The 144,179-nt window shown below is 36.8% G+C and overlaps 6 protein-coding genes across 6 annotated transcripts; 3 read left to right on the plus strand and 3 right to left on the minus strand.

The window, feature by feature from the left end:
- Window positions 1-12,314: 12,314 nt before the first annotated feature.
- Window positions 12,315-17,690, plus strand: LOC140165414 (alpha-amylase 2-like). The gene is made up of 3 exons (XM_072188721.1): window positions 12,315-12,454; window positions 14,332-14,558; window positions 16,552-17,690. The coding sequence occupies exons 1-3, from the start codon at window positions 12,318-12,320 to the stop codon at window positions 17,688-17,690; spliced, it is 1,503 nt and encodes a 500-aa protein (XP_072044822.1). The 5' UTR covers window positions 12,315-12,317.
- Window positions 17,691-25,416: 7,726 nt separating this feature from the next.
- LOC140166098 (alpha-amylase 1-like) lies at window positions 25,417-38,668 on the plus strand. The gene is made up of 3 exons (XM_072189856.1): window positions 25,417-25,553; window positions 33,662-33,888; window positions 37,518-38,668. The coding sequence occupies exons 1-3, from the start codon at window positions 25,417-25,419 to the stop codon at window positions 38,666-38,668; spliced, it is 1,515 nt and encodes a 504-aa protein (XP_072045957.1).
- Window positions 38,669-53,246: 14,578 nt separating this feature from the next.
- On the minus strand, window positions 53,247-76,653 carry LOC140166990 (neutral amino acid transporter 9-like). Its single transcript, XM_072190701.1, has 14 exons — window positions 76,405-76,653; window positions 73,652-73,729; window positions 70,865-70,997; window positions 69,916-70,013; window positions 68,898-69,055; window positions 67,396-67,563; window positions 66,217-66,291; window positions 65,410-65,553; window positions 63,894-63,998; window positions 59,338-59,444; window positions 58,070-58,174; window positions 56,992-57,140; window positions 55,987-56,076; window positions 53,247-54,706 (listed from the first exon to the last, which is right to left on the minus strand). The coding sequence occupies exons 1-14, from the start codon at window positions 76,554-76,556 to the stop codon at window positions 54,538-54,540; spliced, it is 1,731 nt and encodes a 576-aa protein (XP_072046802.1). The 5' UTR covers window positions 76,557-76,653; the 3' UTR covers window positions 53,247-54,537.
- A 370-nt stretch (window positions 76,654-77,023) lies between these two features.
- Window positions 77,024-89,314, plus strand: LOC140167987 (phosphoglucomutase-1-like). The gene is made up of 9 exons (XM_072191651.1): window positions 77,024-77,416; window positions 78,328-78,490; window positions 79,806-79,951; window positions 80,165-80,279; window positions 81,345-81,535; window positions 82,640-82,794; window positions 83,930-84,181; window positions 84,785-84,977; window positions 86,062-89,314. The coding sequence occupies exons 1-9, from the start codon at window positions 77,177-77,179 to the stop codon at window positions 86,284-86,286; spliced, it is 1,680 nt and encodes a 559-aa protein (XP_072047752.1). The 5' UTR covers window positions 77,024-77,176; the 3' UTR covers window positions 86,287-89,314.
- Window positions 89,315-95,981: 6,667 nt separating this feature from the next.
- LOC140168971 (cyanocobalamin reductase / alkylcobalamin dealkylase-like) lies at window positions 95,982-103,216 on the minus strand. The gene is made up of 4 exons (XM_072192558.1): window positions 102,998-103,216; window positions 98,854-99,048; window positions 97,735-97,902; window positions 95,982-97,135 (listed from the first exon to the last, which is right to left on the minus strand). Exons 1-4 carry the CDS (start codon window positions 103,148-103,150, stop codon window positions 96,800-96,802), a joined length of 852 nt encoding a protein of 283 aa, XP_072048659.1. The 5' UTR covers window positions 103,151-103,216; the 3' UTR covers window positions 95,982-96,799.
- A 2,422-nt stretch (window positions 103,217-105,638) lies between these two features.
- Window positions 105,639-124,790, minus strand: LOC140169890 (equilibrative nucleobase transporter 1-like). Its single transcript, XM_072193537.1, has 9 exons — window positions 124,349-124,790; window positions 115,412-115,535; window positions 114,485-114,577; window positions 113,346-113,586; window positions 112,846-113,034; window positions 112,293-112,391; window positions 108,192-108,384; window positions 107,720-107,843; window positions 105,639-105,836 (listed from the first exon to the last, which is right to left on the minus strand). Exons 1-9 carry the CDS (start codon window positions 124,666-124,668, stop codon window positions 105,672-105,674), a joined length of 1,548 nt encoding a protein of 515 aa, XP_072049638.1. The 5' UTR covers window positions 124,669-124,790; the 3' UTR covers window positions 105,639-105,671.
- Between the last annotated feature and the right edge of the window lie 19,389 nt (window positions 124,791-144,179).

A 144,179-nucleotide genomic window follows, 5' to 3' on the forward strand; every position in this document is an offset into this window, starting at 1 on the left:
GGTAGTGACGTACGTGCGTATTTCGCCAGTCGCAGTTTCGAATTGCGCGAGTCAGATTAATCAAGCAGAGCATATACGCACGCGTACAAAGCAGTTTGTCAGTACGCTTGCGACGCAACCACGAAATCATTGACGACACTCCCTGAACTTACAGCGAACCAATGTATAGATAAGGGCGGTTTATCAGGTTTATTTTTTTATTATTATTCTTTATTATGTCAAACTCTGGTAGAAAAGAAGCCGTGAGAACGAACAGACTCGACCAACAATGTACATTATCCACCAGGTCTGTTGAATACTGAAATTCACCTCATTATTATTGACTAACGTGATTACACTATCATTGCACACATCTATCATGAGCTCTGCAAGTAGTGCTATTTCAATGTCGTGGTGAAAATCCGAAATGATTTCCACGGGGATTTCTCCCTGTCCATCAGGATGATTTTGCACCACCCCCTCTTGCGATCTCGCTTTGAAATTCTGCTCTGTAGTGTGAATTTGTATTCGCTGCAATGTATCCCTACATGTTATATTACGTATTGTGGTCTTGTGATTGTGGTATGTTTGTGTTGTCAATCATGTTTATTAGTATTAACTCTTGGGGGTTGTACAAGGTGAGTCAAAAAAGTGCAATACAGCAAATAATCGATATTTATGTAAGAACCAAGTTGAACTTTCTCATTATTGAAAGTTTCTAAAAATGCCACACTCAATAGTCACCTCCAAAATGAAGCATACTGCAGTTACTGTCCGTTTTCCTATACACATTACACAGTGCTCTCACCATTGACGCGTGACCTCTACAAATGATGTATGTTGGAAGAATGGACACTTGCCTAGTTAACATCACTGTGTGAAAAATAACCAGCCAATATTTAATTTATTCTCCAAACTTCTAGCAAATATATTTCTCTAACATGACCTAAAATTACAGCTAGGTTAGATGTTCAGAAATGGTCGCACTTTTGTAAAATATGAGTGAGGGCAAGGCATAGCTAGCCAACTCCCCGTGTTAATTGAATGGAGATTTGACCGAAAATATTGGTATCGGACCGCTCACTTCTGAAGGATGCCACAAAAAAACGGTACAAGCTACATTTAAATTATTCTATGAAATTCTAGAAAATATAGTTTTGTAACATGTCCTAAATTTTTAGCTAATTTAGGTGTTTGGAGAGGGTCGCACTTTTGTGTTTTAGGAAGGATATGTAAACGACAAATAACACCAAAAATATGAAGAAATTATTTCCAAACTGTGTTAAGTCAACAATCATTATGTTGCTCATTTTCAAGAATGCTGGTTAACAAAAAGCAGGCCATTGTCTCATTTCGTGAACAAAGGTCCACATACCATTGTGTCCTTCCGTTTCCTTTATAATCGGTTACCCAACTGAAGCTATAATACCAGCTTTATTGCGATATCGCACATGCAAAACAGACACATGTGCACAACCAGAGAAGATCCGATTTAATCAGTTGAGCTGTTTCAATGAGTGTTATCTTGGTTTAATAGCTTTTAATGGGGTTTAAGTCATGCAAAGGTCGAGATGAATTCTACTGTAGACATGACTGCATCATGGTGAATCACAACTACCGTTTAATTTTTATGAGTCCTTTTGCTGTGATACCCAATTTAATTATTTGTCCACGAGGTACCATGTATTTGGAATGAGAGCACACAATGCATGATAAAGGCACCAGCTCTGAAACTGACTTTAACTTAAATAAAGTTCAACTTGATTTTTGCGTTCTTGTTTGTTCTTTTTTTCGGTTCAAACAAACTTTCTAACATTATTTTAATTACTACATACCTCATTTGACTCCAACTCCAGTTTTTTAAAATTCCAATATGTCCAACTTACTGGATATTTTGTAATTCACTCCACTTCAATTTGCGTGCATTTCATTTCGACATTTGAAAACCCCGCCTACAAATTTGTATGCTTTTGATAGAGAATAAACATCTTTAAAGTAAGGTAAAATGAAAATAACAACAAATAATGTTTCTTTTCTTTATACAAGACCAAGGGCAATAATTCTTTGTGTGCTCCGTTTTATTTCAATGCCAATGAGGTTAAGAAAATGGCAGTTGTTCCAAATCTACCTTACACAGAGTCGGCTGACATTCAAATTTTAGATATCTCTTGGACAAACATTAAAATTGGGTATCACTAAATGTGTCATAAAAACAATTCCTTGCTTTTTTAACACAAGATCACTAATGGATATATCATATGTTTTAAAACCTAAAAGGTTCAACTCGGTTCGTAAATAAAAATGGTTTCTTTTCTCTATTGCACTTTTTTGACTCACCTTGTAACCAACTGGCTACGCCACTGCTCTCATGTCTCACAAAAAATACTGTGCAAACATTGCTATCCGATCCCTTAAGTGAATAGTAAATATTGAAATAAAACGTAGTGTCTCTGATATTCTCTCGACAGGTAAACACAACAACAACAACACCTGAATGCCCTTCAGATTGCGGCGATAGCACTGACTTATCGGTAAATATATACCCTGATTTTTTTATTATTATTATTTATTTATTCATCATTTCAATAAGTTATTTGCTAAAATAAAATAAAATAAAGTTTATATTAAAGCTTTATTATTCCTCTTTACGGTACAGTTTTAAGGTTAGCAAATATTTTAAACTGTTGCGATTTGGTAGTTCACAGCATCTTGCGAATGGTAGTGAGCTTTGGCAAAAATTGCATTGAACATTTCATAGCAAGTGTGTAGAAGAATCCAGATGTCACAGATATACTTTTTTAATTCCTGTGGTTATGTAAAAGGTTATGTTGTAAAGAGGACTGAAGCAACAACACTTGTGTAAAACGTACATAACTCAACATCAAAAATAAATCAAGCAGGATTTCAAAGTACCGGATTTGTAGAATGAACTTTATTTTCCCCGATTTTTATTGGCTGCTTTGCCAGTGTTTACTCAGAGGCCGTATGTCTCAACTTTGGCCCAGTGAAAATTATTTTTGGGCCACACAAATTTGCAAGACTGTGTTACAATTAATCAATTTTGGAAATTACTGAGACAAAATTGGGCCAATTTGGGAAGAAAATGTTTCATTTGGCGCACCCAATTTCCAGAGAGAGTAAACACTGGCTTTGACCAACAATACCGCTTCTAGCCTTAAGATAGCACATAGGTTCCACCATGTTTCTAAACTTATTCGGCACCCGAGTGTTGAGATCTTTTTGGGACAACCTGTATGCAAATTTTACATTACAGATAATAGGCATTGCTCGCATTGTCTACTGATTTTCAATACGTTTTGAAAGGCTTATAAATCATTCATTATATTGTTGAAATTTTAATCATCAGGTCGGAGAAAAACTTAAACTTGTTCAAGAGGATTTTGTGAATATGGAATGGTGGTTGGAGGATATTTACAACAACGTCAACTCGACACTTGCACGACGTCTGGATCTTGTCGAAGATGCGTTTAGACTGAAAAGAGACTACCAAATAAGGCTGCCTTTATTAACAGAAGAGGTAATAGATAAATATGTTACAATAAATTGCTTACATGTATAGCCTTTAAAGGCAGACATGAGAGAGGAAAAAATAAATGGCCCACTGAGTTGAAATCAATTATGCTAATTTGGAAACAAATGCATTTTGTGGTTACAGATTTTTATAGTCTTCGATTTAGAATAGAGAGGCCTATTTTGCTAAGTGTAGACTTATAAAAGAAGCTCATTATTGTATTTATTTATTTATTTGTTTATTTATTTATTTATTTATTTATTTATTTATTTATTTATTTATTTATTTATTTATTTATTTATTTATTTATTTATTTATTTATTTATTTATTTATTTATTTTAATTTGTGTATTGATGTTTTTATTTATCTATTATTTTATTTGTATTCATTTTTTATTTTTATTATTTAGTTCATTATGTATTTACAAACTGATTGACTTGTATTGTTTTTCTTCAGATAACAAGGCTTTTAGGACAAGATTGTGATTCTTATCGCTTGAATGACTACGGGTGCCTACTGTGTACAAGATATCAGGTACGTAAGTCAACTATATAGCTAACAAACACGAGCTGCAAGAGCAAACAAGTCTTTTTATAGTTTGCTGATCGTGATGTGCTTTGTTAATGACATTGCAGGTCGTAATGGATTTTACCTCCTACTTTTACCTCCTTACCTCCTACTCGGGAGAGCGAGTTGCGCAGCGGTTGTTCCCTCGCCTTGCACAACTGAGGTCCCGGATTCAGCCCTGCTCGTGCCCAATGACTGTATGTGCACTTGGTTTATCCTGATTCCATGCTCGCTCTCACAGGTTTTCTCCGGGATCTCTAATTTCCTCCTGCTTCCAAAAAATCGGTGATTGGTTGTTTGATTATCAAAACTTCCTTCACCCAATGGAATTTTGAGAGCTGCACAGATATTTGGTGGATGTTACAATCTAAGTGCGGATAGGTTTGCGCCAGGTTCGGCCGCAACCTATTTGATGCGATCTGCGCTTTGAATCCTCCATGATCTGGAAAAAAGGCGCTATATAAATCCGAAATTTATTATTTATTTACTTATAACTTCAACATATTACATATCCATCCTGGTCTCTCTAGTATTCAGTCTATATTGCACTGAATCACATTCGAGATTCTGTCTATATTGCACTGGATATACATCATAAACAAAGCTGAATACCCTCATTGAGTATCACAAAATTAAGAAATATATTATTTGTGTATATTATTTGTTATAGTTGTCATTATTTTTGACATTGTTTATATTTTACATTATTTTCAGAACCATACCAGTGAGCCAACCGACGTGGAGAGAATTCAGCTCATGAACCATCTAATACGACATTTGGGTAACTTTGGGATCCTCTCTAGATTACACAATGTTATGAGGATCTAACGATGTACCCAGGTTCTTTGGCTTGGAGGGCCCGCAATACGTTACGATCCAAGGCAACATAAATAAAATCATGTCGCCTCTGCAGGTTGTGTTTGTGTTGTTTTGTTAGAGGGGGTGTTAAGCCATTTGTAACATTTACATAAAAATAGAAATGTCCCCTTTTAATTTTGAGCCGAACAACTGAAGTCAAGCAAAGAAAATTGGAATGTACTTCCAGTGCCAATGCGTGTTACTCCGTCGGTCGTGCTACGTTCCGATCCTTTGATGTGTGTATGACCGTCCCGCACGCCTCGTTAGTACCGAGGAACATCATCGTCGGATTTTGACAAAACTACAGCAGCTAGTCTTGATTTTTGCAGGGTATCACCGTTTTTCTGAGGTGCATTCAAATCATGTCAAAATCATGTTAAAAATATTGAGGGCGTCCTCCATCAGCAAATGTTGCAATATGGCTTTAATTTGTGTATTTTTGGGTGGTTGCGTGATGGGGTGCGTATGTATCAATTTATTAACTTATTTATGTATTTACGGATAGGGTGGGGGTGCGTATGTGTGTATATTAACTTTGTTAGTTATTAATGTAAACATCTACCAACAAAGTTATTAACCCCTTAAAATAATGGCCATTATTTCTGCGCATTATGACACTTCATTTGTTGCAATAGTCCCAATATTGATGTCGCAGAGTACATTTAAATGAAGGTAACTCAAGATTTGAAAGTTGCAGCAAAGTCCAATATTCTTAATATAATACCCTATATGTAAGATATATAAAACAACCAACATCAGAAAGTTGGTTATACACCCCCTGGAGGAGAATTTTGTTTTGGCCGAGCTCATTGATAGTGGGGGACGAGGTTACCTGATCTACATGTAGTGAACAGAATTAACAGGGGTAAAAATGTTTAACAAAGGCGAAAAAAACTATTGGTGAGACGTTTGCGATGCTCTTCAAGGCATTTCCAGTATTGAGCAGACTATATGTATGATATTCAGCTGCGAGGAAGGCCAGTGATAAATTTACTAGCTGTATTTAATTTTTGGTCAGCTGATGTCGGTAAGTTTTGGCAGCATTACCCCCAAACTACATCACACATAGTAACCGAGGTCGAAGCCCAAAAGCGAGGGCAAAGAGGAGAAAACCAGCTCATTTTTTACTATACTCTACAGGGGTAGCTCGCGGGTAGTAATCACAGTTTCCCAGTCTGTAACACAGATTAATGTAATACTTTTAATAATAGCTTATTAAATGTGTGTGTTTTTAATGTGTTTAAAAACAGTCATTCAGTGTTTGCATAATGTAAATGCCACATATTTAGCTATTTTTTGCAGAAAACGGCGTTGCGGCCTAATAAATGAAAACAGTTTTAATGATAATGATTTCGAAGGTAAAAAATAGTTGCAGGGACAAATGTTTAATTTTTTGTGTGAGCTCAGGCTACGTACGTGCAGCCATGGATCAATTTTTCTAGTTTTTTAAATCAAAAATCAGAATAGGTGTGTGATTAGTGATAAGTTTCATATAAAGAGGATTTCGTTATCGATCCTAGCATCCTCTTTTTATGACATTTTTCAGTATATTCACAAAAAAAGCTTATTCCCAAAATTTCAGTTGATTCCGATTTTGCGTTTGGGAGTTATGCATGATTATGTGTATTACGCTGCTCCATAGGCCACTGTTTGACGATATTTTTGCCAAACGAATTAATCTGCAAGAAATGTTTGGTACATAAACATTATGTAGCCAGAGGTTTCCAGTGGTATAAAAATCTCAACTTTTTTTGAGAAAAGTGGGGGGATGAGGCTGTGGATCACGAAATGCCTTTTAAGCATGACAACAACTGATGAAAGTTAAAGCTGTTTTGTTAGAAGAATTCATTAATGTCTTGTGTAAGGTTTCAATGTTGTTCCATTCGAATATAATTCGAAAGAATTTCATAGTGTTTTTGTAAATTAATTTTGAAAGACAATTCTTTTACTCGTTTCAGTTTCACGTTTCTTTTAATTTGTGTTGAAATAATGATTAATAATGTGTGTAACCTAGTCGCTTTGATACATGTATACAGATTAATAATAGACAGAAGTTAAGTTTATTAGGTCCAAATTAGATGTAATACACACAGCAGTATATGAAGAGCTTATTTACAAACCGTGTTAAGTCCACAAACACATGTTTCTGATTTACCTGTGTGATATTGCAATGGGTCTTATAGTTTCAGTTGGATGCACCATTAAAAAGCAAACAGTGGATGAATGCACAGTTACAATACTGTGTGAGGCTTTTGTTTCCCAAATGAGAACAATAGTCTGCATCATGCAGCATTGTTGTGGTAAATAATGGCTATTTGATGGTACAACTCATTGTTCCTAATGTCAAACTTGTCAAAGTAAATGAGAAACATGTGGTTGTGGACTTAACACGGTTTGGAAATAAGCTTTTCATATTATAATTATGTCTCACACTAACTATGCTGTTAAACAAAAAATACATGCATTTATCAATACATTTACTTAAAGTTATCAAAATGTAGGATAATCTACAGTACACTGGTCTGTTGTCTATTATATATACTAGCTGTCTATGAAAGTTTTTACGAATGTACCTCTTGTATATTTTCTAGAACAAAATCAACAAGACACCTATTTCTTAACTGTGGTAAGCACTTAGCAGTGTTTAAAAAGTGCTACGAAATTGAAGTGTTTAAAAAGTGTTTAATAAAACCTAAACATTTTTATATACAGTGTAATCTTGTTTGTCATGTGTCGCACTTTTGACATAATCTGCCCCTCCTTATATATGGGTATAAACAACCAAACATATCATTTGCAACACTTGGTTATTAATAGTTAACTTCCTATATTATGGTGCTCGTACAAGGTATTTATGGTTATTTTAATTTCAAAAATCACGTAACTTATTATGGTTTTTATTTACAAAATATGCAGAATTCATAATGAAAACTTTGAATATTCAGTAAGCACCTTGGTTTTCGGGGCCCCGTGAGGTATAAAACACTAAATTACAAAATGTAAACACTTCGCGATAAACACAATAAGTATTTAGATATTAAACCAAGCAAACACAACAATGTTCAGAAAACGTTTATTCAAAATGACGGGTTAAAAGCTTGTGAAACCGTTTTTTAAACGTTATTGTAAAATATTTTGGGCAAACATTTTTGTTTGCAAAATATTTTGTCAGTAATTAAAAAAAAAACAATGTTCAAATTCACAATGTTTTGCAGCAAGTTTTGAAAAATGTTTTTTGAATGCTATTCATAACGTTTTCATACCCTTTAAATAGCCCGACATTTAAAGGTTTTCTGTAAAGGTTTTGTGTTTGCAGGGAAACATATATACACCTTTGCTTTGACAACTAAACACACATGACCTAAATATCTATTATGAACACCACAAACACCAACATTCTTGATTCGAAGAAAATTAAAACTTTAATACAACTAATTTTGATCTTAACTGCGTGACGCTTCATCCGGATGATCAGAGCAACAACATCCGACTGCAGACGCAGTTGGTACTGTGAAAGCGCTCCCGATAAGTGATCGAATTTAGTGTTTGTTATGATGCGGAACTAGCGTTTTGGGCTTTTCACTGTTGTTTTTTTACATTTTAACATCTTCTTATAATGAGAACCACTTATCCATAATAACATTTATTGTAGCATTTTTAAAGAACAAAGCCACAATTCGGTATTTAACATCATGGTTACATCCCGGATTACATCAGATAGACTCTCCTTTGGGTTAGCGGAAGAAGTGAATTCAAAATTTCACTTTTTACAACAAGGATTTTATTTTTATCAACCAAATCTATCCACAAACGGACGCACGTAATGCTCCCCAAATTTTTCATCGAATGATGCATTGTGTGTGCTCAAGTACGGTGCGTTTTGAAGTCAACAGAAAATTGCCAAATTTATCCTGTAACCAGTTTTAGGTCCAAGATCTATTATCTTTAAAACTTAAATGAGATCTGGCTTTATGCAAATGATAGCTGCAAGATGCGGCTTACATGCAGGTAAACACTAAAGGATTTGTGGAAACACATTTTAAAATATCACAACATTCTTGGGCCGCTTTTTCTGGGACACCGTGTATAAGCAAAGCTGTAGGTTTTTAACATTGAGACTGAGAAAAATCTAGATTCTATTGTTTAGCGTGCATGTTTATATATAACATCGCTAAAGGGTAGTTCGTAAAATATAATGCACGGGTCAACAAGACATAATGACCAATGGTCAATGAACTGGGGGAATAGAGGCGTTATTCATAAGTTCATCTAATCAGACTGGGTCTGAGAACTTAGCCCAATACTTTCATTAGTTTTCAATAAGTGCACCAAGTAAACGAGTATTTAAGCAGACGCGGTATTGTTGGTCGAAGCAGCCAAAAAATCAACTTTCATTATCTAATTCAATATATTATTGAAAAATAACACATTGATGTTTTGCAAAAGTTCATTTCTTTGAGCACTTGCTTGATTTATTGGTGTTTATGAGTTATGTACGTTTTACAAAGTATTGTCGTTTCAGCCCTCTTTACAACATAACTCAAGAACCACATCACAGGACCTACATAAGTATATCTGTGAAATTTAAATTCTTCTACATACTCGCTATGAAATGATCATTCGCAAGATGCTGTGAACTACCAAATCACAACAGTTTAAAATAGTTGCGAACCTTAAGAGTGTGCATTCGTGGTTGTGTACATAAGAATGTATCGATATATCACATTAGTATTTAGAGATTAGGTCATGAAAGTATTGCATTACAGTCAGAATATATGGCATTGATATGGCATCATATTAGTACGACATATTTTAGTAATTGATTCATTATTTATTAATTACAAACATCCCCAAGTATCATGAGAATGGACAAATTCAAATTATAGTGAATCCGAGGAGTCATCCAGGCGAGTCGTGGTTCGGATTACTAACAGTACGACAGCAACTTCGTGACCTCTTTTGTTCGACAGAAAATTTATACGGGTTGGTGAACACGGGTTACGTAACACAATGTTGAAATTTTAGCCGGCAAACGCTTTTTATCAAAATAGCTCCAGAAATGGAAGACACGGGTCGTATATTGCATCATTCATGTACCCTGACCACAGATAAGACATCAAACATTTGTGTAAAGCAACAACGTGTAAAAGTTGAATTAAATGGAAAAAAGAAGCTTGAACATGTCCAAAGTAGCTCGGAAAATGAGAAAAATTGCATGTCACGAACACAAAATGTTCATATCATCAAGCAAGAAAAAGCGCCGGAATCAAAATGGGTGTCATGTTATAGAATAACTTAAGTTAGCTTGCCTGAAAATTTCGTGAATTTTGGTTGGGGTATATTCGTAGTCGTATATTGAACATGTTGAAATGTTTATCTTTGTGCGTGACTACTTTCATTGTCAATTGTCCATTGTTGGTTATTTAACTTGAAAATAATACTCCCAACGTTCAAACAATTTTAAAAGTCAGCATAAAGGTTTGTGTTACATTATTTGGACGGTGTTAATTCATTCCAGAAATGTACGAGTGAGGCACTGAGTGGGAATAACATTGCTATTATTGTCACCGAATTAATCATATCTCTGGTATGGCTTAGTGGTAAATACATGTATTTGGAAGTTCGATCTTTGGTTTGAACCCCGCAAGCACCTCTTTTTGATTTGATTTTAACTCATATTTTTATATCCTAGTTTTCATATTTTTATTAAAGCCATAATATACGATTTCGGGCAAATTTGAAGTTTTGTTATTCCAAAAATTATAAAAATATTTATAATATTAGTAAATAGCTGTCAGGAAGGTTTTCACGTTACATTTGAAGCAGAAGTAGCGAGATAAAATGAAAGAAAACACTTAATATCTTGACCGCTTAACTGTGGTGTTCTATGGGGGATTTGTCTAGACGACGAACTTGGCTGATTCCAATTATATTAGGTGTAATCCGAGGTGTAAGTTGAACATTGTGTAAAAATTACAAATATGCCAAAATATTAGGTTTGAAATTCGTGCATCTCATGATTTGATATGTATGCATAAAAGCTCATAAAATATGTTGCCGATATGGGAGGGTCTAGTCCAATTAAAAATCGTGAAAATCTGTGTTGACGTTCCTTTATTTGATAGGCCTAGGCCTATATATATTCTTGAACTTTTAAAATTACTTAAGTTTGACATGCTTTATTTGATTATATCATATTGAAAACTACTGAACTTAAATGCATTTTTTTAAAAGATATGAACTCGAATGTAGGATTAGGCTTAAACATGAACAAGAAATAAATCATGAAAAAGTGGGCCTTCAAGCCGACATTCATTAGGCCTATATTATTAAAGACAAAAGGGAGAGGAAAAAGAAAAGAAAAACGAACTGAAAAATTCCACATCATCGATAAGATAACATGGGAATCGAACTCTCAACCTTCGGCACTGCACACCTTCGCTCTTGTTCGGGCAAAGGGTATTCTTTTGCTATCTTATTTCTCGTTCAACGTGTTCAAGGTCTCACTCAACAACAATCTTTTCAAAACTGCTTGTACTTCAGTTAAATGAGATGATACTACCTTCTTTGACGACTACAATATTTTGTTACACAATAGAGTATTTTGCATTTATAAAATATATAACAATAGACGTTTTTAATTGCTATATTAATCAATATAACATGTATAATAGACAGCGCCGGCTGGGATTCATTTCGTGAAGCATCGTGACACTTGCAACGTGCGCTTCCGGCACGAGGACTCAAAGAACGCAACTTTTCAACCTATACGACTAGGTTGTTCCACCGCTCATTTTCGCTGAAATTTTAATACAAGCTGTGGTTAATTAATGTTTATCACAACAGAAAAGCATTAGACCGGCGTTTCCTCAAAGCTGCAGATATAACCATTTTAGTGATCGTGACATGCATTTTCTCTCATTTTTTAGGCTACTTCGCGCACCAAAAGCATGTATTTTTTCCACATAATTCAACTTTTACACGTTATTCTTTGCCTTATATTCATGTTTCATGTTTCATATCTTATATATGGGCTCAATATGGAAATGAAGGGAGAAACGACTCGTGTATTCCATGTTTTTGATGTTTTCTAAAAAACCGTATTTGCCACCTGATTTTCATTATTGCGTTACGTCACAGCAGAGGTCACGCCGGTAAAAATTACCGGAAGTGAGCTAAGTTGCTGTCGTACAGCTATAGGGGTGTGTTTGGATGTGACACAGCCATCAGAAAAGGACTAACACGGATCGCCAAATACATTAGTGGTGAAAGTATTGTGCATTTTGTTTCGTAAAACCATTAAATGGGCACAAGTGCAGTCTTTGATCTGCCGAACATGACATTGTTATTACCCTTTCATTCATATCTGCAGCGTTCATCATGGCTCAATTGTTACTGGTGTTTGCGCTCTTAGGGGCTGTGTCAGCACAATGGGATCCTAACACTGCTTACAACAGACAGGCTATGGTGCATCTCTTTGAATGGAAATGGAGTGATATAGCTAATGAATGCGAAAGGTGGGTCTCCTGTTTGCGGTTAGGTAATATTGGGCTGCAGATTCCTTAAACAAATCACTCGTATGTTGCTAAAAAGCGATTATAATGTAACCATACTATGGTCAAAAATGCCAAAAAAACACATGTTACCAATTGTCATCATGTTGAGATAACTATCTTTGAATTAGATCCTTCCCTTATAGATCTTCACACTATCTATGATGGCTGAAAGTAGACGCATGATCTACGTCCTGTGCAATAGTGAGCTACAATGTGGAGCACATGACATTAGATGGTCAAGTCTATGCACAAACTGGCTTTCAGTGATAAGTGTTGCATTACGTGGCGTAACAGCAGCACTTCGGTCAAATTTTAAAACTTCTGAATAAGAGCTGCAGAAACCGTGCTCATTCATGCAAGGTATCCAAAAGAAATCTTGAAGCAAAGTAGTGATGCATTTGCACGGCTAAGCCTTATTGCAGCGGTGCAATAGCGTTTGGATTTGAAGCACATTTTTTCCAACGGCCATGGTGTGCTGGAATAGTTTGAGACTAACGATAGAAATGCTAAGGCTTTTTATGTGGTCAAATCCTGTCATCACAAGTAGCAAGTTTTATAACTTTGTTACGGTTTCGATGATTTCTTACCAAGGGAATATTGACATCTGCAGGATTCTGTGACATCATAGATAGGGTGAAGATTTGGACAATTAAATCTCCTGTTCGAATTATCCCTGATGTATACGTCCTTAGAATCAACCTTCTAGCTTTGACCTGTCTGTATCATAGTGCAGTTTTGTCCACGGCAAATTCACCGTGACCTTTTCAGCCATAAACCCGCTTAGTGAAGATTAAACCGAGGTATGCAGTACTAAACCATTATAGTAATCGACTGTCCAATGCAAATTTCTTACCACGTGATAATATTAATCCAATGAGCGATCGAATTGTCCGCTACGGTCGACTAATCCAATCGATAATGACGCTATTGACATGTACGGGCGGAGCTCCTCTGACTGAGTTTTGGGGTATTTTTCACTGGTTTACTCATCAAGGCGGTCCCCCGTTATTATAAGGACTATGCTAATAATTTAAAGATTGACATGTAGAGAATAAACCATACTTGATTGACAGAAGGTACTAAATTTGTACCTATTGCGGTTTCGTGGCACCCCTCTTACAAATGCGACCAAGTCAGGGCGGCCCGGTGAAGCAAAATGTGCATTGGATTAACACGGGAGTTTGGATAAGATGTAGATTTCCTTTCTCATACAAAAACTAGTTCATCTCCTATATCTACAACACAGCGCTACCAGTACGGGTCAATTGCCTATTGTGAGTGCCCCTGTGTTGTATACATACATGTAGTTAACAATAACTGCATGATGTTCACAACCCATAATGAGCGTATTCGGCGGCCATTTTGTAATGTTTAACATGAAATACGAACACAAATCATTCTTTATGAATTGGTCAGGGCTTAAGAGCAGTTGTAGGTCAAAAATGTCACCAAATTCCCACTTGGACACTCAATATATCACAAATGTCTATTATTTTACAACATTTTGGCTGCCATTTTGAAAGAAGTCAATTTTTTCTATCTTCATAGATCGATTTAGGTAGATTTTGAGTATGTTAAAATATAGACAACATTTTCTGAAAATAGAATTCATGTTGCAATTTGTTTGACCTTTGGAGGTTTTGGGCCTGATTTTTACTGGCCTAAATATCCGATTGATAATATCCAAATTATCTGAATTTCCATAAAAGCCTTGATAATAATCATAATTAGCCATATTGTGTCCTTAATTTTTCCTTGGCCAAGCCCTTTCCATGTTCATACGAAGAAATCCCAAAGCTATCGATGTTTTATGCGTTTCATTCTATTATTCAAAACAGCTATCTTGGTCCATATGGCTTTGGTGGTGTCCAAGTTTCACCACCAAATGAGCACGCGGTCATCTGGATCCCATTCCGCCCATGGTGGGAACGATACCAACCAGTCAGTTACGAACTGACCAGTCGCAGTGGGAATGATGGTGATTTCAGGGATATGGTGACTCGATGTAACAACGTTGGTGTAAGGATCTACGTTGATGCGGTTATTAACCATATGGCACGAGAAAGTAAGTGCAATTTAACGGATAAATAGTAATTGTCTTGATTTACGCATACTATCGAACTGTACACTGGTACTCAATTACAAATGAAGACCTGAGCGTATGAAGACCGTAAGTCCATATTTGGCATTTTGAGATATGATCGTTTAAACTTTTTAAAATAAGATAATTTGGAAACCAAAAAAAGCCATAATATTGATACTTCTCAGGTACATGGGTATAGGCAAGAAGAATCATTTTATATATCAACCAAGTAAATATCTGTAATATTGATCGATTTATCATTTTTGGACTTATGGTCTTATTGCGCTCGGATTGAAACAAAGGCTTATAACTCAAAATTGAATGCAGATGTTGGAAATATTTACCATATTGGTAATTTATGTGCAAAGACGAGCAATTTGACACCTTGTTTGTTGAATTTGAAGGTTGTTTTAAAATTTGACCTCAGTTGACCTTTAACCGGAATTGACCCTCTAACTCATTAACCGAGCTCAAAATGTATGATAAATTATATATTTTCGTAATCCTTGTGGTGAGACGAGTAATTTGACATGTCTCTTAACGACATTGGTCAACTTTTCATTTCTGACCCCTCTTGACCCCTCACGTGACCCTTATAGGGAGGGGGCCAAATGTAAAAAAATGGCAAAATTTTTGTCTTCATCCAAAAAACTTCAAAACCACCTGTAACTCAATTTCGTCAAAAGTGGACTTACAGTCTTCTTGCGTTCAGGTCTTCAAATAATATAGAGGGTGCTGTTGCCGTTTTTTAATCGCCTGCGCAGGTTCATTCGGATGGTTCATACTTTCTAAATGTAAAAGATTGAAAACCTCACCCTCCAAAAGAGTACGAAGAGTAAAAATCACTCCAAATGAGCGAACAGTACCCCCTAAAAGAGTGAAAATCCCACCTAAGAGTGGGTTGAAACCATTCTTTCAAGGTATTTTAAACGGGACATATTGACCGGTTTGCGAAAATCAAGACTGTGTGAACGCATTAATTTGCATATTTTGAGCAAAATGGAAAGCCAAAATATAGATTCAAAAATTGACTAACTCACTCCACTGTTCTGAACCGTTACTATTATAGATTATACTATAATAATATATAGTCTTAAATTAAAGGTCTTTCCCCGCAGGTGTCGACTGCAGCGACAAGTTTCAAAATTGTTTTAAGTAAAATGTTTCAGATTTGTAATTGTGATTACCATATTTGGAAAACGTTTTAAAATGAGTACAAAGCCTAGAGGTTCAGTGGTTCTTCAGATAGCTCTTGATAATTTGAGAAAATATCTTAAATCCTGGACTTTTTTTGTATTTTAAATGTGTATTATAGTGTATTTTGAGAAAATATCTTAAATCTTGGATTTTTTATGTTGAGGCCTATGACTAGCAGACAGAGGATTAAGGGTAGTGTCAATTGCAAAACTCGCCCTTCTTGGAACCAAAATGACGCATCTTTTATTAATTGTTATCGGCAAATTGAGCAATACTATATTGCAGGAGACACTGCAATATACCAGTCTACCGTTCCAGCATGGGGCATGCTGTCCCCACGTATATCCCCAGGGTCGGATCCAGGAATTTTTGATAAAGGGGGCGCCCTTTGTACGACGACGAAAAAAATGTGTTAAAGGTGGTTACCCCCTCGAAAACTCAACGGTTTTGACCCATTGTTTGCTGTTCATGGCCGAATTTGTTCCTTTTTTTTAATTTCTTACAATTTTTGTATTTTTAAGTTACCGGCGCCCTTTGCTAGTCAAAAAATAGAGGGGCGCGCGCCGGCTGCGCCCCCCCCCCTAAATCCGCCCCTGATCCCTGCAAGTAGATCTGCTTCAGCAAGCATGTTTATAGCTATCTATGTACAAACCTGTTAATTAGACAATGAAGATCAACTCATTTTCAAAAATCTTCGTCGACTCTTAATCGAATGAAGCATTTTCCCTACATGCTGGTATGAACTGTTTTTGTTTTTTTTTGTTGAACTATTCCACAGGTGGCACTGGTTCAGCCGGTCATAGCTTCAGCAACTACAATTTCCCCAGCTCATGGAACTTCAACGTTCCGAATGGCAAATGTAGCACATCAAGCGGCAAAATCGAAAACTACCAGGATGCTAATCAAGTCCGCAATTGTAACCTGCTTCATCTCAACGACATCGACCTCAGCAACAGCTTCAGCCAGAGAAAGGTCGTTAACTTCATGAATTACATGATCGGCATAGGCGTGGCAGGCTTTCGCGTTGATGCTGTCAAACATATGTGGCCAGGGGATCTGCAATTGATCTATGGTAGTTTAAATAACTTGAATACACAATGGTTTCTTTCCGGGTCACGACCTTTTATTGTACAAGAGGTGATTGACCAGGGCGGTGAGCCAATCAAAGCGACAGATTACGATCATCTTGGTCGCGTCACGGAATTCAAATACGGACTTGAGCTTGGAAATGCATTCCACGGTAACAACCAGCTGAAATGGTTGAAGAACTTCGGTGAAGCGTGGAGTTTCCTCTCCGATGGCGCGGCACTTGCTTTTATCGACAATCACGACAACCAGCGTGGTCACGGTGGAGGCGGTGGCATTGTGACGCACGCAGATCCACGAATGTACAAGATGGCGAACGCTTACATGTTGGCTTGGCCATATGGCTTCACACGAGTTATGAGCAGTTACTATTTCCGCAATGGTGATTCTGGTCCACCATCAGATTGCAAAGGCAACACAAAGTCCCCGACATTTGATTCCAATGGTGCTTGTGAGTTAAGCAGCGGATGGGTATGCGAACATAGATGGAGACAAATTCGTAACATGGTTGGCTTCCGTAACGCTGCTGCTGGACAAAATGTCGTCAACTGGTGGGATAACGGGAATAACCAGATCGCTTTCGGTCGCGGTAACAAAGCCTTCATCGCTATCAACGGAGACACCTATACGATGACGCAAGCCTTACAGACTGGATTGCCTAGCGGTACCTATTGTAATGTCATCCTGGCTGATTATCAGAATGGAAAGTGTGTGGGAGATGGTGGGTCGAATGGGCCGACGATTACGGTAGATGGCTCAGGTTTTGCAACGTTTTCAGTCGGTACTGGGGATGATCCTGTGGCTGCAATTCACATCAATGCTAAGATGTAACTATAAAGACAGTCATGTAAAATGATACGGTATTGTTGCATTCGCGGGCAATTCCCAGAAAGATATTGAGAAAGAAAATTGAGGGCGCTATTTCATATATTCTCAGTTTAATTTGGCCAAATAATATGTGATATGATCAAACAACATTAGTCGTTATTCGGAACTATCTGTTTTAAGATATAGCCATTTCCTTTAATTCCCACTGTTTTGGAAACTCTTTAACTATTCATATTTTTGAACTAGTTGTCCAATTTCAACGTATTTCTGCAAAGAGTAGCTTTGCAAATGCTTATTACAATCTTATAAAGACTAAATATTGAATATTACCGACTTCAGGCTGATATTGCTTTTCGTGTTTTTCCTTTCATTTAATTATGAACACGGCAGAGTGCCGAATACACAAAATTGCTGTTGTGAGTAAACGGCATTTAATCATAAATCTTGGTACCATTCCATTTATACTTATTTTGGTATGACTGGATAGAAGATACCAAAAGCTTCACATTGGTGTCCAATATAAACGTTAGGAAGGGTGAGCGAATATGAAAAAAGCGCCTGTTGATCAAACTTGGAATCAGCTGCATTGATGCGCGCATTATGTTATCATTAATTTTTCACAACCAGTCAACCGAATCAAACAAAATATAATGCACGATCAAATGAGCTGCGTGCTACATTTTAAATTGTTTGATTGCGATGTCTTTTTCTCGACTTATGTCCAAATTAATTGTCTGCACACCCTGTACAATAGATCAACCTGATTTGTACACAGAAGTAAATTATTAATCGCACTTGGGAGCGATTCATCCCAATCACAATTTCTATATCTACGTCGGGGAGTAAGATTTATCATTAATTTTTGGTGCAAATGAAAGATCACCTGAAACATAGGCCTAATCATAATCATACAATAATTCAATTTGCTCAAAATTCTCGATTCGTCACTTTTCCGAATTCACAACGAGTACATGATAAAGTTTTGAAAAATTGTCCTTGCTATTTTCTGGTGTTTTAATACCAATAGGTACCTTTACCCATTCTAAATATGCAAACAAGGTTTTAGATCAATAGCGCCACCAGTGTTCACATTGAATTAATAACTACTATACGTAGTTCTACATGCATCAAATAATTCGCCATGGTACTATTAATAACCATTCTCGTCTCACGTTGCGCAGGCCTTGCCGTCTAGATTTTAAAGGCGAGTGGTCAATCACTCGCTAGCATGATTCTAGGTGAGTGGTCGAATCCCTCTCTACATTATCTGTAGTGGTCGAATCACTCTCTAGGTCTGAAAGATCATTCATACCAATATGAAACAATTGCGCACTGTTGACAGGGGTTAAGGCTAATTTATTACGATATGAATCGAATACATTGAAAGAGCTGAATTGAAAGCGCAGTAAATTATCCTTATTTACCTCACTGTTTTTAAACGTATTATTTTAAAAACAACCTTTACCTGAAACAAGATTACATTATGAAAATAAAATTCAAGTAAATAACAATTGTTATTACCCTAGCGTCACTCTCATTGATATCTGCAGCGTTCATCATGGCACAACTATTACTGGTGTTTGCGCTCTTAGGGGCTGTGTCAGCACATTGGGATCCTAAATATTATGGCTTTATATCAAACTTTGCTATGTTGACCTACAAATACAACACATTCGGCTGATTCCATTTAGGTGCAAGTTGGGATATGTGTAAACATTACAAATATGCCAAAAAATCAAAAAAAAAAAAAATTAACCAATTTCATATTATAGCATCTTACATATATAGCTTTAAGCCAAAAGCATAATATGGGTCAATATACATAATCGTATAATTTATTTTGTGTAGCTCTGCAAAAAATGTAAGCCTAAGAGAATGATGCAGCTTGATCCTTGGTATCACTATTGTATTTTAAAAAAAAATTTAGACGGCGAGTCATTATTTTTAGTGCAAAGCTATTTGCCATGGGGATAGTGAACTTTGCAGTACACGTCTGGTATTCGTCATTTTGCGAAATCACTACGATGTATCCAAGGGCTTCAATCCAAAGTTGATTGTGAGCATGGTTTGGGGGACACAAGTTTTGTTAAATGTGACCGTGAAGCAGGCCTCCCCCTCGGTCGTTGGAAAATGTTTAAAAATCGGCGCCAAATAAAGGTATTTGGTGGACACGTTTTACTCTATTATTTTATAAAGGTTTTTAAAAAGGTTCAATAATTATTTTAAAAAGGTTCAATATGAATGCCCAATTGAAGCAGTTTGCAGTTCATTTCTTGTGGCATGCGTGGACCTCACTAATCACCATCATATATATACCTTTCCCTTGAAAATGATAAAAAAATCATTTTTCAACAATGGTGAAGTCAACAAACAGGGAAGAGGCTTACGCATCATACACTATAAAACAGAAACATTCGAACATTATAAACTAGCACACAAAATCAAATTAATGATGCTTAATCGTTATTCTTAAGGGGGTACTACACCCCGCCCAATTTTTTGCCTATTTTTGCATTTTTCTCAAAACTTACAGCGCATTGGTGACAAGTAAGATATGAATATTATAGGGGCAAAGACTACAACTACTGTACTGAAAATTCAACAACTCAAGGCAAGTAGTTATTGATTTATTGATCAAATATTGGTTTTCCCTCATTTTTGACTCCACAATTGTTGCCTGTGCTAAAATAAAATTTACAGTGCAGTAGTTGTAGTCCTTGCCCTTATAATATACATATCTTACTTGTCACCAATGCGCTATAATTTTTGAGAAAAATGCAAAAATTGGTGCAAAATTGGGCAGGGGTGTAGTACCCCCTTAACAATGCTTAATATATCAATATACAGGGGAAAGAAGAATCACGCATCGCACACTAGCATTACGACATTGCAAGTGGAAACATAGTATGCATAGACAGATAATGTAAAAACACCGGACATACCTGCCTGTGCGGGTACTTTAACCCCAGACATCTCTTTTATAGGGCAAACAAGTTTAATGCGGATTCACGGGACAAGTTCAAACATCACTTGTGTAAGAGTACATGAATTAAATAGTAAACAAGTAAACGAACAAAACAAACCACTTTTCCGTGTTTTCATATAGATTTATATAATCGTGACACTGGACGTGGTCACGAATCCAATTTCACGCATTCCTACACCTCAATGACAGCCATAGCTGGGTCCCAGTCGTGTCCATCCACAGAGGTCGGTATACACAAGAGTTGCATTAGTGTTCACGTAACCGCCTCAACTCATTTGCATAATTTTGTAGGCTGATCGTATTCTGATTCGTCGAACACCTAATTTGCATAGTTTTGGAGGTTTCCATATTTGGGTTTACCTAATTAATTATTAATGACCCGGACGTTGTTTACATCATGACGTAATAGAGCTTGTTACTCGTCTGATTCGAAACACGAAAAGCATTAATTGCACTTTTCTTTCCATTAATGTTATATCATGAAATACCATATAGCGGAGGTGTTGGTTTTTTATATAAGGAAAATATTCAAACCGATGACCCCATGTTGATAATGGCTAGATATGCTGTATTAGTTCTGGAAAGGGTCCGGCGACGGGTCCGCCATTTTTTCCTTCAGATTTTGAGGTACTTTTGTAGACTTGCTTACCAGTCGTTTTCGTTATCCTAACTACAGATTACATACATACATACATACATATTGAGCATTTATAAAGCGCTGCTACACAGGCAACCAATGCAGTTCTTCCAAACATGGAGTTGCATGATCTTGTTTACAGACTTGACATATCATCTTCGCAGCCCAGTTCTGGATGCGTTGAATACGCTGAATGTCAGTTTTATTTGACCCTAGGAGCAGTCCATTGCCATAGTCGATTTTAGGGGCACGGATGACAAGATGGCAAGTATCACGATCAAGATACCTACGAATCCTAGAAAGGTTTCGAAGATGATATGTCAAGCTACAGCAAAGGTTGGTAATATGAGCAGCCAATGACATTGAAGAATCAAATATAATACCTAAATTGCGGATGTTATCAGATGGATTGATTAACATATCACCAACACACAATGACACAGGACCCACAAAATGTTTCAGGTGGGACGGAGTGGCTACAAAGAACTCTGTCTATTTAGAGCAACCACAATGGAAGAAGGATCATTGGGGTTCAAATTTGTGTACAATTGTATGTCATCTGCATACATGTGAAAATTCAAATCGAAAGATCTAACTATACCACCAAGTGGTAGAACATACAAAGTAAAGCCCTTGTGGTAAACCAAACTCTAAAGACATAGGGTCTGAAAGCACACCATTGATTAACACACTGCTTGATCTATTTGAAAGGTATGACCTGACCCACTGAAGAACAGTACCCTTTATACCAAGATCAAATTCAAGCCTGTTAATGAGGATTTCATGGCTGACAGTGTCGAAGGCACTGCTTAAGTCTAGCAACACTAGGAAGACACCTTGGCGTTGAGCAAGATTTTTCATGATGTCATCTTTAACTCTCGTGAGTGCCGTCTCCGTGCTATGTGCCTTCCTGTATGCTGATTGATATTCTTCACCCAGATGATAGTTATCCATATAGTTGGTTGTAGTGGTACAAGCTTGTTTTTCGATCAGTTTGGATACAAAGGAGAGGTTTGAAACCGGTCTATAGTTTTTGAAATAATGTTGGTCAAGAGATTGTTTTTTGATGAGTGGGGTAACAATAGAATGTTTTTAACTACTTGGAAATATACCTGTCGATAGAGAACCATTGATGATTTGAGTTATGATTGGCACAAAAGAGTCAATATTGTCATGAAGGAACCATGAAGGCACAGGATCCAGCGAACATGACTTCTTAGCAGCTTTATTGATCATCTGGCGAACGTCCGTCTCACTTAACAGATCAAACTCAGAAAGAGAAAGAGAGCTAGGTACAGACCCTTCAAAGTTAGGATCTGTCAGCCCATCTTCAAGCGACAGATAAATAGCTTTTATCTTATCATTGAGGTAAGTTGCAAAGTCATTGCTGAGATCCTTTGCCGAATCATGGACTGGAAGCTGTTTTGTAGTTTTATTTAGTAAGCCATCAACCTTTTTGAAAATAGATTTATAGTCCGCATTCTGAAATTCATGCTTATAGTACACCTGCTTGGAATGTTCAATTAGCAAGTTTGTGGCATTCCGCTGCTCAACATAAGCTTGACGATCTATTTCAATTGCATAATTGGAAAGTGAACTTCGACGTACGTGATGCGAAAAAGTCTTGCCGTACCTTTTTTGATTCATTTACATGCATGTTTCAGCCGAGACGGTTACGTTTGCGGCCAGGCAGCGGTATACAGATAAGCTCATCTAGGTTTTACTAAAGTAAAACATCTTTGTGTCCATTCCACCTCAAATGTGAAATAATGCGTGTTACACGATAAAAGAATGATGAAAGTTTGCAACACAATACAATATAACATCGATTTTAAGCGGCTTTAAGGGGGTACTACACCCCCTGATAATGTTGACACTAATTTTGCATTTTTCTCACAAAATAACTACACACTGGTAACAAAAGTTATGTACATTCAAGCGGTACCTCTTTCTTATCATAAATAACGTACCGCTTGTCTTGAGTCACTAAAATTCCAACTGGATTCCTTGCCCCTATAATATACATAACTTTTGTTACCAGTGTGTTATTATTTTGCGAAATAAAATGCAAAAATAGTCACAAAATTTATCAAGGGGTGTAGTACCCCCTTAATCCATCCAAATGGGCAGTCGCAACACCAATTTGGTGCAGAGGGGACCCAGTAATGGTCGAATGAATATTCTAACCATCACTTCCACGTTGGATTCATCCAGAGGGGATTTGAGTTTTAATAATATACGCAAATGTGCAAAAGGTGACAGTGTACTTTTTATGATACGAATCAGCATATAACATATACCAATCACTTTGGCGTGTTGTTTTGACAAATTCCAGCACATATGGCAAGTTCACACACGATAAGACAAATTGTCCTGATAATAGCGACAACTTTGGTACACGCCCAGATACCAATAGACATTCATCTTGTATGGTTTGACACGAAACAAAATATATTATCTATAACAACGTAAAGATAACGATAATAATTATTTTGTTTTAAGTTCATTAAACGGCATGCTCTGTTTTGTATTTTATATTGAGGACTACCATTCAAACAATATGTTGTCATGTTGCTCCATTGGTTTTGATATGATAAGCAAAAATGCCCATAATGCCCCATTGGAGAGTAAATAATTCTGGTTGTGGTTACCACAATTTAATACGTTTTTGTTCACACCATCTAAATGAAGCATATCTCGCGCGTAAACTTTTACTGGGGTGATGAGCAGTAGTGTAGTCAGCAGGGGGGGGGGGGGGCAGAGGGGCCCCTAACAAAAATTGAAAGAAAAAAGTGCTCATCTGACAAAACATGAAACAGGAAATCTGGAGGGCAAAGATAAAGAAAAGGGGCTCCTTCACTCTGATCATGGGCCAAAATATTGTAAAATAGACATTTTTACGCGCTATGCGAGAACATAATCACAATAAAGCCTCTTTCACCCCGATCATTGGCAAAAATAGTGTCAACTACAAAATATTTGCACGCTATATAATTTATATTTATGTATGATGCAATTGCATTTTTTTCGTTTGTGCCTATGAAATGTTATTTTCACCTCTGACCAAGAAAGCTGGCTTCGCCCCTGGTGATATAAGACAAATATATATGTCTGATACCAAAATCTCATTTTGATTGAACAAAAAAGGGGACGAGGATGTCGATCGGTTCATACTACGTACTTTAATACAATTTTCTAGCATAACTCTCCCTATATGACGGGTTAAGGGAACAAAACCAGCTGGTGGCCGAATAGATAAAAGTAGTCCTCACTTGTATCACGCTTTTTAGTTGGGGAGCCAGCATGCCAGAAAACCATGAGGTCTACTACACAAATACACTGAGAGTCGCAAGAGGATTGAGATTAGACATGTTAGATGTGTTCTTGTCAACGGTAAAAGTCATTTAATTTAACATTAACACATGGGTCAACATTTTGTGGCTCTCTGTGTAGATCCTTTCTAAATTAATTGTCAACCCTGGCTCCCCAACTATTTCGTAAACATGTTCTTATTGTAACAAAGTGTTCTTGCTACATATTTCAATTTTAAATCAACATCATATTTTGTACTACACGTTCTTTCTTATCAAACTGAATACGGGGGAGGGAATAAGTAGGTGTGTGGGGTGTGGCGTGAGGGTGGTGGAGAGGTAACACAGGGGTGTCAAGTTTGCCTCCGGATAACCCGAGTGTCTTGGTGTCGAATTAATAGTAAATAATTATACAACGTCACCGCGTATGCCACTACATCAACATTGATGACACATTTCAAATGCTCTCTGATAGGCCTACTGAATTTAAAGCAACAAAGGTAGATGGATGAAATGATATAGAAAAACGGATACCACAATGTCGACAAACAGAGACGATGGTCGATATAACACAGGCGCTTTTAAAATATCATCTAATTCTTTCATTACAAACAAACCGATTCACTGAAGGTACTTTGCAGATCACTCTATAAATGCGTGATTTCAATTTCACCGTTTATACCTATTATTGTAAAAACAACCTCCCCCTTAAAGAAGATAAGCCATGAAGATAAAAATTTCAGTATAATTGTTATTTCCCTAGCGTCACTCTCATTGATATCTCCTGCGTTCATCATGGCACAACTATTACTGGTGTTAGCGCTCTTAGGGGCTGTGTCAGCACAATGGGATCCTAATACTGCCTACAACAGACAGGCTATGGTGCATCTCTTTGAATGGAAATGGAGTGATATTGCTAATGAATGCGAAAGGTGGGTCTCCTGTTTTTGGCTAGATAACGATAAATATATCAAACATTATATTTTGACTGTACTTCCTACAATCTTTATGGTTGTTATATCATTAGGCACAATTATTGCCCTAAAACCTGACGAAAAGGGCACTCCCATTCGTGTCACTGAACAAATAAATGATGATACTCCCATTACGATGGACCTCCTGATCAAATTGTGACCTCAGCAATTAATCAATAATTCTTGATAATCTCATGCACCAAACGCATTATGTTATCCCTCAGGTGCAGTTGCACCGACACTCATTCAAGTGTATTAGCTATGTATCCATTAGATCGGTTCAAATATTTTGTATTTGATTAAAACTATTGTTTTTGTAGATCATATCTATTGGTATTACCTCCAAATTACATAGCCGTGCTAAGACGGGTTGAACGGGTGGGGTTTTTTTTTCGAATTCCCAAGTGCGTCCACGTGATAGTTTTTGGTCGCCGACATCTCGAAATACACCCCAAGTATCACCCTACAACTTCGAGTGTCAGCTGACAACACTAGTTGTTTTGGCGGTTCGACGCGACACCTCAAGTGTGTTCACATACAAGGAGGATTTAAAGGCCCTTTCAGTGATTTCACAGGAACATTTAAAAAATGGAAATTTGTCAGAGTTGCTTAGAAATAAAGAATAAGTCTACAGAATTTCATTAAACCACTTTTCCCTGAATACATCGACAAATTAGTCAAAAAACAGAAGTTTTAGAAAGGTTTTCTACTTCAACTCAGATCGACTCGAGAAAATCGAGATTTTCGTACAGTGCGCCACCAATCGACTGGAAAAACTTCCTAGTCCAGTGTTTCTAACACGGGGAAGTAGAGTCTAAATTGATTTAAAACAGACGCTTAATTTTTGTAGTAGAAAACAAAATAAGCAATTTTAATTTAAAAAGGTCACCGAGGCAAACTAATGGTCAATTCAAATATGAAAAACAGTTAAAATTGTGTATTTTGTTTAAAATGGTAGCTACTGATGTAATAAGTAGTAGAAACAATACGCAACGCGTGTTGGTACGTGGAGAGTGAGCTTCTTTCGATCTCGAGTCGGACTTTTGTACTGTCAGTATCAAAAGTCCAGAATCATGCAAATGCTTTATTTTGTCTAAAATACACGGCTTTCGACCGAACCACTAGCAGGCTATGTTAGCACATCTATGCCAATTACAAAGGTACCAAAATCTGAATTTTGATGATTTTACGATCGTCCGGATGAGCAAATCAGTGGCCTTTAATAAGAGTGGAAGGAAATAGACTACGTAACGTATTGTTCCTTTTTGCCGATTTCATTTGCCGACAAGCTATTCTTCGAGAGGTACCTTTTGTTCAAGACAAAAGGGTTCTGCCATTAAATCGGTAACTGACCTAACCAACGCACTGAAGGGTCTATTGTTCTATTGTGTCCGATTTGAGCGCTGACATATTGGAAACTGTTGTCAATCAATATTTATGAGAGTGCACATTCAACGTCCAGTTATTGAAATTGGGTGACTTGTGTTTTGCAGGTGTGAAATGTATCTGACTGGGTGTTTTAATTACATAACGCATTAAGGTTTTGGCATTTTTGGATGGCTGCCTAGTGCTGTTATATGCTTAGATTCTATGATACTAATTATTAGTTTCTTTATTCGTTCCTTTCATTTCCTTTCTCTGCACTTTTTTAAGTACCCGGTACAGTGAGCTTTATGGTACTAATGCGCGCAAAAATTTTAGCATAGGCCTCTTGAAACTAAATTGGTGCAATGTGGGACAAATTTGGATTAAATTCGCGCGAAGCGCTAAAAATGGCATTTTGTGGCTAAAATGGCCAAATGTGAGTTTAATTTCGATAGAAACCAATACACTGACATCAATATTAGAGGGGGTGATTATATCGACCATCCCCTGGCAAGATTTATCCCCCAACCCATCCCGATCTACGCCTATGTAATTTAGAGCCCTGTGACTCCATCGCTCTCCTTCTCCTCTCTCTCTCTCTCTTCTCCCCCTCTTCTTTTTTTGTCTTCCTCCCTCCCCTACAATCTCGATCACCCATCCGCTTCTCCTCTTTTCACCTCTCGACCCCTCCTCCAAATTCACGATATAATACAAATTTTATAAACAAATGATTAAAATTTTATAAATCTAATGATATATTCTTAAAGTGTATGTAGCTGGGAGGAAAAGCCGACGATCAATTGAAAAGTTTGACCTTTCATATTGAAGATATGGATTTTTTTCCCAAAAAGACCTAAATTTTTTAGGTGTTTTTAAAATCCATATCTACAATACGAAAGGTTAAAATTTCCAATTGATCGTCGGCTTTTCATCCCACCTACATACACTTTAAGTATAAATCATCAGATTTATAAAGTTTACTTCGAGTACTGTTAAATATCAAAAACATCAATTTTTAATCATTTGCCATAAAATGTGTATTACATTGCGAATTTCAAAAAATCAAAATTATTTGAATTTAGAAGGACATTCTTCATATTCAGAATGCAATTCGATATGTCTGATGGGCTCTAATGTCCCACAAGAAATACTGTCCAAACGTTCATACCCCATCCCTTAAGAAATCCATTTGATTTTATTGAACAGGCCTATAACATGTATAATAACCATGATAACAACATATAGCTGCGAAGTACATGTAGTTAATTATAGAAAGTGACACATATACAGGGTGTCCAAAAAAAAGAGGACCCTCATAGCACCCTCTTTTTCTCCTATTTCAGAAAAGTTGATCAAGTTTATGTTGGTATGTAAAGAAGCCTTTACCTGTTAGCTTTAATAAACCGAAACAGTTATTTCAATTGACTCATTTATTTTGAAGATATGCCCTTTTAAAGAAATGTATCCATTTTTCACTCTATCCACGGAGGAGGTTTGGCTACTTCAAAGATTGAAAAGTGCATATACCATGCATGAATATAAAACATTCCCCGAAGATAACTTTACAAAATAACAACTTTATTTTAGGGAATGGGCTTTACCGGTGGGCTTATGGGTTATGGATTTTGTTAAGTGTCATTAATTTAGGCGAAATTGATGTGGGATGGGACTTCTCTTGCTATACATGCAATTAATTATGTTTTTCTGGGTTATTTTATGCCTTTTTGTTATATTATGTTTCTTACTTTCTTACTTTATTGTTTCTTGCTTTCTTTTTATTGACAACATAAGTCATTTTTCTTTTTGTAAATAAAAGGCAGCCCTGAAAAGGTCTGTTTAGTTTGTCTTTGGTTCTTTTGAAGTGAGTTTACTGTGCTGCTCTGCCCTCTACCTGGTTGCCTCCTTGACGAATACAGGTTGCAGCCCTAGTACTCATTGCTTCAATTGCGTTGCGTACCAACCTTGTGCGCCGGATACTTGCGAATATAGCAGTAATTCGTTTGCAAAGATCTTGGAATTTGCCACAAATGAAGAAATCATTGTGGTGTGAGGTCTGGTGATCTTACAGGCCACTCCACAGCATGACCCTTCCCAACCACTCTGTTTGATATCCGTGGACAGAGTGAAAACGGGTACTTGTCTTTAAAAGAACATATCTTCAAAAGTTATGAGCCGATTGAAATAATTGTTTTGGTTTATTAAAGCTTAAAGGCTTCTTAGCATACCAAATTATATTTGATCAACTTTTCAGAAATAGGCGAGAAAGACGGCGCAATGAGGGGCCTCTTTTTTGGGACACCCTGTAGACCTACGTACCTGGCAGCAATGACACGTTGTTACGGGTGATCGATCAGCAACTCTATTGACTTTATTTAAACGAGACGCCTAAATTAAGATGTGCGGTAAGGCGTGCTTTTGTGTGTATGCGACAACTCAAGCACACCTTTGGGTGGTATTATAACAAAAGGTACCTTTCGTTCGTGTAGGCGCTTTCACGTGACTTTCATTTGATCACTTATTGACAGTAACCTGCCTATTATAGCCTTAATGCGCTGTCAGGTCAGTAACCGATTAGGAAGCCCTTTGTCCCGAACAAACGATACCTCTCGATGAATAGCTAGGCGGAAACTCAAATCGGCATCAAAAGAACAAAGCATTGCGTAATCTATTTCTTCTCCTTTCTATATATAACCTCCTTGGACCTGACAACATATTAACGCTTTACCAGGCAGCCTACTGTCAATAGGTGATCTAAAGAAAGTTATGTGTAGGCGCCTACTTGAGCGAGAGATACCTTTTTTGTTTTGTTTTTGTTTTGGTCTCTCTTTTTTTTTTGTCGTCTCTGACTTATATTTCAACGAATTTCTCCAGGGTTTTTTTAAAGATTAGATTTGGTTTCATACAGCTGAAATATCCTGTAAGATTTGAAATGGTGTTCGAATTTTAAAGAAAATCAAGGAATTTGACAGGGTAGTTTAGAAACTATAAGCTTCATAAGCTTCCACAAAACTCCCGTCACTCAAAATCCTGTATAACTATACAAAAGGGTTCAGACCCTTTGTTATGCAGTAAATAAGGGCACTGTTCCCCATTTTCTTCAAGAAGCAGTAATAAATCTTGGTATTGGCCCAATGTTTTAACTCAAAACCCAAAGAAACTATCTTACCCTTCCCAGAATCCTTTGCAACTCCGAAAGTATACATCCCCTCATTTCAACAAGTGACGGTCTTATTACTTTGTACAGGTTTCCTTTGTTTTCATTTTAAGAGTAGACTGGCTGAAGATGGATCGCTAGTCTATCACTTTCAAGAAGATATGTGTATTTTGGGAAAATATTTCAAAGAAATCTTTGTAATAACTCAATGCCACACGTTTCCTTTGTTTTCATTTTAAGAGTAGACTGGCTGAAGATGGATCGCTAGTCTATCACTTTCAAGAAGATATGTGTATTTTGGGAAAATATTTCAAAGAAATCTTTGTAATAACTCAATGCCACACGTTTTCAATATTTTTACACTTTCTTTGTGAACGTAACCAGACCCAATTAACAAGTGTAGCAAAGTGTAGTAAGGATTTTACTGGGTCTAGATATTTCATAGCGATGGTAAAATTAGGATTTCTGTGCCAAATTAAACAGTTACGGGTCGTCCTGCAATTTTCTGTGAATTTCTTGAAAACATGTCTCAACCTAAATCTGGAGGTTTATAATTGAATAAGAAGGTATTCGCCACGATTTATGTGCCGAATTGAACAGTTTGTGTACAAAATGTGTTAGCATGTATAGGCGCTCGTTGTGTTGTCCATTGAAATTGAATTTTAGATTTTCCATAGCGAAAATATAAAGTGCTTCTCTTTGGCTCGCAAAGTCCTGCAACATAAAAAAAACATATTTAGCTTAAATCTGAAATTTGGAGGTTTATAATTAAATAAAAGGTTTTTTTTGCCCCTTGTCTTAGCCATGATTTCTGTGCCAAATTGAACATGTTTTCCGTACATAGCGTATACCATGCATCTTGCACTGTATAGCCCATTGAAAGCGATGGTTTTACTGGGCTGAGATTTTCCATAGCAACAGTAAACGTGCTTCTCTTTCGTTTTCAACAATATTTCGTCCTTCAATTTTCTCTGAATTTCCAAAAAACTTGTCTCAACTTAAATCTGAAAGCTGGAGGGGCACTTTTCAAGAAACAGTTTGTGTACATCTCGCATACATCTCGGCCGCTGTGTGGCTGATTGCGACGATTTAAAGTCAACGCAATTGATGCAACGAGACCAGAGCTGATCCTGAAACTTGTATTCAAGGCAGAGGATGGTTTAAGCACTTCCCACCACGCCATTGTGTTGACTTGCGGTTAGCACAGCTGTGTGAGTGAACATGACACCACTGCACGCACATTGCATTGACGGGCATGGTTAAATTTGAATTTGGACTGATATATTTACAATAAAAACGCATTCACAATGCTAGTCGATTTCACATTTTATGTTACCTACAGAAGGTGTGAATTATCCTTCATGCATACATCACCTTAGATCTGAAATCGACCAAATAATAATGACACACGCACAATTCTTAAACAACGTCTTTTGCACATAATTCAATGGGATTTGAAAAGTAAAGTGGCAGTTGAAACTCTGGCGATAACACGTTTGCAGTGCATGATGGGGCTTCCTTAAATCATCCTCTGTATTCAAGGCAAGAGTGCAGAGCCGCACAGTAAACTCAATTCAGAAGAACCAAGGACATACCAAACAAGCTCTTTTCAGGGCTACCTTTATCCCCAAAGGAGAAATGACTAAGTACAGGGTGAGTAAAAAAAAGTGCAATAGAGAAAAGATTCCATTTTTATTTAAGAATCAAGTTGAACCTTTTAGGTTTTAAAACATTTTATACATAACATATCTATTAAAGATCATGTGTGAAAAAATCAATGAATTAGCATTTACCGTTTTGTTTTTATGACACATTTTATAGCGATACCATTTTTAAATGTTTGTCCAAGAGACATCTAATTTGAATGTCAGCCCACTCTGTGTAAGGTAGATTTGGAACAACTGCCATTTTCCTAACCTCATTGGCATTGAAATAAAATGGAGCACCCAAAGTGTTATTGTCCTTGGTCTTGTTTAAGGAGAAGAAACATTATTTGTTGTTATTTTCATTTTCCCTTTACTTTAAAGATGTTTATTCTCTATCAAAAACATACAAATTTGTAGGCGGGTTTTTTAAATGTCGAAATTAAATGCGCACAAATTGAAGTGGAGTGAATTACAAAATATCCAGTAAGTTGGACATATTGGGGTTAAAAATAAGTGGAGTTGGATTCGAGTGGGGTATGAAGGACTTAAAGTAATGTTAGAAAGTTTGTTTGAACAGAAAAAAAATAAGTAACGCAAAAATCAACCTTATTTAAGTTAAAGTCAGTTTCAGAGCTGGTGCTTTTATCATGCATTGTGTGCTCTCATTCAAAATACATGGTACCTCGTGGACAAATAATGAAATTGGGTATCGCAGCAAAAGGACTCATAAAAATAAAACGGTAGTAGCGAGCCACCTCATTTTTTCACAGAAGGTGACTATTGAGTGTGGCATTTATAAAAATTAATGGGAAAGTTCAACTTGGTTCTTACATAAAATTAATATCGATTCTTTGCTCTATTGCACTTTTTTTGACTCACCCTGTATAATATTGTGAACTACAATCTAGGCAACTCGGGACTTACGTTTTTGAGTGGGAAATTTTCACGTTCAATTCTGAACGCATCATCAGCCAGACGGATCTTCTGGCGGTAAAAGTTCATTGACCTGTGAAGCGGATGTTGTTTATCATAGGTCACCTTCGAGTTCAACCTGAGAGGTATCTTCCTGGTCGCTGAACTGTAGGCACCGGCCAAGTTATGACGTAAACCACCTCCCCTATTCAGTGAAGGCTCCTCCCGTGTCACGTAAATTGCTTCTTTGACTCCTCTCTCATACCATCTGCTTTCTCTGTCCAAGATTTCAAAATCCTTGTTGTCAAAGGAATGTTTAGAACTGTCCAAGTGTGTATAGACGGCCGAATCTACACAATCAGTGCTGGCCCGTCTGTGTTGGTACATGCGTTTTGCAAGCGTTTGTTTTGTCTCACCAATATACAGTTCTTCACAACCGCTGTCTTGACATTGGATCGCATAAACGATATTACTTTGCTTATCCTTGGTTGTTTGTCTTTGGGGTGGACTAGCGCTTGACGTAACATGTTCTTGGGCTTGATAGACACCGGTACCCCTTTGTCTCGAAAAACCGGGCGGAGTTTTTCTGACAGTCCAGAGACGTAGGGGATGGTGATGTTCTTCCCCGAATACCACGTTGTACTTCTCCGTCACCTTGGATCTTGCGTGCGTCAGAGTCTTAGTCGGTGGATTTGGTCTGAGAGAGAGCCTTTTGAAAGGTCCAATTGCGATAATTTTCACAAAAGAAATGACTAAGGTCGTAAATAAAAAACTACGAAACAACAAAGTAAGAAAGTAAGAAACATAAAAACAAAAAGGCATAAATAACAAAGAAAAAATACGTAATTTAAAGAATAGTAAGAGAAGTTAACGACACTTAACAAAATCCATATGCCCATAAGCCCATTCCTAAATAAAGTTGTTATTTTATAAAGTTATCATTCTTCCCAAAGCTATCAATCTTTACTTGGTTTTATTTCATTATTCAGCTATCTTGGTCCATATGGCTTCGGTGGCGTCCAAATTTCTGCTCCCAATGAACATGCGGTCATCTGGAACCCATTCCGACCATGGTGGGAACGATACCAACCGGTCGGTTATGAACTGATCAGTCGCAGTGGGAATGACGGTGAATTTAGGGATATGGTGACTCGATGTAATAACGTTGGTGTAAGAATCTACGTTGATGCGGTTATTAACCACATGGCTGCAGGAAGTAAGTGACATTACTGCATATATCAATTATAGGTTAATAACTGCGCATTAGTTATTTGGAGGGCATTGTGAAAAATCTTAACATTTTGCCTTTGGAACCGAGGAATATCCCGAGGCGCAGCCCCGAGGATATTCCGAGGTCCAAAGCAAAATGTTTAGATTTTTCACAATGCCCGACATATAACTAATGCAAAGTTATTAATCGAATTAATAACCGTCATTTTTAACTCATCACTCAACCAAATCTCAAGATTTTATTCTCTGAAATTTTTGAAATAAACAATTTTTATCAAAACTTATATTTCGCCCTTCAAAAAGTCGAACAGGCTAAAATGGACTTACCAATTACAGCACTGCGCAATCACGCCATGTGCAAATATGGTAGTTGCGTGCGCGTAAAGTGTTCCGGCGCAACAGATGCGCATACGCGGAAGTCATTGTACCGCGTAAGCATACGCGGATGTCATTGATGGATATCAATAACCTCCGCACCGGTACGGCGTGATACGCGGAGGTTATGAATAGAGATCATCGTATCATTTCTACATATTGTCGAATCACACAAAACTTTAAACTGGTCCTTTTGTATTAAAATGAATATAGAGGGCGACACTATCGCTTCTTTTTAGGTGTCTGTGGTGCAGCATTTACTGGTTTTCATTGTCTCTGCCCGCGATCGGCGATGCGTCTGGGCTAGGCTGGGTTGCTACATAAGGACGGTTTATAGTAAGCTGGTTTTCGTCAGTATGCGAAAAGCATGACGATATAAACGCATTAGTGTTCCAAATTTGCCAAAAGTAGGCGTCAATAAAATTGCGACCCCCTCCTATTTCAGCAACAAAAATTCAATGACTCACCGCCCCCCCCCCACCACCACAACCACCTAAATCAGTCTTTTTGAATACAATAAACACACTGTAGTCTGTATACCTTTCTCGAGTCAGTAATTTAGACTATTTTTATTGTATCTCTAAAATAATGTAATGATGAGAAGTATAAAAGTAGGTATATCACCTCAAAAATAAGCGCAGCAGAAACACGTTATTTAATGTTTCTACATGAATGAGCTTTATTAAAGCATCAAAAATCAAAAAACGGAATTGAAATCGGTCAATGGATTGTGATGTAGTGCCAATTTTAAGATGCTCGTAAAAGGAATAAAAACCTGACAAATGGCTATAATGACAAAATTGGCACATTTCGAGATTTTGAAGGTTTATTTGGACGCTTGCTTGAAAAAGCACCGTTAAATTAAGTATCGCAGATTAAATGCTTATCTTTCCTGACTTCGTTAAAGAAAACAAAATTTAAAAATCTATCATTGAATAATTATAATAAATTAACCAAATATACTATTTTAGCAATTTCGGCCAATATGCAGACAAATTAAAGATGAAAAATAACTAAGTTCAGCTAATTAATATGCAAAATTGATGCCAATAGAAAAATGTATACAAAGTTCTTTCAATTGATAACAAAAAATACACAAAAGTAATTAATTATGCAAATTAGCTAATTACAGCTAATTATGTATTCGTGATATTATTATGTAAATTAGGCATGAGAAATTTTGGGTTTTTAAATATTTAATGAAAGTCTATTCATTCATCATAAATTTGTCAAGTATGGACCTGATACGATGTTGAGTAAAGAAACTGCTGTTAATTACTTAAATATAATACAAAAAATACAAAGTTTGACATTTTGACGGTGTCTGGAATAGAATTTTTATTTTTTCTGTAAACATGGTATGTGGCATCATTGTTCAAAGCCAAATCCGAAAAGTAAAAATAAAAATTCATTTGCAATGAGATTTAAATCAACATTTTGTTATTTGGATTAACATAGGAGGACAAATGGGAAAAGGAACGGCCATTCCACTCTACCGTGTATACAAAAATAGTGTGGCCTTGGACACACACAATGGCTAACAGCTATTGTGGTTTGGAATTTTACTCCCTACCAAATCTCTTTGATAATGTTATTTTTCAACTAGTTTTCCTCAAGTGTTCCATTCGTTGTCGACGAAAATAATTTACATGCTAAGAAAGATTAGTATTTCAGCTGAATGGTGGTAGGTCCCTTTGTTTCAATAGACCTTTTATATACCGATTTATGAGCGATCTTGAAAAATCCATAAAACAGGCATTAGCTCTTAAACAAAGCAATATTTAATTTTTGAGGACCCGATGGTAGCCTCGGAAAGGCTTCACACACCATATATTAAAAATTCAAACAATTGGGATAAATGAAACATATGAGGAAATTCATTTTTTGACATGGATGTGTTCTAAAATTGGCCAACTTTGAAGCGCCCGCTTTTCAATTCACTTCGCTTGCATGCACAGTGTGGCAGAATTATTGTGCAGCCACTGTGACATTCCTAATAAAAGTATACGTTTTCAAAAAGGAAATGATGCAAGGAATCCAAGCAGCATAACAGATTCATGGAAAAGAGTTTTGAAAAAGAATTCACAAAATTTGATTTTTCTTTCCTGACTCGAGGACGGTATACTAGACTATATCTGTGGTCATCTTTTTTGACTTCTCCCACCCGTTTATTTGCCCCCCCCCCCCACCCTGAAGAAAATGATAGCTCCTTAATCCAGACTCTTTTGCTTACAAGCAAATGGAAAACATTTTACCAAAATAAAGTTTCAAAAATGTAATGAACGAGCCCATTGTTGTGAAACTTTATTATTATAGATTAAATACATTATGTTACATTTTAAGGGTAGTGCCCTTTGCAAAACCCGTCCACCTAGGAATTGAAATAACGCATTTTTTTTAAAGCGGCAAATTGAGCGCCTGGCAGCGGTCAATCAATATTTCGTGATCAGAGGAGAGTGGTAGTCTGAGGACCCGCGGTGATCAGAGGGTTTGTGTGTGGTTTGTACCCTGGTCACTAGACAGGACTTATGTCATATCGCTAGGGCTTTATTTCGCGATCAGAGGAGAGGAGCAGTCTCAGGACCTGTGGTGATCAGAGGGTTTGTGTGTGGTTTGTGCCCGGGGGGCACTTCAATATGAAATGGATATAGGTGTCAGGCTGACACTTTCGCAGTAAGGGGCAATCGGTGAGAGCAAATATCAAAAATATGGGGTCAATGGGTGAGAGCATGTTTTTTGGCATTCGGTGAGAGCAAAATGTACAAAATATGGGGTCATTAGGTGAGAGACGGACCATTTGGATCTAAATTAGGGGGCGTTGGGTGAGAATATGACTTTTTTTTAATGGGGTCTTCGGATGAGAGGCAAAAGAAGCCTCAAAAATTGAATTTTTTAGTTCTAAATGGCTTCAAGTGACTTGTTATTTCCAAAGAAGTAACAAAATCAGTGATAGATGACTCGTTGCTGTTCAAATGGAAATAAAAGGGTCTTTGGGTGACAGATCCTAATGAAAAATATGGGGTCTTTGGGTGAGAGAGCATGTGCTCATAAAAATATGGGGTCTTTGGGTGCTGAAAAGGGGGTTCTTAACAGCCCTACATACGCGTCACCTCTAAAGTTGGAGTGCCCCCCCCCCCCGGGTGGTTGTGCTCCAAGCATACACTATAATCACATTATATAAGGCTTCAGTAGGTGACATGATATAACTCATCCGCTTTGTTGTTTCCAATCATTCCACAGGTGGAACTGGTTCAGACGGTAGCGGCTTCAGCGATTATGATTTCCCCGCTGTCCCATTCAGCTCATGGGATTTCAACGTTCCGAATGGTAAATGTAGCACATCAAGTGGCAATATCGAAAACTACAATGATGCCACACAAGTCCGCAATTGCAACCTGCTTGGTCTAAATGACATCGACCTCAGCAAGAGCTACTGCCAGGAAAAGCTGATTAACTTCATGAATGACGTGATCGACATAGGTGTGGCAGGTTTCCGTGTTGATGCTGTCAAACATATGTGGCCTGGGGATCTGCAATCCATCTATGGTAGTCTACATAACTTGAATACCCAATGGTTTCCTTCCGGGTCGCGAGCTTTTATTGTACAAGAGGTGATTGACCAGGGTGGTGAGCCAATCAAAGCGACAGATTACGATCATCTTGGTCGCGTCACGGAATTCAAATACGGACTTGAACTTGGTGATGCTTTCCAAGGTAACAACCAGTTGAGATGGTTGAGTAACTTTGGTGAAGCGTGGGGATTTCTTTCCGATGGCGCGTCACTTGCTTTTGTCGACAATCACGACAACCAGCGTGGTCACGGTGGAGGCGGTGGCATTGTGACGCACAAAGAGGCACGATTGTACAAGATGGCGAACGCCTACATGTTGGCTTGGCCATATGGCTTCACTCGAGTTATGAGCAGTTTCTACTTCGACTCCGGTGATCAAGGTCCACCATCAGACGGCAACGGCAACACAAAGTCCCCTACATTTGATTCCAATGGCGCTTGTGCGTTCAGCAGTGGATGGGTATGTGAGCATCGATGGAGACAAATTCGAAACATGGTTGGCTTCCGAAATACTGCTGCTGGACAAAATGTCGTCAACTGGTGGGATAACGGGAATAACCAGATCGCTTTCGGTCGCGGTAACAAAGCCTTCATCGCTATCAACGGAGACAGCTATACGATGTCGCAAAAATTCCAGACCGGATTGCCTAGCGGTACCTACTGCAATGTCATCCAAGCTGATTATCAGAATGGAAGGTGTGTGGGAGATGGAGGGTCTAATGGGCCGACGATTACGGTAGATGGCTCAGGTTTTGCGACGTTTTCAGTCGGTACTGGGGATGATCCTGTAGCTGCAATTCACGTCGATGCTAAGCTGTAAAGTATGACTAAATTACTGAAATGCGGTGTGAAATTCAGTACATATAAGATCGATAACCATATTCTTTGGGAATTTTGATCAATTTCCAGAAAGGTAACATTCTCAAACATGTCAATTAAAAGTCGAGTCTTTAGTGTCCAATTTAATAAAACATTGTCTTCTTCTGAATTTAAATGAATCTTTACAATAAGACGGACTTTATGCCATACTTAAAATTCAACCCAACTGCGATGGGTTGCTCAGTATAATACGATTTTGAAGGTAGGCGAATCAAGCCTTATTTTACGTTAAAATACCATTAACAGCATTTCACGCTTGGTTCAGTTTAATAAAATTTATGCTGGTGGTGGGTATATAATCATGATATTGATATCAGCCATAATGACTACTGCGTTATACTAACAATAAAACTATTATTAACATGATTAAGAATCACATTTTGTTTATGCGGTTTAAAGGCAATTAGTTGTATTGGTGCAACACTTCACATTCTGACATTATTTCTGGTCAAGGCGACATTCGTCATCGGGCCAAGTGGTTTTAAAATGCGTAAAAAAAACTTTTTTTATGAAATGTTTTTTATGTAAAACTGAAGCATCCTATGTATAAAGGAATATATGAACTACACAACATAATCATATAACGATTCGTGATACCCAATTGTGGTACAGTTGGTGTCATTTAGAAGGCAGAGAATTTTATTTCAATTTTATATACGCCAAAATATTTTCTGAATTTAATACAAAATAAATGCCGAAAAGATTATGAAAAATCCAGGCATATGTAAAAATTACATAGGTCCCCACTAAAGATTACTGTTTCGTCTTTATGGGAATCTAATCTTTTAATATCTGAAAGAAACTGAAAGGACCTATGTGGACTTTTACTATAAATTGCACAAATCCAGACCGTCTTACAAGAAAAATGATAGGTTGACTACCTACCTTGCAAATGCGATGAGCACACTCAGCACAGAGAACTTGCACGAATTCAAAATCGATTAGGCTATGTATTGTGTATGTATCATTCATATGCCTCTCGTATTGTCTGTATTCGCTTGAGAATTCAACAATATTGCAAGATAATAGTGGTATTTCTATTCTATACCCGATCAATGTTGGAGTTGCCTATAGACGAATCCAATTTCACGCATTCCTGCTCCTCAATGGCAGCCATTAGCCGCGACGGGGACCCACCTATCTCACCTAAAATGTGACATGATGCGGCCTTGAAGGGTATTATAAACTGCATTCTATCACCCGTGTTACACGTAGACAAAAGAATGATGACAGTTTACAACACAAAAGAATCTAACATCGAATTTTAAGCGGGTTTAATCCACCCAATTGGGCACTCACAACACCTGTTTGGTGTATGCGGGCAACCAAATATAGCCGACCAAATCCTGACCATGACTTGGCTCGTTGGATTCGTCTATAGCCTATATGTATAAAATTCAATTTGGCTACCAATAAATCATGTGGGCCAGTGGATTAGCGCGCTGGACTTGAGTATTCTGTATTTAGCAGCGGCGTGGGTTCGAGGCCCACCTCTGCCGAACTGAAATTCAATTTTTTTTTATTTCATATTAGGGACACGGGACTGGGCGAATTTATGTATGACGTAGAGAGGAGTGATTTTTGGTCTATAGACGAATCCAAATTCACGCATTCCTATACCTTAATGGCTGCCAAAGTTGGGTCCCCGTCGGCTCAATCTCACATAAAATGTGAAATAATGCGACCTTGGAGGGTATTCTAAACTGCATTCTATCACCTGTGTTACACGTAGACAAAAGAATAATGACAGAATACAACACAAAAGAATCTAACATCGAATTTTAAGCGGCTTTAATACACCCAATTGGGCAGTCACTACACCAGTGTGGTGCATGCGGGGACCCGTCATGGCCGACCAAATCCTGACCATGACTTGGCTCGTTGGATTCGTCTATAGATGAGCCACTGCAAATAAGTTATCAGGAATTAAATTCACCAACGGGTATACAGCTTGACATTTGCAGAATCTAAGGTCAAATGAATAATACTTCATATTAAATAATTATTAGAATCCGACAAATGAAGAAAAAAAGAGCACATTATTCATTCTTTAAAATACAAATCGTCGTAGTTCCCGAATCTCCGCATCAGGGTTGTAGCTACATTGGGCGGTGGTTGGCGGCAGAGCCCACCACTCAGATTTGGAGCTCACCACTCGGCTGCAATGGCACTGGAGTCCAAAATCGCGAAATGTTATTGAATTAGTCAAGCATTCAGTCAATTTTGACAACAAATTGCCAAATATGCATGATATTCATCAAATACCACCCAGCACTAAAAATATCCTGGCTACAACCCTGCCCCGCATATAAACTGTACTTTTGTATTGACCGTAAACGGCGAATTATCATTTTAGTGCAAAGCCGTTTGATTGTGAATTTTGCAGGACACTTCACAGTTATAAAATGGCCGGGTTTTAGTAATCTGGTATTCGTCATTGTGCAAAATCAATACGATGTACCTGCGATTACCCGATACGACGATGTATCTCCGATTACCCGATACGACGACGTATCTGCTTTTACTTGCGCGATTACCCGATACGACGATGCATCAAATCTGCTTTGTATACTAGCGCTACGACCGTATGTATAGAGTAGGGCTGTTGTCAGGAGGGTGAAAGTGCATATAGGAACAATGCCAAAAACTACGTCACGCCGGTCACGCTATTGTTCGACTTAAACTACATCATTCGCCATTTTGTAAATATTAACGCATGATCGTTGCTTTGAAGTTTCCACCAAATAGTCTGTGGATAGCGCAAGAACATGCTTTGACCATGCGCAAAAAAATGAATATCATGAAGATGTTTAAGATTGATTCTTAGATGTTTCAAAAATTACCGTCATATTGCATAGATTCATCAAAGAATGGCTTGAAGTACTAACCTTATTTAGTAATTTTAAAAAATCGGGAGAATTTTACAAAATCAATGTTTTTACCTGTCGGTATTACAACTCGTGAAACACATTAGTGATGTGCCTGGGTGACCTAATCTACTAACATTTAACGTTTCCTCTATGAACTCTAACCCTCCTGCAATATGGCGCCTATTGTCTAGAGTTAAACTACATCTTTCGGTGTGTTACGTAATACTACGATGCCTATCCCATTATATCGATCCCTGCTGTTGTCGGCAAGCTTGGAACTATAGACCACTTGACATCACTGTTTATCAACAAAGGCGAGGGACTCATCTGTTGATATGGTCGAACGAGCCGCTACACTGTTCAATGGCTTTCCTGTACTATATGAAATGTGGCGGGCGATTTAAAATGCACGTGCCCTTAGCAGACTACGATGCGTACGCACAATGCAGGGCAAAGAACAATGGAAATTGCCATAATGCGCGCGCATACTGCCGGGCAATGACGTCACATGGCAAGTGGTCTATACGCTGGCGAAGTTACGTAATAAATCCGATTAACTACCATAGCAATAGGTGAAAACAATTTTGAACATATCGCGCTGCACTACAAGCAGATTGAACTAATCACCTGTGTATGCCTGCAATCATTGATTGAACACAATACTGGTCTTTTCAAAGATACTAATCTTACAGGTGCAAGTGATCAGCATGATATGGTTCAATGCAGAGGTACCGCGTGAAAGTATAAGTGCAGCGCGGTATATTCAAAAATTGTTTTCACCTATTGCTATGGTAGTTAATCCGATTATTACGTAACTTCGCCAGCGTATAGCCAGGCCTGCAGCATGATCCAACATCGAGATACGAGATTGCGCGGATGTGGCGTAGCTGTTGATGGGAAGACTGATGGCATAGTGGTTTGTAACATACTTTGAAAATTTTCTGAATTTTGTTCAACAAATTCCAGTCAAAGGCAAAGGCATCTTTCTTGGGATTTTGGATCATCTTGTTTTCATTTCTTGCCTAATTTCAACGAATAAGATATTAATCTTAAAAATGCAGCTTTGGTTGTTGGATCTATTTATGACACATCTACCTTTGCTTAGGATATATAGGTATACGGTCTGTATTCCCATTGCACCTACGAAATACCGGTGATTGCATTGGAATGGTAAGAGCAAAAGTTTCGGGTAAGATAGAGCACTGCACTGCAAAAATTTGGTTTAGAGATCACTTTTTGTAATCGATTTGGAAGCGTTTACCTAAAACACCAAAGTCAAATTCAAAAACGTGTTTAATCATACACACAACCCATCAAATTCCTAAACATGTTTAGCATTTACACATGCTACAAATCGATTACAAAAAGCGTGTTAAGAAGTGTTTACTCTCGATGCCAGAAAAAAACAGTATTAATTTTGTTGGATTAAAAAACATTACCATTACCAAATGAAACATAAATAAATCCTAATCCTTTAGTTAGTTCTTGCTGGCAATCAAAGTCCAATTGTTATATATTTTTGGACAAACTTTGGAAATAAGGACAAAAAAAACCAACATTTAGGGTTTTTTAGGGTGTTTTTCATTTGCTGTGACAATCAAACCCAACTAATTTCAGGTTATGCATTTTTGTAAAACACATTTTCTATTCTCTTTTCTAACCAATAATCAAAATTAACATAAAATATTCAAATTACGAGCAAAATCTTAACCTGAAGTCACAATTTTGAATGCTTTTAAGGGAATGAACGTTTGGACAGTATTTATTGTGGGACATTAGAGCACATCAGACATATCGAATTGTATTCTGAATACGAAGAATGTCCTTCTGATATCAAATAATTTTGATTTTTTGAAATTCGCAATGTAATACACATTTTACTTGAAGTAAACTTTAAAAATCTGATGATTTATGCTTAAAGTGTATGTAGGTGGGATGAAAAGCCGACGATCAATTGAAAATTTTGACCTTTCATAATGAAAATATGGATTTTTTCACAAAACACCAGTGACCAGAAAAAACTGGGTCTTTTTGGGAAAAAATCCATATCTTCAATATGAAAGGTCAAAATTTTCAATTGATCGTCGCTTTTCCTCCCAGCTACATACACTTTAAAATATATCATTAGATTTATAAAATTACTTTGAGGGCTGTTATATATCAAAATGTGAAAAATATCAAATTTTAATAATTTGTCATAAAATTTGTATATCGTGAATTTCAAAAAATGAAAATTATTTGATATCAGAAAGAGATTCTTCGTATTCAGAATGCAATTCGGTATGTCTGATGTGCTCTCATGTCCCACAAAAAATACTATCGAAACGCTCATTCCAGATCCCGTAAGCATTCAAAATGCCAAGTTTTTGAAATTTGTGACTGTATAATTAAAATGCATATTTTTTGGCCTATTTTCCCTCAAATTGAAAAAAAATATTAAAATTTGACTTTTATTGCCACTAAAGGATTAGGGTTTAGCTTAGTTTTATTTTATTTTATTTTATTTCACAAAACAGGATAATATTTTTCAATCCAAAGAAATTGGGTGCTGTATTTTTTTGGGAGTAAGTCTAATTACTGTTGGATGCAATGTATACGGACTTGAATGGCCTAAAAAAGTTGTATAACCCTTTTCCGACAGACCAAATTTAGTTTTTACTATACAGTACAAAGAATAGGGACCAACTTTTGAGATCAATTGTTTGATATTTGTTATTCTTTTCTGGTCATATTTTGTGAAAAACTGTTAATGCCAAAATGTACTTTTATGCCCAAATGACACTTTTCCTGAAAATACTATTTGAATTATTTAAATATAACACGATCTATAATATTTTAAGCAATAACATATACCCCTTACTGACCTCTCAATGTAGGTTTTTATAACGAAATGATTCCGCAAAACATTTAAATCTAACCGACCAACCGAACCTCCCGATTTTGGAGCCAAAAGGTCAATACTCTACCTTTGACTATTAAATTAAATTCCGTAAAACCTCATCTACAAGCATATATATAGATTGTTTTTGATGAGATATTAATTAATATGAAACAACCATAAATATGCCAATGCAAAAGATTGGTCTTACAATATATATTTGTATATGCTTGTATATGCTTGTATCGGTAATTTATTTGCTCAAACTTCACAATGTTATAATTTTAATGTTATAATTTTGTCGATAGATGGTGCCTGGATTAATTTAGCTTTCATCAAAATTACTCTATATACTTGTAGACGAGGTTTTATGGTTTTACCCATCCGACAACAACCAAACATAGACAACCTGCAAATTAAAGACCACACAAATCAAATTCATAGAAGGACTGATGGTGCAATAATTATGCGGCCCATGGAAGGTTGGAAGAGGGGTGGGACCAGGGGAAAGAAATGGTTGGCAATTAAGCAAATAGGGGTTAGACAAGAAATATTTGAATTGTGGGCAATGGGCCAGTATTTTGGACACGCATTGCCTGCCTGGTGGCACTTCAATATGAAATGGATATAGGTGTAGGGCTGGCACTTTCGCACTAAGGGGCATTCGGTGAGAGCAAAATGTAAAAAATATGGGGTCATTCGGTGAGAGCATGATTTTTGGCATTCGGTGAGAGCAAAATGTAAAAACATATGGGGTCATTGGGTGAGAACATGACCTTTTTTTTAATGGAATCTTTGGGTAAGAGCCGAAACAGCGCCACAAAAACCTCGAAAATCGAATTTCTAGTTCTAAATGGCTTAAAATTTCATTGTTTTTTTCAAAATAAGTAGCAAAATCAGTGAAAAATGAAAGTTGCTGTTCAAATTGAACTTGTAAGGGTCTTTGGGTGACAGATCAAATGGAAAAATAGGGGGTCTTCGGGTGACAGAGCATGTGTTCGTAAAAAAATATGGGGTCTTTAGGTGACAGCGATGCTGAAAAAGGGGGTCTTAACAGCCCTACATATGCGCCACCTCCAAAGTTGGAGTGCCCCCCCCCCCCGACGCATTGATAGAATCACCTTTAAATATTGCACAATAAAATGATTTGAAAAAGACAAAACATTCAAATGTTCTGCTCATAACAGCTATCTAGAAAAGTTTGCCACAATATTTCATGTCCAAAAGTGGTGCGGGGGAGGGGGGACATTCATAATGATTCCTCCAGGATATAATTAATATTGTATGCATATCACCCTGAAGCCAGATGACATGACACTGTGGTACTGAGTTTAGCAAAGGTAAGTCACCATACATTCAGCAATATTATATTCATTTCAAATTTGATATTTATTCAGCTCTCTATATTCTTTTTGGCAACAAGGTATCGCCCTCTTTAAGGGCAGCATGGCAAGTTATCTTACATAACTTATAACCCAACTGGTTAATACACTGCCCCAGACAATATAGCAATATTATGCAAATGACGTAGCTAAAAAAATAACATTTGCACTTTCATTTGACTTGTCCACAAGCAGAATCGGACATTTTTTTCTTTATAAAATGCAGAATAATTATTTCATATTGCACTCGCAATCAAAGAATGCAATTTATCACCACATTACAGATAATGTAAATATGAGGTTTTGTTACACATCATACAGTACATTTATACAGTGACAGAAACAACCATACCCTCAGAAATGCAGGTTTATGTGCATTTCATTGCAGGGAATGTAACTATAATAATTAATCCAAAAAAAGGGATGTCTTTCAAACATTTTGCAAAATAGCTGTGCTATGCAGGATTTTTTTGGGGGGGGGGTTGTTTTTTTGTTTTTTTAGTCAAATAAGCCAGGTCGTGTCTTTTGCAATTTGCAGGTTTACTACAAATCAAAATCCTGGAAACAGAAGTGCTTTTTGTGTGTGATTTAAACTCCTGTTCAGGAGTGCTATGATAGCTTTGTCATGTGTGAATCAAACTAAAATACCTGTATAAAAGGCCTAAGTGCTAGAATGGGTTTAACATACCTATGCATGTAGGTTGAGAGACAAACCTTGGTTTATATGAAACCAGTATAACATTATTTGACACCTCGTGTTTAAACACACTTGAATAAGTAAAATATGATATCAACAATTCTTCTACAGAGCTGTAGCTACCTTAGCCAATTGCCTCCCAAATACTGATTAATAATGATTTTTTATACCTTGGTCCTTATGCCAGTCTATAAGATATTGCAACATCTCTATTATATCATTAATCCTTTGGAACCACTCCTAATTTTGCATTCCTATGGTGACTCTTGATTTAAATATTTTTAAAATACTTGACAAATCGACAATCACAACTTTGGGGAAGAAGGCACTTGATTATATGAGGTGGCATAAGTGGCTAGGATCACAAATAGGCACACTGCGTGTTTTCCAACCTATCAGAGCCAAGCCTTCTCCAGTAAAGCCAAAAAGTTATTTTCATTTTTCAATCTCAGACAACTTTCAAATTTGAATTTTAGCGCATATTTTTCACCATGTTCTGAGATTTTTTTTACTTCTCAAGGAAAAATCGGAAAACGTTTAAAAAAGAAAGAATTTGCACATAGGTCTATTGCCATTTGGTCTAATACCATTTGGTCTAATTCCTGTTTCGTCTATATTCAATTGGTCTATTACCAGAAAGGCTAATTGCCATTTGGTCTAATAATCATATGGTCTAATGTCCATTTAGTCTAATATTGTTTGGTCTAATATCCAGTATGTCTACTAACCATATAGTCTAATAACCATTTGGTCTAATATTTTCTCAATAACCATTTGGTCTAATAACCATTTGGTCTAATATTCATTAGGTCCAAAACTCTTATGGTCTAATAACCAGTTAGTCTAATACCATTTCCTCTATTTGCCAATTCGTCTAAAAAAATTGCCATTTCGTCTACTACTGGTTACGGGCTGAAAATACATGTAATGAGGCGAGCATGTGTTATGAGATGAGCACATGTAAACAAAGGTACTATTATGTATCAAATCTTATGCATTCTTAGCAGAATAATTGTTATTGTTTATTGATATATCCAAAAAATGAAGACTGATACATGTAGCCTGCATGTATTGCCTACTCGAGTGAAAGTGACATTTTGCCGGACTATTTGTCCTTCTTTCATCGATCTATTAAGGTTAATATGATAATAGGCTCATCACACATCACTGGGGGTGCCACGGGTACAGATCATTTGCCGGTTTTGCCATTCCAACATTAAAACAAATTAGGTTTCATGTTTTTGTCATTTGCATATGGAGTTATGTGTAGATAATACATGTAGGCCTATAGACCTGTTTACACTGTTTATGAAACATGCTCCTTTAAGACCACGGTGACCCTGGACTATGACCTCACACTCACAGTATGTGTAATAGCGTTATTGCGCCTATGCAGCCTCACATGTGCTTATTAGACCAATCGGTTAGTAGACCAATTGGCTAGTAGACTAAATGGCTTGTTAGACCAAATGGTTTGTAGACCAAATGGCTGTTAGACCAAATGGATATTAGACTTATTGGCTATAGACCAAATGGGTATTAGACTAAATGGTTGTTAGACTAAATGGTTTTAGACTTATTGGTTATTAGACCAAATGGTTATCGGACCAAATGGTAATCGGACCAAATGGTTATAGGACCAAATGATTATTGGACGTACTGAATATAGACCTAATGGGTTTAGATTAAATGGATGTAGACGAAATGGGTATTAGACGAAATGGTATTAGACCAAATGGCAAATCCCCCGCAGATATTGCATAGCCTAATTTAGTTTTTAAAAACATGCACACCATTTTGCTGTTTTTCCATTTTCATCCAAGACAAACTATCAACAAGCATCAACCATTTGCCATAAACATCACCAAGTATCACACAGGATCAAATATCACATGAGCTGGTTCACTCTGGTCAAATATTGAATTCTTAAATGTCTGCAAAAGTAAGAACCTAACATAGTTTTAAAAAATAAGAACAATTATATTTTGAAATATTTTAACTTAGGCATCATAGCCAAATTTGTTTGATCTGGGGATTGACCACCTAATGCTGCTTTGATACTTGTTATTAACCCCATGAGAACTACTGAAGTACCTGCCGATTGGCCAAAAAAAAGTTTTCATTATCAATTGGCACAATCAGCAACATTGTTAGAATAATTTCACCACACAAAAAATTGGCCTGAATTATTTGCAAAGCTCCATTCTGATTGGTGATTAAAGTGAAGATATCATGTAATTGACCAATCAGAGGCAATGTTAGATCAGCAGGTAGTGCCCAGGGGGCAAATTACTCAAAATTAATGCTAGAATGTTACTGATCATAGAAAGATTGATCACAGTTAACAGTCAATTCATTGATATTTCATAACATACAAGAATCAATCAGGCAGTGATGGTCGATCGAAAGATTAAACTTGGCTTCCTCCCCTAACCAAACATGCTAGTTTTCATCATTACACACAGAGTTTAACTTAATGTGTGCACAGAGGCGTAGCTAGAGTTTATGCCACCCGGAGAAAGGTATACAATATACCAAAGGGAAACAGCTGACATGCTCCCTATAGCTCTTTCTGAACAAATTATGTGTGGGGTGCACAAATCAAATACAGTGGCAACTCATTAACATGAACTTGTCTGGGCCTCATGATTTAGTTTGTGTTAACAGGAATTTGCTTTATCAAGTTGCCACTGTATCAATAATCATTAACGTTGTCATAGTGGAAGTGAATTTCCACCTTAAACAGTCTCATAATTACTGTTGTGATGAGTGCAAAGCATGCAAATATTGAGACTTTCACCGTTTTGAGAGGGCACTGAATCAATTTGCTTGCTGAATAGGTTGATTTGGCGCCCCTTCCAACACAGCACCCATGGCATGGCATGTGCCCCCCCAGATACGCCCCTGAATGCGTTATATTACTATTAGGCCAACAACAAAAAAAGGTTTGTCTCAAAGCTCACAAGAAATTTAAAAACAAATGCGAAATGCGAATTTTTTTATTTTTTTATTTCCCGACTTTTTTTCATGGTATTTTGAGAAAAAAAACTAAAAAAATTTTTTTTGAAATAAAAAACAATTTCCGCATTTGTTTTGTGTCAAATTGTGGGATTTTACAAACGCAAGCTTTGAGACGAACTTTTTTTTTTTTTGGCCTTACAATGTTAATTCATCCTTCATAATTACTACATTAATTTTAACCCATGGATCAGATATCACATAATTCATATTACACATAATTATAATTTAATACAAATATTTTATGCAATATTATTGCTTTTTACTATTGCATGCTTTTCTGCATAATTCACAATGCAAAGCTTACTACAAAAGTCAAAATCATATTTTGTAGAATAATGTAAAAGTCAATATTTTTGCGAGAAGATATTTCCACGATTTTGAAGATTTTGTCAATTGCGCAAGAATTAAATTTCGCGGTTTTGATATTGATACAATAGAAACCTAATGCAAAAGGTTAATTTAGCGAATTTTTATTTTCAGCGATTTTATGTCCACTCGAAATTCGCGAAAATAAAAACCTCACGAAAATTTCTACTTTTACAGTACATGATCATGTTGGTTTAGGAAACTGCAGAAATAGAACATTGTGAAAATATGAGGTGGGCAAAGTGAAACCTTGTTTTTTAGTTGATGTTTTTTGTTTTTGTTACATTTTTTGTGCCCAAAAAAGTGGAGTTACCAGTGAGTTTTGGGTCTTACTGGTGGTAAACTGGGGAGGGGGGAATTTAAGCTTTTAAAAAAACTTAAAAGTTTGGAGGGCAAATGCCCCATGCCATCTTGGCACAGCCCACTGTTTCTAAGACACATACAAAGGTAATAAACAAATTCAACTTGTTGTAGGGGTACCAAAAACTTTCAGTCCGAATCATGAGTCAAATCACCAAAAATTAACCAAATTTTTCATCTCAACTATTGGTTTCACAGTTGTTTGATGATAAAATGTAGTCATTTTAAAGTAAAGTTGAACAATGATGGCGCTATATATCTTAAATCTTGTTTGCATCTTAAAAAGGGTTAGACATATATAATGGTATTAGAACATCAGAAAAAAACTAACAAATGGCAAGGAAATTTTCAAAAAACTTGTTGTCATCAAATGGGATAAGTCATATTATTTGGCTAATTTAAATTTAAAATATATGTAACAGCGCCCTCAATTTGTACACAATGTACAGCTTATAGAATAAATATTACCACAAAAATACAGAAAAGGATAAATAATTTGATAGAGAAGTGAAAATCTATGTTCAAAATTGGTTTCTATTTAATTCAATATCCAAAAGTAACACAATGTTTTTCTTTCTTTTTCTATAATAGCAGCAAACAAATCTTGGACAGGAAAAGTCCAAAGTGGCAGGAAAAATAGCATGTCAATAGTCAACCAAATTGAAGGTTTAGTAATGCTGGCTACCTGCTGTCTGTTAAATTACTAGTCCAACCTCCCTTATCCAGACCTGAATTACTGGATATCCAGCAAAATGATCTTCAATAGAAAACTCATGCTCTGAAGCATTTGAAGGGCATTTCCCCTGTAAACAAAAACTTTGTCAACATTCCTCTTAGAAAAGGTTTTATTTTATTTTATGTTTTCTTAAAGGGTATTTCGTGATCCTAGCATCTTCTTTTTGTGATATTTTTCAGTAGATACCCACTAAAAAAAAGAAGCTTATTCCCAAAATTTAAGTTGATTCCAATTTTGCATTTGCATGTGTCAGTGTGTGTATTACACTTCCTTCATAGGCCACTGTTGTAATTTCGTTCTGGTACACCATTTACGAATTAATCTGCAAGAATTTTTTTGTACATAAACATTATGTAGCCAGCGGTTTCCAGTGATATAAAAATCTAAACTTCTTTTGAAAAAAGTGGGGGGATGAGGCTGTGGATCACGAAATGCCATTTTAACATACAAAAACATTTTGTTGAAAACTACAGCAAAATACTCAAAATAATTAACATAATGTTATATAAGTGTTGACAAAATATTTGGCAAAAGGTATTATACAATATCATTTTGACAACATTTTTAAAATATTGCTGTAGTGTAGTGTTTTTTTATACTAAATGTTTTAAAACATTTTCATGACCTTTATAACACCCAACATTTCATATTATTAAAACGTTTTTACCAAAACCTAAAACCCAAAATATATCTTGTTTAAAACACTTTTAACACATTTTCTGTTTGCTGGGTCTATGTTGTGTACAGTTCTGTGTTATACTAAAATACCCTTTTAGTGTTATCATACAATACAACCAAGCATTAATATACCACCCTCCAAGGACCACATCGCTTTCCAAAAGAACACATATAATAACAGTACAATATACAATGACATTCTTCATATTAAATAAAATAATTTCTTAGTATGCAAAAACAAATAAATAAGTTTTTAAATTGGTTTTGAAGATGTCCAATGTTTTGGTCTGCCTGATGTTGATCATTCCGTGTGAAGCAATTTTGCCACAATTTCAACACTTTGCACATTCAATGCAAAATTACATATAAATTACTTATCCAGATTATTATTTCACTTCACCAGACCATGTTTGGTCCCATCATGGCTAGATTAAAGAGACTGGACTGAATAAAACCTGCCATTGCGGACCTCCACAAATAAAACAGATTGCCCAGTATTATTTTTAGTTCATGTTAATAAGGCTATTAGTAATAAGGCTATGCCATGACTTGCAACATTTTTAATGGGTTAAAAGTCCAATGGATTAAAGATTCACTTGCCTGCTTCACCTAAAAGAGTAAAAATAAATGTTTTATGACCATATGTCATTTGTACAACAGATGAAAGTTATTTAGAGAATAAATGATAGGATTTTGTCTTTTGCCTATCCAATATCGTGTCATAATGGATGGGCTGGCCAATATTTTGAGTAGTATCCACTACGATAAAACTATTGGCCAGCCCATCCATTATGACACGATATTGGATAGGCAAAAGACAAAATCCTATCATTTATTCTCATTCTTATTCAGTTTTAATGTAATTTTTGCGAGAAAAACTGCCTTTTCAGAAAAGAATAAAGTTACTTTTGTGAGGACATCCCTGTTGTTTTAAATGAGCGAAACCATCACGAACATCTAAGTCGCGAATCACGTTCTTAGTTCTCGTGACGTGTATTACTTAACGCGCATTATCGCATGATCATTGAGGAGCAACAAGCGTGCCGCCGTTGCGTGGCGGCGCGCGCCCTGACTAATATCACTATCAACTATTGTGAGATATTATACACCAGAAAACCAATCAAATTACGTGAATTCTTTACAAGGCGCACCCATTGAATAAGAATATACAGTGCATCTACAAATTTGACAATCACTGTCACCTAATAACAAACTTGCCCACATCTAAGGGCAAGCCAACAGATCAGTTCGGGAGTTTTCAAAAAGTGTTAAAACAACAGGATACTGGTATCATTACAAGACACAAAATGGGGCCTTATGTAAAAATTAATCATTTTTGTTCCCTTTAATAAACCATTATGCTCAGGCCCATAACCAGGATTTATTATGGGGTGGACCTTTTTTCAAAATTTTGACCTTTTTGGACTGGGGGAGTAGATTTTGAAAAAGTGGACTTTTTTCCAAAATTTGGACCTTTTTGGACCAAAAAGGCATAGAAAACCCCCTATTTTTTTTGCTCGATACACTCACAAATGGGACTTTTTGGGTAAAAAGGGGGGTGTTTTGGGGCATTTGGGGATTGGGGAAGTGTCCTCCTGGTTACGGGCCTGATTATGCTTTATTTGTGATGTTAACGGGCAAAATGAGTCACATGTTGACCACATACAATTGTGACTTACTTTGCTACACAACTAATGTACACATGGCAAGCACTATATATATTTCTATTTTTTCTGAGAATTACATGAAACTTGAATCATTAGTTTCCAAGATCTGAAGTAAAGGTCTCTCTGGTCCTTTCAAACAATATACCAAATAGAATGTTCATTCTTATTGATGATCAATTTTCATACCTCCTGATCATTTGGCTTTATCACTTCACAGTTTGCAACATGTACACTATGAATATTCATAAGCTCATGAATATAAACAACAGTGGACCTCCATGTAACATTAATGTATAGTTGTATGAAAATACCGTATATCCTCGAATAATCGCCCCCAGGGGAGTTTATTTGAGGTCATTTTTAGAACGATAATTCCCGTTAAAATCATTAGGTAAGCTTAAAACTCACGCTGTAATGACGAACTATGAACGATGACTTCCGGATCACTTCTGGGTTTCCATTCAGACTTTCAGATCGTTTGTGCACCTTGGTAAGCTTACTACACAAGATAGCATGGAAATATTAGCATTTTTGAAACATCTTGGTTGAAAAAAATGGTGGGGGCATTTAATTGAAGGGGTGCGACTGTTCGAGGATATATGGTACGCACTATAATGACTTTTGCACAAGCGTGTCAAATGCAAACAAACGATTTACGCACACACAACTACCGCATTTGAACATTGCATGATTAAGCATTTTGTAGTTGGTTTGCTATTAGTTATTCAATTTTTATATGAAAGGTGTACCTCCTGGGAGAGGAGGTTATTTTAATATGACCAAATCAGGCATGAGAATGATCATCCATGAAAAAACCTGAAAAGTTTGAAAAAGCCTGAAAAAGCGTGTGAAATGAGGCTAAGAAGGCCAAAAACAGGCTGAAATTAAATGAAAGTGCAGAAATTTGGACCACAAAAAAGCAGGAAATTCTGCAAAAGCAGAAAATTCCCATGCCTGCCAAATGAACAAATAACAGAACACTCCTACCTATATTCGATTGAATGACTTTGGTTTAAGTTGCACACACTATATTCATCTTGTTCCATATTTTTAAATAAAATGTAAAATTCACATTGTTGACAAGAATTAGCCCATATGGACCACATAAAATGGCAAAACCCTTATCTACATACAAAATTACACGGCAATGATAAGTTATAATAAAAGAAACTGTGCTATAAAATTGACAAGTCCTAATAAAATAACAAACCCATGTAATACTATCTTAATTGGTGTGAGTTTACCATTTCTTTTTTGATCCAGTAGGTACACAAGGCACGGTAGGGTGAAGATGTATGCTAAGCCACAAAATGCACCGGAAAATCTGCAAAAAAGTAACAAGTTATAGCGTTAAGTTTGTACAACTGTCTTACTTTCAAGCATGTATAGTTAGCAATTTGACATCTGCCATACCCCTGATTTAGCTGAAGTCTTCCACAGAGGGAGTATGGTTTTCATATAGAATAGACAATTGGGTAATTTCTATTTGAAAATACTCATTCCAGTTGTGTTCCATTTCATAGTGTATTTTTGCTAAAAATGCTTCTTGTCGGTTTCAGGTATTGTTCATGTTTAATTTTCTTATGTCGATTTTTGTTTTGTATAGCGCCTCGGAATAGGTTGCCTAGACAGACGGTGCTTAATGCATTTAGTTAAGATATCGGTAAAGGGGGAGTATGGGTTTCAAAATAATTAAACCCTAGTCGAATCCATTTGTCCATTTGAAATACATACCCATGTGGAAGACTTTTCATAAATCTTCCACATGCGTATATCTGATTTCACAGCCCAATAAAAGTTAGCAGATCAGTTCACCAATTTTGTATTATATATGAAACTCATACTCCCTCTGTGGAAGACTTTAGCTAAATCTTCCACAGGGGTAGTGTGGATTTCAAACAGAATAGCCCAATTATCTCAATCAGTAAGGCATTAGATTCTGGTGCATAATTGCTTGATGGTATGAGTAGCCCCAGTAGTGTGTATTCCTGTTCTTGTGGAAAAATTGAGCTAACTTGGACATTATGATTCCTCTTGGTGAGGAACTTACTGCTAATTGTCCCGGTCTACCCATACAAAACTTGGGGAGCTGATCCTGGCTGTGATGGTTATTATATTTTGGCTGATTAGGGTTTGTGCCTATATTGAGCTATGTCCCTGAATCATGCTAAATGCTTTATAAAGTGTGTCAGCGACTTTCTGTAAAGTGCAATGATCTTATATATAATTCCACTATATAATCAATTTGTGGTTTTAGTATTTTACTTTTTGCAGGGGGGGGGGTGGTCACGATATCCAAATGTTTTAAATTGCCATTGTAAATATTTATGACAATTAATTTAATATGTTTATACCAAAAAATGTTTTTGCATTCTGAAGTTGGAGAGTCTACCAGAGTTCCAGTCATTTAATGGTCAAGTCGAGTTGAGTCGTTTCTAGCAATAGCAAGAGTTGAGTTGAGTCAAAGTCACTGACACTGTATAATCTCTATGGGAATAATGTCAAGATCCGAGTCAAGTCATTTCAATTTTGAAAGGTCAAGTCTGGAGTCATGACTTGTTACATGGCTCACTAATCACACATTATTGCTACATACATACATACCTTATAATGGTCCCAATCTTTGGTAAAAATATAGCAAACAGAACACTGATAGTAACAAGGCAAGTGTTGAGTGCCAAAACATGCTTCACGCTAAAAGAAAAAGAGATTGCAGAATATTAAAAACACATGAAAGTAATCAAAAATACATAAAACATGGGGACTACATGTGCAGTATCAAAGATTCACTCCTTTTCACTAAAAATCTTAAGTTAACTTCTTTTGCACAAGAGCACCCTTGAACACTGAACAGGCAATGCTGAAAACTCCATATCTAATAGATATTATCTATATATCAGCTAGATATTTAGCTTTGCCAACTATTTGTGACTCTAACATCCTCTTTTTATGGTGTGTTTCAGTAGATATCCACTAAAAAAGGGTATTCCCTGAATTTCAGTTGATTCAGGTTTGTGTTTGCAAGTTATGCATGATTATGTGTATTACATAGGCTCCATAGGCCACTGTGTTGTAATTTTTTTCTGTTTTCAGCACATAAATACAAATTTGACAATATTTTTGTGAAGCGAATGAATCTGCAAGAAATTCTGCAAAGAATTTTTTGCACACAAACAATATGCACACACAGGTTTCCGATGGTGGATAAATCTCAACTTTTTTTTAGAAAAGTGGGGAAATGAGGCTGTGGATCAAGAAATGCTCATTGATTTTGCCCATCCATGGAGCAAACTGCCCATCCATACTGATCAGTGGGTGGGTAGTTAGATCAGACCCTTCTCCAGGTTCAAATCTTTGACAGTCAGCCCCTCCCCCACCCCTTCATCTGACTCCCATTAACACTGTGTGGTAAAAAATCTAATTGTTCAGTGTGATGTACCATACATAAAGTGTTAAACAATCTGATTGGTAGACCAACAATTATGACAACAAGATGGGGTGGAGACTGTCTCTTCTACATGCTCAATGATCACCACTGTGTACCCGAAACTCTCAAGAATTAGGAAATTTACTTCATAATGTTCAAATTTATATCCATTTATTGCTTACCTTGGATAAGCTTTTCCAAACAATTGGTCCATGAGCTGAACTCTTGTAATGTAAACTAACAGAGGGAAGAGAGTTATCATCTGGAAGAGCAGGAAAAAACGGGCTGCGAAGGACAGAGGATCACTATGTGGCAAGTTGTCTAAAAGATTCTGTAAAAATAAAAAAATATGTAAAAATATCACATTATCAAATAAATTCTATTCTTGCACACATAAAACGAAGCGTAGTACAAGACATTCAAATGGGGTGCCAAGCCTGATTGAGGGGGACAGGTCTTTATTTTTCTCAAGCATTTTCACTTTGATTGGGGTCAGGACCAATTTTAGAATGTTGTCATAAAGTCTATAAATATAAATCCGGAATATGTGCCCACATTGTTTTATAAATGGAATACCTGATCATATTGAAAACTCTGCATTGACCCAGATGTACCCCACTATTATTTATAAGGCATTCTGAGTTACTCATACTATTACACCAATGTATATTCTTGAAGGTGTGTTATGTAATGCTATTGTGTGAGCTAGGAACCAGCACAGTAGCTTTGAGCATGTGCACTGGCTTGACCCCCTCACGTAATTAATAAATACTGCGGTTTTCCGAATTTTTCTGATCTTGATTTGAAAAGGTCTATACAAAAAAACAAAAAACTTTGGAATCTGTAAAGTATGGTGTCAGTGCCCTGAATTATCCGCCAGCGAAGTGGTTACTTAACTCCCTGGTAACTGGATCATGCACCTTTTGGAATTGACAGTATGTGCCACAGACTTTGTGTTGCGATCATTTTGATTGTGGTGTAGAATTCAAAAGCGTGATCCAGTTGACATGGTGATAATCGGATTACAGTTTCACTTCGCTGGCGAATAGGGCAGATAAATGTTGGTGGCCTAAAACTCAAAAGTAAGTGGCATTTCTTGGTTTTTGTATCTAATGACTTTTCATTTGTGTTGTTTGTTTTTAATTTTGTCTTATCAAAATGTGGACTTGTGTTTGGTCTGTTCTATGAATACTTATACATACTTAAGCAAACCAAATTGATTATATTGAAGGTAACTGATGACTGACAAATACTACTTACATCAGCTATACAATCTTTATTCAGCGGGAAAGATGCATAGAACATGACTCCCACAAACAGATAGGTCAGAGCCACTAATAAGTAGGCTATTGTCAAATCACGACCCTGTGGAAATAAACAGGAAGGCATTACCAAATCATCAACTTTGCATTATTAAAATGAGAGCTTTTAATCTTGCACAACTGATATATTGAAATATTAAGAAAGATATTTCATACTGGTCAGCATTATTCATATTTTGATCCCCATATCAGTACTGTATAGCTGCCTATAATATTCTTCTACTTTTTACAAACATTTGACAATGTCCCATTTGGATTCTGTGATGGTGTTTCTAGATTTCTTTCCATGATATATGATTCTCTTCACTGAGATGGACAAAAATGTATCATCAATGTCCAGAATAAATAGATCATCATCAAACAACCTACTGACCAGAGTGGTCTTTGTGACCATTGGGTCTCCAATAAGCCTCAAACCCCTCTGATAAAGCTTTAATTTTCCCCCCCCCCCCCCCCCACACACACACAAACCCACCCACCCACCCACCCCTTGGCCCTCAGTTTTGTTTGTTTCCAAATTTGTGACCCCTAATTGACAACGTTAATCCCCAAATGAAATTGATTAAAGACCACACTGCTACAGTAAGAAGTAAATTATTCATCACTGACCAGTACTGAAATTATATAAGTTAGTGTTATTATCCAGTTTAGCAATCCCATTTCAGAAATAGCATTATTAACTTGGCTAGGTTAGAATTGTTTCAACCAAAGCCGAGAATTAACCTTCATTCCTGCATAGACTTTGAAAATTTATGAGAAATGTTTTTGAGATTCTGTGTAAGAACTGATTCATACTGAAATTCTGGACATATTATTTGTGAAGTTGTTGTAATTATCAAATTTAAAAGGTCCATTTTTCAAAAGCCAATTGAATATTGTGATCTATAATGTACTAATCAATAACTCTAAAATAGGCTAATCCATTTAAAGTTCACACTCCCCCTGTGGAAGATTTTGAAAATATCTCCACAGGGGAGTATGAATTTCAAATGGAATTAGCACATCAACAACTCTTATTTGAAACTCACCCTCTCTCTGTGAATCTTTCTCAGTGGGTGTACGAAATTCAAATGGAATTGCCTGATGTGTCCATTCCATTTGAAATTCACACTCCCACTGCGGAAGATATTTCTAACATCTTCCACAGGGATAGTGTGGATTTTAAATGTTATATCCCAAAACTACAGTCTTATATTTTGCACTTACGTTATTTTCTGGACGTTTCTGATTTCTTATAATTGACGACACACAGTTATGTATGAAGTAGCCTAGTGCTAAAATTCCTGTCAGGGCTGGGAAGTTCCAGCTAAATACTGAGCACACATACATAAAAATAGTCCAGTGATTACAGGTATCATTAACGTACACTGTGTATTGTCAATGGAGCCATATTTGTTTGATCTTTTGACTGACCATCAATGCTTGACCGATCCTTATTATTTATGAAATATAAATTACATGTAATTGGCTATTGTTAATCGTTAATCTTTGTATACCTTTATGTGATGCATTGTCCAATACAATTTCACCATTAATTCTGATTAATTAGTTGATAGGTCTTAAAACAAGCATCAAACCAGCGTTGATGGTTGATCCAAAGATCAAACAAATTTGACTGTGCTGCCGTAAATGTCATATTGCTGTGATTTCCACATACTGGCGAACACTGGATTACTATGACCTAAAAAAGCACCCACATGTCTCCCAAATACATCCCAGTGTCTCACAAATACACCACGATGTTTCCCAAATGCATCACAATGTCTCACAAATACACCCAATGCCTCACAAATACACCAAAATGGCCCAGCAAATGGTCCACAAATATACCCAAATGGCTCAAATACACCTAAATGGCTCACAAATACACCCAAATGGTTCACAAATTCACCCAAATGGTTCACAAATGGTTCACAAATGGTTCACAAATACACCCAAATTGCTCAAATACACCTAAATGGCTCACAAACACACCCCAATGATTCACAAATACACCAAATGTCTCCCAAATACTCACAAATGTCTCACAAATACACCCAAATGGCTCACAAATACACCAAATGTCTCCCAAGTACACCCAAATATCTCACAAATACACCCAAATGGCTAACAAATACACCAAATGTCTCCCGAATACACCCAAATGACTCACAAATACACCCACATGTCACACAAATACACTTAAATGGCTCACAAATACACCCAAATGGCTCATAAATTGGCTTACAAATACAACCAAATAGCTCACAAAATACACCCAAATACCAGATTACTTGTATAAACTGTTCCTAAGCTATACAATTTGCTGAGCCAGTGGCATAGACAATGCAAAATAATTAATAACAGTGCCCTCTATAGTCATTCTAATACAAAAGGGCTGGTTTCTAGTTCTCTGTGATTTGCCAGTATGCAGTAATCACCATATGACAGTAATTAGTTAAGCATCTGAGGTTGTGAGGACTTTCTGAAATAATCAGCAAGAGGCAATAAAGCAACAAAAGTCTGGAAGAACTTGAGTCTTGAAGGGCAGACAAATTATGTTTTTTATCAATTTTGTCAGTCATGTTTTGAGTTCTTGCGGAAATTACAGAAACTGAATCAACTTGAATACTGATAGTGTGGCAACAAAACATTTTTAAACAACTTGGTTTTTTTTAATCACAACTGCATCATCTCAATGGACTATACCAGTTGAAACTCTTCTACTCCCTATGGAAGACATGACCTTAATCTCTCACACAGGGGTGTAGATTTCAAATGGGGTCACTCATTCAGGTAACCCTGTTTGAATTCACACTCCCTGTGTGCAAGATTAAGTCCATCTGTCTATGTCTTCCATGCAGGAGGATGTGTGGATTTCAACTGGAATGACCCAATGAGGCAATTGTAGTATTGGTGTATGGCAGAGCAGTTATACTGTATAATACACTTGCTTTGATTTATGATTAGAGGAATGTATAGTACAGGTAGGGTAAGGGGCTACAGTGAGGAATAGGTTTAGGTTAGAGTTAGACTTAGGGTTAGAGTCAGTATTTGTGTTAGGGTACAGTGCAAAGTGTACATGTACTATAAAGAATACAAATGAAGGCCTGCTTATATTTGCTCATCACAATTTGTAAGTACATGTATATCACTGCCAATGCAACAGGCAAAATCCTTTGAACAATATGGCGTCTGCCTTCTATATTGAAGGTTTGCAACATCCAAATTCAAATATGAAATAAGGTTCACTATGTCAAATTATGAAATAAGGGTAGCTAGGGTTAGGGCTAGGGTTAGGCTTAGGGCTAGGGTTAGGGTTATACCTACGGTTAGGCCTAGGGTTAGGGTTAGGATTACATGTAGGGTAACAGTTATCAGGTTAGATTTGACATATAGAACCTCATTTCATATTCGACATAGCAAACCTTACTTTTAAACCAGCAAACCTATGACATAGCAAGGTGTACCGATAATAACTGTAGTCACACAGAGAGACAGTCATTCTTTGTTCCTGCTGATCACTGCATACAAGCCCTCACAACCAATCTCTGTTAATACCCATTGCCTACATTTGTCTCAGGATGTCGTTGCATACGCATGATGGATGCGACAGCGTTATGGATGAAGTAACCAAGCGATAGAATTCCGCTCAAAGCTGGAAAGTTCCACTTGAAGGCTATATGCAGCATGATGAAGATGCCATGATGATATGTGAAGAGATTATTTGCAGCACAATAAAAATAACATGAGGTTATGTGATCCATGTAATTATGAAGTGTTATTTAAAAAGCAATATAATTTTAATTTCCAAAAGCATTAATTTCCAGCAAGAAAGCATGAGTGGAAAGTAAACAAACAAAACTTAAAAGTTAACAAAGTTTATAATCATTTTTGTATAAAGCTGAAACAAAAAACAAAAATGCGGAGCACACTAAAAATAAAAACACATGCATGCCCCATTGCTCATTTATTACATGAGGCCATGAAATAACTGCTTCCTTTCCCATACACACAATACTGATTTTTATTCCTTTATATTTTTACATAGTTTGTTGGTTAAGTGATTCTAAATGGTGGTTTCAAAACTTTTAAACTTTCTTTAAATATTTTTCTAAACTTTAATTAAAAACGTCATACAGAGGTAGGCTTCATTATCTATATATCTTGCTCTAACTCAAACAATAATGCTTTATATAGCTACCCAGCAAGCACAAAAATGTTTAATAAACATGAAACATTTTTTAAATGTTTTATATAAAAAATAAAAAAACACTACAATGACATTTAAAAAAAATGTTATTGCCAAATATTTTTCTCAAAAAATTGTGTAAACACTTATTAATGTAACAAGACGACCACCTGACGTATCTTACGCAATTTTGCGTGGTAATAATCAATCAATCAATCATCATTTATAAAGCTCCAAAATCATTAAACATCATAACAGTAATGCTCTATGGCACCAAAGCTGAAAATGTTCCTGCTTAGTGCTCATTATGCTTCCTGAAAAAGATATGATTTCATATGATTCTTGAATGTTTCAAAGGTACTGTTTTTCAATGCTCACAGATTTGTTACGCAGTTCTTTGCTGATACAGACCTCTTCATAACAATTCAAATATATCAAATTTTACTTTTTTTGACAATTCTGCTTTGACTATAATGGCCTATGCATAAATACTAGGTAGCAGCATGGCTGTGGAGATTCAGCCTAAGCTGGGTGGCTAGGCACATGCCTAGTAGACTATAAGCCATGCGTCTCTACAGCCCTTGGTTTTCCACTTTCGTTGTCCACTCTTGGGCAGAACATGAAAACACAACAAATCAAGAGTTAAGATATGTCTGAATTAATATCCAAAAAGTTCCCACATTTTACTTTACTCATTTAGGAGTTATTTGGGGTTAAAAATGGGTTTTTCGTCATTTTTTTCCATTTTTGCCCAAAAATGTCAAATATTAAAATAGCTGTAACTTTCAAAATAAATTGAGTAGAAATTTCATTTCTATTGTAGATGTTACATACCACATGGATGTCTAGCACTGGTGAATAAAAATGTCACAGCACAACTCTAAAATATAAAAAATGTGACATTTAACATCTACAATAGAAATGAAATTTCTACTCAATTTATTTTGAAAGTTACAGCTATTTTAATATTTGACATTTTTGGGCAAAAATAAAAAAAAATGACGAAAAACCCATTTTTAACCCCAAATAACTCCTAAATGAGTAAAGTAAAACTTGGGAACTTTTTGGATATTAATTCAGACATATATTTACTCTTGATTTGTTATGTTTTCATGTTCTGCCCAAGAGTGGACTACGGAAGTGAAAGATAAATGCCCATGTCTCATAGTCTATAGCTTTTTGCAGCTCATATAAATATGTAAGCTGTGTGCCCAATCACTGGTGTGTTGTGAAGTTACTAAATTTCTAAAAAAATATATTTATATATCATATTACTTTCCATATTTCATCATTTATTAAATGCATTAGCACCCACTGAGGCTGGAAGAAGCTGCAGCTGGGGAAAGCTGAGGGAAGCCAAGGATTCCCCAGCCAAACTGCCATCATGTATTTAGATGTCAAATATTGTTGTGGGCAGGGAAAACTCCTGTGTGTCATTGGCCCCTGAACATGTTTAAAGCAATACCGACTATGTAACCTCTTAGCAGTTTCGTTTTAAAAAACATGTTCAAGGGACCCAAGTACGTAGGAGGTTAGTCCTGCCCAATGACAATTTTATCTTTGTATGTAACATTCTTGCCTACAGACATACCTTCTGCATAGTGAGGTGACTCTGTATCTGTGAAATTGAGGTTAATTTTCCAACCTGCAGCCATCTTACAAACATATGATAACAGAAAAAATACTGACAATGTACCTGAAAAGGAAAAGAATATGTTGACATTGTCAAATTGAGATTGTCACATCAGGAGTATTAAACATTCATACAATATATTGCTAAGAGTTTGGCAAAGAGGCGAATCGATATTCGGCATTCTACCAAACTCATAACAATATCTATAAAATAGGCAGTTCTGGAACCACACGATCCCCCTGGCTGGGAGGTCAGTTAACTTGTACCTAGTGACCCCTGGTGACCCCAAAATGACCTTCCAAAAATGTGGCTCTAAATGTAGATTGTACCCACCAAGTTTCATGCCCATCCGACAGTTTTACTAATTTGACCTCAGATGACCCCTGGGTGACCCTGGATGACCCCCAAAATGACCTTCCAAAAATATGGCTCTAAATGTTGACTGTACCCATCAAGTTTCATGCCCATACGATAGTTTTTACTAATTTGACCTCAGATGACACCTGGATGACTAGACCTCGGGTGACCTCGACCCACTAACCAAAACAATTTGTTCTGTCTGGGGTCAAGATGCACCCACCCACCAAGTTTGAGGAACATACGACCAATATATTGCTATGAGTTTGGCAAAGAGACTAATCTATATTCGGCATTCTCATAACAATATCTATGATAAGCACTCAATGCTCAACATACAAACATGGGCAGATGGTGCTGTTACTATCCAATGACATAGCAGAAGTTGCACAGGGCTATTCCAGTTGAAATTCATACACCCCTATGGAAAACATGATCTTAATCTCCCACATAGGGAGTGTGAATTTCAAAATGAGTTACCTGTATGGATCACTCCATAAATCTACACCCTGTGTGTGGCAGATTAAGATCACATCTTCCACAGCGGGTGTGTGAATTTCAACTAGAACAGCAAATTGTACGTTTTAAGACAAAATCATGAGCAACTATGAATAATTGTTAAACAGTTAAAAACAGGGAAAATATGAAACATCCAATAGGGGAGTAACACAAAACATATAAACAAAGTTACTCCAAGGGTTTTTAACTTTGTTTATATGTTTTGTGTGACTCCCCCATTGGATGTTGTGTCATATTTTCTGTGTTTTTAGTCAGTTGGAACAGATTTTCCCTGTTTTTATAATTTTGTTAAACAGTTGTAATAATCGTGGCAATCTGATTGGTTTATCCTCGTGTCTGAGGCATGTTCTATCAGACGATAGAGAATGGTTTGACAAGAACTACTTGGCCTGTTGTCACTCTCAACTTAACATGTAATAAACATATTGTGCGATGGTACAGTACAGTTCAGTACATTTCAGTTAAATATCAGGTGATAGATACACGGCTGGGTCTCAAAACAATACTTTCCTTCTCTAACGTCATCACATGTTAACTGATCATTTCATGGGATAAATGGCAGCCTATTACTGCACACAACAACCCTGCATATACTTACCTAATGCATTAAATTTGGTGAAGAAGGTTGGTGATTTAAAGTTGATGAGAGGGAAGATGAGAAGACATAAGAAGAGAGGTACTGTTTTGGTTTGGTCCCACACCTCATCAAAGGTTGTACTACCACTGGGTGGTGGTAATGAGGCTGTGAACAAAATGAGTAGGAAAAATACAAATAGTACATACAATCTTAACCCCCTGGACACTACGGGTCATCTAACAGCATTTCTAATTCACAAGGTTTTGAATTAAATCAAATACTGGAACTTACATTTTTTGCAACTTGCTAATGTAAGTTCCAGTATTTGATTTAATTCAAAACCTTGTGATTCTAACGACTGGATGACTGAGAATATTCACTATTTTAGCATTTCTGATAGGTTGATAACTTGAAATGCTCATTTCAATTGCCAATTATTACTAGGCTTTAAACTATTTATGGTAAAGCTTGCATTTGCAGATGATCTTATTAATACCCTCCTTGATTGGTTCAAAATTGGACACAATATTCATTTTGGCCAATCAGCAGGTAGTTCTCATAGGGTTAACTTGTTGTAGCACATTACTATAAATCTGTAATGCATACAACTTTTGTGACAAGATTATGCAAAATTTATGAATTATTAAAAATTAATAATGACAAAAATTTGCTCAATATCTTTCATACTTTTTTGGCATTATGCAGCATAACAATATTCACTTGTGTATAGTAGTGAATTGATAAATGTCACATGGACATTTCAATCTACAACACATCGTCATGACAACGTACAAACCTTGTATGAACTGGGTGTAAAGCTATACTTACTATTATTGCTGGTATATACACATACAACACTTGACTCGGTGATATTTGCTGTGGGGTCATCCCCAACAATTCTATCTGAAGAAGCAAAAACACAACATTTGTCAAATCTTCAATACATTTTGCTAAATTTAAGAGTATAAACGATAAGAATTGTTGTTGAGATGTTAGCGCCAATTCCTATCATTTATTGTAATTCTTCATCAATAATTAAATAGTTTCAATTAACTCCCCTTATTTTAAAATGAATAAAACCTGTTGAAAACCTGTGTGTGTACGTATTACGTGTATGCCTACAACGTGCTACATTTGTGCACCTTGACCAGCTTGTTCTGTGACAATGCAGGCACTGTCATCTATCGCCTGATAAATGACGCTCAGGAACCAATGAAAGTGACCACTTATCTGCTGATAGGGTATAATTGAAATGATTGAGCTGGACACCCCTGTTGTAGTGGTATAATCCAATTAAGGTAACTTAAAACCTACATGACTTTTTTCACCGCCAAAAAATGCTATCTAAGGCAGTTAAAATCCAAGAATAAAAAAATTGTCTCAAATCAACATTTTGTACTTTATATTTAACAATACTTAGACATGGTGAATTGCAGACATACATAATCAGAGGTCATATTGCAGCTATTCCATTTAAAATCCAAACTACCCCTGGGGAAGATTTTGGAAATATCTTCCACAGGGGGAGAATGAATTTTAAATGGAATTAGCACATTAGACAGCTTCATTTGAATAAACCCTCTGATAAAGACTGAACCTGAATCTTCAACAGGGTCTCCCTGTCTGTCCGAAACCCAGTCAGTCCAAAACACCGTCAGTCCAAAAATCTAATTGAAGTTAGGGTTAGGGTTATGGCTAGGGTTGACGTCTTTTTCAGTTAGATTTTCGAACTGACAGGGGTTCCGATTGACAGTGTTTCGGACTGACAGGGTTTCAATGGAGCTGCCAATGTGTACATGTTCATTCCATTTAGAATTCATACTCCCCCTGTCAAAAATGCAGGATTCCGCATATACGCAGAAATGTTTCAGGTCTGCTTATGGTAACAGCAGGTCACACGCACAATACTGTAGAGAAAATTTGACATGAGAAACAAGTACACAACCATGGCTCCTACATGTATAAGACCCCACTCACTCCCACCTCCCATCAAGTCATTATACTTACCATAACAGAAGGTCACCGTACTGTAGAGGAAATTGGACATAAGAACCCAGTACACAATCATTGCCCCTATAAGTGCTGATAATGAGAAGAAGACTGAGACGATTTCGCCCCATCTGCCCAGGTAGGCTTTGCAAACATCAGAAAACTCGACCAGTACACCATTTTTTCCTGTCATTCAAAACAGAAAATAAAAAGAACAGATAGTGAACATGTAAAATTTGTCATACCTGGAACTTGTGTGTCTATACACGCTTATATGCTGAGTTTATTATTTTAGAGGATGTCAACAGAGAAATCCTCATTCTTTTTCTTAAGTTGACGCGGCAATGAAGAAACTAACATTCCTCATGAATTAATCATGTGAATTAGGTCCTTGATCTAATGGCTGGAATTTGGGCAGGAAGAGAATTCCATAATTGGGCTGTAGATGTTATCTGAGAAATGGCTGAGAAGAACTAAAATGGGTCATTTTGCCAAATTGCCCCCCACCCCCCATCCCCCGGATTGACGCTCATGATGACTGAAAAACTTTCTATCGTGTCCGACTCATTAAAATATTCTCGCACATCTTGGGTGTATAGCACGACTGCCTGTCATCGCCTGTGTAATGCCCCATTGTAACAAGAACGCACTCTGAAGCTCTAAAAATATGTGTTCAAAAACAAACGCAGTCACAATGTCGATCTGCACAATCTCAGATCCCCAGATTCTGATGAAAAGTCGGACACTCTTTTAACGGAAAAGTTTCTCATCCATTAACCCAGATAGTTAATGAATGAAGGCAGCAGTCTATGTGGTGCCTAACCAATCTGCCATTTACTCACCTGCACTTTCTACTGACTTATACCCTATAGCATGTATACAGGGTGAGTCCTGCCATGACTATTAATAACACCACACCACTCACCTGCACTTTCTACTGACTTAACCACCCTATAGCATGTATACAGGGTGAGTCCTGCCATGACTATTAATAACACCACACCACTCACCTGCACTTTCTACTGACTTAACCACCCAATAGCATGTATACAGGGTGAGTCCTGCCATGACTATTAATAACACCACACCACTCACCTGCACTTTCTACTGACTTAACCACCCTATAGCATGTATACAGGGTGAGTCCTGCCATGACTATTAATAACACCACACCACTCACCTGCACTTTCTACTGACTTAACCACCCTATAGCATGTATACAGGGTGAGTCCTGCCATGACTATTAATAACACCACACCACTCACCTGCACTTTCTACTGACTTAACCACCCTATAGCATGTATACAGGGTGAGTCCTGCCATGACTATCAATAACACCACACCACTCACCTGCACTTTCAACTGACTTAACCACCCAATAGCATGTATACAGGGTGAGTCCTGCCATTACTATCAATAACACCACACCACTCACCTGCACTTTCAACTGACTTAACCACCCTATAACATGTATACAGGGTGAGTCCTGCCATGACTATCAATAACACCACACCACTCACCTGCACTTTCTACTGACTTAACCACCCTATAGCATGTATACAGGGTGAGTCCTGCCATGACTATTAATAACACCACGCCCATTACAAAGCCAGCTTGCTGTATGGCCCATGGCATACTTAGTAGCGACGTCCCCATCATGGTATTCCAGATGGAAAATCTGAAGAAAAGAAGCAAAATTATTATTTTGTAAGTAGTAGGAAGCCATAAGGCTTACATAATGTGTACAGAGAATATGATCTTTTCAGTAAATCCCATACGGGGAAAAGCCTTTGCAAGTACATCTGAGAACTCGTCATTTGACGTCACACTGATCTGTGCCGAACATCGTTTACTGCACATTGCAAGTCGGCGTGACGTAAAATGCCGACATCTCAGATGTACTCGCCAAAAATCGCTTGCCCCCCCTCAATCCATGTAAACCGCAATCCAAAGTAAGTAGTCCACTTGGAAAGCTAACAAACAGAGGGAGTACGGTGACTGAAATGATCAGTTGTGAAAATCTATCAATTGTGCACACATTAATTAAATCAAGAGTTTTAAGCTTAAATACAATATCCAGAGTATGCACAATGGGCAAGTGGACTACCGAGTAGTCTACCTTAGCCTTTGCCAATAAATTAGGGTTAACGAGGCAAAAATCAAAGATTTAAACCAAGGCATTGCGTAGATGCGTATAACTTAAATATTCATCTGTCAGTCTGCATGATCACTGGCCTAATATGTAAGGGGCAGCCTATTTATTTAATAATCACACAAATAGCTGCATCAGCAGATAAGCGAGGTATGCTTGTTTTCTGTTGACAAGAGACAGTCTTCAATGAATGGCTCTTTACAGAGCTACCAAACCTTTTTTTTAAATTAAAATTAGCAGATAGTGAGATCTGCTTGTTCTCTTTTGACACTGGGCAATTAATCTTCAGTGAATGGCTCTAATTTTCAGAGCCACCACTTATTTACTTTTCTCTGTTGGCAAGAGGCAGTGTATATGAACTCCTGTTGTAAAAGCCTATAACTTACATTGTGATGATACTATGTTGCTTGCCTTGGGCATCTGTGACGACACCAGTAGGGAAGACTGAGAATATGTGTGGTGGGAGAACATGGTCTGGGACAATCTGAAAGAAAATTCATCCAAATTTGTGATCACTTTGACTACTATAAAAATGCACTTGAATTCTATGTCCATTTAATATATGAAAACACACTACAACAATATTTTTTGAAGCTATCAAAATGTTAAAATATTTTTTGTGAAACATTTTAGAATATTTGCAGCAAGCTTTCATGTTTGCTGTGACCATCATCATCATTATTAATGATAAGGATGGATAAGGAGATGAGTATGATATTGAGATGAAGAGGATCTATTATTACACCTCATATTGATGAGTAAATCATGACACAATCAATTTCACCATGTTATAGATTTCCCTATCTACATGACAACCTCATCTCCATAGCCTAAGTTTGGTGTAATAAAACAAATACTACATGGTTTGGTTTATATTGGGGAAATAGGGTAACTATTTTCCCCCTCTGTACTGGCTATGGGCCTATCACTCCGAACCAGAAGAGCAAGGGTGATAGGCCTGAAGCCAGTACCTCAGGAAAATAGTTTGCCAAATTTCCCTTCTAACCATGTAGTCTTTGTATACATTAATCCGACGAGCCAAGTGATGGTCAGAATTCATCCTGCCATAATTACTGGGGCCATCCGCACAAAACTGGTGTTGTACATGTAACTGCCCAATTGGGTGGAAAGGTGCTGCTTCAAAGACAATCTTATATTGTATTGTAAACATACTTTTGTCACATGTGTGATACATCACCATTTAAAATTCCCGCAAAGCCTGCATCATTTCACACTTCAAGTGGGATGGCCCTTCAATGGCTGCCATTGAGGTGAAAGAATGCCTGGAATCGGATTTGCCATATTTCCCCTCTAACCATGTAGTAAACTGCTTACCACTGGATCTGGCTGCAGTCTCTGGTAGTATCTGACTCTATTGAGTGTAGCTGAATCCTGAGCATCTACAGCATGGTGTAAATTGCCTCCATCAGAGGAGTATGTGGGAATACTGGAATGGTGCAGTGGTTTTCTGTCAAGGAAAATAACAAGATTGGATGAAGAAATGTCTCACTACTTTTTCTTTATAAAATATCAATGCTGATAAATTTAGCATCGTGTTGCTCAAGCATCTCATCTCTTCATTGTGTGATAAAATAAATCATGGATGTGATATTTGCCAGGTATGTGTAACACAAACAATTCAACAATATGGTCAAACAGCAGTCAAGATATTGAATAGTCAAGTCATGAACCTTGAGTTAGTGGCGTAGCATGTGTCATGACATTGGGGAAGCACCGACCATGATCGGGGGGCACCGGGTCTGATTGGGGGGAGCATTTTATGGGATTTTTATTTTTTGCAATCGATTCTATGACGTAAAATTTCCAAATGGCTCACCAAAAATCGCTTGCCCCCCCCCCTCGGCCAACCAAAAATCGCTTGACCTCCCCCCACCCCTCGGCCTGCCTAAAATTCCTTTCCTCCCTCCCCTTTGAGCATGCTAAATTTACAAACCTTAAATGGTCTAGATACATGTTGCAAGCTCAGCGAGTAGAAAAATTTGCATATTAAGGGATGGGGTATGAACGTTTGGACAGTATTAATTGTGGGACATTAGAGCACATCAGACATATCGAATTGCATTCTGAATACGAAGAATGTCCTTCTGATATCAAATAATTTTGATTTTTTGAAATTCGCAATGTAATATGTGGTCATGTTTTTTATACTGGGACCCTAAAAAAGGTGGTGCTGTCACATTTTGCTAAATCATTTTGTCTACTTATTCCTATATTTTTGCTAAAATTCATCATGAAGAAATGGTTTTGGTCTTATTTTGAAGATAAATTATTAATCTAATGAATTAATAACAAATACAATAAAACAAATGTATTAATTAATTATAACAGCTTAATTAAGTTAATTAGTCAGGGGTGGTGACGGAAGTGGAGAAGCCGGAAGCGGAGGAGCTCTGTGTAATTCCAATGGGAAGTTGGTGTTCATTAATAAAATTTATGCACTTTGTTGCCTAGTAGAAGTAAAAATGCATTTGCATAATGTTAATCTTATTTTGTAACTTTCTATAACTATAATTGCCTAGTTAAACTCAATAAACTTAGTAATTAGGGATTTAACAAGCTTTTAATTAATGCAGTGGCATGTGGGTCATCCAATACAATGGGCTTTAAATTTTGCATGCATACATATGAAATGAATTTCAATATTGTTTTATCTTTGAAATATAAAATAAATCTTCTCAAAGGAGATTATTACAGTCAAAGGATTTAAACTGAGGACATATTGATCTCTGGTTATTGTTAAATAGTTTATTGATGTAGGCTAATTGTGCATGTATATGCCTCCATATGTACATTTGTTACTAATTATTCACTGTATATTGATTTTTGGAACACCCTATATAGGAATTGGATATTTAAATTTGATATTATAGCAATTCTTAAAACTATTTTGAATATATTTTCCAAATTTAATGGCACTAAGGGAAATTTTACATAAATTAAATAATTTAAAATACAACTTTTTTCACACCCTGTATAACACAATGGGCTTAACAAATATAATGTAAACTATATATTTAATGAAAGGACTAACTGTGTACATTCCAAATATCAAGTTGATTTTCCAATTTAATATACTATGTAGAAATATTGGAGTTGTAAAGAAATTTATTTTTTTCGGTATTTTTCAATGGAATCACCCTGTATATTTTTTGGTACACCCTGTATATCCACTCAAACTTTACAGATTTGCAATCGTGACAATATATGCTTTCTAAAAATGTATACTTTTACTAGTTTGGGTGCAAACTTTTTGAAATACAATCAGAAATACAAAAAAGGAGTTGATTTTTGACAAATTGCAAGATGTGACACAATTGGGTCCCACCTCAAAAAACATGACCATGTACACATTTTATGGCAAATGATTAAAAATTGATATTTTGATATTTAACAGTACTCAAGTAAACTTTATAAATCTGATGATTTATACTTAAGTGTTGTAGGTGGGATGAAAAGTCGAAGATCAATTGAAAATTTTGATCTTTCATATTGAAGATATGGATTTTTTCCCCAAAACACCAAAAAAATTAGGTCTTTTGGGGAAAAAAATCCATATCTTCAATATGAAAGGTCAAGATTTTCAACTGATCGTCAGTTTTTCCTCCCAGCTACATACACTTTAAGAATATATCATTAGTTATATAAAATTTACTTCGAGGACTGTTATATATCAAAAATATGAAAAATATCAAATTTTAATTATTTGTCATAAAATTTGGATTATATCGTGAATTTCAAAAAATGAAAACTATTTGATATCAGAAAGACATTCTTTGTATTCAGAATGCAATTCGATATGTCTGATGTGCTCTCATGTCACACAAAAATACTGTCCAAACGCTCAAAACGCTCATTCCAGATCCCTTAAGCGTTTCCGTACTGTTTTTCTAAGCCTTTTTAGAGCGTTTTATTAAAAAGGCGCCCCATGAATGTGTGCCAAAATTCACTTGCTCCCCCCTTAGCTTGCCCCCCCATTTTACCCTTCCCCAGGGCTCATAATTATTGCACAGCCCCTAAGGTGTGTACTGAGTTCAACTGGAATAGCCCATAATATGGTTGTTATCATCATAGTCCTGATTAAGCTGTGGGGTGATATCCTACCTTCGTTTCCTGTCTCCTTCTGATAAACTGTTATCTCTTGACCTTGGGCTTTGCCGGCCATAATCGGATATTGAACGCCTGAAACAAGGCAAACAAACATGAATGTAGATGTCAAGGACTATTCTTGTAATTCTATGGAATCCTAAATCATGGACACAACATCTAGTAATTATATGACAATTTACCACAATAAATTGTACTGAATATTTTGTCATTTGATCCTTAAAACATCCAAATTTATTTTATTTTATCTTTTTCAGACAGATCCATTTTTACTGCACCAGAAATACAAATTATACAAATTATGTAACCCTACTTTAATTCTTTTAAATCAAATGTACAATGTAATTATTACTTAGAAAACAAAATCAAAGTTAGTTAAAGGAGAAACTAATGAGAAACTTAATGTGGCTGTGTATTCTAGACATTGTTTCTTTGTAAAGTTTTAACAAGCAAATTATAGAAAGTCCAGATTTGTAAACCCCAATTGGGACTCTTTGTTTCATTGTGTTGTGTCATAAATTTTGATCTGTTCCTCACTGGAAAATTGCCTTTCCTCTAGGTCATTTATCAAATAAGCACTTAAGGGGGTACTACACCCCTGTGGTAAATTTGTGACTATTTTTGCATTTTTTCTCAAAAAATAATAACACACTAGTAACAAAATTTATGTATATTATTGGGGCAAGGAATCCAAATACTACACTGAAATTTCAGTGACCCAAGACAAGCGGTTCAGTATATATGATAGTAAATGAGGTACATCCTAACGGTACCTAAATAACGAACGGCTTGTCTTGGGTCACTGAAATTCCAGTGTAGTAATTTAATTCCTTGCCCCTATAATATACATAACTTTTGTTACCACTGTGTTATTAGTTTTTGAGAAAAATGCAAAAATAGACACAAATTTATCAAGGGGTGTAGTACCCCCTTAAAGAGAATCCTTTAATTTGTCATCAAAATAATTACAATTGGACCAACAATATATCTTGGCACTATTAAGCTTTTAAAAGAAGATGCAAATAGGAGGAGCCGGGACATGGTACAATGTAATAGTAATGTTTATGGGAGGATCGAAGAGCCCATGCTCATTTTGATTTTCCTGATTGAATAGTGCTGTCAAATATGTGACTATCCAGCACAACTGAGCCCTGAAGTCGCCAATCATCATTTTTGAGATATTCAACCAAAATATTCTGCTTTAAATTAGCTTTAAAATGATGTATATCATGTCTATAGTACTTGACATTAAAAGTAGTGAATCAATAAAACAGTCAATAAATCCTTTGTTTCCTATTGTTAATATTGTTAAGTTCAATGGAGCATATCTCAATAGTGGCACTGGCGACATCCGGGCTCACTTGTGGTGGATGGTCATATGGTTTGATTTGAAAACCTAATGAATGTTTATATTTCATTCATTATTCAATTTTAGTCATTAATATTATTTAATCATGTTTACAAGTACTCGCCAAGAATGGCAAGTCATAAGAATTACAATTTACAATCCTATTCACTATACACAATTATGCCAAGATTTTCAGTCACAATGTGCGTTTTGGGTTTAAATTGTTATATATCTTGAGTGCTTATACACACTAAGATAGCAAAAGTACCGGTATACATTTTTAGAAATCCCAACACACAGAGTAACATAAATGTAAGATACACTCTAAAGAAAATATTTCCAAAAATGTAAAAACATTTGGTGCATGTGTATATTTCGGTAAATCATGACATACTGTAGCAAAATATTTTTAAAAGATTGTATAATCGTATATAGTGTAATGAAATTGTACACCCACTATTATGAGTAGGCCTACAGGTATCAACATTTTGTGATGAAACAAAAATTATGACAACCTCAGGACACATGGTCATCGGGCCAAACTTCCATTCTAATGGCTACTCACAATTACTTGAGAACTCTAGCTTTGAATTGGCACACGATAGTTACGCATTTGATGCTAGAGTGCTTTGCTATTGTTTTTCGCTCGGACAGCGGTGCAACGAGCGTGATCGGTGGTGAAACAATGCAAGTCACGAGATGACCCACCTCATTTACAGCCGGTTTCTGTCATCAAGTCGTGTTCGCGATATAGCCACGTTGCACAAGTGAGGTCGAGACTAATTGGTGACGTCGATAACAACGAGTAAACAAAATGGCTGGGAGAACTGAGAAAGTCGTGTTTTTTAAAAAATGTTTCATTGTGATGATCAGAAACCTCAAAAAACTTTTTTTGACCGCGCTTGATATGCTAACTATATACAGGTACATTGAAGGATATAAATTGGATGGTAAATAAGCCAAATATTGCAAGAAATCTACTCGCTAGAATCCTAGCGAGCCTGCAAAAAAATGTCCGTCCATGCAAAAGTAATAGTGACAACGTAAAATCGTGACTAATATAGTCAAACAAATGTCTTTTTTTTTTTAATGTTAAATCTAACATTTGAAATAATATTACATTCAATAAGCGCTTTCGCAATTTCTGTTGCACATACATGTACAAATGTACATGTATGCACAAAATTCCTTGCCTGATTTCTGAAATTGCGAAAGGGTATTTTAAATGACAAGTTTTCAAAAATTAAAATTTCTCTTGGACATGTTGGAGCTGGCATATTTTTCTACAGGATTTTTCTTCAGTTAACTACAAAGATCTATCTTTGAAATTTTATTTAATAAAAGCTGTTACTAAAGCTAGTTAGTAAGCTTTACTACATTTACATAGCCATGATCCACTTACAACTGTCTATTCAATATTGGAACACTGCCACCACCTTGACTGCCAGTATTTATGAGACTGTTTTGACTCCCAATATCCACGTCAACTAAACTGCCATCTTCTGGAGATGAGTTGATAGACCCAATTGTAAACTTGGCTTCTTTAACACTCATCTTGCTGCTGATATTTTTTGTTTCATTCCAATTTCACAACACTCTAGGACAATGAATTGGGAACCTCTTGACTTTGACTTCCGACGTACATGAAGTCCTTGTCCTTGTCATGCTTTGTTGTGTGACATTTGGTGACATCCAGACAGTTGATTACATTTCAAATGAGGGGTAATTTTTACATTATTTGCTCTCAATTTTGTCATTTTATATTTTTCTAACAAATAACAAAATGTCATTAATTTATAAATTAATATTTAATGTAGCAAACAAATTCAACATTTTTTTATTTAAACTAAATCAATAAAAAGAGTGTGTATTTTGAGTAGAAAAAATTACAATCCCCTTGTAAAATAGTGAGATCTACCACGGTCATAAACTTTGACCTTTCACGGAGCTTTAATGGAATGTCATCCATAAATTACGTTTGTAACTGTCGGGTAAAACGCTACATACACTGGTACGTATTTAATGTACAAATCGTGACGACGTGTTTTTCGTGAACTCTGAATGACATGATCAAGAGTCCACGGGTTTAGGGCCTCTTTTTTACTCAAAATTTAAGCTTATTCCAATCATACAGAACATTTTGCATTGGTGCATATTGTTAGCAATATTTCAAAATGTCTCACACATCTCAAAAAGTAGCTACAACACCTTTTGAAGGCCAGAAACCCGGGACTAGTGGGCTTCGTAAGCATGTCCCGGTTTTCCAACAAGCGAACTACACCGAGAACTTTGTACAGTGTACATTGAGTGCTGTAGATGACTTGAAAGGCAGTACACTGGTGGTTGGAGGAGATGGCAGGTATTACATGAAGGAAGCTGTAGCTGTGATTATCAGGATGGCAGCAGCAAATGGGGTAAGTTTAATTATACGGACTTATGCTGGTTTCATACTACCCTGCCGCTTGCCGCTGAGCGGCGTGGCGCACGCACGCATTGCAGATGAACGGAAACAATAAAGGCTTGTCATTGGTTGAAACGCCCTGCCGCTTGCCGCAGCGGCAAGCGGCAGGAAAGTATGCTGGAGGCTTTAGGCATGATAATTACAACAACAAAAAAAGATCTGACTTGTCTGACTTTTGCTATGTCATTTTGGTTTGAACTAAAAAAAATGGGGTACCGTAAGTTTAACTCTTCTACAGTCAACAGTTAACAGGCATGATAATTGCAAAACATAGTCTGACTTAGGTTTGAAGCTAAAAAAAAAAGTCATTGAAACATGCTTGTGAAAGGTGACAAGTTGGAGGCTTGGACTTGGTCGAGCAGGCCCTTGCAACTTAGACTGCGGAACTCAGTCCTCAATATTATATTAGTCAGTCATTTATCTTTTTGTCGTTATATGACTATCATTTGAGGACTGAGTTCTTATGATACATCTTCCGAGGAGCAATTTCAGACAATAGCTTGGGATTTATGGGACAGAGGTTATCTATTGAATCCTTTCATGACCACTGAAGCATAGTCAAGTGTGCCAAGGACACTCGGCACAAATTGAAAGACCATGTCAACTCTCGACAAAAGAATGCATGCATGTCAAAGGTCATATGACACCAATTTGGTGTTTGTTATGCTCCTCGAAATATGTACCTTAAAGCCTATGTCTGCTTGCAACTCCTATACCAGCACAATACAAAAAGGTGTGGACACCAAGGGCTTAGGCAGCCAGCTGTGTAGGGAGTGTTTTACACATCCAAATTTGCAGATCATCTTATTGAGTTTAAAAATGTACTTTCTAACTGAATGATTTGATTTTTTTTCCATATCATAGGTCAAGAAACTCATAATTGGTCAAAATGGAGTGTTCTCCACACCGGCATTATCGTGTGTTATCAGGAAGAGAAAGGCTAATGGGGGTATCATCCTGACAGCCAGTCATAACCCAGGTGGTCCCAAGGGAGACTTTGGCATCAAGTATAATACTGCAAATGGAGGTAACATTAGGCCACTAACAGTCAATTTTGAGTTTCCCGTCACATAATTTCTGAAAACAAGTGAGGTAACCTTTTCATTATTCATTATTTGTCTGCCTTTCATTATAATGACCAACAAGCATGTAAAATGTGTTGTTATTTGCCGCTCACTCACTTAAATATGGATGTTCCAAATGAGATTCAAAAGTATATTAAAATGAATCTGCAAGGTTGACAGCAAAATGTATGTTTTGATTTTGATTTTTCCACAAAAAATAAAGGGATATTCATAATTTTTTTGCAAATATAACCAGTTTTTATCGGTATTTTTTGGAAAATCACAATAACGACTTAAGCTTATTTACCATCTCATTAAGGCTAATGAAATGAGAACTAGTTTGATAATATGATACAGTTTTAATGAGATTTGCCTTGCATTGTTCAAAACACTTCACACAATAGTTTCCAGCTTGAGAACTGCATTTACCATTGTATTCCATGATTGCTTGCTTGAAGGATTCATGCAATAAATTGCCATGATAAGGGGCATCACCAGGGTTGTAGCTAGTGCCGTACTATTACGCTGACTTTCGTATTCGGCGAGGAGGACGATTTCGACCTCCTGGTTTGTTTACAAACAGAGAGGTAGACAAAAGACTGTTCCGCTTGTCCAAACACTCAAGTATCAGAAGGATGGTCCACAATAGCGTGATTCACGTAACATGAATAGGGATTAAAAAGCTGTCACATAGAACCATGTGCTTCTTGTGTCCAATTTGCCATCAGGATTTCATATGGAAACAGTTCAGACCCAGAACAGGATCATGTCAGAAATTAATATTTTGTTCTGGGTCTGATTATTCGGACTAGGTTGTAGCTAGCCAAATTTTAGTGCCGACTAAAATTAATAGAAAATTGAATCAGAATGCCAATTACTTGACAGTAATGGTATTTGACAGCTATTTTGAGGACAATTTGTCATTTTAGTGCTGGTCGGCAAGACCTATAATTCCCTTGAGTGCCGGTCGGTTAGGCTGAGTACTGGTTACTGCCGACCAGCGCTGACCAACCCTGGGCATCACTTCATTAGATAATATCTTAAAAGTTGTTAACCCTAACACTGAACACTGCTTTTTACTATCGAAAGTTATAAATGAAGAAACAAAAATGGACAGAATCTATGAACAAAGAAGTCACTTGGTACCCCCGGGATTCGAACCTTAGACCCGGACCCTCGCGTGCCAAGCACATGATCACTAACTGGTAGCCACAGGGTCTCTTGCAGTTGCAGAAGTTATATTCATTCAGTCTTGTTCTCCTGTTGTTTTCTCTGCAGGGCCTGCTCCAGAGGGTGTTACTAACAAAATCTTTGAGCTGACAAAAACACTGACTGAGTACAGGATCTGTCCTGATATCAACATGGACATTGGACAGATTGGTAACAAAGACTTCACAGTAGATGGAAATGCATTCACTGTTGAGGTAAGGCCAAAAGTGATGATGCAATACATTTAGATCACTCTGCAAAATCATCTACATGTATTTCAAATGTATTGATGGTAGGATCTCTTCCCCTGTAATCCAGATGTGCAAAGTTTCCTGTATTCCTGACGTCACTCTTTTATTGTCCTCCAAAAACAAGTTTTAGACTCAATTGAAGACTCAGTCATATGTCTTTGTTTTGTTCTCAAATAGATTGTAGATTCAGTTGAAGACTACCTTGGATTGATGAAGGAAATCTTTGACTTTGATTCACTGAAGAAGCTTTTTTCAGGCTCCTTGAAGGTTGTCATCAATGCCATGCATGGAGGTACGTACATAATGCAAGGTCTTAGGGGGTACTACACCCCTGATCAATTTTGTGCCTATTTTTGCATTTTTCTCAAAAATTATAGTGCATTAGTGACAATTAAGATATGTATATTATAGGGGCAAGGACTACAACTACTGCACTGGAAATTTTATTTCAACAGACAACAGTTGTGGAGTTACAGTTAAAAATGAGGGAAAACCAATATTTGATCAATAAATCAATAACTACTTGCCTTGAGTTGCTGAATTTTCAGTGCAGTAGTTGTAGTCCTTGTAATATACATATCTTACTTGTCACCAATGCGCTATAATTTTTGAGAAAAATGCAAAAATAGGCACAAAATTGTCCAGGGGTGTAGTACCCCCTTAAGTAGGATATGAGGGTTTCGGTGTTTAAATTCAAAAACCTGGGTGTGCAGATTTAAAATTGGTGTACAAAGTAAAGACCATGTGGGCAAAAACTGGGTGTGTATTTACAAATCTAGGTGTGTCACTCCCTACATGGCTGGCTGCATAAGCCCTTGTATATATGTATTTGTTTGCTGTTGGGGGTGTGTTTGTATCCTTCATTTAGTATGTAGAGTATCCTGTATCTTTAATTTGTCCATTGTATGATCTTCAGTTAGTTTGTAAAATTGCACCTCCATTCTGGGTGTTTCGGTTTACAGGACATCATGGGGTGACCCTGTATATCTTGACCTACACAAGTCATGTAGGTAATACACAAAATGCAGGTTTCTGTACCCATAAAACACACCATGGCATGTGTGTTCAATTATTATGTAGCACAAAACATGAAGGTTTACTCTGGTGCAAGAGACATGACATACCATACCTTGTGAGTTTGATGATTCATATTCATATATCAAGCAAACTTTAGTAGCAATTGCAATTCATCATTTTGTCATAACATATATCTGATAAATGAGATTCCCTTAGATACAGATTATCAAATGTACATGTCTTATTTAATTAAAAGCTCCTGTGAGTGATCTATTATTCCACAGCCATCAATAAATGGGTTGCTTTTATATTTTTTCTATTTGCCTGTTGTTCCCCACAGTGATGGGCCCATATGCTAAGCGTATCTTCCTTCAAGAACTAGGAGCACCGGATGGTACATGCATCAATTGTGAACCCAAGGATGACTTTGGTGGTCACCATCCTGACCCTAATCTTACTTATGCAAAAGACTTGGTAGATCTACTTAAGAAAGGTGAACATGGCTTTGGAGCAGCTTTTGATGGCGATGGGGTGAGTGACTTTGTTCATCTTCACCTCTGATGTTCAAATGGACAAACATTATACATTCTTATTCAGTGAGTTTGTAAAGAATTCACATACTTTGATTGGTTTTTGGGTGTATAATATCCCACAATAGTGGATATTCATATAAGACAGCATGCGCCAACACGCACAGGCGGCACGCTTGTTGATCGTCAATGGTCACGCAATAATGCGTCCACATAAAACAGGTGCGCGAACTAAGAACACGGTTTGGCGGCTTTGATGTCTGTGACGGTTTTGTTCATTTTAAACAACAGGGATGTCTTCACAAAAGTAACATTATTTTTTTTAATCAGTTTTTCTTACAAATATTATACTTAAGGGGGGTACTACACCCCTGTGGTAAATTTGTGACTATTTTTGCATTTTTCATCATAAATAGTGAACCGCTTGTCTTGGGTCACTGAAATTCCAGTGTAGTAATTGGATTCCTTGCCCCTATAATATACATAACTTTTGTTACCACTGTGTTATTAGTTTTTGAGAAATATGCAAAAATAGGCACAAATTTATCGAGGGGTGTAGTACCCCCTTAAACTAATAAGAATGAGAATAAAAGATAGGATTTTGTCTTTTGCCTATCCAATATCATGTCGTAACGTAGTGTGCGCCGGCATCCACTACTCAAACTATTGGCCAGCCCATCCATTATAACACAATATTGGAAAGGCAAAAGACAAAATCCTATCTTTTATTCTCAGATTCTGTATGCATACGAAATGCTTTGCCAAACAGCTCCAAAAAATTAGTAAATAGCATAAATTGGTGAATTTGAATGAAATACATTCCGTTCATAAAGTCTTATGAAAAAAAGTTTATGAAAACAGTTCAAGTAAACTCCTTGGGAAAGTTTCCATTGGCCTATCATAATGCCTCCTGTATTTGGAATCATTTTTATGATGTTTATCTGTTTGGAATCATTGTTGTGATATGTCATATTGTTACATGTATGTGGACAGTGGACTGCTTTCAGATGTTTTAGTATAGTATACACACTAAAACATCAATACACTGAAGCATGACACTGTTTCCTATTTACGAATGGAATCTTTCAATTCTTTCTTTTTCCAGGATCGTAACATGATTCTAGGATTGAATGGTTTCTTTGTGACACCAAGTGACTCTGTAGCAGTCATTGCAGCTAACGCCAAATGTATTCCATATTTTGCTACGGGTAAAGTGAAGGGCTTGTCACGGAGTATGCCAACTAGTGGAGCTCTTGATAGGTAGGTCCATGTGTTATACATGCATTTACCCTGACTTTGAGTTAAGGGGGTACTACACCCCTGTGGCAAATTCGTGACTATTTTTGCATTCTTCTCAAAAAATAATAACCCACTGGTAACAAAGGTTATGTATATTATTGGGGCAAGGAATCCAATTACTACACTGAAATTTCAGTGACTCAAGACAAGCGGTTCAGTATATATGATAGGAAACGAGGTACATCCTAGCGGTACCTTATTTCTTATCATAAATAACGAACCGCTTGTCTTGGGTCACTGAAATTCCAGTGTAGTAATTGGATTCCTTGTCTATACATAACTTTTGTTACCACTGTGTTATTAGTTTTTGAGAAAAATGCAAAAATAGACACAAATTTATCGAGGGGTGTAGTACCCCCTTAAAGAAATGTATTGTAGGACACTTGAAATTGTACCAAAGTTTGGACATAAAGTTTTGTAATTAGAATTGCAAAGCAAGCAATCTCCTAGTCTCATAGCAGGATTGTTACCCTTTTAATATGATTTCCTGACACTGATGTACAGTGATTAAATAAGAGGCAACAAGGTGTCAACAATCCAACATGTACACAGTCAGATTGAAGAAAGGTGTCAAGCTTCTGTCAGGTGTGGCCCTGATGTTGCACCTGTTGAAACCTTATTAGGCTTAAATCCACACAACTGCTATGGAAAACATGGCCTCAGTCTTCCACACAGGGAGTGTGCGTTTCTAATGGGGTTGCCTGAATGGGTGACTCCATTTGATATCTACACCCCCTGTGTTGGAGATTATGGTCATGTCATCCATAGGGGTTGTATGGATTTCAAATAGAGTACCTCATTTCTTGTTTTAGATTCCCGTTGTGAAAGCCTGTCTGCTTATTTTTGCTGGTGCTTCAGTGTTTGGACATCACAGGACAGACATCTTCCTGCTATGATGAACAGCCATCAAAGATATGAAAGATTATGGGACGAGTGTCGAGTTAGCACTTGCAAATAATATACTGCAGAATGTTGTCTCTTGTTAATATACATTTTATACTGATTGCATAGGCCTGTTTCTTTCAAATTGTATTTGCTGACGTATCACCGACCTATGTATGTCTGTATTACTATTATCATTTATTTTTCCGTACAGGGTTGCTCAAGCTGAAGGTTTAGAATTCTTTGAAGTACCAACAGGATGGAAATTCTTTGGCAATTTAATGGATGCATCCAGGCTGTCCATCTGTGGGGAGGAGAGCTTTGGTACTGGTAGTGACCATATAAGGGAAAAGGATGGACTGTGGGCGGTGCTCTCTTGGCTGTCAATCATGGCTACTAGGCAACTAAGTGTAGAGGAAATCCTGAAGAGTCACTGGGGGAAATATGGAAGGAATTTCTTTACCAGGTATGCTGGGACAAATGTTGCTTTAGAAGACAACAACAAAAAGCACTTTGATTTCCAGGCTTCAATTACCAACCCAGATTTTGATTTGTTTTGGAGAATTTTTTTTAAAATTGTTTTCCTAAAAACAAGTAAAATCAGCCATTTTTGGCCAAATTTATTGATTTGACTGAAATGTTTTGTCAAAATATGTTTGGGGAAAAAATAATAAAATTTTTGCCAAGTTTTCAAGCTTCTGGTGAAATTTTAGAGTCATATATTAGCCTCCAAAAAAATAAAATGAAAAATTTGAATATATCCCAACAGATTACTTGAAAAGTCTGTCCACCTGTTACACAGCAGTGTTTTTTCGTTGCCTTATCCTTTGAAGTAAGGATATTCAAAATTAGCCTATAGTCAAGACTTCATTGAGGGATTTAACAGCATTGTTCTGTAAGTTGTTCTCTGTCTTGATACTAGACTAACACTGAGTATGCTTACATGAAGGTAATACACACATGATTGTTTATTTAGCAGCTTATTTCCATGCTCTATTTCATATGCATGTTAGTATTTTTCATTTTTGTTCATATTCTAAACAAACCAGTATCTTTCTTTACACTACAGGTACGATTATGAGAATGTAGACTCCGAACCAGCCAACAAGATGATGGCTAATCTACGTGAGATGGTGTCAGAGTCTAATGCAGCCAATTTCATCAATAAGGAATACAGTAACAGTGGCAAGGCATACCAAGTAGGCAAGGCGGATGACTTTGAGTACACAGACCCCATTGATGGTAGTGTGTCCAAGAAACAAGTAAGCAACTTTGAAAGTGATAAAGTCTTAACCCCCTGAGTACTACCTGCCAATCTATCATTTCCTCTATTGGTCAATTATGTGATATCTTCACTTTAATCACCAATCAGAATGGAGCTTTGCAAATAATTCACCCCAATTTTTTTGTGTGGTGAACTTATTCTAACAAAATTGCTGATTGGTGCAATTGATAACGAAAACTTCTTTTTGGCCAATCGGCGGATAGTTCTCATGGGGTTAACTGTAGACATTGCTTATTCTGTATTTTTGGTCAATAGTCCGAAGGGTCATTAATTTGAAAACCCAATAACTTGGTCATAAACCATAATGCTTACCCTAACCTTCACCTTAATTCAAACCTAAGTCCTAATCCTAATGCTAAACCGAACCATAACCCTAAACATGACTCTGACTACAATCCTAACTCTGACCCTATACATAGCCTAGCCCTATCTTTAACACTAATACCAATCCTGTAACCCTAACCTTATCCCTAACCTAAAATGCTCTAACTTTAACCCTTTTCAGACTAATGATCCTTCAGTCTAAGGGGCTGTTCTCAGTTTTAGAGTATTTAAATGCACAAATAAACAAACCCTATTACCCCAGGCATATTACTGGTATTTGTGTGAATCTGTTAGTAAGCATCACTCATACAGAAATTCTAGACAGTTCATTGATTGATTGCCATTATTTTTACCATCAGCCTCTCTGTGTGATAGTTTTTACATTGCTGTGCCATAGCACATAAATACGCATGCACCAAATGGTGCGCTGACATTTAAACTGGCTGATTTAGTTATGGGGTGGACCCCAAAATGTGAAGTATATCACAACAAAACATGGTGTTATTTTGATAAAAAATGTATTTCCTACCTTTAATAGAATTTATGTATAAGTGATATAAAACAAAATATTAACTGTCTTATATTTGTATAATAGTCAAAATATAGTCATTCGGTGAAAGATGTATTGTTCCATTGGAACAATCTGTCTTTCATCTCATGATTATATTTTGACCATCACACTCACAGACAATTAATATTTGTATAATACAATGTAAATCTCCTTTTTCTCCTCTCAGGGTGTTCGAATCATTTTCAAAGATGGTTCCCGTATCATCTTCCGTCTAAGTGGTACTGGAAGCAGTGGCGCCACCGTTAGGATGTACATAGACAGTTACGAAGCCGATGAATCCCAGCATATGAAAGATGCGCAGGAAGTCCTCAAACCACTGGTACAGATAGCTCTAGAAATATCACAGCTAAGGGAGCTGACAGGACGACAAGAACCTACCGTCATTACATAATAGTGCAATAAATGGTTTTCACTTAAATTTGAAAATTTCTGTACATCTATCCTTTGGTGTATTGAGGGATGTTTTGTGACCCACAGTATTTTTTTACCCTGAAACAAATTAGTAATTCCTTTTTTTCTGTCATATATATACAAGCAGAAGCAGGAAAGTTTCAAATTGTTATATTTTTTAGTTCAACAGTTCTATTGATCCATAGCACACAATGATAATGCTGGGTAACGTTTGTAAAATAAGTTATCCGCATCCATCACAACCTGCTAAAACTGTTAGAATGGATTTCAAATTGCATTCTTAGGTTTATGTTATTTTAAGTTTGATACCAAAGATATAATTAAATTAGGATACCTATTAGGATTGTTTTGTTGTGTCCCACCGGAAAAATTGTACAGCTGAAATAAAAATATGTGTGCAAATTTAAACTACAGACCCGTAAGTCCAGGGTCTATAAAAGGAGGCATAGCTAGCCTGATTGAGCAATGGCTCATATTAATTTTTGAAAAATTTGGTCATGATCATGGTCTAGTTTAAACAGGAAGCCACACTTGGCCAGTTCTCCACAGAAGAACTGACTTACACCTGTTACTTTGAAAACAGACAGAACAGAATTTACATGGATACATTTTAACCTTGACTAATTCCCTAAGGAACATAGACCAAAAGCGGGGCTTCATCTTTAAGGCACAGAATAAAACAACTTTTCAGAAATGTGGAAATGAGAGTATAACCAGTAGATACCAATTGTAGTCCTAGTTCATGACATATTGATTAGCCTAAGGTACAGTTAGCCCGTATTGCAAGACTATCCCCAGGACTATCCATGCCTTCAAGGTGAAATAAAGCTTCTCATGCATGTTACCGACTGGCCATGATCTGGTCTAGCTGTCTTTTGTTTTCCTGGGAAACAAGCATTTCCAATTTGGGCCTTTAAATATGGGCACTGTAAAAGTAGCTATATTTGTGAGGGTTCCATTTTCTCATTCGCAGATATAAAAAAATTGAAGTAAAAATATGTTTTTATTAGTTATATGTGCATTGTACTTGACATAATTTCTGTGATGTAAACAACTCACTCAATTTCTAAAATTGCGAAAAATAACAACATGAAAAAAAAAATTCCCTGAAATATTTGTGTGTGTATCCAATTTTAAGATATAGCTGTGACTCTGTTTATAAGGAGTATTCTGCATAGCTCTAAAAATATATTTGGGTTGGTGATTTCATTGCCCTCTATACCAATGTTTTTTAAAAATGTAAGGATTACTTTCCAAATTAGTCATTGTGCTTTGTGTTTATGCTGTCAGTTATAAAAGGTTGCCTGAAACTTTGATGGATGTACTACATAATATGACTCCCATGTATTCAAGATAAAAGGCTGTTGACATGCCAACATTTATGTTGCTCATGTGAGGCTAATAATGATTACTACTAATGCTTTAAAAGATCAGATCCATCATACTAATATTGTCTTTCTGTTTGTGTCCTAGATTGGCACTTACCACCTGCTAGAAACGCACAACTCTTTTCTTTAAGTTGTAGTAATTACTGTGGGTCGTTGTAGCAACTCAGGGTCATATTACCCATCTCATAATTGAATATTTCATTTCCGTATTTTGTGATCAAGCAAAATCAATTTCAATGAAGTTTTCTGTAAAATACATGTATAGCGTTGTAAATGCTTTGTGCAATGATGCAGAAAACTGAAACCTGAATATGTCTGACTTAAGACTGATTTTGCTTGATCTCCACAGTTTGTTTTTCATCAAGTAGGCAGCCAGTAGTTTAGAATTTTGCTGTGAAGATAGTAAGAAATAAAGATCTGGGTTACATTAAATGGTTTGCTTGTAGCGTAGGTGACGAGAAATGCTGTTCAATGGGAGGACAGACCTTGGAAATAGGGTCGGTCAGTCATGCTGAATTTTTTTCCAGTTAAAATAAATATACCTTTTTGCCCCAAACAGCTGATTTTACATAAATACAGCAATTATTGCTGTCAAACTGTCAAAATCAAGGACACTTTTGGCCAAAAAATGCCTGACATACAGCAAAATGAGAACTTTAAAAACCCCAAAATGGAAATCTGATTTGGTCTGGCCCATAGAACAGGTGTTTTGTTTGTTGCCTTCAGATAAAGTAATTTTTATACAGTATTATTTAATTTTAATAAGGGGGACATTGGTCTATTTCGTTGCAAGGGGAAACACTTCACAAGAAGATGGGTGAATGTGCATGGGAAATGTAATGACTGTTGGACAAATATTAGGCCATCTTAATTTAATAGTTTGTCTCAAAGCCTCTGCGCGCATTAGTTAAAATTGCCCACTGTTTTTGCGGTCAACCTACTGGATTGAGTAAATTTCAGTGTGTTTTTTTTTTCCCCGTTTTTTTTTCTTCCAAATCCACCACACAAAAATCTCACGTCTGACATCATCAGACGTCAAAATAGCTGAAATCGTAAATCTCAATAAAAGTTTTCATCCTGAGCACAGTGAAACCTCCTTGAGAGATCATCAAATGAAAAGGTGGCCTACACTTGTCAAGAAGCTCATCCAACAGATGAAAAAATTTAAGTAAAAAAAAAGAACGCATTCCGCATTACGTTTTTAACTTCGGAAGGGCTGAGGAACTATTAAATTAAGATGGCGTAATGTTCATTTGGCCAGTATGAAAAGGTATATAACTTTTATAGCATGAATTAATCACATAAAATGTGTTGTATTATCAAATTTTGGGATTATTGGTCAAAAGAATATACAGCTTGTGATTTTATTTAACGATCCCTGTTAGCAGTGGCATAGCTATGGCTCATAGAGACAAAAAGTTGAATTTGTACAAGGTGAACAAGAGGCAAGCCTGATGATATCACAGAAACTGATGATAGAATTTTCTTTGATTTGAAATGTAATGCAGAGTTTGCAATATTTAAACAAATCATATTGAAATATCAAATTGAATAATTTTTACATGAAATTGGTTGTGCTATAAACACAAATAAAAACGAATCATGTCATAATACTATTTATCCTATTGTGAGGTATATTTTTGAGATTCAAAGTCATTGTCTTCTGTTTCATAAGGCATAATCATTATGCTCTTTAAATACTGTATTCGTTTTATTAACCGCCCCTATAAGTGCCCAACCAGTGACTTCACTACACATGATCCTCCATCATCATGTGCAGGGTCACTACACAGATCCATCTATTTGACTTTATTAAGCAACCTAGGCAGTAAATGGAACGAATATGGTACATTGTGTGCTTGATATGTGAAATGTAATTTCAGAGTTCTTTTATTTCTGTTTTCTTATATGTCTCTCTAAAGTCTAAATGTTCCGAAAGACAGGAACCATATCATTGGGTGTCTCACATAGTGACAGATGTGAAAAATTTGGTGCATTCATAGTGACTATGAATCTACTTGGGTTTTCACATAAGTCAATATGTGATACAGTTGACGATATTATGTAGTTATATATTGTTCTTGAATTGGGCTATCCCAGTTAAAATCCATACACCCCAATGGAAGACATGGAGTCATTCATTCAGGTAACCCACTAACCCCATTTGAAATTTACACCCCCTATGTGGGAGATTAAGATCATGCCTCCATAGGCTTTATGTATTTCAACTGAAAGTGACTATGAATCTACTTGGGTTTTCGCATAAGTCAATATGTGATACAGTTGACGATATTATGTAGTTATATATTTTTCTTGAATTGGGCTATCCCAGTTAAAATCCATATACCCCCAATGGAAGACATGGAGTAATTCATTCAGGTAACCCCATTTGAAATTCACACCCCCTGTGTGGGAGATTAAGATCATGCCTCCGTAGGCTTATGTATTTCAACCACAGAGGTCGGTATACACAAGAGTCGCATTAGTGAACATGTTCACGTAACCGCCTCAACTCATTTGCATAATTTTGGAGGTGGGCTGATCGGATTCTGATTCGTCAAACACCTAATTTGCATCGTTTTGGAGGTTTCCATATTTGGTATTACCGGTACCTAATTAATTATTTATACCTCTATGTTGTTTACATAGTGACGTCATTAGAGCTGGTCACTTTGTCAAACATCCGACGAACGAACGTTTGCAGTTTTATTTTTATTACTGTTATATCGTGAAATACCATATAGCTGACGTGTTAGTCCAATATGATAGGAAAATATTTCTGGCGATGACCCCAATCCCATGTTCACATTGGCTAAATAAGCTGTCTTTTCGCTGGCAAGGGGCCGGGACTTGTCGGCCATTTTGTTTGCAAAAGGCATGTTCTTCTCCCGTGTTACCCGGAAGTGGCAGCACCAGATCCAATGGCGTCATTTCTGGATTTCAGCCGGAAGGGTTACGTTCACTGCCGTGCAGCGGTATACAGATAAGCTCATCTAGGTTTTACTAAAGTAAAACATCTTTGATTTCAACTGAAAAAGCCCATTGGTGGATGCTTTTTGTGCATCCTAATTTCCCAGAATTAGTCATACTATCATAAAACTAATGTTTAATGTTGGTGTCTGGCAGTGACAGCACCAAGGGGGATCAGGGAGGACAGTTTGGGGAAAATACTGCCATGTGCTCCTGTGAGAACCAAAAATCATCGTAAATCTTACTCTTAGTTTAGCAAAACTTGACACTTTCAGATTTTTGCCCCACCCCCAGATCTCACTTCTCATAACTCCCTGAAAAAAATTGTGGTGCTGCCACTGGTGTGCAACTTATGTAAAACTAAACAGGCAGTTATAGAGAAGGGTGGGATGCAAAGAGGGTTTTATCCCGGTAGATAATATTTCCAAGTTTCTTTGTTACATTTATATTTTATGTAGGCCTAACATTTGTAATGAAGACTCATTATCATGGTTTAATTAATATGGCATATCTCACACATCAACTGAAATACACAAAATTAATGTCATTGCTGGTAAATTTGCTGTTCGGTGATTTCTACAGGCAGATTTTATTAGTTAAAAGCTAATATATGTTGAATAAATGTAAATACATGCAAGTGACTTCTGGTGAATGTGTGCTTTCATTAAATGTACTCCTAATCATAAACCTTTGTATAACATTTGATTATTTACATGGTATTAACTTGAAGAGAACATACCTGAAGTTGGAGGACATCCTATAAATGAAGGAAGCTGACCCTCCTCCCTCCCGAAAATGTAAGTGTGAAATGTTGACAATTCCAACCAGAAAAATAAACTTTGACTGATACTTTTACAAACATAATCTGGCTTTTTCACCCCCTGCCCCAGTAACAAAAGGACTTTTGTTTAAATAGGATGTCATCGGATAGTTCCCTAATTTCTGATACCAGCAGCAACAGCTAGTTACATGTACTTCAACAGTAGTAGATACCTTTTCAGCACCGTTATCAGCAGTAGATAGCTACTTCATCAATACTGATATCAGCAGTAGCTAGCTCCTTCATCAATACAGGTATTGGCAGTAGATAATTTTTAAATTAAAATACCTGAGTGATGGAAGGGCCCAACTCCATCAACACTTTTTTGAGATATTAACAAAAAACACAATATTTGGAGTTTAAGACTGTTTTCATCTTGAGGGGACCTTGAGTACTGGCATGTGAACTGAGAACATACATTATAACATACATTTGAAATGCTATATGTTGCAATGGCAACTGTGCTGGTCTTTTAAAATATGATAAACTCATTTTTGTAAAATGGAATTGGGCCCTTCTTCCACTCAGGTATTCAATTACTTCATTAATACTAATGTCAGCAGTAGATAGGTACTTTATCAATACTGATATCAGCAGTAAATAGTTACTTCATTAATATTTAATACTGATATCAGCAGTAGATAGCTACTTCATCAATACTGATATCGGTAGTAGATAGCTACTTCATCAATACTGTTATCAGCAGTAGCTAGCTACTTCATCAATACTGATATCAGCAGTAGATAGCTACTTCATCAATACTGATATCAGCAGTAGATAGCTACTTCATCAAAACTTATCAGCAGTAGATAGCTACTTCATCAATACTGTTATCAGAAGTAGATAGCTACTTCGTCAATACTGATATCAGCCGTATATAGCTACTTCAACACTGATATCAGCATTAGATCTTCATCAATACTGTTATCAACAGTAGATAGCTACTTCATCAATACTGATATCAGCAGTAGATAGTTACTTCATTAATATTTAATACTGATATCAGCAGTAGATAGTTACTTCATCAATACTGATATCAGCAGTAGATAGCTACTTCATCAATACTGATATCAGCAGTAGATAGCTACTTCATCAATACTGATATCAGCAGTAGATAGTTACTTCATCATACTGTTATCAGCAGTAGATAGCTGTTTCTTCAATACTGATATCAGCAGTAGATAGCTACTTCATCAATACTGATATCAGCAGTAGATAGATGAGGGTTCCCATAGTGCAGCTATGACCCAAGTTTGATATGAAATAGGATTTGAACTATTCATATGAGACCAAATTTTAGTCAAAAGCCGTACATAATTGTTGACGGAAAACACGCATACACCGACACCCCCGCATACACCCCAACACACACACACAACTCATGATGCCATAAAGAAGGTCTTTTCCTTCCGACAACCTAAAAACGAATTCCGACATCTTTGTAAAGTGTCATATAATATATTTTTATTTGTCATTTTTATCGCAAGATTAACAGGCACATGAAGTAAACAACATATTTCAGTAAAACTGAAACTAAATCCACAACTTACAAGTTCCTTCTAAACCTTTTTGAAACAAATGGAAAAATATTTTACAAAATGTAAACAGTTATGAGTAGCCTTATTTATTGTACACATCTGGACCAATTAATACTTTTGCACATCATTAATTTGTGTTCAGGTCACAATGGTTTGTTATGTAAAAAAACAGGCAGTTTAAAGAATTGCACCTCAGTCCATAGGAGTCATCTTTCCTTAAAACAAACACATGATTAAGCCTGGCCTTTTGTATTGTTTGAGAGTTGACTCTTATGGACTCACATGCCTAATGTGTTCATTCCATTTGAAATTCACACTCCCCCTGTGGAAGATATTTCTAACATCTTTCACATGGGTAGTATGGATTTTAAATGGCAAAGCCCAATATGGAATGGCTCCTTTTTGAGAATTACCATTTCCTATTCTCTACCTATTAGGCGATGAAAAAAGAAAACCCTGTTCTACGGGGCCGACCGATCGACCCTACTTGAAAGGTCCGTCCCCCTGTAGATCAGGTGGCGATTTTTTTTGTCGCCTTACAGCAAAATTTTAACTTTTTGATCACCTGCATGAATAACTAGAGCGGTTCTCGACTTGCGCGGTTCTCGACGCAAAGCGTCGGCCGCAATGCCTCCACCTTGACGCGTATCATTTTAACTGGTGCAATTTCACTAGGAACTGGCCATCTCTAGATGACAGTGTAGGTTTTTAGAAAAAGTGTAACAAATGAAAGATCCTTGACCCATTTTGTCTCATGCCCATATGACAGTTTTAAGTTATTTGACCTCAGATGACCCCTGGGTGACCCCTGATGACCCGAAAAGACCTTCCAAAAATTTGACTCTAAATGTTGATTGTACCCACCAAGTTTCATGCCCATATGACAGTTTTAAGTTATTTGACCTCCGATGACCCCTGGTGACCCCGGATGACCCCCAAAAGACCGTCCAAAAATTTGACTCTAAATGTTGACTGTACCCACCAAGTTTCATGCCCATACGACAGTTTTAAGTTATTTGACCTCAGATGACCCCTGGGTGACCCCGGATGACCCCAAAATGACCCTCAAAAATTTGGTTCTAAATGTTTACAGTACCCACCAAGGTTCATGCCCATACGACAGTTTTAAGTTATTTGACCTCAGATGACCCCTGGGTGACCCCGGATGACCCCAAAATGACCCTCAAAAAATTTGGTTCTAAATGTTTACAGTACCCACCAAGTGTCATGCCCATACGACGTTTTTTGCCAATTTGACCTCAGATGACCCCTAGATGACCTTGGGTGACCTTGAACCACTAACCAAACCTACTGGAATTTGAAGACCGCCAATGACCATCCCTCCACCAAATTGCATCACTGTACATCTTATCAGTTCCGAGATATTGCACCCAAGCTCGGACGGACGGACGGACGGACAGATGGACGGACGGACAGATGGACGGACGGACGGACAACCAGGAAACATAATACCTCCGGTGGAGGAAAAAAAAAAAAAGCCTAAACATTTCATGTTCAGGAGAGATACCCAATTATCTTATTTAATAGCCCCATGAGCACTACCGTCTGAATAATCAGCCTTTAAGAACTAATTTGATTGGTTTCAAAGAGAGCTATGTCATGTATTGAGCCAATCAGAGAAATTGGTAGAATAGTTCGCATAATTTGCTGAGTTCTATAAGCTCTATTTTGATTGCTTATTCAAAATGATTATATCACGTCATTAACTAATTATGAGTCGTATAAGCAAGCCAGTTATTCCCATGGGGTTTGGGTAACCAAACTATGATATTTAGATGTGAATACATGTCAGACAAATAGATATTTTATATTTATACAGAGCTGATATTACTAGATTCTATATAGTAAATAATTATTTCTTTAAGATAAAAACAATAAATACAATTTATTTGATTACATCTGACCCAACCTAACACTAAACATTACAGTGGGTAACCATCTCAAGGGAGGGAGGGGGTCTCAGCTTTGGTTTGGTTGGGAATGTGTGTTTGGGCAAAATCAGGATCATTTTGGACGGAAACAGAACAAAATGAAGAAGCATGTAACCATTTTTGCCAATTTTGTTAACCCAACCAGCCTGAGTACTACAAAATACTACAAACAACTTCAATGCGTGTACATGCATCCCACAGGAAGTGATGGCGCACCCTAAGTAATATATATGCACGCTTTCATTGGCCAGGCCAGCGAAAGACCTGTGGCCAAGTGTCGCCAACCTAGTGCTTGGCATGCTAAGGGTCTTGAGTTCGAATCCCACCCTGAGCAAACAACTTCTTTGTTTGTTTTCTCTCTTTATTCCTTCCTTCTTTCCCTTCCAGTCGCCCAAAAGCCCTTCAGGCATTAGAGTTATTAGACTATCAGTACACAGGGCCCCGGGACTGGTGTAGCAACGACCTGTGATGTACCCCCCCCCACTGGTAATGCCACTGTGTTTATATGAGTCTTATTAAATGCAAAAATAAGTTCACAATAATTATTTTTGTTATACTAACCCTATTGTAAACATTTTGCCATAATATTAAAGACCTATTCAGTGATTTACTCGTATGGAGGATTGTAAAAATCATCAGAATTCAGATTTCGGCACCTTTGTGAGTGTCATAGATCTGCTAACATAGCCTGCTAGTGTAATTTCTCTACTACATGTATCCTTCACTTTTAGGCAATTTTACACTTTTGCTGGGATCACTGCATGTAAGCCTTTAATATTACTAATAAAAATAATAATAATTATACAATAATAAGGCCTAAAAAAATTGTTTGATTGGCGTAACATAAAAAAAAAAAAATTGGGTAGGTCGGTCAGAATTTTTTTTTTACTTTACTTTTTAAGCTGTAAATTTTGTTTGACAAAGGCTTTGGAACTTTTTTTTTTTTTTTTTTTTTAAATTGATTTATTTTCATTTATTTATTTATTTTATTTTTTTTTTTTTTGCAAAAAAAGAAAAAAAAAAAAAAAAGTCAGGGACGGGCCTTATTTTAGGGTCGGTCGGATTACACCAATCAAACAATTTTTTTAGACCTAATAATAATAATAATAGTAATAATAATAATATTGTACAAGTTGTGCCTACAATACCGAATCTGAACTGTTGTTAACATGTTGAGTTGTTTGGTCATTTTGTCCTCAACTTGGAAAAACCACCACTGTAAAGGTGGATGGACATTTATTTTGTGTTCCAAGCAGCTTAAAATATATTCATTTTTTATACATGTATGTTGTAAGGAAGCTGAAAATCACAACTTTAAAAATAAAGGAAACAGTTCAAAATTGAGTAAAGCACAAAAATGATTTTTATAAAAATGTCACACTTTTAGTTTAACAGCATGTGCTTAAGTTGTCCAGTTCACTCATTAAGAAATTTTATACAAGATATGAGTTGACTTATTGAGTGCTGGCCTGTCAGAAAAGTACTGGCCTCAAAACTACAACGCAACACAACAAAATACTGTAAAAATTTTCGTGCTACATTTATTTTCGCGTTCCAAGCTGCTACAGCGAAAATAACGACGCGCAAATATATTAATTAACAAATTCAGTCTCGTCCAATTATGGCGAGCGGAACATCAGAACCTGGGGCCCCCACTTTCTAAAACCTGTGCACGTCACTACTTCCTTTCAGTGCGGTGTTTACACAGCGTCTAAATATTTTGATTGTCTGTATTCTGTTTAAATGCTTATCAATTGTAAATACTACTGGCCATGTTGTGACTCATCTCTCAGCGAGCTGTAATTTCCATTCGCAATACCAAATACTACTGGCCCATGTCACGGCTCTCAGCAAGCTGTAATTTGCCTTCGCTATCTTTCTCTAAACCAAGAAGTTTTGCTCTGTCTTTGGGTGCCGTATTGAAATACACCTGTTGTTCTTCAGAGTACCTGTCTATTGGTGGGATGACATCCCTGTATGCATTATCTTGCCAGTTGTTGTTTAACTTCTCAAGGAGGTCTATGATCTCTGCATCTGTTGTCAGGATTCTGGCTGGTTCTGATTCCGGTAAGGTTGGGCACTGGAGTTTCTTGAAGATGAGGGCTCCTCTGAAAGCAAACCATCCTCCGTATTTAGGGTGCATGCTGATACCAAATATGCGCTGTAAACAAGGAAACACATCTTTAATGAATATATAGTATATAGTAACTGGCTATTCAAACAGGAGGGCTGGTATGTGGAGAGAGAAGGGAGTGTGAGAGAGAAATGAAGAGAAGAGGATAGAGAGAGAGAGAATGGAGAGAGGGAGAGGAAGCAATTGGTAAGTAGGGAGTGAGTAAGAGAGAGATGAAAAGAGAGGCAGTGACCCAGAGGGGAGCGATGGATATGTAGGGAGTGGATGAGAGAGAGATATTGTTTGTGTGTGGGGGTAGGCATTTGTAGTGTGATACCCTATATTCCAACCAGGGACCACTTGGGAACCATTCCCATTTTATATGTGCAACGGGGTAAAATTCATAAAATTGGGTATAATTTGATAACCTGTGAATTTCAGGAAGTAACACCCCCCCCCCCCCCTTCGCATAGTCCTAAACAGCATTCCCATTTGTGGGGGCTCACATAGGGTTGAGTGTGTACGGTGGTGTGGGGGTATGTATGAGGAGAGAGAGGGAGGCAGACAGACACAGAGGTAGAGAGGAAGAGGAGACAGTCACACACATTTATACAGATAAATCAATGATTGAATTTTCTGATATTCACCTTTTCTTTAGGCCATGGATCCTCTTGGATGTCACATCTTTGGTAGTAGTAGGCAGACCCTGACACATGACCTGCTGTCTGAACTAATAGCTTGGGTTTCTTATTAGGATGAAGCTCATAGTCATATATGGTGTCTATCTCATGGGATGGATCACAGGCTGGTAAACTCTGTAAGACAATATCAAGTTAAGGGGTTAGGACAATAGGCCCTATTACTAATACATGTAGCTGTTATCAAAAAAAGTTTCTGGTCGCCTCAAGTTCATCTACCTGCATTCTCACATTCTCAATCAAATCTTTTGTTGTAATTGTCGCTGACAGAGTATCAATGCAGCTTATTTTGTGATTGAAGCTAATGCACCCAGTGGTGTTAATGCAGAGACACATGATTCGCTGCAGGGTGTATTTCTGTTGGTTAATTTCCACCTGTACAAAAATAATTATTTACCTGGGGATGACGCTGTGCTTGGCAGCTATTGAAGATGGTGCCTTCTTGAACTAGTGGCGTAACTAGGGTTGGTAGCGCCTGGGACAAGTAACAAAATTGGTGCCCCTACCCCCACCCGAGAATATCTTAGACGCGGGCAGTGGTGTAGCTAGGGGTTGTGGTGCCCAGGGCTAAGGATACATAATGCCCCCCCCCCCCATTCTTGAAACAATTGCACAGGCAATTTTTGGAAATTCGGACAAAAAAGGCCTACCACTAATTAATTTTGGTTACTAGAAGTTGAATATCCGTCTTAAGTTCTTTCAATTGATTTTGTGCTGAAATTTTGTGCTGAAAATTTTGACTTTCATCACTTGGAGGGCGCAGAATCGATGCTGAATTGGTCAATTTGGCGCCCTCCTAAGAGTGGTGCCCGGGAAACATTGCCCCCTCCCCTAGTTACGCCACTGTCTTGAACCAAATCCTCAAATAACATGATAAAACTTTGAAGTCAAAAGATGGAAACTGATATGACATGGGATTCTTAAAACTTCAAATATCTTGGTAAAAATAAAGCATGCACCTGGAATTACATCACTGCACTGACTGAGCTCAGTTAGAAACTATTTGCATTCACCACAAACTGTTTTGCATAAATCAAGATGACATTGACATCACATATCAACACCTACCTCCTTAGCCTGTTTGAAATATGATGCGACACATTCATCAATAGGATCTCGTATTCCAATCTTTGTGATGTTTGCAATGAAAGGTTTGAAAGCTTTGTCAAACATCTGTGGTGTGCTGACGATGCAAAAGGCTAGCGTGTCATCATGGTAAGCAAGATGGTAGGACGAGTCTACTTTCTTATTGTACCAGGAAACCTGCAAAAAACGATCGTAAAATAATGTATAAATTTAAAATCAGACTTACTATCCGCAGGTCTGGGGTTAAAGTCCCTGCACAGGCAGTTGCCAGTTATGTCCGAGGTTTTTCTCTGGCTTATCTGTCTATGCATGTTGCGTTTCCATGTTAAATTCAAGTTAAAATGTGCTAGTGTGCGATGTGTGGTTCTCAGCCCGAGGAGGGGGGCACTCATATATAAAAAATTTAAGCATGCTTATGAATGCACTTCAGAAAAGCACCCTTAACAAGGACAACCATTGTGCCTTCAAAATGACCCTTTTCAGGATACCCGGTAATGATTTGTTAAAGGCCCATTCAGTGATTTGCTCATCCAGACAATAGTTAAAATCATCAAAATTCAGATTTTGGTACCTGTGTCATTGTCATAGATGTGCTAACATAGCCTGCTAGTGGTTCAGCCGAAAGCTGTGTACTTACATGTAGGACAAAATAAGGCATTTACATGAAATCTGTAATTTATACTGACAGTATACTCGTACATGTATAAATTAGCTACATGTACACATGTAAAAAACTAAATAAGTTGTAGTAACTACAAATTTCGAACATTTCCAATTATTGGAACTAACATGTATTTAAATGGGGCCTCAACTTTGACAATACTGCAGTTTTCCTCATTTTTTGCCATTTTTTTTTCATTTCAAAAATACCTAATGACATTTTTAATGACTTATCCTTCACCTTTAGGCAATTTGGTTCAAGGTAATATTATTGGTTAACTTAATAAAGCAAACAAAATTGTATTTGGCAAACAATAATTTTGTTGAGCAGTGCAGCTAAAAAAACGGACATAAACAATAAAACAAGGCTTACGATTGGCTGATACGTCATCGCATGTGTATAAAGTTAGTCTCAGGCCAGACTGTATGTGGCTATCACGGGTTTGTTAGGATCAACGAGCGTCAGACCGACACAATCTGGTTGTGTACATGAAGGAGACTATCATCGTGTTGCCCATGTTGCTGTTGGAACCAAGTTGGAACCATTGGAGTACGAAAGAAATATTCATTAACGGCCCGACTGAAGCAATGTCTATTTCTATGTTTGTACCGGGCAAGTACCAGGCATTCTTCGACACGTACACAGAGACTGCTACAAATTCGTCCAAAGATAGGCAAAGGGTTGGGGATCACATTTTTAACAATGACTAAACTATTAATTCGGAGTTGAGGTGCGCTATAAAAGGTAGATCATTTCAGGCCGAATTCGGGGGCTGTATTTGGTGTCATGTACATGTCACATTTTGAACAGAGTAAAAAACAACCATTACTTTATGGTTGAGAGTGAGACTCGGTTTTACCACGCTGCAATACTATGTATTGCATGCGTGAACCACACTTATACTATTTTGCAGTAAACCTTTGATGAGCGCGACTACCGTGATGTTGCAAGTTCGGAAGTAACAACGCGTACGGTACGGCGCACAGTTCATTCATTAATTTCCACTCGGCAACAGCAGATCGCCTCAGGAGCCAATCAGAGACAAGTGCGTCTAACGTAGGTATAATAGTAATACAAAAAAAAAAAATCTCATATTAAAGAGCTAAATGAAAGAAAACTGATGAGGCATGAATGATTGTCATAGGACATGGCATGTGGTTGCGGAGATATGCTAATTTGAATGTCTCAATTTTTCAGCCAATTTCCTGTACAAACTTTTTGTGCATGCACATATTAAAATGCTTTATAGGCCTATACTGTGCATTGTGAGTACACAATTTTAAAGAAACAATTTGCTATTTACTGGTACTGAACTGTAAATGTAATCCTAGATTGATTGAATTTGTATTGATGTGAACATAAGGGCCTATCTACATCTACATCTACAGGATTTCTGGGTAGACCAATCAAGACTGCTATCGCGCCCAGTGGTGCAGTATCACATCCGGTGCAGTAATAACAAAACACAAATACACGGCCCACCACCATATGTGCATGGCAAAGATAACGGTGATTAAAAAGTGCAGGAAATACAGATGAGGTCTAGAAGGAGGCTGGACCAGCTGCTGAGGAGACCTGGCCAATATACAGCTCTGGTATCCCACTGGTTTCAGCTTGGTTGGTGCATGCATTGAAGCTCTTGACTGTTGGTGATTGTATGGTTGTGATAGGTAGACTGTTCCATTTTGGTATTGTTCTTGGGTAGAAACTGTATTTGTAAACATCAGTCCTGGGTGTGATTATGGTGTACTGGTCACTGTGGTGGCTTCTGGTTTTGACAACTATTCTGCTAGGTTGAGTGTAGTGACTGGGCACTTCCATCTGTACTTCTTGGTGGTGGATTTTGTACATCATGGATAGCCTGGCAGATTCTCGCCTCTGTTCCAAAGATGGTAGATTGAGGTCTGATAACAGGGCGGTTACACTGGTTTTTCTGCGGTAGTTGTTGGTGATGAAGCGCGCAGCTTTCCTCTGGACATTTTCCAGTGCCTTCTTATCTTGTTGATGGTATGGATCCCAGCAGAGTGCCGCATATTCCAGGGTAGGTCTAATGAGTGCTGTATAGGCTTGTTTCTTCACATCTGGTGGACATTTGTACAGATTTCTCTGGAGGAAGTTGATGTTCCTCTGAGCCTTCCCGGTGACCAATTTGACATGATGTTTCCAATCCAGTGAAGATGACAACTCGACTCCAAGATAGGGATGGTGTTCCATCTGAGTCAGCTCTGTACCCATCATTGTGTATGTGTGTGGGATGACATTTCTCTTGCGAGTTACTCTTAACATCATTTTCTTTGGAGGGGGGGTCCCAAATATACAGGGGGGTGTCATAATTTTTTGGAAAGAAAAATAGGGGGGGTCATAAAATGTTTGATGACCAAAATGTAGCGAGTCGCAAGATGACCACAGATAGTGTGTTTATCTTATTCAAAAACACTGAATACAATTTTAGCCTCTTCAGGGGGTACATGTAAGGTGTATCAGTGGGTGGTGGGGGAGGGGGTCATAAAATTTTGTTGCCGAAATAGGGGGGTCGCAATTTTATTGATGCTGACTTTTTGTAAATTTGGGAGCCCCCTTCCGCAGAAAATGATAGCCCCCTAATATACAAATGAACATGATGTATGAGTAATTTTGTTTTATTTCTGTTTTCTGATGCAGATTCTAGCTTTTACAGAGGATGGAAACCAGGGGCTGTCTTTTGGAATTTGCAGGAGAGCATTAAATAGCTCTTCTAGAGCCTTCAAGAGCTGTTTAGAACATTTACAATAAAATGTAATGAGAGCATTAATGGTCAACTAAGGAAAGCTAAAAATCAAAATGTAATGAGAGCATTAATGGTCAACTAAGTCTAAGGAAAGCTAAGAATCACTCTCCTATATGCGATTTAAGGAGAGCAGTAGAGAGCGATTGCTCTCGCTCTCCTCAAAAGGCAGTCCCTGGGAAACCACAGTGAGGGTCAACACCAAATGCAAAAATAAAGAAAAACTTATTCAAAAAGATGAAATTTGTGTTCAAGTGTCTTTTTTTTTTTTGTCATTGAAAAACTCACGGTTTTGATACTACCCACCCGAGTACACCTTTTCACTGATACAAGGGGGGGTAATTTGTTTGAGGGCACCCTTTAAAATGTTTAATTATTATAAGCACTAGCTGATGCATTTACCCACCTCCCGGGCCCCCTCCCCAGGAAAATGTTTTTGAGCAGGCACCCTTTGGAGCACTGCCACTGCCACTGGCTGGCGCATGCTCCCTATTCTGAAGATCATTGCAGAAACTCAGGGGCCAGTTCACTTGATCATCAGAATGGGGTCACTCCTGCTCAAGTATGAACCCCCCTGCACCCTTCCCCCAGCTTAAGTTTTGTCTTTGAGCAAGCACCCTTTGGAGCACTGGCTGAATTTATTAGTACGTGTAAAATACATTGTTTATTTGTTATGGTTACTGTCTCTGTCCTGAACTTACCTTGAAAGGATAACATTCGAATCCATACTGCGAGAAGAACCCTGACAACGACCCCTGCAATTCACTCACTATTCCTGGCTCGACACATCTACACGTTTCAACGCTATCAGCCATTTTTACTGAAATATTATAAGCTCTCCTTTCCCATTTCATGTAAAATTTCCGCGAAATATTGCATGATCAACATTACAGACAGCGTGTCGCTGTTTTCATTTAAGTAGTGACGGGCACAATTCAGGATTTAGCAGGAAAAAAACATTTAGCGATCGCGCGTAGACCCTCATATCGATATGTCCAGCTCTAATTTGATAATTGGCGACGAGCTGTCGATCCCGTGGCGCGAAAATGCAAAAACAATAACAAACCCGGGAACAAATACCAAACCAGGCTAAAACCAGGCCAAACCAAATTAAAGCCATATTATAACATTTCTATAAAAAGTAGATTAGTATTTATTTTCCATAAAATGTTAGCTTTTACTGTCAGATACGGTAAGGCCGTATAAAATTAATGTTTTGGTTCTCGTCCAGAGGATTTTCATGAATTGATGAGGGAGGGAGGTGTTTTTTTTTTTTTTTTTTTTTTTCAATGTAAAATTAGCATTGTCAGTAGTTTTCGGTCCTCTCCAACAGTGCTCGAGGAAACGATGAGGCCCTTTTTTTTTTCAAATGGGAGATTCTGAGGGATAAACCCCCTAGAGAGTACCACAAAAAGACTTGGAAGTGGTGCTTGTTCTCTAATAAACTTATTTATATGTATGAAGATTTCATAAATCATTCCAAAGTCTAAAAAAATTGAAAAATCTAAAAAAAAAAAAAATCTGACAAATCCCAGAAATTGAGGAGGGAGGGACGAGAACCAAAATATTAATTTTACACGGCCTAATGTCCCCGTTTAATTTTGAACCAAACAAGTGAGGTATTAAAAGCAAAGAAAATTGGAATTTACTACTAGGCCTATAAGGCCGTGTAAAATTAATATTTTGGTTCTCGTCCCTCCTCCTCAATTTCTGGGATTTGTCAGATTTTTTTTTTTTTAGATTTTTCAATTTTTTAGACTTTGGAATGATTTATGAAATCTTCATACATATAAATAAGTTTATTAGAGAACAAGCACCACTTCCAAGTCTTTTTGTGGTACTCTAGGGGTTTATCCCTCAGAATCTAAATTTAAAAAAAAAAAGGGCCTCATCGTTTCCTCGAGCACTGTTGGAGAGGACCGAAAACTACTGACAATGCTAATTTTACATTGGAAAAAAAAAAAAAAAAAAAAAAAAAAACACCTCCCTCCCTCATCAATTCATGAAAATCCTCTGGACGAGAACCAAAACATTAATTTTATACGGCCTAATGATGAAAATCATGAAATTGAAGGAAAGTGCAGTGCTAGGGACAGGTATAATGGCGAGTTAAAATTGGGCGAGTTAGATGGAAAAGCAAGTTAGAATGGCGCGTTAGAGATTGGTGGCTGTGCAATAGGCCTATAAATTATGAGCCATGGGGAGGGTAAAATGGGGGGGCAAGAAATTTTCGGCAAGCCGATGGGGGTGGGGCAAGCGATTTTTGACACACAGCGCTGGGACACCTTTTAAATAAAACGCTCTAAGGGATCATCATTTTCTAGGGGGGTCATACAAATTTTGATGACCACAGATAGTGTGTTTATTTTATTCAAAAGACTGATACAATTTAGCCTGTTTAGGGGGAAAGGTGGGGGGAGGGGTCATAAAATTTATTGCCGAAATAGTTGTGCGCATAATTATGTTAACCGATATCTGTATATAAGTTGAAAGTAAAATGAAATAGTTCCATAACATTCTAAGACTTTAAGGGACCGTTCACAAACACTTGTACAAAAAAGGGGGCTGAAAATGTTTATCCCTCTGAAAGGTGGTACGCATGACGTGGCCTTTAAAAATATCACCTTAATTTTTCTTGTAGAACATGAGTTTACACTATTTTCGATGGGGTTGACGTTCATTTTTTATAGCCAAAACGGGAGGCCCTGAAAATAATTTTAGGTCTGAAAGGAAAAAAATATGTGAATGTTTCTTTTTGCATCAGGCTTCTCCCCCCCTATTACGAGTGTTTGTGAAAGGTCCCTAAACATGAATTTTTAGGGATTTTAGTGGATTTTAGCCGCCATCGTGGATTTAAGGAAAATATTGAAGTGGCCCCTTGGCTTATTTTACTTCTTTCATCCAAAGTAACATAGTATGGTTTTGGTAGAGAAAAGCAGTGGTTTTTCCTGGTATGGACCTGCCTTATATAAAAAATAAGCATCCCCTCTCGATTCAATGCAGAAGTTGATGGTGACTATTTCTGAATGACGATTAGGCCCTACCGATTGGATCAAAGTTTTGGTTTCGAGGCCGCTATTTATGTAGCAGGACTACAGAGGCCAAAGTAAATAAAATTGCGACACCCCCCCCCCCTATTTCGGCACAATTTTATGACCTCTATGCACCCACCACCATATACACCTTATCCCCTAAACAGGCTAAACAGGTCTTTTTGAATACACACTATTATGTGGTCATCTTGTGACTCCCTACATTTTCATCAAAATTTTTATGACCCCCCCATTTTCTTTTCAAAAGTTTATGACCCCCCCCTCCCCCGTTTATTTAGGACCCCCCCTCCCTTCCGAAGAAAATGATAGCCCCTAATATCCGTTATATTTCTTCCACATTGACTGGGTTGTCCTTGCCAGCGGATTCATTCCGCTGTTCCTTTATTTCCTTAATATTAAAATCCTTATTTTTCCGTTTGGTATAGAAGTGAATGTAAATTGGTAGTATAATCGTAACCATACATGCCATCAATAGTATGAGATTAATCTGAGAAGATAAAATAATCATGAAAAAGACAAATGTCAGAAGGCCTACACTGCAAAAACTCGGGTGTTAAAGGTAACACCGGTTGGAGCATAGAGGACCGCGCCCAGGGGTGTTGTGGTTTTTTAAACACTTTTAATGTTAATTTTGTATACATTTCAGATCAAAAATGACACAGAGTGTAAAAATAACACCCAAAAGTGTTAAAAAACAACACCCTTGGGTGCGGTCCTCTATTGACTCCAACCGGTATTATTTTAACACCGAGTTTTTGCTAAACTATATAGAGAGCTTTCAGCTTCAGGGCCGGATTGACCATTGGGCCAGATTGACCCAGGCCCAAAGCCCCAAAAAAATTGGTCCCCAAATTGCCCTGTGCATCTTCCTTTTTGCCCATGCTTTGGGCCAAAATAAGGTTGGCCTACCTTTGTAAAATTTTCCGCTCTTCTCTCTCATTGGCCCTTTAAATAACGATCCACCTTCATTTTGGGCTAAAATAGTCTGAAATTGATTTTTTTTGCGCGTAACTGTCCTGGTAAAATCCTGGTAAAATCGGAACAAAACTCGACCCTCTCTAAATTTTAATGCTTCTGCCACCACTGTCGATCTTTTCACGGTGAGTTTTGGGGCCTCCCAATTTTGGTCTGGCCCATGGCCGCTAAAAAGTAAATCCTGTCCTGTTCACCTTCCCTTCACATGCATACCCCGGGGCCCTGGGTCCTAGGCCCGTAAAAAGTGAAGAAAACATACTTTACTATGGGGCAGTAAAAGCAAAGAAAGGGGACCTCATGGGCCCGTAAAAGGTAAAGAAAAGATACCTTTTCTTTTTACGGGCCAACAAAGGTCTCTTTTCCTGTCCATTAGGCCTATAAGGTATCTCTTCTTTGCTATTTACGGGCCCTCCGAGGTCTATTCTTTTCTTTACTTATTACAAGGCTTTTTTTACATACTCACTAAGGGACCGACTTACAAACACTTGTAAGGGGGGCTGAAGATGGTGATGCAAAAGGGGTGGCTGAAAAATTTTGACCCTCCTAAGGGGGGCCCTGAAAAAAATGGCCACAAATTTTTCTGGGAAAATTGAATTTATATGCTTTATGGGGTTGACCGATAATTTTCATGTCAAAAAGGGGGAGGGCCTGAAATTTTCGAGGTATGTTAAGGGGGGGCCGAAAATTTTTCGCGATAATTTTTTTTTGCATCAGGCAAACAAAAGTAGCGGGCCCGTAAAAAACGAATAACTTGATCGTCGTGCATTTTTTTAATACAATACGGTATAGCCTTTGAAGCACACACTCTAATAAATATTTTACTTACATTTATTGTTTGCTTTTGCCAAAATGATCATCCCCGATATAATGAAATCTTCGAGAAATCAGGGGAGTGCAGCTTAATCGTGGGAACACGAATTGCAAATTTTCGCGCGAATTGTGCCCTGCAGTTTATTATTTGATCAACGGGGTTTGTTTCAATAAGTCCAATCTAGGAGCAAAACTCGCTAATTCGAATTGCACATTTTCGCGCTCTTCGCTCGAATCAAAGGTTCATACTTGGATCATTTTAGCTTCAAATTGGCTTAAAACTGGCATTATGTTTTGCACTTCGCGTGGAAGTTGTTAAGAGAAACTTAATCTGGCAGGACCAAATGCCACTTTCAAATTGCAAATTTGTGCGCGCTTTACTCGCATATTTGTCTCCTTTAATGTTCAATATTTGATTATTGGCAGCTAAACAAGCTATATACTTTCGCTCCGCTGCAACATAGAAACTCAACATAATATCTTCAAGGATTTGACACCAACCTCCCTCCCCCATGTCACAAAGAAATTTACGCCACTGCTGCCCAGATTTGGTCTTCTGACACTAATATCGACATGGTTGCTTACCACCAACGGATCGTTGTCGAAGTACTTCTGCGATACAATGAACAACGGAAACTGTAATAGACCAATGATGCTACTTGCTGCTACCACAAGCCCGTATAATGTGCCGAAATATTGACTGGGAAAGCTGTGAAACGTATAACGGTTTGGGACAGAGTTAAATATGATTGTGTCAGTGTTCCTTACTCTATTACTCTGAAATTTATTCCATTACTTGTACAAAGGTAAATTTTCTATAGATAAAATTGTCCAAGTAGTAGGCCCAGTAACAATAATGTAAATATGCTATTATTTTGTTTCTATTAACTTGACTGTTGGATGTCTGTTAGCTTCTGTTCTTTGCTAGCACTTTTAAAAGCCCTTTCTCTTCTCTCTTTCCCCTATCTCCTCTATCTCTCTCCTCTCTCCATCTCTCTCTCTCTCCCTCTCCCCTCACTCTCTCTCCCTCTCGCATGTATTGACACTTTTGACTTACAATATTGGAAGTACCGCGGCAGTTAAGGCATACATAAATCCTCTGGTAATGATGTGTAGGAAATACGTGACATATAAGACCTCAATGACAGGGATGACATTGCATATTGAGAATACAACATAAAGTAAGGTTGTCAGAGTGAATGCAAGCACACTATCACGGAGATCCTCGTATGGACCTCTAGGTGAACCACCTGAAGAAAAAACAAGAACAAATAAATTAGGGGCGGTGGGATGGTGCAATAATTATGTGTACCCCCGGGGTGGTGAATTCTCAAAATGGTCTTCCAAAAATCGCTTGTCCCCTCCCCCCTCTTTTGACCTGCAAAAAATCTTTGTGGTGAAAAGTCAATAAACTGTTAGTGTTAGTAAAGATCTTTATTTAATTTGGAATTGTATTACATTCTCTCTCTGGGTCAGATGGCGCAGGATTGCGCTGCTGTGGTCTTCACAAGAGTACGCCATCTACTTCTATCAAAAGCCAAACGTGTTACACCCATTCTGTGTGACTGATGAAACGTTCTTCGCATCATTTGTCCAAGATGTTGATGGACGTCCCCTTCCACGATGGCCTTCCACAGCTCCCTAAAGACAAGTCAAGTGCTCTGACGGCATGATGACACGCATCCTGACTGAGAAAACGTCGTAAGCGATATAAGTTACGGATGTGAAAGTTGAGAGTTTTACAAAGATTGCTAATATGGGAAGACATATTAAGAGCTCCATCAAAAACAACACCTAAGTTCTTAACATTGGCAGATGGTTTGATTGAGTGGTTGCCCAAGCTCAGCTCAATGACGGGAAGCTTATTGAGAGCTCTATTGGTGGCAATGATGAAAAATTCCGTTTTGTCCTGATTGAGCTGCAGCTTGTTATTAACCATCCAAGAGTTAATAAATACAAGCAGAATATTGAGCACACGCTCACGGTCACCACTGACTTTGGGTTCAAAGGCAGCATAAAGCTGTATATCGTCCGCATAACAATGAAAGGATATGTTGTAACGACGTATGATTTCACCAACGGGAATGGTATACATGATGAAACACTGAGGGCCAATGATGGAACCCCTGGGGTAATGACTAATGAGTAAGTGAGCGAATGTTCACTAGACATGTCGTTACGTTGATTAAAATATGACCTATACCAGGAATGGAATGTGCCATCGATATTGAAATCTGATTTGAGTCTATTCAACAGGATATGGTGATCCACCGAATCAAAGGCTGCTGACATGTCAAGTAGCACCAGGAAGACAACTTTACCATGGTCCATGTACTGGAGGATGTCGTTTTTTACCTTTAGCAGGGCGGTTTCAGTACTGTGAGACCTCTTATAGGAGGATTGGTTCACTTCACCCAGGTTGTAGTTGTCAACATGTGTGACTACTTGACATGACGCAGCCTTTTCAATAACCTTACACATGAATTTCATGTTGGCCACTGGTCTATAGTTCTTTAGGATATTGTTGTCAAGATTTGATTTCTTGATCACTGGAGTGATAATAGACTCTTTGAGTGCGTTTGGAAAAATACCAGATATTAACGAACTGTTGACAATTTTTGTGAAAATCGGCAACAAGATCGGAAGATTATTCGTTACAAGCCAAGTCGGCAGAGTATCTAAGTTACATGTTTTACTAGGAAACCTTTTATGATCTTCTCAATATCTGTCTCAGATAGCGGAGTGAATGTGTTTAAGCAACAGTTCATGTTAGCATCAAGATTACTGGGTTCTATAGAGTCAGAATTCGCAATACTATCATCAGTAGAACTAGGAGAAACATTAACATTGTCCCAGATCTTCTCAACTTGTTGGCAAGAGCTTGATCAGGACAATCAAGAACAGGTAGTATTTTTGAGATTTGTTAAGCAACCCATTAATTGTAGCATACATATCTTTAACATTTGATTCAGCGAACTTATTGGAGAAATACTCAATTTTAGAGTCAGTGATAAGTTTAATGACTTGATTCTTTTGAGCGACAAATTCTTCATTATCTTCCTCAGATTGACTCTTTCGCCACTTTCGTTCCAGTCGTCTTCTGATGCGCCGGGCTAGATGGATGTCTTCGTTGTACCACGGTAGTCTGTGTCTTATAATACGCTCCCTGGTGGTAATAGGGCAGACTTCATCAAGCACAGACTTTGTTAAGGACTCATACGCATCAGTAAGGACATTTGGATCCTCACAGTCAAGAGGCACTCAGACATGCGCTTTTGCAAAAGTTCGGTAAACTGCTCAGGTTTCATTTTACCAAATTGGCGTGAGCGAATAACCGATTTTACAGGTGGAGGTTTTGCATGGTTGATGGAACAAGTAATAATGCGATGATCTGAGTAAAATGGTGGAAGAACAGCATGTCTCTGGATGATATTATCATTTTCATTAGTGATTAACAAATCAAGGGTGTGTCCCTTTTTGTGAGTAACTTCAGTGATTAATTGAAGAAAACCATTGCTGGGCAGAATATCATTGAATTTTCGTGTCTCTGGTTTATGCGGTTCATCAACGTGAATATTGTAATCACCCACAAGGACAACTTCAGTAGGTATAACAGACAATTCCTCAAGGAAAACTTCAAAATCCTCCAGGAATTCAGATCTCTTTAGTCCGTTTACTTTTGATGGTGGGGGATGATAGACCACAACAAACTGAACAGAGTTTTTAAGAGTAGCGATACAATACTCAAAGTTAACTGTAGTGAAACTAGAAGGTGTAATACTAAGTTCAATGTTCTCCTTATATACAGTACCGATCCCTCCTCCACCATCCCTTTTGGGTCTAGATAGGCTTAGGAACTTATAGCCAGGAGGGGTACATTGTCCAAGTATCACCGTCTCATCAGGGGCAATCAATCAAATCAATCAAACTGAGAATGGTTAGCAGCTGTTAGCAGCGCATAAAGGAAAGGTTGATTATCTGATGCTGATCAAAGAAAAGGAATCGCAGAAAATGGCGAAAGTGGATGGTGCCTTCAGGGAAAAAGTTTCTTACTACTATAAGACCTAACTTTTGAAACGGCTTCACGGTGTATATATCTTTTGAAGGTTCAAAATTAACCATAGGGCACGCGTTCACCGTCACGTTAAAAACAAACACAATCACGACACTCGTAAACAAACCGTGTCCGAGTTTAATTGCCAGATGACGTCAGATGCAAACTACTGAGTCTTTTTTGGGCGATAAGCGAAAATAGGCCTATATTGGTCCGATGAGATGCACCTGTCACACTGTAATGCTTTCCGATGCGCGATGCGGTACTCTGCGCACACCCCCAGAAAATTTTACACAAAACGAGCCCCAAATGAAGGCATTTGGTGGACACTTTTTACACTATTATTGTGTAAAATGGCCAATATACATGATATAAGGCCCCATTGAAGTAGTTTACAGTTCATCATTTCTAGTGGCGTGCCTGGACTTTTTTTGTCCAGTGAGCATTATTCTGTCCCGATTTTGCTTGCATATTAAAGAACTTTAGGAAGGTCATACCAGGTGTAAGACATCATCAGGGTAGGCAAAGTTTTTACCAGTCAAGTTTACGGGGACAGTTGTTCACTTTTTAAACTATTTAAGTCCACAATCAAGGTGAATTTTAAAGTGTATAGAGGATTAAGTGCATACGATTTTAGCCAAAAATACCGAATATTGCCTATATTTGCCGAAACGCGTGGATGTGGGTGTGTGTGTGGGGGGGGGGGGGGTGACATTTAATATTGTGTCCCCCATCCCAAAATGTGGAGGGACATACCCCCACGTTCCCCCAGATTGACGCGCATGTTTGTCATTAATAATACCATAAATAAATCGGATAAACTTCACGATCAAGGACGATCATAACTTTTTATTAACAATAAACTTCCAACACCAGTATTCCTAGTTCAATTACCGGTATTTCAATCAACATTTCACTCCTCTCCTAATACTGACAAATTTACATCGAAGTAACATTGTACTACTACCAGCTTTATCTTGACAGTTTCTCATTTGCTCGCCCTATTCCTTTTAAATGGAATTTTTTATTAATTCTGTCTTTGATTAGTTCTTTGATTAAAGATTTCCTACTTAGCTTCGAAAACGACAAGTAGGCCTTACTCACTTTGTCGTGACTTATTTCTGTCAAGAATCAGTCCAGAAAATGGCGCCACAAAAACACCGCAAAGCTGATAAAAGCTGAAAATCGTTGTGTACTGGCTCACTGAAAGGAAAATAAAATGATCAAAAATGTTGTAATGGCTTTGTTTCCCTTGAAATATAAAATAAATGAACATTAATGCATGAACGGTTATTCTATGGTTAATGCTATCAACTGGTAATGATGAATGACTAAAAGTAACAGACCAAAGTTTAGAGTCAGCTAACTTTTTGGGCATTATCGATAGAATCGTGGGATCTGCGGGCTGAATTAAATTCCGTTTTCTGAGCTTTTCTAAGCCAAAATCAGTAAAAGAGAATTTATAATTCTTAGATAGAACTTAGCCTAGCCTATGGGAAGTGGGAGGGAAAACTCTATCAGACGGTATAGATGTCTCATCAGACTCGGACTGTCCGTGTTTTGGGCGGGGTTTTGGGTTGCAATGGTATTGTCTACATTACCAGTCGTTCTACGGACACGACGAAGGTCTACATCACAGTGATCATTATTGACTTACCCAGTTTTTCATCGCCATCAGTTATCTGGACCAGGAAAGGATTGAGGGTACCCAGGAAATACAGCAGGCGTAATTGTAGAACAGAAAACCAAATATTAAACATGACAAATAACGGACAACATATGCAGGATTTAACTGTCGGGAAATCCTTCCTTCTAGTCACAACAAGCTGACGGGAAACTGTATTGCCTGTGAACATATAGTCAATGAAATATAATTAGTGTGATCTACGGGGGGAGGTTAGGAGGTTGCCCCCCATTAGTTGTTTTGCTCCCCCAAATCAACTCCGCCCGCAACCCCAAGCATATCAAACCCCCTTAACCTCCCCGTGTAAGATTGAAAAGAGAACAGAGGATACCTCCACATCAACTAAATGAGTAACTCAGGCAAAAGAAGAAATAAAATAAACAAACAATTATGGTCCTTGCCACTGCAATCCAACAGAACCACTATACCTTGGACGGATTGACAAAATTATATATAAAATCAGTGGCACTTACTTTCATCATTGCTGGTTTTACTGGGCACGTTTTCTTTGTCCTGCTCCTCTCTGTTCTCATCCATTTTCTCTGCTAAATCGGTCATATCGTCTTTCTTCTTTTTCTGTCCATAATCTGGTGGCAACGGCCAGGGAATATGACGCTTTGGCAGGAATATAAATGTATTAATAAAGAAGAAGGAAGTCGCTCCGGCTAAAGTACCAAATGCTATTTGAATAGATATACCACCTTCGTACCCAAGCTGCATGTATAATGTGATGGAAAATATAAATAAAAACAATAAAAATTAATATAGACAAATTAAAGCCTTAATGTACGATCTTTTTAAATTTTTAGATTTTTTCTTTCTTCCAAACTGATAATATGCAATCATTATGAAAGTTCCCAATACATTTGGATGCGAAAAACATTGGAAATTTGCAAAGAAACAACATCATAAACTTTAATCACTCGAAATATCTCGCACTTTTTGGATTACGACGGCGAGTGTGGCCTCAGAGTGTGGCCTCAGAGTTAGTCTCCTACGCAGCCAGTTTGGATATGCTCCCTCCACGTGGAGGGAGCGTAACCAAATTGGCTTCGTAGGAGATTAAGATTTGCGATCGTTTTGACATATTATTATCATAATACTGAAAAATTATGATAATATGTCGGACCAACAAAACATCATCCCGTTTTACTACAAATAGGGCGAATTTGACAGTTTGCTCATAGATGTAAGTTGAAACATGTGTAAGTATTACAGAAATATGCCACAAAAAAAAAAATCGGTTTTGAAAAAATAAAGGTATATTCTGAAAAAAGATCGTACATTAAGGCTTTAAGGCCATAAGTAAACTCGCCTAATGAAGTATTATACAGGGTTAACAAAAAGATTCCCGGTTTCACTGATGCTACGCTATGCACATGCTGTCCATGTTGCCCGCATGCACAATAGGTTACTCCTTCATGTAATTATACACGAAATTAGGGTTAGGGTTAGGATTATAGGGTTAGGGTTAGGATTAGCTTACACGAAATAATTACATGCATAACTTTTGTTACCAGCGTGTAGTTATTTTTAATAAAAATGCAAATTTAGTCACAAAATTTATCAGGGGGTGAAGTACCACCTTTAAGAGGCCATTATTGTTTTCTACCTTAATAAGCAGCATTACAAAGCTAGAAGAATCGAGGCATCCACTTAGTAGCGTCATTATAGTTGCTCTGTGGTTTCCAAATAGATTACCTATCTGTGAAATAGTTCAGCAAAATATATTGTTTTGCAATTTGGAAAATACAAAATTGCAAAACGTGTTTTATACCTTTATACTCTAAATATCTTGTACAAAACACCACGTATATTAACCATTTTCAGGGGGAAATGGCATTTGAATGTTGTTATTCGTGGTTAACAGCTAAGAGATGATAATCAAAACTCGACCGGCCGGAGGTTGACAGCCGACTCCGGGCTGTGACGTCCGGTTGGAGCCGGTTTCATTTGTTCTAATCAATAACAATGGGACGCGGTTCAACCGCTGGTAACCGCCGGTAGAGTTTTGATTTCATCCCTTAACAAATTTCGGTTTGTATGAAAAGATTGAGCTCTTTAGGGGACGGTTCAATAATTACGAGGTGGGCGGGCAAACGATGTTGGCACACATATATGGGGCGCCTTTTAATAAAAATGCTCTAAAAGGGCTTAGGAAAACAGTACGGAAATGAATAAATATGCCGGCAAATTTCCCCCCGAATTTTGAGGTGGTGAGTCTTTGACAGCGTACCGGTAAAAGGGGGTCTTCAAGGTCTTCAAAATCAAGGGTCTTTATGGGCTTTCTGGTTGAAAATTGCCTGAAAAAAAAACAGAAATGTGAGTCACTATGAGCAATTCAGGCCTTTAGAGCTGAAATTATCTATAATCAAGGGGTTTTCGGAGCTCTGTTTTGGTCAAATTTTGGAATTGTTTCTGAAATTGCAAAATCCAAAATGGGGAGACTTTTGGGGAAACATGTATACCCGTATGGTCATTTTAGTGCCCCCCCCCCCCCCCCGGTATAGGCCGGGTTATGGGATTTTATGAATCGTACCTGTATATTAGTAAACAGGATTGGAAAACCGCCAATTGTGATGCAAACCATTCCCGGGAACAGAAGATCGGGTATAGATGGACTTGAGAATGCCATAATGATCAGCCCAGATAAAAGTAAAAGGCTGAACAAAATATAAATATACATTATAGGCCTACACAGATTAAAGCAATTACTTAATTACTTCTAAAACTTAACAAATGCCGATGAGGATTTGATGAGGATTTGAACCACAGACGATTGAACTAAGACTAGCTTGGCATGTCTCCAATGCAATCTCTAGGCATGTTCTCCGGTTTCGGCACTTCGTGTATCCGAGCCCAATCAGCCCATGCTCGTCGGAGGTGCTCTTCATTTACGTGTACCATGTGTACTGGGAGGAAAACCCGTCCGTCATTTTTTATGAAAATTTTGACCTTTGGTATTGAAGATATACAGTCATCCCCCCCAAAAAAAAGACCCAGAGATGATTTAAGGAAGCCCCATCATGCACTGCGAAAGTGTTATCACTAGAGTTTCAACTGCCACTTTACTTTTCAAATCCCATTGAACTCTGTGCAAAAGATGTTGTTTTAGAACTGCGCGTGTGTCGTTATTACTTATAAAATGTGAAATCGACCAGCATCTTCACAGCGTTTTTTATGTAAATATAACTGTACAAATTCAAATTTAACCATGCACTTCTATGCAGCATAACAAAGCAGTGGTGTCATGTTACTCACACTGCTCGCCTGCTGTACCGTAAACCCAGCTGTGGGGTGGTGGGTAGTACTTAAATCATCCTGCACATCAGACGTATCAATTGCATTCTGAATACGAGGAATCAATGTCCTTCTGATATCAAGTAATTGTTGTTTTTTAAATTGGCGATATAATAAAAAATTTATTTCAAATTATTAATTCTTTTTTAAATTTTTCATATTTAACAGTCCTCGAAGTAAAATTTATAAATCTACTGGTATATACTTAAGTGTATGTATCGGAGAGGAAAAGCCGACGATCATCACCTTTCGTATAATCTACACATTTTTCCCCAAAAAGACCTACATTTTTAGATCATTTGGGGAAAATATGTATATCTTTAATAAGAAAAGTCAAAATTTTCAAATGATTGTCGGCTTTTCATCCCAGCCACATACACTTTAAGTACATATCATTAGATATATAAATTTCATTTCGAGGACTGTTAAATGTCAAAAATATCAATTTTTAACAATTTGCCATAAAATTTGTATTATATCGCGAATTTCTAAAAAAAAAAAAATTATTTGATATAAGAAGGACATTCCTCGTATTCAAAATGCAATTTGGTGTGTCTGATGTGCTCTCAGATCCCACAAAAAATACGTAAAAACGTTGCTATCCGAGCCCTTAAAAGGACATTTCGTAATTCACAGCCTCACCCCCCCCCCCCCACTTTTTTCAAAAAAAGTTGAGATTTTTATACCACTAGAAACCTCTGGCTACATAAGGGAACAACCCAAAAGTTCGATGAAGCCCTATAAACGAAAGTCCTTTCGTTAGAAGGCTAACCCCCTCCCCCTCCCTTCTAACGTAAGTTTTCAAATATCGAAAATTCCAACCCGGATTCATATGATACTGGATCGTCGCTATGGTGCATGGGGATGTGGAGGAGTGCAACAATGCAATGATATTGATCACGTTTATGGAAGAAACCAATATTCTATTTTATTTTATAATATTTTTCTTCATACCTTTTTGGGCACGAAAAAAAAATTATGACTTGCTGGATTTTCAAATAAAAAAGAATCAAGGTGCGGTACAGCTGATTAAAAATGAACTTAAAAATTGCAGGTTGCGAGTACTGCACTCTATATTTATTTGAAATTATTTCGTAGCAACCACTGTAAAATGTCAATATCGTACTTCAGAAAATACTAAAATTTATATATTAAATCCTTTAAAAAGATCAACTTTGACCGATGTTTTAACTACTTTTTTACAAACGTAATAGGGCTTTTTGACCCCTTCCCTCCCTACATCGAAGTTTTGGGTTGTTCCCTTAAGGATGAAACTCAGTTCAGCCATGAAGGTTTTATGTTTTCCGGTAATGTTTAGGCCCCTACTTCAAATGCTGACGTGTGAGTCAATAATTGGGATAATTAGCTTAATCTAAATCTCCTCTCTTTTCATCTTCTCTGATTGAATGTAGGAATTGCTTGAATCTGGGGGATTTCTCTTTGCCGAGAACCACTGTGTCTAAAGTCGGCATCCGCTATGAGTTGTCAGGACGAGGATGTTTATACTCACAGACTATATAGGCCTGCCCCTACATTATTTTTTTCTTCTGAAAACCACCCCCATCGTCCCAGATTTTAAATTTCCCTTTCCCGAGAACCGCTGTTGGCATTATTGGGTTGTTGTTTTTCAGAAAACCGCCCACCTCAGATTTTAAATTTCTCTTTGTCGAGAACCGCTGTGTCTAAAGTCAACATCCTCTGAAAGAGTTGTCAGGACGAGGATGTTTAGATATGAAGTACTCACCGACAATAATCCCTTCCCGTCAGCTTCCAAACTTCTCTTTCATTTCAAAATGCGTTAAAAGCAAAATTTGAGCAACAGTTCATGGTGTATATTGCCTCGTGCTTACTTCATCCACGAACACCACCCCCTAAACATTGTTTTTTTTTCTGAAAACCGCCCCATGCCAGATCACCGCCCGTTATTATTGTTTGTTTTTTTAAACCGCCCCATACCACATTTTAAATTTTCTCTTTCCCGAGAACCGCTGTATATGTGTTTACAAAGTTGGCATTATTGCCTTTTTTTCTGAAAACCGCCCACCCCATATTTAAAATTTCTCTTTGCCGAGAACCGCGGTGTCTAAAGTCGGCATCCTCTGAAAGAGTCAGGACGAGGATGTTTGGATATGAAGTACTCACCGACAAAATACCCCCGGGGGTCACTCCCATTGTGGCTTGTACACCATCCGCGATAATAAAAACGCGTAAAAAGGGTAGTTTTTCGTGGGTAGGCACGATACGCGCGGTTCGTGTTTCTAAGGGTGTCAAAAACATGAAAAGTTTGTAAAAAGGGTAGCAAAATTTAAATTGCAATTGCTAATATGCGGAAATGAAATTTAGGGTATGAAATTTGATGCAAGAATGTGAACAGGCGCGTTTTAGCCAAGGGTTAAAGGCCCATTCAGTGATTTGCTCATCCGGACGATCGTAAAAATCATCAAAATTCAGATTTTGGTACCTTTGTAATTGGCATAGATGTGCTAACATAGCCTGCTAGTGGTTCGGTCGAAAGCCGTGTATTTTAGACAAAATAAAGCATTTGCATGATTCTGGACTTTTGATACTGACAGTACAAAAAGTCCGACTCGAGATCGAAAGAAGCTCACTCTCCACGTACCAACACGCGTTGCGTATTGTTTCTACTACTTATTACATCAGTAGCTACTATTTTAAACAAAATACACAATTTTAACTGTTTTTCATATTTGAATTGACCGTTAGTTTGCCTCGGTGACCTAACTGACCTTTAATTGCTTATTTTGTTTTCTACTACAAAAATTAAACGTCTGTTTTAAATCAATTTAGACTCTACTTCCCCGTGTTAGAAACACTGGACTAGGAAGTTTTTCCAGTCGATTGGTGGCGCACTGTACGAAAATCTCGATTTTCTCGAGTCGATCTGAGTTGAAGTAGAAAACCTTTCTAATTACTTCTGTTTTTGACTAATTTGTCGATGTATTCAGGGAAAAGTGGTTTAATGAAATTCTGTAGACTTATTCTTTATTTCTAAGCAACTCTGACAAATTTCCATTTTTTTAATGTTCCTGTGAAATCACTGAAAGGGCCTTTAAATCCTTGTTTAGGGTGCTTTTCAAAAGTTGATTATCGCGGATGGTGTACATACAGGCCACAATGGGAGTGACCCCCCCCGGGAAAATACCCTTCCCAAAAATCGCCCAACCCCAGCTATCAAAGTTCTCTATAAGCATGCGCAATTTGAGCATTCACAATTTAATTGCCCACAAAACAATAGGCATCATTATAAAAAATAACTAAAAGCATAAAAAAAGGAAACTGGGTCAATATAATTCAATATAGACTATTGCCAAATGCCATGCTATTTAACAAATTAATTTACCGGCTTGGGTGGCAAATACCAAGGAATACAATAGGCCTATGTCGCAGAGATATGTCGAATGTAAAAAAATAATACCGGTATTCGATATCAGAAGGACATTCCTCGTATTCAGAATGCAATTTGGTGAGTCTGATGTGCTCTCAGGTCCCACAAAAATACTGTGCAAACGTTGCTGTCCGATCCCTTAAACTTATAAGTATATTATTTCCAAAATGGGTAGTCTATTATGTTGGTTGACTATTGATAACTATTTTTTATCTTTCAATGAAACATGTCTATGGAAGGAATGTGCGAGAACTTCAAAAGTAATTTTTGCTATATATAATTCCTTCCCTTTTTTAATGAAAAGATTTTTTTTAAATTCAAGAAGACTGTCCTTCAGGTATTTTTATCACCAACTTCTATTTAATATAATTATGTATTTATGTATTATGTTTAAACACCGAGCATTTATAATGTTTTTAAAGAGATTATGATGAGAGAATCCAGAGTAATTGCTTTCAAATATGCAAATGAAAAGCATTATAAAAAAACTTTGAAAGAAATTGGGCTTATTGTTTAGAATAAATGAGTTTCAAATTTTCGTCCAAAAATGGTATCCAATCACTCCAAGACACCCGGGCATGAAACATGATCAATGCAGAAAAATGAATTTAGAGCGAAATGCGGTCAAATAGGCATAACGAATGTCCAAAAATTGACAATGTTTTGACCAAATTTTTTGAATGTCCAAAAATGGTCTCAAAATACTTGGAGTATGAGTTTGTGTACCCAGTTACACGTATAAAGGTCATTTTACGAGGAAATTGATGTTGAAAAACTGTAACTTGATAGATGAGCATGTTTGATATGAAATAAAACAATGAAATAACCAGAACAAAGCAAAAGCATGGCCACATCGTAGAACAGGACACGATGTAAACACCCACACACCACAACCACCACCCAAGCAAACATGCAGGGGTGTGCACGCACACCCCACCACCACACCCCACCCCTAAACCGTAACGCCTACATTCAACTCGACTACATACACATTCTCAACACAAACATACTCCACTCTGCCGTAAGCTGCGTAACTCTGCAATATTTTTGATGATTATAACTCGCCACTAAGAAACTATAGAAATATGCATTATGCTATGCAAATACACCTGCCGAAAATGTTCGAGGAAATCCAGATATCCTTGTATTGTCTGGTTCATTGTGTGTTCCAATGTCTGTGATTAAACTCGCAAAAGAATATGTTTTGTGTCAACCCATCTGTAAGAGAATTGTTACACAATTCAATGACGCAATTTGAAAATAGAATACTATATAATGGTAAAGAATAATTTTACCTTTCAATAGAAAGTTTCTATAGAAAAAAATGTCTGGGATGTATAGTAACAACCTTGAAAGAAGTGAAAATTTTCTAACATCTTCTCTAGCTGATACATTAAGAAAAGGAGGAATAATGACTCAATTAATATACAAGGTGTCCCAAAAGTCCCTTTACCATTTTGAACGTTCATAACTCTAGTATTTAGCAACCGACAGCAAACATGAAGGTATCTTTGCACAAAGAAAACTCGTAGTTCTACAATGTTTTTGACACCAAATTTGCCATTTATTGTAGAAAATAATGAATAAACTAAGGTGAAACATTTGGGCATATTTATACGCACAAAACCATATAATTTTACAACGCATCCCCGGATCCCAAGTATCCACTACCTCCTCTCAACATCTAGAACAAACCCCCCATTCAATTCCATTGCAATATTAAACCATAGACTGTAAAAAGAAATTACACATAAGGCCGTGTAAAATTAATATTTTGGTTCTCGTCCCTCCTCCTCAATTTCTGGGATTTGTCAGATTTTTTTTTTTTTTTTAGATTTTTCAATTTTTTTAGACTTTGGAATGATTTATGAAATCTTCATACATAAAAATAAGTTTATTAGAGAACAAGCATCACTTCCAAGTCTTTTTGTGGTACTCTAGGGGGTTTATCCCTCAGAATCTCACATTTGAAAAAAAAAAAAAAAAGGGCCTCATCGTTTCCTCGAGCACTGTTGGAGAAGACCGAAAACTACTGACAATGCTAATTTTACATTGAAAAAAAAAAAAAAAAAAAACACCTCCCTCCCTCATCAATTCATGAAAATCCTCTGGACGAGAACCAAAACATTAATTTTATACGGCCTAATCTAGAAGAAATCACCAAGAAATGTGTACTTACTTGTGCTTAGACTATGCCATAGTCGATTTTTGATTAATAAAAATGTTATTAATCATGATGAACGCATTCAGTTGAACTCGAAATTATACTGATATTTATTACATCAAAATACTAGTATAAAATGGTTATGAAAAAGTTTATATAATTATATTTGTGACAGTAAAAGTAAAGTATAGGCCCTACGTAGGCTTATATTATTGAATGCAACATATCATAATGGCATAATTATAATGACACTTCAATACTGAACAATTCTAATTTTAGAATCTGCCAATTTATTATCCGAAATGGAAGCTAACAAACATAGGGCGTACGGTGACTGAAAAGATCAGTTGTGAAAATCTATCAATTGTGCTCACATTCATTAAATCAGAGTCATTAAATCAGAGTTTAAAGCTTAAATGTAATAGCCAGAGTATGCACAATTGGCAAGTGGACTACGGAGAAGTCTAACTTGTGCTTTGATTTTATTTAGAAATCAGTATAAGTTATCTTCTGAAGTTGTGCAATATTCCATTCTTCAATTTTCTGCTTTGTCACAAAACATCACAATTTAATTATATGAAACAGTAAATGAGTGTATATTGGCTCGTTCTAACTTCATCCACGAACACCGCCCCTAAACATTATAGCACCCCAGGTGTACTAGGGGAATTCAAAAATAGCATAATTGCGCTAATAACGCGCTATAAGGCCTAAACCATTTTATGAATAGCAAAATTGCGCTAATAGCATACTATAAGGCGCAAACTATTTTAAGAATAGCACAATAGCGCTAATACCACCCCTCCAGGTGTAATAGGGGAATTCAAAAATAACACAATTGCGCTAATAACGCGCTATAAAGCCTAAACCATTTTAGAGCGATTACCGCACCATAGCTGAACCATGTGGCTTCGGCACTATACCACTGTCACCCGGGGGTCACACCTTCTTGGCATTTCGAGATAGAGACCCAAACTAGGAATATTTACCAGAGTCTTATGAGGAGTAGCCCCCTCCCGGTGGGGAAATTATTTATTATTATATTCTGTACTTTTGATCTTTTTCATTTTGACCCCACTCGGGTGTCATATCATCTTGGAATTTCAAGATATATGAAAAGGACCCACAATATGAATATTGACCCAGGTCTAACGAGGAGTGTAACCTCCGGTAGTAAAATTACTAATCGGGGTGTCATAGCGTCTTTGATATTAATCACGTTTAAGGGGTGGGGTATGAACGTTTGGACAGTATTTATTGTGGGACATTATAGCAAATCAGACATATCGAATTGCATTCTGAATACGAAGAATGTCCTTCTGATATCAAAAATTTTGATTTTTGAAATTTGCAATGTAATACACATTTTATGGCAAATGATTAAAAATTGATATTTTTGATATTTAACAGTACTCGAAGTAAACTTTATAAATCTGATGATTTATACTGATTTATACTTAAAGTGTATGTAGGTGGGATGAAAAGCCCACGATCAATTGAAAATTTTGACCTTTCGTATTGAAGATATGCATTTTTTTCCCAAAACACACAAAAATTAGGTCTTTTGGGGAAAAAATCCATATCTTCAATATGAAAGGTCAAAATTTTCAATTGATTGTCAACTTTTCCTCCCAGCTACATACACTTTAAGAATATATCATTAGATTTATCAAATTTACTTCGAAGACTGTTATATCAAAAATGTGAAAAATATCAAATTTTAATAATTTGTCATAAAATTTGTATTATATCGTGAATTTCAAAAAATGAAAATTATTTGATATCAGAAAGTCATTCTTCGTATTCAGAATGCAATTCGATATGTCTGATGTGCTCTCATGTCCCACAAAAAATACTGTCGAAACGCTCAAAACGCTCATTCAAGATCCCTTAAGAAACAATAATTCTATTTTATTTTGAAATATTTTCTTTATAAAAAATTAGGACTTGCTGGATTTTCAAATAAAAAGAATCAAAGTGCGGAACAGCTGCTTTAAAAAATGAACTTACAAGTTGCAGGTACTGCACTCTATATTTATTTGAAATCATTTTGAAGCAACCACTGTAAAATGTCAATATCGTACTTCAGAAAATACTAAACTTGTGCAATTATATATTTTAATATATAATTGTAAAATTTTAAAAATCCTAAAAAAAGATCAACTTTGACCGATGTTTTAACTAACAAAAGAACGAAAGGACTTTCGTTTATAGGGCTTCATCGAACTTTTGGGTTGTTCCCTAATGTTTATGTACTAAAAATTTCTTGCAGATTAATTATTTTAGCAAAAATATCGTCAAATTTGAATTTTGTTCTGGTATACTAGAACGAAATTACAACACTGGCCTATGGAGCAGTGTAAAACACATAATCATGCATAACTCAAACGCAAAATCGGTATCAACTGAAATTTTGGGAATAAGCTTTTTTCGTGGATATCTACTGAAAATGTCATAAAAAGAGGATGTATAGGATCACGAAATCCTCATTTTAGCAATGATAACAATATAGTGTAAAATTGCTCCACGAAATGGCTAGGCAATAGGCATAGGCCTTTATTTTGAATAATAGAAATTCCAAATGAAGCTAAATGAGCGGCACTTACTGTAGCAATAAACGTAAAAACCTTGTTCCAAAATAGTCGAATAACAATCCAGCGAAGAGAATACCTCCTTGGAGTGAGAATATCCCCACTGTAAAAACCAAGTTCAAAATAACATCTTGCTCGGCACATGTTGGAGGAGTATTTTCTTCATTCGTTGTTTCGTTGTTGGCAGTACCATTTGTGCATAGGTGACTGTAATATCCCTCTTCTTTTAGGACGTAAACCAAGGTTGCCCAACCGAATAAAAGCTCACCGTAAAATAAAAGTTCACCAATACCCAAGACTAATGGCGCGTACCGGTAAAACCTTTGCCTAACCATTTGCCCCGCAATCTTCCTTTTCGTTTCGTTAACTTATTTCTTCTGCCTGAAATGAAAAGTAAAACTGTCTCAACATTTAACCAAACATGCAAGGAGGTTGTCGAATTACATCTCGCCAGCCTGCTTTCACAAACGGCCTGCTTTCGTGATTACTTTGGTCAACAAAAGTGCTTATCGGTGTGAAGTGTGGTCCATAAAAAACAAGTGCTTGAAAAATGGTAAAGTTAACATTTAACTGTACATTAAACTTTGTAAATTACTTTTATGGGTTCAGAAAATCGATCAATTGTGTAGCGAGCATGATAATGTGGTTCACTGTGAATCACTCAAGCAAAGTATTTATTATTTTAAAAAATGAGGACTAAGTTGTTTGACCATGGACGTACTAGGCTAAATAGCTCTAAATCCGGGACTAAATGGACGTACTAAATCCTATTTTAGTACGTCCGGCCATCATCTGCTTCATTGTCCACTTTTTGCTTCCTTGCCTTCTAAGTTTCTTGGTTTTATCCGGGGGGGGGGGGGGTACTCAGTACAAATGACCATACCATGCATACGGGGACGCGGTGCCGCAAATATGAGTAGCATTTTCAGCCTTTTGGTATATCAATGACCCCTTTTTTCAAAGCCTATTTTGGTATATGAATGGGTCCTTTTTTCAAAATTTTCTCAATTTTTTCGGAAAATAGCCCAATTTTCCCCTAATCTAGCCAAAATTTTCAAAATTTTCCCAACAGGTACATTTCTCCGATAAAGTGTTCAAGTTTGATCTCAGGAATGACAAAATGCCAACCACGAAGAATTCATGAAAATCATTCAGAATCGTAAACTTTAAAAGTTTCAGAACACGAAACTGAATGCATGGGTGATTTTTCAACAATACTTCATTTTTGAGCAATATTACTTGTACCGTTGTACGTATTGGGGTAACGTATCTGGGGTAACGTATATCTGTGAAGCCATTTCCCACCTTTGTCTTAATCGTGCAAGTGTAAAAACTTACCGACTTAATATACTTTATAACTAGGGGTTAATACCAGCTAATGAAAAGTACCTATAATCCATTATATGCGCGCATGTTTAGCGAGCAGGGACTGTGACATACGGAACGCACCTTGGCTGGCGACCATGGAGGAAAACAATGCATGGATATGCATAATTATTTAACGTGCCTCCTAGCACGTTCGTGCAGTGAGATTTCAAATCCGTGCAGTGAGAATTAAAATTACGTGCTTAAGATATTTATATGCCATTCAACAAATTCAATAGGGACGGCTTGATAACGCCTTCTGTATGGTCCCTTTCAGGTAGTTTGGGAACCGCAAGTAGATCGTCAGCCCCCTTTGCTCACGACAGTGTTTACAACCAATACAATTTCTGAACAATTTCTATTAATTTTGCCAACGTGCGTGATTTACGGTGGATTACGACACCGCCTGGCTATTGCAATTACAACAATGGGAGGGAGAGAAGCTGAGAGACAGGGTAAAAACTGTACAATTATATAAATTTATATTGGTATAAATTGGTCCTATTGGAGTACATCCTAGGGCCCAGTATAGTAGTGTCCAATTATTGGATACATACTGGGGCCAAGGACGTTATGGATGGCAATGGTGGGTTATGCAAGGTTGGCAATAATTATGTGTGAGCTGTCCCTCCACCCCCTCCCAACACACCATTCATCAGAGCCAGTGACATAGGTCTAATTGTGCATAAATACTGAGGGCAGGGGGAAGTTGCTTCCCTGCCTCGAAATGCAGAGATAAACTTTACAACCATTTGCGATTTGACCTAAATTTTCTCGCGCCTCTCGCGCATCAGAAAATAAATATGCAAAGGTGTATCGATACATCTGACTACCATAATGTATATAGGTGCAGTGTAACTGTTTCTAAACAATTCATATATTCATAACTCATATCAGTAGCGTAGCCAGCGGGGGCAGTGAAAGAAAAAAGTGCCCCTCAGACCAAAGGGCAAAGGAAAAGAAAAAGGGCAAGGAGCCCCTTTTCCATCAAAATTCACCCCGATCATGGGTCAAAATAGTGTAAAATACAAAACAATTTAGCGCTACGCGCGCACATTGTCACAATAAAGTCATTTTTATCTCGATCATGGGCAAAAATAGTGTCAACTTCAAATTTTTGCACGCTACGCGCGCACATTGTCCCAATAAAGCCTCTTTTGGAAGCTCGAAGACATGTACAGTCTCTCTAAAAACAAAAATTGCATTTTGCAACTACAATTTTTTCAGATGTGCCCCTGAAATCAGTTTATTTTGCACCCCCCCCTCCCCCCCGGCCCACCCCCTCTGATCAAGAAAGCTGGCTACGCCCCTGACTCATATAATGGCTAAAATATCACTCATTTTGGAGATCAAAGATAGTTAATTTAATGAAAATCTTACGGCCTGCTTTTACGACACACAATAGCTTGTCGGAACTAATGTTTCTTTTTTCCTCGTATGGCTACCAATGTCATACATATAATTATATATATAATTCTAAAGAATACCACACGCATGAACACAGTACAAATGATTTTGTAGTGTAACGTTTCAAGTTCAGGTCCAAGGTCAAAGTGAAACTAGTGATCTGTACCATTTCCAAAATAGACACTACAGCTACAACGACAAGTAAAAACCTCGTACGACGCAAAAGACAACATGTTTAAACCATTCTATTGTATTTACCTTGAACCGATTTAGTCCAAATACGAATGATGAGTATAGAGGAATCGCGAAATATCTGATACTATTAGTAATTGAACAAGAAGTAATGATTTCAGTGATTTACGCGGTTCATACGATTTGTTCTGTTTTATTGCAAAAAAGATTTGTATTTTTAACTTGCCTCAGTATTTTTGTGTCAGTTCCTGCAGAACTGACACCTTTAGTACAGGTTTGACGATCACGTGACAATTCGAATCATCATATCGAAATATCACGTGGGTAAAAATATCAATATCGATATCAATACTATTCGTCAATTCAGCCCCAAACCAATTCGCCCACATGCTAATTCGAACCCTGTATATTGAAGTACAAAAAGTTGGCCAAAACTATTTCGTGATTTTCTCCATAACCGTTGTTTTTACACCAAATCTGTATATTTAGATGCCTTGATGTCTTGCATTCGGTCACAAACCAATTCGTTGTACTTTGTGCACTTAACCCTCTATCTTTTAAACCAAATATCCTAAAGAGTCGTGTGATATGTCGAACTTTTCCTCAGGTCATAAAGAACAAAAAAAGTCAGCGTTCGCGTATCTGTACGTAGCCCGGGTACGTAGCCGTAGTTATTGTGGCCCTCACAACACGGGCTTCCGGTGAGCTGCCGGTCCTAGGAAATGGAATATTACTGATAAATATAATAATATAAAGATGGCAAAATCAGTAAACCAGTTTAAGTTACAAATAAAGAAAAGTCTAATAAAAAATTACATCTAATATTTAGGCATTATTTAATGACCTCACCCATCCCCACCCCAACTATCAATTTCTTCTGTGAACTGTGGAATGTCTATATGAAATGTTATAAATATTTATATTGCTTCTTTCTTTGCATGTTCTTCTCCTCTTTCTTTTATTTGTTAGCTTTGTGTAATTGTATGTTGTAACTTAAGGCAGTGTAAGGGGCGCTCGCTTCAGGCCTTTTGAGCATCTCCTCATTCAAATGTTGTGTCTTTTATATATATTTTGTATGTCGATTTGTATGAAAATAAAATGATGATGTATGATGATGATGATGTACATCATTTCCTACAGAGTCGTGAGATATGTCAAACTTTTCCCTTAGTCATAAGGAACAAAAAAAAGTCAGTGGTCGCATATCTGTAGGATCATTGGTTAATAAGATATAGTCACTTTTTTAAAATTTTAAACCAAATATCTTAGAGAGTCGTGCCATATGTCAAAAAGGAACAGAAAAGTCAGTGGTCGCATATCTGTAGGATCATCGGTTAATGAGATATAGTCACTTTTTTGTACGTTGTGCACTTAACCCCTTGTTTTTACTTCTGGATATCGTTTGGAGTCAAATGATTTTTCATTTTAAAGCTTATGATATATTTTCTAAACACGAAATAAAACAAAATTGACCGCCAGCCGACTTTACAGCTGTTTCGTGATGGACGGTCACATATATTCATTAACATATTAAATCGTTTATCCCTTTTGGTCGATATCGAATTGGTTTGTGGCTGACTTAGCTTGGGGCCAATGCATGAATTGGCATATGGCCAAGTCAACTGTGGACGAATTGGTTTGGGCCGAATCGACCTGATACCAGGAAATGCCGAAAAATTACGTACTTTTACAAGGCAAAAAGCAACTTTTCTAGGCATTGTTGACATGGTGCCCCCGCTAAAGAAAGTTTCCTACTATAAAGACCTACCTTTTGAGATGGTTTGTACGGTTTGAAGGTGCACAATTAACAATAAGCTTAAAATAAGACGCCGTTACCGCCGGTTCATCATCAACGACTTTGACAGATGACGTCATCAGACGCAATCTCTGTCTTGATAATATCGACATGGACTAATATATAGAGCACGTAGTGTGATGGACTGGAAACTTCACGCATCGATCTGAGGACAGCTTTCAAACATAAGTCTTGATAGTAATACGCTGTTTTAATTAGCCTATATCTGGTGGCAACAGCATTTTTCTACAGTCACGTGATAATGGCACCGGCCGATAATACACGGGGGAAGCCGACGGTGTCCACATCTTTTTTTTTCCTTTTTCAGCTTTTTGTATTTTATCTGTACTTGGAGCTGGTGGGGGAGAGAAAGCATAAAATACATTCAGGAAAAAATACAACTCGAACCAAAGATCAAGGCTCCATTTCAAATTTAAACCTAAAAAATCACTCATTTTTGAAACCGGACGTTGTTCAAATTTGCGCCAAAACTTCAGCTCTGAAATAAAATATTGGGATTTTTTCTCAGATTCCTTTATGTAGACACTTGCCAGAAGCAAATGAGCTGAAAACGGGCGAATTTTGACAATTATCTTTTGAAAATAAAGCCACAACAAGCTCAAATAAGCGGTGGACTATTTTAACCGAATTTCACTGGTACATAAATCGTGGAGTGATTTGGTGGTGCGCCATCTGAAAAGATTTGAAGAATAGAAGGCTGACGTTGCGCCAAAACATGTGGGCCTATTTAATGATATATGAACTACCACTCATGTTCTTGTCAGCGCTACAGTGCAAAACTTCTCTTTAACATTACATTCAAATAATAATTACATTGTAAATTGGAACTGACACCAATTTTTTTCAGGAATACTTGTTTAATGATATACACTCTCACAAACTGGAAAGACCAAGACCAAAAACATATTTAAGTTTAAGGGCTCAGATAGGAACGTTTGCACAATATTTTTTGGGACCTGTCGAGAGTACATCAGAATTACATGATTGCATTCTGAATCGAGGAACATCCTCCTGATTTAGATCTTTTGGGGGGAAATGTGTATCTTCAATACGAAAGGTCAGCATTTTCAAATGATGATCGGCTTTTCCTCCCAGCTACATACTATTTAAGTACATATCATTAGATTTAAGTTTACTTCGAGGACTGTTAAATATCAAAATATCGATTTTAAAATTTGCCATAAAATTTGTATTATATCGGGAATTTCAGAAAATCAAAAGTACTTGGCATCAGAAGGACACTCCTTGTATTTAGAATGCAATTTGGTGTGTCTGATGTGCTCTTATGCAACTTTGCGAAACTTCCGAGTAAAAAATCATGGTAAATTGCATTCTTGCACTGCTTCATCAAAATACCCCAAAGCATCTTCATTATTTGGGCTGAAATAGTCTGAAATTAATTTTTGGAGGGCGCTTCACGCGCAAATCGTCCATCTCAAACAGGCACAAAATATGCTTGCCGCGGCCCCTTAATTTTAATGCTTTCGCCGCTGTTTAAAAAGTAACAAAATAAAAGCAAGAGATTTAGCACGTTTGTAGTGTCAAGTGTCCAATCACTAGCAGGTACTTAGGTCAAAATGAGTCACTAAAAATGCGTGATTTTAACTTGTGATATTGTTTTTTAAATTTCCAAAACTCCAGAGGACACAAGGACATCCCCCTCCCCCCACACACACCCACAAGCGCGTGGCCACTGGTCGATCACCGAGACTTTACATTCGCCAACGCACAGCGTCCCCATCCCTATATCTTCGTGTCAGAAATTGCCATGATATTAGGGCGAACCACTAGTTGTTCAACAGCAGGGCATGGCATGGCGATTTTGTTCCGCCGTGATTTAATAGTTTCGAGATAAAAGGCCGAACACCCCAGGCAAAACCACCTGTACGATGCTCATTACCCTTTTAACGCTTCTAACTCAAGCAAATTCGATTTTTTTTTATCAGTTTATGTTTTAAAGCCGCAAGCGGAAAATTCAATACCCAGAGTAAAGGTTATCATATTCTTTCAACATATATATTCATGTGCAAGCCTTACAAAAGTTTTGCTCAATAGAAAATATAACGAAATATATTCAAGGATTTGAGATTTTATTATATCAATAGTAAACACACCAGCATAGGCCTATGTAGCTATAGGAGCGTGGTCGGGTCACACAATATCATATCAATCCAATTAACCAATGAGATACCAATATACCAATTGCTTACCAATTGGAGTTATTTTTTGACCCTCGGCAGCTGGCGCACAGCGATATTTCACCTATTGACAACGTACCAAATTATTATTTCTCTACTGGACTCGAACCCAAGACTGCATTGTACCTTTTGTCATGGTTGTACCAAGCACGGCCAAAGCATGTTCAAGAGACAATACCAGGCATTTATCATGAGGGCTACCATGCTGGTATCATGAATACTCGGATAAACTCTTTTGTTCATATTGCTAACAGAGTATTCTTGTGATGAGTTAATAAAAAATCGCTCTAGGAACTTCAGAGTTTAACTGATACCATGAGGTATAGTTACATTCCATGATATTAAACTGACTCGCTTTTATAAACCTCTACCTGTTTAAGTATGTCTGTGTGCTGTAATACATCCGATCGCATGCCGAGGCGTTGAATATGTAGTAAAAGGCAGGTCCGATAAAATCCGAAGATATGAACAAATTGATGGTTGAAGGCGGAAAAATGGCGGAAGATGCCATATGCATGTATCTGTGCATTGTACTTGCATACACCCTAGAAAACTTCCAAAATTTTCAATGAAACTCGAAAAATATTGTAAAATTGGAATTCAAAATGTCATCATCATATTGGCCTTTGATGACAATTTTATCAAAATAGCCCTTCGGAAATTGCTTGAATCTATTCAAATATCAACCCATTTATTTTTTACAATACAGTATGAATTCTTGGGAATATGAGAGTTGTGAAATGATCTTCTACATGCCGGGTTTTGTTTTGAAATTTGTTGTATGGATAGTTTTCATAGTTCAGTTACTCGGGATGTTTCGGAAACGCCTCAAAATATCGCCGTCAAACATTCCCGTATATCAAGAGATGGCGCTATTTTTTGGGTAGGGAAATATCGCTGTGTCTATGCAAAAAGTATTTACCTGATGTAGACGATGTGCAACGTGCAGTGAACTTTTTCTTCTAAAAAAGCCCCTGTGCATAATCAGCTTTATTGGTTTATACTTTCTAGGCATGTTGGGCTATTCACCCCCTAAAGAAGACATGGGATTCCCAAAAATTTTCACCAAATTTTGCTCTGGGAATTCCCAAAAAAAATGGCCTTTATGCTCACAACCCTAAAGAAGACATGGGAATTCCCAAGAAAAAGACGACTTTTAGGCTTGGGAATTCCCAAAATTTTTTGGCAAAAATTTGCCTGTCTTCTTTAGGGACACTGGGAATTCCCATTTTTGTAAGCATTTTTTTTTTCAAAATGGGAATTCCCATTTGTTTTCGATAAAATTTTGGTTTGGGAATTCCCAAAAATTGATGGTAAAAATTTACATGTCTTCTTTAGTCCCATTTTCCCCATTTTAGGAGTGCAAATTTTCCTCCCAAAGGGGTTGTCATTATTCTGGAAACCTTAAAGACGACATGGGAATTCCCAAGAAAAGGACACCTTTTTAGGAGTGAAAATTTCACCACGTCGGCCATTGTTTTATTATTTTCAAAACCCTAAAGAAGACATGGGAATTCCCAAGAAAAATGTCCCCTTTTTTAGGAGTGGGAATTACCCCCCCCCCCCTTGTAATTATTCTTAAAATCATAAAGAACTAAAAAGAAGACACATGAATTCACAAGAAAAAGACCCTTGTTTCTTTTTCAGGAGTGGACATTCCGAAAAGAGGATTCTCTAGAATTCCCGAGAAAAAGACCTTTTTCAGGAGTGGGAATTCCCAAGAAACTATTCTTGCACATATCATATAGGGTGGAAAAGTTTGGTTCAAAAAATACACAATTTTGTTCTTCTCTGATTTACCACCATCAAAACTTCTTGTGTTAAAACCAATGTGCTAAGAACATTGTAGGCTTTCAAAAAAATCAAACTTGTAATAATGAGTTATGTTGCCTTGCTGCTGAGATACAGCACAGATCCTAGAAATCAGGATCTGTGGATACAGTGTGTTCAAAAATCATACATAATTTTAAAATATTTTATGACTTTCTCAATCAAAACTATGAGCCATTTCCTAATCAAACCATCTTCATACAAATGTCCATTAAAAGGTATGTAAGATTTGGAATTCAAACCAAATTTAACATGACGTGAGCTCGGTGGGGGAGGACACTTCAATTTGAAATGGATATAAGTGTAGGGCTGGCACTTTTGCACTAAGGGGCATTCGGTGAGAGCAAAATGTAAAAAATATGGGGTCAATGGGTGAGAGCATGATTTTGGGCATTCGGTGAAAGCAAAATGTAAAAAATATGGAGTCATTGGGTGAGAACATGACTTTTTTTAAATGGATCTTTGGGTGAGAGCCAAAACAGCGCCACAAAAACCTCAAAATCAAATTTCTAGTTCTAAATGGCTTCAAATCAGTGATAAATGAAAGTTGCTGTTAAAATTGAACTTGTAAGGGTCTTTGGGTGACAGATCAAATGAAAAACATACTGCAGTTACTGTCCGTTTTCCTATACACAATACACAGTGCTCTTTCCCATTGACGCGTGACCTTTACAAATAGCCCTACGTTAACAGTATGGGGATATGACTAGTTAACGTCGCTGTGTGAAAAATAACCGGCCAATATCAAAAGTACTCTTCTAAAGTTCTAGAAAATATAGTTTTTTAACATGTCCTAAATTTTTAGCTAATTTAGATGTTTAAAAATATTCGTACTTTGGTGTTTTAGTTAATGTTATAGGCAATAGTACATTGCCTAGTTAACGTCGCTGTGTGAAAAATAACCGGCCAATATTAAAAGTACTCTTCTAAAATTCTAGACAGTATAGTTTTGTAACATGTCCTAAATTTTCAGCTAATTTAGGTGTTTGGAGAGGGTCGTACTTTTGTGTTTTAGGAAGGACATGTAAACGACAGATAACACCAAAAATATGAAGAAATTATTTCCAAACCGTGTTAAGTCAAAAATCATTATGTTGCTCATTTTCAAGAATGCTGGTTTACAAAAAGCACGCCATTGTCTGATTTCGTGAACAAAGCCACACATAACATTGTTTCCTTTCGTTTCCTTTATAATCGGTTACCCAACTGAAGCTATGAATACCAGCTTTAATGCGATATCGCACATGAAAACAGTCACTTGTGCACAACCAGAGAAGATCCGATTTAATCAGTTGAGCTGTTTCAATGAGTGTTATCTTGGTTTAATAGCTTTTAATGGGGTTAAGTCCTGCAAAGGTCGAGATGAATTCTACTGTAGACATGACTGCATCATGAGGGTCTTCGGGTGACAGAACATGTGTTCGTAAAAAAATATGGGGTCTTTGGGTGACAGCGACGCTGAAAAAAGGGGGTATTAACAGCTCTACATACGCGTCACCTCCAAAGTTGGAGTGCCCCCTCCCCCCGGGACGTGAGCACATGCCCAACTAGACAGATATCCACATTGACATCAAAATTGCTGATGTAGACATGATTAGCCTTCGCAAATTTATCTCATACTATGCAGCAAAAATAGTAATGTGTAGCGTAAGTCATCTCGGGACAATTCTATATATTATGTAGACCTAATCCAAAAACAGCTAATATTTCATGACCATGATGACTAGTTATATTAAATTGCTGGTGAAATCTTACAACAAAACCTCATTATGTAGTTGAAAATTAGATTTTAATAACTAGTCAGTAAGTATTTTGCAGTATCTCAGTACCAATGAAGTTGTGACTGTCCTTTTTTTAATAATATCACCATTCACCAATATACGTACTAACCCTAACAACAGCCCTAATCCTAAACATAATCCTAACCGTAACACTGATGCCTAACTCTAACTAAACCATAGGCCTAATCCTAAAAACATACTAAATAAACTTTAAAGAAAGTATAGCATAAATAAATAAATTTTGGATTTATAGCATGCCCATGTAACAGTGACATTACCATTATTTTTCGGGGCGTGTAAAGGGCGGTTAATTTTCAAGTGGGAGTAAAATAGTCCAAAAACTTTAAAGAAATCTTTAAACAATGTGGGACCATATTTCAAAACATTTTGCTGGTTTTTGTAGTAAAAATTACCCCTAGAAATGGAGTAAAAATAACCCCTATGATATGTAGTAAAAAATTACACCTATAGAAGCTTATAAAATGATGTAGGGGTTTGAAGTTTCCCCCACCTCTCCTGCCATGCAATGAATAAGTTTGATCATGTTAATAGTTGCGGAAGAGCAAACTAATTCGTATCATTTAGAGGCCTGCCACCAATGTCCACAATGATCACAGACAAATTTAAGCAGTTGCTACTTTCTTGTTTCCAAGCAAGGCAATTAAATAATATTAAGAGGGAGCATGCTCATCTCTTATACTTTCACTTGCCTGATCCTGAGCCCGGTCCCCTCGCTCCCTTTCCAGTCATTTTTCTCCATTCCTGCATGCGTAACAACTGGACTTTTTGACCACCTATAGACATTCCTGAATTGTTCAACACATGGTCTTTTTGTCTTGTTGGTGGTCGTCCTAATTGTCTCAAGACATTGAAGTCATTCACAGGCTTGGAATGGGAGTTGTTCTACAAAGTAGGGGCAATCTAACAATCAAACCATATCAATTGCCACAGAGAAACTTTTTCAACAACAGATTTTTAAACATGTTAAAGGTAAATCACAACAACAAAATGGGATGTTTTATTTCAGGCTGATATTTTTTATAATATAAGTGAATAAAAAAATCTTCACCGTCTCATCTTGACACATGTGCTGGGAATTTAATAGAAATCATCTTTATTCAAACAATTCAAATAAATATCATATGGGGTACTCATCATGCGCAAATCGTAAAAACGTGCAGAATAGAAACTCTGTGGCAGGCTCTGTGGTATCTGATATCGTGTAAATGAGTCGCTAGGCCTATCTCGAACAAAATCGTGAGTCATATTTTCACATCATTCTGATTGGAATTTGAAAGATCTATAATGGTACAGGGTGTCCCAAAAATAAACAGAACCCTCATTGCACCCTCTTTTTCCTCCTATTTCTGAAAAGTTGATCACAATGATCAAATATATTTTGGTATGTAAAGAAACCTTTAATCGTTAGCTTTAATAAACCAAAAGAATTATGAAGATATGCTCTTTTAAAGAAATGTACCCGGTTTTCACTCGGTACACAGATGAGGTTTGGCTTTGGAGTGGTCTGCAAGATCACCAGACCTCACATATGGAAAGGTTTATCTACAAAAACAATTTTCTTATAGACCATCATGCGCACACTTTCCACCCTGAGCACAAATTTTCGTCCAAAAGCTCTCAAGCAAGCAGTGATTGTCTCCACTGCAGTCTTTGATTACACTGCACGGTTGAGTGAATAGCATCGAAGAGCTGTGGAGCTTCTAGCTGAAAAATAGGCCTCTTTGATTTGTTTTTGTCGAAACCTTCAAGTATTCCCAGATTTTTTTTAATATCAAACGAAAGCTAACACTTCCCTTCCCCAAAAAACACTTTTCGTCACTAGGTCAACAGATAGCAAGGCGAATGTGGTAAATCTGTTGAAAACTTCCTATCCAAGCACATTTTTTTACCAAAATGTAGGTTTTAAAAGTCAAAACCTCAAGTGTTTCTTACAATATTTTTCAAATTTTGTGTGTCATTAAATGAAAAAGCACACTTATATTGTCCATATACTAGCGTCACTAGAATGAGTAATGGCCATCAATTCTCATTAAATTGCAAATCTTGTGCAAAAAGTCACAATTTTTGACTGGTTTGTCATACAGTTGTAAATTCAATGAACTGTGAATTTGTTAAAAGAGCGCTTACAAATTGATATGCACCGCTTGATTTCTTCCATTGGGGCAACATCCAAAGCGAGGATCATTTAGCCTCCAACTCCAAGATCTTCGCAACCATATTACTGCTGCATTCACAAGTATTGGTATGCAATGCAATTGATGTAATGAGGACCAGGGCTGAAACAGGTATTTGTCAAGGAGGCAACCAGGTAGAAGGCAGAGTAGACTACTCCGTAGACCACTTGCCCATTGTGCATACTCTGGATTTTGTATTTAAGCTTAAAACTCTGATTTAATTAATGTGTGCACAATTGATAGATTTTCACAACTGATCTTTTCAGTCACCGTATTCCCTCTGTCTGCTTCCCAAGTGGACTTCTGACTTTGGATTGCGGTTTGCATGCTTAACACGGCTGTCTATGGATGAGATTGCCTACTAAAATTGGCCATGATGTAATGCATCTTTAAATGGATCTGGCTTGTGATTGGTCGCCCAGATCTTGTTATGGTTTAAATCCTCCGGACACCACCAACACAAAGGGCGGTATAGTTGTGTACCATGTAGTTATTAAAATAACTATGGTACACAACTATACCGCCCTTTGTGTTGGTGGGAACATTAAACTCTCAGTAGGTGCATGAGCGCGTCTTGTAATTGCTTGCGGTTTAATTGGATTGATAAACAAGTATGATTGACAGTGTGTGGGTTAGGGACTTTGCCCGTTCAAAGTCCCGTTTAAAATTCAAAGTACATAGTCGATTTTTAACTCGGACTTTCGCGATTAATAAACTGGTAGATTCTAAAATCAGAATTGTTCAGTATTGAAGTGCCAATATAATTATGACATTAGGATATGTTACACTTTACTTTTACTGTCACTAATAAATTTATATAAACTTTTTCATAACAATTTTATACTAGTATTTGATGTAATAAATATCAGTATAATTTCGAGTTCAGCTGAATGCTTTCATCATGATTAATAATGTGCTTTTATTTATCAAAAATCGACTGTGGCATAGTCTAAGGGCAGAGCAGCACAGTAAACTCACTTAAGAAGAACCAAAGACAACCCAAACAGCCCTTTTCAGAGCTACCTTTTAATCCCAAAAAGAGAAATGACTTATATTGTAAATAAAAAGAAAGCAATAAACAACAAAGTAAGAAACATAATAAACAAAAGGCATAAATAAACAAAAAAAATAAGTAACTGCAAGTATAGCAAAAGAAGTGCTACTCCACATCCATTTTGCCCACAATTCCATAGCCCATAAGCCCACCGGTAAAGCCCATTCCCCAAATAAAGTTGTTATTTTATAAAGTTATCATTGAGTAATGTTTGATATTCATGCATGATACCTGTGCTTCTTTTTAATCTTTGAAGTAGCCAAACCTCCTCCGTGGACAGAGGTGAAAAGGGGTACATTTCTAAAAAAACAGCATATCTTCAAAAGTTGTGAGCTGATTGATTTTTTTCAATCTATTAAAGCTAATGATTAAAGGTTTCTGTACAAAAAATTTATTTTTGGGACACCCTGTGGTCTTTATTAAAATTGACACCAATTTTTTCACCCCAAAACAATCCCCTTTACTGTGTAAAATGGCTTCGATAAATGACATTTTCTCAGCTCGACTACATTTCCTCAAATGACTGAGATGTAGGTGTAGTCATAGAATATGAGATAAAGTGTGCCTATACATGGACAATATTAACATTTTGAGGTACAATAAATTGCCATTTGTTCTAAATTCGTAGAATTTATATTAATTATATTATTGACCAATTTGGTATTTCTACAAAGCCTTATAATTGTTTTCAAAGTGACTCAAAGAAGGCATTTTCACTCTAAGTGTTCACCTAATTACCCATGTATTATGCTATGATGAGAACAAAATATTTTAGAATTTTCAGGCAGGTACATTTTTTCAATTATCAATTCGAAGAACTGAAAAGGGGCACTGCTGTCATTTCAACAGGACTTGCATCATCAGCCATATTCCTTTATTTTACGTGTGGTATGGCTCTGAAGGGCCAAGACAAATATTGGAAACTTGAAAAACTAATTTTCCATGATCTTTGGGACTCTTGACATTTTGTGGAAAATTGTTTAAGCTTTAGCATCCGCAGCACTGGGACAGGCATCTGCTATCTACTGAAGATAGCAAAATTGCAACATTCACATATTAGTCAATTCTGATTGGTTTGTCTGCTTATGTGCACAAACAGTGATTTTCTTCACTTATTTCACTGTTCCATTGTACTTTTTTTATTGTTTACCTGGCACTGTTGTGGGTTCTGGAATTGGTCATATTTGGCCATTGAACTCTACCTATTTTTATTTTGTTGCTCAGTTTAGCGTGTCTGCATGCTTATGTACACGCAAGGCGCATTTTGATACCCAAATTGTCCAATTTTGTTCAATATTAACAATACAGCAGTGTTTTGAAAGAAAAATATTTGAATTTAAACATTGCAGCTATTTGTATTGATTTGAAGTAAGCGTGAAGATAATGCCGAGCTTTACGTGCTACAGAGCTGGCATAATAACCATTGATCGCTCTAAACGGCAACTTTTAAATTCGGATATTTTTCTTTAAAACACTACTGTGTTGTTAATATTGAACGACATTTGACAAATAGGGCATCAAAATGCGCGTAAATAATTCATCCTTTCCTCAGTGTTAAAATATTTTGAAAACAGTTATTGGTTCTGAAGCTATAGACGTATTTGTAACAGCTGTGTTACTTTTTTTGTGCAGACTTTATTTTGTTTCTTTTTGTTAGGTAAGAGGAAATAATAATGGCATTATGTGGAATCTCTAACCTCATAATACTAATGTACATTATGTATGCCATGCAAATGTTAACTGCGGAAAAATATTGTGGATGGGGAGCATGACCTAGTGTTTCCATTCAAATACTCAGCTCAGACAAATAAAGATTACACTCAAGCAAGAGAAAATGTATAGGTTCTATAAAAGATATCCCAAGACTTTTTATAAGGAAACTGCATAAACTTCACAACAATAAAGAAAAATGAATAAATTAAATTAAAATACTAATAGTCGCCTGAGTTAGTATTTACAAAAGGATGAGGAAAGTTCTTGATTTTGATTTGGATTGGGGTATGCGGCTGGGATTTTAAAAAAAACATACACAAAAAATAAACCAAATTTGATGAGGTGACCAACATTTTTTTGATTATTTCTGTTTAAAATTATGGTAAATTTGCCCAACTATTTAAAGTAGTATGGACAAAATTGCGCAAAAATTTGCTAAAACATATAAAAGAATTTGGTAGATTTTAGGAAAAAAATTGGAAACACCACATATACCTCAAAATACAAATTAAATTTTGGCCCAGAGTAATTCCGAAAAACCTGAAATTCACCCTAAATCGGGGGGGGCACTCACTAAAATTGGGTGACGGAGATGTATACGTGTGGCCACATTGACCCTACCCAGCAAACACAAAACGTTTTCGACATCATTCGCAAAAGGTTATAAAAGGTTGTCAGAAAACGTTTAAATGTCGGGTTATATAAAGGGTATATTAAGAGTATAAAACGTTTTCATAACCTTAAAAAACATTTTTGATAATCTACTGCTCAGCAAACAAAATGTTTTACAGAAAACGTTTAAATGTCGGGTTATATAAAGGGCATAAAACGTTTTAATAACATTCCAAAAACATTCTTGAAAACTTGATACAAAACATTCTAAACAAAATGTTATTTTGGGGTTGAAAAATAGTTTGCGAAAAATGTTTGCCCAAAATATTTTCAATAACGTTTTAAAAACGTTTTCATGACCTTTATATAACCCGACATTTAAATGTTATTAAAATGTTTTGAGAAAAACATTTTAAGAACATTTCTGTGTTTGCTGGGTTCAAATATTTTAACATAATGTTATCTAAGTATTGACACAATATTTGGCAAAAATGTTTGCAAAAATAGTTTACAATAACATTTTTTTGAAAACATTTAAAAATATTGTTGTAGTGTGTTTTCATACAAACCGTTTTAAAACGTTATCATGACCTTTATATAACCCGACATTTTAATGTTATTAAAACGTTTTTACCTAAACCAAAAGCCAAAATATAACTTATTTAAAACGTTTTTGTGTTTGCTGGGTAGTTCCAGTGAAACTGTAACTCAGTATCTGAATTCAGAGTATTTATCATTAGGACGTTATTAGATACTAAGTTACAGGTCCGTATAAATGTCAGTGTGTTTATGATAAAGACTGAAGTCTTGCTTGCAGGCCGGGCTTGCAGGACTACATTGACCCCATTTTCAACTCCCTCTCACCCAAATGACCCCTTATTTGTTTAACTGAACTCATTCTCACCCAATTACCCCCTTTTTGTTTGCCTGTCACCAAAAGATTCCTTTTTTTCATGAATTTTGGACACATTTTTGATAATCTCTCACCGAATGCCAGACCCCTGCGGTTCTTTTTTGGTATGATTTTCCCCAGTCTCATGGAATGATCCCTTTTTTTTGGACCTTCTCTCTGAATTAAAAGACCCCTAGTGGAAAGGTGGGTACCGAGATGTGCAGCAGATTTGCATTTCAGCTATTTATAACTTTGGGTATGTTTCAGTAGATATTCACAAAAAAACAATTCCCCAAATTCTAGTTGATTCCAATTTTTCGTTAGTGATATGCATGATTTATATTTATTATAGGCTCAGTTTTGTAAACAAATACAAATTTGACATGTCATATGGGGCAAAATGTTGACACATTTTGACAAAATTTGTAAAATTTTGCAAAGTATCAATTGGTAAAAACTTGTACAAATTATAAAATTCAGTGAAATCACTCAAAATCTCATAAACTATTTTTGAAATTTAACAGTCCTGGATGTAAATGGTATAAATTTAATGATATGTACTCAAAGTGTATGTAGCTGTGATGAAAAGCCATCCATCATATGAAAATTTTGCCCTTTCATACTAAAATAATAGATTTTTTCCCCAAAAGCACCTAAATAAATATTGGCAAAAAATAATCACAAGTAAAAATTTAAAATCACATGAAAAAATATAAAATCACAAGAAAAAATACATAATCATTGTAAAAATTAGCCAAAATTTCTAAATCAATGAAAAGTATATAAAAATGAAAATTAATGTAAAATTGCATGAAAAATGAAAAAAAAATGTAAAATTTCTTTTAAACGCCTTTAATAATATCGTTTTCCTTGGGACAATGACATGTGGTTCAAAATAAAAAAATCCCAAAATATAATAGACTTATTTGGTCAATTTTAGTGACCATTTTATGTAGGCCTACATGTATTCACCTGAATGTAATCATTTCGTAATTTTGAGAAAAAGCCCACAAATTATAGGCCCTTGTGTGGAATTTTTAAATGTTCATTTTTTTTCATATTTCAACAATTGGTTTACATTTGAGTCTTAGATTGAGGCTTTTGCTTTAGGTAGAACTCAATTCAAAAGTATAATTATTTTAATATTCAGCCCGGATCTTCAATTTGTCCATCAAGTGTTCTTGACATTTCACCTATATCTGATATAATTAAATTCAGATTAGTTGAAACCATCCAAAAGGAAAGTGCTCAACCCGTTAGGGGAGCATAAACATAAAGAATTTGGATTTGTTTGATATACTACATAGCTTTACAGAGCTGTTTCAAGGCCAATAGGCCCTCACTCATCAGAAACTTAATGCAGAATGAGGCATAAACTGAAAATATACACAACACCAAGCTTGGTGTGTAAAGCTATGTAGTATATCAAACAAATCCAAATTCTTTATATCTGATATAGCCAAACCATCTCCATAAAATGTAGTTAAATTGGTTGATAAAGGTCTATAGGTTAATGACAAAGTTACCATGTACTAATGTAGACTAACACTTCAATTAATTATCAATATGAAGAGAAATAAAACCAGCAAACCACCGTGACTATTTTTCAAATTCAAATGCTCAAGAAAGTATCCATGCAAAGCTGCACTGAATGTTTTGGTTTTATCAAACTTTGAAACTAGTAAATGCTGCAGGCATCAGGCATATGATAGACCACAGATACTGGAACATGGACTATGCATTGAGTCTTGTAGCTGCAGGTCAAGGCCATGTTATGTAATAGTTTCTAGCAAGGGTTTCTGGTTTCTACAGTCTAGCACAGTGTTTTGAACATGTTGACTGCTATTATCAGAATACCAGTACTTATATGGTTAAATTTATGTAGCATTTATATTTTTGCAAAAGTCTGTTTTTGCAGACAAATATAATTTCCTTGTCCCTTGAAGTCTTTTTTAAATGTTGGGCAATGGACACAAAGTCATACTTGATATTTTAATATCACAAAATAAAGAGTTGAAGTTTCAGGAACTAAAACTAAACATTTATATTTTGGTGAAAAATTTAAGTAGCTGAAAAAAGAATCTAAAATACATATTGTTTTGTTCTGTGTGTCTTCTATGGGATAAAAGTGATTGAGTTTACACAACATGTTTATATAAAAGAGCAGGCAATAATTGAAACTGCCCCCAAAATCAAACAATTGTAAGATTTTTTTTAATCCAAAAAAAGGTGTGGTTAAATCGCATGAGGTATTTATAAAAATGGTAAAATACCTAGGAATATTTTAAAACTTCCCAAATAGCTATACAATATAAAGAAATTTACACACAAAAAATGTCAAAAAAGTTGTTAAATCGCATGAAATATTTTAAAAAATGCAAACAATTGCAAAATCACAGGAAATAATATAATAACATCCCCAAACATTTGTAGAATTTTTAAAATGTCCCAAAAATTGTGAAAACACAACGTTAGTAATATCACAGGAAATCTTCAAAAATCGTTACAACAATTAAAAAAAAAAAAAGAGTGACATCGCAGGAAATATTCAAAAATCGCCTTAACAATATTTCCAGTAAAATCACTGGAAAAAATCTAAAATCGCAACACATTTAGGGGTGGTGCAATAATTATGTACCCGGGGGGTGAATTCTCAAAATGGTCTGCCAAAAATCGCTTGCCCCCCCCTTTGGCCGACCATTTTGAGAATTCACCCCCCCCGGGGGTACACATAATTATTGCACCACCCCTTAGAAAAATAAAAGTGGAAATATGTCAAATATGTGACACG

The sequence above is a fragment of the Amphiura filiformis genome, chromosome 1 (assembly GCF_039555335.1).
Source record: "Amphiura filiformis chromosome 1, Afil_fr2py, whole genome shotgun sequence".
Lineage (NCBI taxonomy): Eukaryota > Metazoa > Echinodermata > Ophiuroidea > Amphilepidida > Amphiuridae > Amphiura > Amphiura filiformis.

Bases quoted from the DNA above. Each gene is read 5' to 3' on its own strand.
- LOC140165414 (XM_072188721.1), top strand. From the start codon at position 12,318: ATGGCTCAATTGTTACTGGTGTTTGCGCTCTTAGGGGCTGTGTCAGCA. The intron at 12,455-14,331 runs GTGGGTCTCCTG...TATTCAAAACAG, and splicing joins ATAGCTAATGAATGCGAAAG to CTATCTTGGTCCATATGGCT. The intron at 14,559-16,551 runs GTAAGTGCAATT...ACTATTCCACAG, and splicing joins TAACCATATGGCACGAGAAA to GTGGCACTGGTTCAGCCGGT.
- LOC140166098 (XM_072189856.1), top strand. From the start codon at position 25,417: ATGGCACAACTATTACTGGTGTTAGCGCTCTTAGGGGCTGTGTCAGCA. The intron at 25,554-33,661 runs GTGGGTCTCCTG...TTCATTATTCAG, and splicing joins ATTGCTAATGAATGCGAAAG to CTATCTTGGTCCATATGGCT. The intron at 33,889-37,517 runs GTAAGTGACATT...ATCATTCCACAG, and splicing joins TAACCACATGGCTGCAGGAA to GTGGAACTGGTTCAGACGGT.
- LOC140166990 (XM_072190701.1), bottom strand. From the start codon at position 76,556: ATGAGTGTTAAAGAAGCCAAGTTTACAATTGGGTCTATCAACTCATCT. The intron at 69,056-69,915 runs GTAAGTTATAGG...TCTTTTCTTCAG, and splicing joins CAACATAGTATCATCACAAT to ATTTTCCATCTGGAATACCA. The intron at 54,707-55,986 runs GTATGTATGTAT...ACTTTTTTGCAG, and splicing joins AAGATTGGGACCATTATAAG to ATTTTCCGGTGCATTTTGTG.
- LOC140167987 (XM_072191651.1), top strand. From the start codon at position 77,177: ATGTCTCACACATCTCAAAAAGTAGCTACAACACCTTTTGAAGGCCAG. The intron at 82,795-83,929 runs GTAGGTCCATGT...TTTTCCGTACAG, and splicing joins ACTAGTGGAGCTCTTGATAG to GGTTGCTCAAGCTGAAGGTT. The intron at 84,182-84,784 runs GTATGCTGGGAC...TTTACACTACAG, and splicing joins GGAAGGAATTTCTTTACCAG to GTACGATTATGAGAATGTAG.
- LOC140168971 (XM_072192558.1), bottom strand. From the start codon at position 103,150: ATGAAATGGGAAAGGAGAGCTTATAATATTTCAGTAAAAATGGCTGAT. The intron at 99,049-102,997 runs GTAAGTTCAGGA...CGTTTTTTGCAG, and splicing joins TCGAATGTTATCCTTTCAAG to GTTTCCTGGTACAATAAGAA. The intron at 97,903-98,853 runs GTAGGTGTTGAT...ATTGTCTTACAG, and splicing joins ATTTCAAACAGGCTAAGGAG to AGTTTACCAGCCTGTGATCC.
- LOC140169890 (XM_072193537.1), bottom strand. From the start codon at position 124,668: ATGGTTAGGCAAAGGTTTTACCGGTACGCGCCATTAGTCTTGGGTATT. The intron at 113,035-113,345 runs GTAAGTGCCACT...ATATGTTCACAG, and splicing joins TAAAACCAGCAATGATGAAA to GCAATACAGTTTCCCGTCAG. The intron at 107,844-108,191 runs GTAAGTCAAAAG...TACGTTTCACAG, and splicing joins GCCGCGGTACTTCCAATATT to CTTTCCCAGTCAATATTTCG.